General features: G+C 40.6%; 6 protein-coding genes across 6 annotated transcripts; 5 read left to right on the top strand and 1 right to left on the bottom strand.

Moving 5' to 3' along the window:
• The first annotated feature begins 59708 nt into the window (after positions 1-59708).
• Positions 59709-62669, top strand: LOC134847799 (protein ECT2-like). Its single transcript, XM_063865020.1, has one exon. The coding sequence runs from the start codon at positions 59720-59722 to the stop codon at positions 62315-62317; it is 2598 nt and encodes an 865-aa protein (XP_063721090.1). The 5' UTR covers positions 59709-59719; the 3' UTR covers positions 62318-62669.
• A 232-nt stretch (positions 62670-62901) lies between these two features.
• LOC134847809 (protein DENND6A-like) lies at positions 62902-86350 on the top strand. The gene is made up of 12 exons (XM_063865032.1): positions 62902-63585; positions 65471-65668; positions 69304-69384; positions 76810-76995; positions 77218-77430; positions 77515-77576; positions 77747-78117; positions 80199-80258; positions 80322-80476; positions 81469-81632; positions 85400-85502; positions 85684-86350. Exons 1-12 carry the CDS (start codon positions 63007-63009, stop codon positions 85954-85956), a joined length of 2445 nt encoding a protein of 814 aa, XP_063721102.1. The 5' UTR covers positions 62902-63006; the 3' UTR covers positions 85957-86350.
• A 154-nt stretch (positions 86351-86504) lies between these two features.
• On the top strand, positions 86505-89020 carry LOC134856901 (CXXC-type zinc finger protein 1-like). Its single transcript, XM_063873195.1, has 2 exons — positions 86505-87850; positions 88132-89020. Exons 1-2 carry the CDS (start codon positions 86524-86526, stop codon positions 88866-88868), a joined length of 2064 nt encoding a protein of 687 aa, XP_063729265.1. The 5' UTR covers positions 86505-86523; the 3' UTR covers positions 88869-89020.
• Positions 89021-91334: 2314 nt separating this feature from the next.
• Positions 91335-92249, top strand: LOC134856900 (uncharacterized). The gene has a single exon (XM_063873194.1). It carries the CDS (start codon positions 91495-91497, stop codon positions 91996-91998), a length of 504 nt encoding a protein of 167 aa, XP_063729264.1. The 5' UTR covers positions 91335-91494; the 3' UTR covers positions 91999-92249.
• A 14459-nt stretch (positions 92250-106708) lies between these two features.
• On the top strand, positions 106709-121206 carry LOC134839243 (neuronal acetylcholine receptor subunit alpha-2-like). The gene is made up of 7 exons (XM_063854736.1): positions 106709-107614; positions 109924-110149; positions 110645-110795; positions 111252-111499; positions 117865-117988; positions 119646-119979; positions 120585-121206. The coding sequence occupies exons 1-7, from the start codon at positions 107250-107252 to the stop codon at positions 121204-121206; spliced, it is 2070 nt and encodes a 689-aa protein (XP_063710806.1). The 5' UTR covers positions 106709-107249.
• Positions 121207-126362: 5156 nt separating this feature from the next.
• LOC134839236 (arylsulfatase B-like) lies at positions 126363-138633 on the bottom strand. Its single transcript, XM_063854723.1, has 4 exons — positions 138342-138633; positions 131608-131767; positions 127727-128048; positions 126363-127319 (listed from the first exon to the last, which is right to left on the bottom strand). Exons 1-4 carry the CDS (start codon positions 138631-138633, stop codon positions 126363-126365), a joined length of 1731 nt encoding a protein of 576 aa, XP_063710793.1.
• Positions 138634-144179: the final 5546 nt, after the last annotated feature.

Raw genomic sequence — 144179 nt, 5'->3', positions numbered from 1 at the left:
GACTAAGTTTTATTTATCTATTTCTGAATCATCACTGCTTTTTATCAAAGATTGTTTAATTTTAACAAAGCAGTGACTTGATAAATTGTGTGGCGATAAATTGATACTGACAAAAGGTCGCTGTCACCTGTAGGATATTCTTATCTGATTATCGATTGTGTTTTGTGTGTCGATTATATCTTGTGGAAACTTAGTGATACTGTTATACTATACAACCGGGTTGAGTTAGCATTATATCAATACTGGGTAGACCCTGTGTGTAACTTTAGCTGAGTCACTAGTTTAGTCGTGAGAGATCTAAGAGACATTTTGATACTGACGGAATCGAGTAGACAGCGTTAAGTGATTTAACTAAATCTTGTTTGTGGTACGTTTGCATTGCCATCAAATTACGAATACTTTCATTTTGTTAAAAACTATGCAGCGCAGGGACTCGCTAGGATCGACTACTAAAATTCCCAAGCTAAAAAAGGGAAGCACGCGGAAGTTTAGAACTAGGCGTAGCCAAACCTCGTTTAGCAGCGCTTCCGACGCGTTTGCTGAAGACGAATCGACTAAAGGTCAACCTGATCTTTCAGTGAGCGAAATGAAACTAAGGAGCGAGAAGAACCTCGATGGCAATCAAAGGCGGAGCGCCGAGGCCGAGCCTGCGAGCGAAACGCTGGTGGATCCCTTTGACGAAGGGGAGCGAACGCTCATTCGACCCGACTTTGAGCCAGATGAGGTCCTCGAACGGGAGGAAGTCGAGAGGACAGAGGAGACCTCGGAGCGTCCCGAGATCGAACTTCGGGAGGAAGTGTTGTACAGGGGAATGTCCAAATCAGAGACTAAGAGCTATAAATGGAGAAAGGAACCTTCACATCCGACAAGTGCACACTCATTTTTGGCCAAACAGAGCAACAACGCGATGATGTCGAGTATGAGTCCGGGTGAAGAGCAGACGTTCTCGAAGGCAAAGAAAAGTTGGAAGTCTTTGTACGATGAGCGCGTGACGTCGCTACAAGCCGGAGGTCTGTCCTCTAGTTACGACCAACCGGAAATAACCCATCCGGATGTGAACTTCACACCGTGCCCAAGGAACGACATGAGCAGGGAGGCGTCTTCTGCCTCGCCGACCAGTCCTATGTCAGATGGGATAACGATGGGAGCATCATCAACGTTTGACAGACTGATGACGTCAATGCACAAGCAAAAGGGCGGTGCGTCATCGAATACTAGGCTACAGCCACAGTTGACCTCGTCTTCTCTGGGGCTAACCCCGCCATTGGGGGCAGCTGGTGACATAAGTGATATGTTCGCTGGTGTGATGAATGGCCTGGATGAATTGAGGCGGGACATGACTAAGAGAATAGATCAAGTTGACGAGAGAGCTCACCATGGTCGAGAGAGTTTGAAAGATGAGCTAACGCACGTGAAGTCGCAGGCGAGGTTTGATCAGGCTCAATTGATTCGTAACACTGATCAATGCCTAACCGAGAACCTTGCACAGGCAAACAAAGAGTCAGAGGAAAGAGAGGCTAGGATGACAAGAGAGATCGAGCGATTGTTGAATGATCATGATAATACCTACGCCCAAACGATGACTGGCCTGGAAAGGAGGTTGGACGCCAAATCTGACTTGATGATGCGGAAGCTTGACGCGATCCTGAATGGGAGTAGTTGGCAGGAGCGTTCCAACTCAAGGGAACGCCCACGCAATGCGAATGTTGGAGATGGTATGGGCAACAGTGCCAGAGCCCAGCAAGGCTCGAGAACGAACTAGGAACATAGAAACAAGGAGCGGCCAAGGGCAGCCCCGCAGAGGCCTGGCTGGACGAATCCAGTCCCACCGGAGGCAGATGCCACCCCGGAGACAAGATTGCCAACCGTGCCACAAGTCAATTCAGTACCAGATCTGACTACAGTCTCACAAGACACAACGATGTATGCCTCGATGTTTGAGCCTCTGAACAGATCTCTTGAAACATTCATCACCAAGCTCTCGAAGTCAACCGAGAGAGGAGAGAGGTCAAGAAGAACACTGAAAAAGCCGATGTCATATAAAGACGAGTCGGACGGCTGCATTGATACTTGGATAGAGGTGATGAAGTTACACTTTGAGGAAGAGAATCTCTCCAAGAAACAAGAGTGCAGCGCGCTGACGAGCAACCTGGAGGGTACTGCATTAAATTGTGTAATGGCGAAAAGAGCCAGTGAGAGAGACAGCGCTCGCAAGATATTCGACATCCTGCTGAATCGTTTCGGCTCTGGAGTACAAGGGCACCAGGCTATGGTGAAGTTCGAGAAGAGGCGTCAGAGAGATGAAGAATCAAAAGATAAATTCTTGGACGACCTTGAATTGCTCAGGAGGAGAAGCAACCCGGATGAGAGAATATCCGAGCGAAACTTGGCGATTGCTTCGAAGTTCATGGATGGAGTAAGGAGTGAGGAGTTGAAGACGATGTTGGCCACTCACTTCACCCTGTCGCTTGACCAGGTACCCACGCCTGACGACTTGCGTATGAAGTCACGCGAGTATTTACTCATAAAACCGAGGGCGCAAAACCGTTACAGCAATTATGGCAACTATAGCGGGACAAACACTGGTGCAAATTCCAGTTGGTACAAACCTCGCGATGGCATGGACAAGAGGAGGTCGTGCGCGAATTGTGGTTCGATGGACCATCACGTTTCTGCGTGTTCTACATACAAACAGAACATGAAGGCCATAGGCTACTTTCTCGAGGACGCCGACGCGACCGACGAGGATCATGAGGAGTACGTCAGAGGGCTCATCATGAAATATGGTCCGAGGTGTTTCTTCTGTAATTTGGAGGGACACTTCAAGTCGGATTGCACTCAATTTTGGGACGCAGTAGCGGACGCGAAACATCCCCGCCACGAAGAGGCGCTTTCGGGTGTCAAGGCCAGTCGAGCACGTCTGATGAACGAGGCTGAATCTCGGAGAAAGGAGACGACACCGAGCACCTTCACGACCAAAAAGGTTAAGACATGGCCTGACGAGGTGGTAGCCTCGAACCTCGAAGCAGAGTCGTCTAGCCCACTCAAGGTGGATTACGGCCTGGCGGCAAGGACAGCGCTGCAGAATGTCAAACAGGACCTAGCCACGAAAGAAGTCGAGCAATGGGTAAGGTCGGAGCTGGAGAGCACAGATCTTCGGGAAAGTTTTAATGTCCTGGGTAAAACGACAAAAGCAGAAGACAAAGAGGAACCCAAGAAACAGGGACTAAAACTGAACGTTATATCTGGTAAGACTTTCGGCATGACGAAGGCGGGGACCAAAATAATGTCCATCATCTCAGTCGCAGGGCACCAGGTGGTCAAGAACTTGAGTGAACCATCCGAGATTACACTAGTCCACCTGGACATCTATGCCGACTACCTGAAGGAGAAGGATCCCAAACTGGACTCCAGGGCAGTCCGAGCGCTGCTCACAACGGGAGGTCCGAGACTGATGAAAGTGGACGGACATTATATCGATGTACATGGCCCTTACCCGATCCTGATGAATGTGGATGGCATCAATATCTACACGAAAGCTCACATAACTGATGCGAAGGATCAGATTGGCCGGATATACATTGGTCAAGAGGAGCTGAAGGTTAGACGAATCGGAAAACAACGCGATGCTCGAACAAGATGCGGTGCATATTGGTTGTGAGGCCGATCTGGCCGCACACGTTCTGGACGTGCAAGGCAGACAACTTTCAGTAAAGGGACTGCTAGACACGGGAGCAGTGGTTAGTGTCATGCCAGTCAAAACTTGGACTGACATGGGTTTCGAAAGGTCGGATCTCATACCGACAAACATCAGGTTGGCAGCTGCCAATCAGGGAGCGATCTATGTCACCGGACGAACCCCGATCATTTCACTGCAGCTCGGAGGAAGACATCTTTGGATGAGCTTCCTAGTAGTAGAGAGTTTGGACGAATCCGACCAGTTCATCCTAGGAAGGGATTTCGTTCGCAACTTTGACGTCACGATCGATCTCAATGACGGATTGATTAGGATCAAGGATCCTGAGAGAAAGTATGAGAAAAGACCCCTTAATAAGATCTTAATTAATCAGGCCAAGGTGCCGATTTTTCTGGATCGAAAAGTTAGATTAAAACCGAACCAAGCCGTAGTAGCGACGTTTAGGATGAGGAACTTGAATGAACTCAGCAATGACAGACAGGTGTGTCTGGTACCAAATCCAAACAGTAAAAGCTCGGCTATTTTAGGAAGAAGCTTCTCACTCACTCAGAGCGGACTGTGTGTGAGTGTGTTATTGAACACAGAAGCAACAACAGTGACAATACAGAGGGGAAAGAAACTTGGCTACGCTTTGCCTCTGAACACAGACTTTCTGAGTGTGGAGAACTTGAAGAAGTTTGATGTCACTAAATGTCCATTGCATGCGAACCAAGAATGTATAATGAAAAGAGTAAATGAATTGAAATCTTCTAGGAAATTGTTTTCAATGAAGTCGGAAACAGATGATGGGCTGTCTAGTTGTTCCAACTTTCCTGAGAGGCCGACGGAGGCAGAGTTAGCAGCGAATAAGCCTGTCCTACCTGAGATAGAACATCTGAAGGGTAAAATATCAGACAAGGAATTAGATTCGCTCAGGGCGGTGCTAAATCGGAACGCAGACGTTTTTTCGAAACATAAGGCCGACATAGGTTGTTGCAATTTTGTAGAGCACGAGATTGAGATAGAAGAGGGCTCGGTACCTCATAAGGAAGGGGCGAGAAGAATGACCCCAAACAAGTCAGAAGCGTGTAGGAAGGAAATCGAGATGTTAATGGAGTACGACATGATCGAGCCGTCGAAGTCCCCATGGGCTTGTGGCGTGGTCATGGCGAAAAAGAAAGGGGGACAGCTCAGATTTTGTTGTGATTTCCGTTATCTGAACGCAGTGACTATAAAGGACGCATACCCGATTCCCCGCATCGATGAGAGCCTATCCAAGCTGGGAGACGCTAAGTTCTTCACGACATTGGATTTGGGCTCCGCATTCTGGCAAGTGCCACTCAGAAAGCAAGATCGAGAGAAAACAGGTTTCGCGTGTGAGCTGGGACTGTTCCAGTGGAAGAGGATGCCATTCGGATTGTGCAACGCGACGGCCACATTCCAGCGACTGATTGCCCAGGCACTCACGAGCGTCACTAAGAAATATGGGAATCTCATCATGTGTTATGTCGATGATGTCGTGATTGCAACACCAACCTTAGAAGACCACATAGAGAGGTTGGAGGAGGTGTTTTCTTGCATGAAGCAGGCGGGTCTGAAATGCAAACCCTCTAAGTGTGAAATCCTCAGGGATTCCATAAAGTATCTGGGCCGCCTGGTTGACAAACATGGAGTGAGACCAGATCCCGAAGCGGTTGAAGCGGTGCTGACCTGGAAGGCACCTAAAACAGACACACAGCTGATGAGTTTTCTGGGATTCGCAAATTATTATCGAGAGTTCATCAAGGGGTATGCTGATAAAATATACCCCATGCAGAGGTTGATGAGAAACAAGGGCAAAAAGTACACCTGGACTGATGAGGCACAAGTCTCATTTGTAAATATCAAACGTGAACTTTGCGAGGCACCGGTCCTCGGCATGCGAACGGAGAAGGGAATGTTCGTGCTGGACACGGATGCATCAGTGGTTGCGATATTGGGCACACTTCACCAGGAGCAGGAGTGGAACGGGAGAACGGTTCTTCGTCCGATAGCCTACGGGAGTAAAGTCATGAGTGATACTGAAATGAAGTACGGCGCACCAAAAGCGGAGATGTTTGCGGTGATCACTTTCGTGGAAAAATACAGGGCCTACTTGGGGAGTGCTCCCTTCAAGTTACGTGTGGATAATCGTGCCCTTGCCTGGCTGAAAACCTATTCGATGGACCAAAGCTATATTGGTCGTTGGATTGTGCGCCTGGATGGATACCACATGATCATAGAGCACCGTACCCGTGACAAGAACCAGAACGCAGATAGCCTCAGTAAAAAGACAGAATTTTATGAGCGCCTCGAGGAGAAGCAAGCTAACCAATCAGAGATCAAAGACGGGTTTTCCTTTCTGGACAAAGAAACCTACGACAAGCTGCCACTTACTAGGTGGTTAGACAAATCAGGACATCCTATACCTGGACACCCTGACCTTCCAGTGGAGACGGCCGCGGAGATAAAGCTTTTAGCCAGAGGCGAGCCCGTTCCGTTGGATCTGCTAGTCCGATCCAACTTGGTACAGCAAGAACTGACCAGGCTGGGTATAAACAGCATCGCTTTATTGAACAAGACGGTGAACGTGGCGCCGGAGGTCATGGGAAAACTCCGCGACTTGTTGGATAGGGAAGTGGATAGGCATGATCGTGAATAGATGGAGACCATGCAGCGGTTGACTGTCACCGAGAGAACAGAGAAGAGGCCAGTGTCCATTCGCAGCCGAGGCGTTGAACGGGATTGCATGTCGATCGTCAACCAGCTGGTGACCTCGATGCCGAAAGAAGTCTTGTTGAGAACTTCGTTCACTGAAAATGGAACATTGAACCAGAACCAAACTACTGAGGAAGTCAGGATCAGGTCGAAATCTAGCTTCACGAGGAGAGTGCACTTCACGGATGCAAAAGAGGAATACGAGCCGAGCCCAGATTGTTTGTCCGTGGACGAGACAATGTCCGGGGAGTCTGATACCTTCGAGCCAGTCAAGGACGACTCGTCTGAGGAGTCGGACACCTTTGAGCCCGTGCAGGACGACTTGTCCGGGGAGAGGTTGACTAGACCACCTAGGGGCAGAATTTTGTCCGGGGAGTCGGGTTCAAAGCAACCGATGGACAGAGTTTTGTCCGGGGAGTCGAGAAACATCTCAGACAGCTTGGAATATGATGTTGGAGGATCAGTCGACTCAAGTGTTGACTCGGGACCCCAGTCCTGGGACAACACGTCTGAAACAACTTCCAACTCCGATATGTCAGAGATTGCAATCCACTCCTTGTTGGTAGACTGGAAGCAGCGTGGGCTGGACCGAGAAACACATCAGGATCCAGACAGGGACAGATACACCTCAGATGAAGAGGGCACTGTGGTAGATAATGCCGCAGACGAGCTCGAGCTGATAGCAGTTTCGAAGCGCCCAACCAGATTGCTGCCATATGGTACGGTCGTCCGTACCAATCTGGAACCATCTGTGCAGGAAGCGACGCCTTTGAAAAAGATATGGTGTGTCAAGTTGATGGACGATGCTCATGCTCCGGAGATAATGAGTGGGCAAATGAACGTGGTGAAGACGTATTTGAAAGCCAGGTACAGGCTGTCGGATCTCCTAAGGGCTCAACGAAATGATAGGATGACGAGCAGTCTCAAGAGATGGATTGAGAATGGAGCACCTGACAAGGGAGACTTGGAAGAAGACAGCTACAAAATCCTGAAGCAATTCTACCTGAAGCGAAACGACTTGTTGTACCTGAATAAGGACGGAATCGTATCCTGTAAGCGCAAGGAGGAGGACAAGGTCCTTTATAAATACAATTCAATAGTGTTACCACAGTTGTACCAGACCGAATTGCTCTTTCGTTCACATGATCAGATGGGTCATCAAGGCGTGGACAAAGTGTATAACAGGATACAGAAACGATTTGAATGGCCGGGATTGAAGAAGGCTTGTGAGAAGTGGATCGCAGCATGCCTGTCATGTCAGCAAGCGAAGGATCCCAGGAAGCTAAGGTTCCCCCTACAGTCAATAGAGTCGTCAGGTTTCAACGAAGTGGTGCAAATTGATCATCAGAAAATCTGTATGACAGCAACGGGCTATAATCAGGTGCTGGTAATGATCGACCATTTTACGAAGTATGCGGAGGCAGCACCGTGCATAACAGCATCGGCAGAAGAGACATGCGATCATTTGATAAATGTGTGGATAGCAAGGCATGGCTGCCCCATCACGTTCCAATCGGACAATGGCAAAGCATTCGTAGGTGATCTCACGAAAGAGTTAATGAAAAGGTCGCAGGTAGCGCAGGCCCACTCGACCACTTATCACCCGCAAACGAATGGCCTAGTCGAGAGGCAGAATCGCACACTGGTATCCATGTTGAGAGTCTATTGCTCACGCTACATGGATGACTGGGACAAGCACTTGCCGCAAGTGATGGGTGCTTACAACAGCACGGAGCATTCCACCACGGGAATAAGTCCGCATATGATGCTGACGGGTCACGAAAAAGCACTCCCGTTAATGTTCTTCTACCCTGAATATGAAGGGAAGAGGACAGCACCGCAAACGTACGTGCGGGACGTTATTAGAAGACAACAGGACCTCAATGACTTATGCAGGAGGAATACGCAACAGGCGCAAATTAGACAAAAAAGGAGGTTTGATAAAAGGACAGCCGATGCAAAAGCCTACTCAGTTGGCGATTACGTCTGGGTGTTCCAGGAAGTGGTTCCACCAAAAGGAACCAAGAAACTATTAAAGAAATGGCGTGGTCCATTTCAGATAACAGAGGTGCACCAAGGAGGTCGTTTTTATCGACTGAGCACTGGAAGAGCGGCTCATTACGAGAACATCAAACCACACAATGCCTCGTCAGAGGATTGGTGCATCCCAGCGGACATGCAAGAGGGAGATTATTTAATAGTGGATCCTGCTTGTGAAGTGAATGAAAGGGGTACTCGCGACAAGAACGACGGGAATGAGGTGGTGGACGATTGCGATCTACCACTAGATCTCGAGTTGACTGAGCGAGTAGAGGTGGACGATGAAACTCTACCCTATGCCGAAGAAGACTGGGATTGCCCGGAACAAACCGAAATTGACAAAGGAATACAGCCTGACTTTCCTCTCACCATGGAAACACGCCAAAGTAAGAAAGGAAAAAACCAGAAGAAATACAATCCGTATGGCGAGGACTTCGTTGTAGACAGGATAGTAGTGAGTGATGTCATAGACTCGCTGGTGGGACTGGACGAAGTGGCGATGCTAGAAGAAATCGACCTTGTGAACGATATGGATCAAGATTGGATCGACGATCGATCAGAACCGGAAGTGGAGTTCGAACCAGAAGCGGAACAGACTCATGAGCAAGAACTAACAAACTTGCGCGTGCTCGAATGGCTCCACGATCTGCCGACAGATCCAAAAGAGACGATCCTGACGATTCAGGACGTCGATAGAGACGGCGTCAAATACATCAGTCATGACAATACCGAGTCCAACTGGGTCGCCCCAGATGGTCCTCTACGTGTTCCACAATCCAACCTCGGTCTCCTAGACTTTGGGCGATTGACGGGGACGTCGATGAATATTTTTGTCCGGGGAGTGGGGGTAGGACTCACCCACACCGAAAACCTCATGATAAAAAAATTGAAATCGGCAAGAGAAACCGGAGAACTAGAGACAGAGGGCGAGAATGCTAAGAAACCACCTTTTGGACGAATCTTTGAATCGTATTTTGATCTACCGAACCACTATTCGAACAATATCGTCATAACGGACAGCGATTTCATACTCACGGAACGTACGTGCGCCATAGCGATAACGGCGGACGTAAGCTTCAAAACAGCACTAGCGGCCGACTTTAAAAGAGAGTACAAGAATATCGTGTTTTTGTGGAAACAGAGGCCTGGTGTAGGAGGAATGATAGCGTTGCCCCCTGTTGCATCACAGATACCAGGGAAATATTTGTGTTTTTTGGTTACGAAAGCTACTGATAGGCAACACGTGAATCCGGAGAGCTTGGTATTGGCCTTGACTCGACTTAGGGATTTCCTGGTTGAGAGAGGTGTGACCTCTCTCTCGTTACCAGTTTATGATCCCAATAGAGGGAAGCTACACCCTAGAGAGTTGTACGCTCTTGTGCATGTGATATTTTCAGAGACTTACATAAAAAATACTATCTGAGTATATGCTAAGAATTGCGCTCGGCGATAAGTGGTTTTTATTAAGTTATTCGATAGGAATTAGAGTCAAGTTTTAGGTTAGGTTAGGTTTTAGGTACAGTATTAGGGATTATGTTTTTATGTGATAGTATAGGTGTGTGATGTTTATGTGTATATGTTATGTTCTATGTTTGTGTCATCAAGGTGACAGCGCACATTCATGCTACTCTGACAAAGGTAAAGGTGGACGATCCACCTTGGTGCTAAATTTTTAAATCAGAATTGAAAAAAGAATTTCAATGGAGAGTTTTAAAGAGTTGATTGATGTTCAATCTAAAAATGACAGTTTTAAGTCGCAAATTGTTTTTTAGATCTTGATTGATCAGAAATTGTTTATTGAATTCATTGAATCAAACGAAGAAATTACACGACACGACAAGAAGAATCAACACGATAAGAAATGGGTGACACGAACGAACTCATGGACTTCCTCTCAGCGAGTCTAGGAGCGACTCTAGACGAGACCTATCAGCGGCTGATCGATTGTGATTTCACACGAGAAGACCCGGGGTTGGCGATGTTTGTGGTCGCGCTCCTCAATGCACTGGGACGAGAGGGTCGAGGGAATCGCCCTACAGAAGTCGTGTTGATGTTGGCCTACGGTGAGTCCGGGACCGCCGAGAGAGGTCGAAACTGATTGATGAGATGGAGGCGTGGAGAAATGTCTGGCCACGACCTGGCTCGTGAGCCAGGACTAGGTGAGCAGAGGGACCACCGGCTAGGTGAGATGCCCTTACCAGTCCAACCGGCGCAGCCACTCATCGGAGCGAAGAGACAACGTGATGGGCCAGGCCCGTCACATTCGGTCGACTCTCCTACAGCTGCTCCTCCTTTGAAGAAAGTGAGAGTGAGCGAGATAGAGATCCAGACGTCAGAGACAATCGAGACGCTGGAAAAGAAGGAGAAAGATCAGAGCGAGCTGTGTGCCAAACTCCAGGAGTATAGGGCAATAGCTCGAGAGAGGGATGAATGGAAGAAGAAATACGAAGATCTGCAGGTGGCTTATAAGGAGGATGAAATATAGCACCTGAAGGAGCTGTATATGGCGAAGGTGAGCCAAGTGTCACCGGAAGTCCTGGCGAGCATGAGATCCTCGGAGGGATCCAACGACACACGCCCCAGGACAACAGCGCAGGAGCTATGCGCATCGAGAGGACCTGAGGTTCTGGATTTGCGTGCATCAAGGGGGCCCGAGGCTCCTCAGCAGACACGACCGTCTGCTTCGAGTCAGAGGTTCACGATACCAGACCCTTCTGACACCTATCTAGCTCCCCAATTTCAGGAATCATTTAACCAAGTGGCCAGAGCCGCGATGGATGAGATCAACAGAGGCACTGAGCGGACACTGGTTAGGATCGTTCCTTCCCAACGTCGTGATCATTCATCAAATAGCTCGGAGCGAACAACCCGCACGATAGCGTGTTCTGCGCCTGGTGGAGTCTTTGAGAAGTCTCGCGTGGTAGACATCAGGAAGAATCTGATGGCACGTCATCAGTTCACGCAAGTGCCAGCCGAGCATCCTCGAGCCTGCCTGAATGACATGAGCTGGAACCCCGCCACGAATGACCAGGTAATTCCCCCAGGGAGTCGCCATTTGATCATTGGAGACAGTTTGGTGAGAGATCTGAATGAGATCTTCGTCTATGGTCAGACTACCATTCTGTCCTTTGGAGGAGCCTCAGTGGCTCAGGTCATCAAAATGATGGAGTTCCAGAGCGAGGATCATTTGGATACATTAATAATAATGCTGGGGACCAATGACGTCTCAAGAGCCCCCGTGACTCCGGAGAACAAGTGGGAACCTCTATTGGTGTGTCTCTTGAACGAATTGAAAGAAAAGTACAGACCCAAGCTCGTGATCCTGTGCACGATACCACCAAATCCTTTGGTGGGCACCATAGCTGCAGATTTCATGAATAGCAACGTGACGCGGTGGAATGAAATGACCCGCAGTCTGGTGAGAAACAACCCTGGCGAGTTGCGACACCTGGATCTTGAAAATATGCTGCGCATGACTGACCACATCGCGCTCACTAAAGATGGAGTGCACTTCAATACCCAACGAGGGAGGCATTGGATTAATGATGTGTTTCAGACGCAATTGAGGGAAGCGGAGCAAGAGTCGAGGGCGACCGGTTCTTTGGCTCGGACCAATTCGACCGGAGGGAGTAGAATAAGGGCAACCGTGCCCGAATCCCTCGCCAACCGTCTAGGGCCCTTGGCAACGGAGACGGTTGGAGCCGCAACCGTCGCTCCGAGCTCAAACGTGAGAGACAGGCTAGGGACTGCTCCTCCTCCCAGGCCGCAATCGATTGGAAGCCGACTCGGCAGATCGGTGGAACAGAACAACAGGAATAACTCCCAGACCGCGTCTAGGAGGAACGATTCGCCTGCCACGACAAATCCTGCTTCGACAGCAGGACCGTCTACAAGTACTGTGCCAGCGGAGGGAATCGAATCAGGCAGCAGGCTGCTTTGGAATAGATCAGATCCTAGTCATTGGGGTCAATATAAGACGGACATGTCGGCGAAATTGAACATGAATACCTTGACGTGTCGGGAGGACGCAATGAGAATGACTGGCGGAGAAAGTCCCACAGTGTCGCGACTTTATCGGATACCGGGCGTGGATTGGCTGCTAGCAGAGCAGGAGAAATTCAGCTCCTCGACCTCACTCCGATATGTAGACTTGAATGGATTGCCTCATGACAATACCTTTGGACCCTTAAACACCCGGTCGCTCACCGATGTTCGAGATAGGACCCGGTAAAGGACGCCACCTGCTCGCAAGGGCAAATTCCAGACGGAGAACAAGCCCAATAACAAACATCACAAGATGTACAGACAATTCGCTAAACCACCCGGTCAGACGCCTGGCGAGTATTCGAGGGATTACCCCCGAACGACAACAGTGGTTGGAGACGATAAGAGATATGGGAACCTGAAGGCCCCGATAGGCGATGGCCTTTTTGCAGCATATGATCCCTTGGACATGAAGGCTGCCAAGTATCTGATTGTGGCCGGCTCCGATTATCTCTACACGCCCCCTTCTCTCTTCTGGCCTGATGTGATTTTCTTGACGGCACCTAAATTGGACTGGGGACAAGCAATCGGCATGATGATAAGTGTGCGAAGGGTGGTCAGTATGGAGCCGCAGGTAATAGTGGTTGCAGGCTCAAATGATCATCTGCAAAGCAGGGGCTTATTGTCACATCTGACGGATGGGTCGATCCCGAGTAACGAGGTTATAGGGGAGGCGATAATGACACTGCTCTCGGCGATGGCCGAGGTAGAAGCAGCAGCAAGACAACGCTTCACCATGAATGTGGTGAAGGTGATCTTTGTATTGTCACCAGGCCACGCTGCGTTGCCAGAACCCCTTCAATTTGTGTACACAATGGTCACAACGATAGCAGAGGGGATATTCAACGTGATAATTCCTGCCCCAAACAGAGTAGTGGACCCGGACAATTACTATCCGTCCCGATCTGAGCTTCCCGCCGTTTGGGCTGACATTTCGAATGCCATACAGGGGCTCAGAGATTGTAGCACAACTCGGTTGGTGCTAGACGAAGTTCTGGGGTTGGAGCTGTCCAACTTCGCCAGATTACTGAAGTTAAGACCAGGGGTAGATGACGATCATCTGTTAGTACAACAGGTGGCTGATGATCTCTGGTTCAGACAGATGGATCATGCAGAGAATGAGCAGGGAAGGATGATCAGAAAGAACATGACGTCAGCGGAGGAGGACCTCATGGCAATGGCTTTGCGTACGAAGCCGCACAACAACGTATGGTTGTATTTGTCACCGAGGCTGTGTACCTTGGGTGAGGACGCGTTCGAGCATGCGCCGGCAATAATTAAAGAGATACACGTGTATCTGAAGAATCTATTTGATGCCCGGGAGTTGGCTGGAGGCAAGATGTTGAAACTGATGCAAGACGTAAACACGATGTCGCTGGACAAGTTGCAAGCTGACGTGCTGGCCACGAAGGCACAGTATGAACGATCAGATGCCATCTTGGGTGGAATGGGAGTGGGATGGAAGCCATCTTTCCTATCGACGTGCTATCCGAAGGCATCTAGGAACCTGATCGCCAGTTTTGTCAAGGACATTAGGAAGTTGTCGATTGGCCTGGTGATAGCCTTATACGTGACATTTGGTCATGAAAACTTTTTGAAAGGACCGGCAAACCTCTTTACCCAAGCGTTGGCAGATTTGAGATTGGATGGACTCCTGACTCTGATTGCCATGACCTACGGTCGACTGGGAGACTTGCTGAACAACTACAGGGACCCAATCGTGAGTTCAATGCACAATTGGAAACCGCCTCGCTCAAGAAGATGAAAGACTGGAGGACTCTCCTGCTTCAATACCTCTTGCAACAGAACAGAAGCGTCACAGGAGAAGACAAAGTTGCGACGAACGCAGGCGAATGCAAGCAGTATTGTGGCATGCCCTTACTAACGGACTTAGCTGTCATGATGCGGATTGATCCGTTGGCTCTGGTCCACGGACTAAGGGAATTCGTCACAGTGGTGTATGGACCGGTGATGTCTTTTGCGTTCCCGGATGTGCAAGTTAAAGCGTACAGGAATTCGGTGTTGTACGTCAACCTGGTCTCAGTCGTGGATTGTTCCGTGCTGAATTGGGTAGAGCAGAGTGAACTGAGAAAGCTGGCTAGCGACGATAGGCTGTTCGGAAGAATAGCAGAGCCAGGCTGGGTGTTGATGGACTTCAACAACCACTTCAAATGCCGAATGGGCCGTGAGGATCTGTCCCACATCCAGTTTAACCCAAAACTTTGGAATTTGAGACCAGTGGTGAAAGATACAGGAGAGGCTGTGGGAGTACCTCAATTGCCAGGAGCCTACGCCCACGCGAAAGAGAATCAACAAACATGGCTTCCTGGGTCCAGGCCGCTGCCGGACCAAAGCCCTCGATATCCACCGATAAGGAGGATGTTGTTGGGAGTCACGTCTCCCATCATTGCCCCTCGCATCGGAGCAGCTCGTGACGCAGAGAAGAGAATGCTGAAGTGGAGTGGAGGGATGGAGCCGCGCTTCATCAGCTGGAACGCTCCCGCCGCGCATACGTTTGACTTCTCATTCCCCGATGCCTGGAGCAGGGAAAAGATCAAGGCACTACCCTCCAGGAGACCAGAGGTCTCGGCTGAAACGTGGAACGAAGTGTATTCTTCCGCGGATGACTTATCGAGACTGAAGTGGTCAGGAGAAGCGAAAGTAGTGATGCTGGAGGTGGCAAGGGAGAGCAGAGGAGGCTCATATATAACGATAGAAGACCTGGCTCCACATGGCGAGGAGTTAGTAGAATTCCTGGTGGATGATGAATTGTTTTATCACGCAGGAGACATGGCCGTACCGGCTCGGCCGGATTCGGGCACGGACGCACGACAAGGACCCTCGGGACCCAAGCCGAAACCTGATGCGGACGACGATGAATTGATGGATCAGGACGACAACGATGACGGGACCGGAAGTAAGACGGAGAGACTGGGAGAGACCGATCTAGGAGCGTTGGAAAGGGACTTGCTAGAATAACGGTTCAGTGAAGACGACGATGGGGAAGTCGATGGGAGTTTATTGCTGATGGCACCATCGTCCTTCATGTCTCCTACAAAGGAGGCGTCGGCCGATCTATCTCCGATGGACCCAATAAGCCAGGCTAGAGAGTGCCGAAGCAGGGATCCGCAGAAACTGCTTCATGAATCACCGAGAAGGAGGAAAATCGAAGAGTCGATGAGGATATCGTTCCTCAGTACGTTACCAGAAGAGGAATGGGAAAGATATCAAATGGAGCTGGAAGGCAAGACAGGAGCAACCTGGAGCCGAGTGAACTTCATGGAAAAATCGTGGGACGTGATACGACGATATGGGACACAGTCCATAATGAAGGTGGGATTGAATCAACCCATCATGCGTGAGGTCCTGGAGAAAATAGTGAGCTCCATGGAGTCGGATGTTCTGACCGAGTCAGTAACAGAAGACAGTGCCGATGATCAGCATGTTGCAAAGAAATTACCTGTCAGACGAGCCAGGAAAGGGCTGAAGCGACTAAAAGGGAAAATAGGAAGTCGAGCCATGAACCCGAGAGTGGTGAAGTCGAGAGCCAGCGCAGTGGTGACCTCTTTAACGAGCGCAGGTCGGTCAGGCGAGAGCGGGCAAGGAGATGGTGCGACACCAGCCGGGGGAGAAAAAGAGAACCTGATACCCCCTATGCTCTTGGCAGGTCTGATAGTAACCGCCACAAGATCGAAGAAGACGGCGCGAACCCTGGCAGACACTAAGTTAGAAATGGAAATCATCAGTCAATGTGGATCTGGAGGACTTGAAGATTATAGGCCCTCGCGAATCAACATGGCCAAGTTGAAACTGGAAGGACAACTCGACGTGGTCGAGTACAGTCGAATAACTGTGCCGGAATCGGTCCACATGGGAGATCCGGCAGGGGGTTTTAACGAAAGAAAATTTGTTAAAATTTCTTTTTCGTGAACCCAGATTTCATCCGAGTTCACCCTCGAGCCCCCTCCCTCTCAAGACTCAAGACTCTAGAATTTTCCTTTTGAGCCACCGGCTCACCTCGTGTTCTTCACCCTCGAGGTACCCGACCCAGATATATTTGACACTGTGATCTGTTTCAATAGTGCCTCTTCGTCATCGGAGCTGATCACAATCTCCTCCCAAGCCTTCAGCTGTTCATAGGATCGCATGCACTCCCTTTGCTCTTGCAATCTCTTCGCTTGATTCGGTAAGCTCTTCACCTTCGACTCCCGGTTCAAACAGAAGGAATTGTGAAGACTCAGGCTTACATTCTTCGCCAGGTCCTCCTCCAGTATCGACTCCCTCGCTCTAGTGTTGTCTCTGAATACTCTACCCACTCTTTTCCACCCCGTCGTGATCGCATTTCGATGGGTCAGCAGAGGTCTCTTGAAGGCATCTGGTCCTATCTCGGCCTGGAATTGTCGACATTCCTTTTGATGTTTCCTCATGTGATCCTTCGTCACCACATATAACCAGGATGTTAACGTCGCGCGAAACCAAAGAAAGAATCTCAAGCGGCTCCACATGTGTCTGACTTCCATTGGTATGGCGAATACCTTCTTGCATGCGGTCTCGAACAACTCAAGTCTCCTGCTGTAATCTATCGCGTGAATCGACTCTGCTGTTGGCGTCTTCGATTCCCGATACTTTGCTATGTTTACTTCCATCCATCGTAGAGCCAGCATTGTGCTCACCACCAAGATGGTCACTTTTTGTTGATGCTCTGGTAGTCCCAACGACCTGATTTCTTCTACATCCCAGATCAGGCAGAGATTGGCGTGGTCTGGGTACCACACTGTCTGCGCTAGACAGTGGCATGGACAATCCCCGTGTGTGAGGTCGATGCTCCTAAGATTGCGTTCTCCCGAGGCTTCTAGGAGAGGCTCAAGTTCCATCATCTTCTCGTGTATCATGTCGACTTCTTCCAAGTTTGGAGCACCTACCATGGGTTTCCCAATCACGTTTTGTCTCTCGTGGTCACTTGTATTTTCGCTCTCCAAGCCTAGAAGTTCTTCACCCCAGATTTCACTCAAGTCGTCCCTTTGTTCTTTCGGCACTGTTCCTCGGATCTTCCTCAACAGCTTGTGTGAATGATGTGTCATCCGAGCCAATCTTACACATTTGGGCACTGAGAAGGCTTTGTCTATCAATACCCTCTGTCTGGACACTTCTACCATCGCCATGTGTAATGGATAGTGGCTGCCACATAGGTTGGCCATCACTGACCCCACTAGGGACTTCGCATTTAGAGGCAAACCATAGGCTTCGCTCATGGGAAATCCCATCTCCGCTTCGAGTCCATCCTTCCAACTCTTGATGTGTTTCTGGTTCACTTGCAACACTCCGGGCCATGACTCCACGCTCAACGCGGTCACCAAGTGGTGTTCTGACTCAAGCCTCTCCAGTGACTGGAGACTGCACATTCTTGAGAAGAATCCCAGAGCTGTTGCTAGATTCACCATGGTACTCGCGTAACACTCAGCCACTATCTGTATCTCACTTTTCTCCTTTTCAGTAATGTCTTCAAACCTAAGATTGCGTTCTCCCGAGGCTTCTAGGAGAGGCTCAAGTTCCATCATCTTCTCGTGTATCACGTCGACTTCTTCCAAGTTTGGAGCACCTACCATGGGTTTCCCAATCACGTTTTGTCTCTCGTGGTCACTTGTATTGGAGCACCTCGTTTTATTTTTCTCAAGAGGATCGCTAGTCACTTGCTTCCCGGTAGCGTGGTGTTCATTTGAGACCCATTCTTTGCCGACGTCCACTTCCCAGGTCTGCCCGCTCGTCGAACCTCGCTTCATTTTTATCCTCTGAGGCTTGAGGTCTTCTTCCGTTGTTGAGCTGGTGGGGATCGCCATCTCTCTTTCTACGTCGAGCAGTTTCCTTGGCTCGTAGCTACTCTTGTAGGCTGCTGTCTTCCATCGTGCCAGAACCATGGGGGCTGTCTCCTTGCCAGGAACAGGGTCAGGTGTGCTCGCTATTCCCACACGTCGAGTCAAGACAACTGCATGGCTCCATCTTCTTTACCGACCCTGTTCCACTCGTCATCTCGCTTGACTCCTTCACATGAGGCAAGATCAGTCTATGTACTATACTCAAGGTCGCCAAATCTTCATCCTCTGTCGGCGCTAACCTCACTCGCTCAGTGACTTCCTCGATTAGGCTCGCATGGGGATGTGGACACCAGGAGGGCCTGAGCAATTTCCACACCACTCCCAGATTCGTGGTCAACATGCCGTTCCCGTTACCCATTTTTAGTTCTACTCTTTTACTTGAGCGTAGCACACTTATTACTTCCGGTGTTCTCTCGAGAATCAAACCTAGGCTAGGTCTCTCTCTTTCCACAGGGTCTATCTCCATTATCTCTCTGTCCAGAACTTCAGCAGCTCCGCCACCTCATAGTTTCTGTGGGCACCTCCAGCTTCTAAGTCCAAGAAAGGGTTGTATGCCATCCCCATCACTCCAGACACATACTGGTACTCTCCCTTCTTGTTGGGTTTCAAGTACTCTCCTGACGAAGCCAAATTACGGTGAACGTCGTGTTTCTCCTCAATTTTCTTGTTGTAGAATCTCCGTATCTCATCTTACTTCCTGTGGCTCTCTAGAGATTGCCTAGAATCATCCTCCTTTTCTATCCCAGTACTCTGGTACACATTCAAGATGACTATGGAGACTCTCCTTTCCAGCGTCTTGCTTCCAATTGCTCTCTGGTGACATGCTAGGATGGTACTGTCAGTCATCGTCGACATTGTCCATCTCAAGAAACAGGTAGCATCTTTCCTCCTTGCCAGACTCAAGCCTGAGTTGTCCCTAGCAACGTGCTGCATCAGCATTCGATATACCTCTAGATTCTTGCCTCCCAACTTCAACTTGTCGTACGAAATCAGTGTCTCTAACTCTATCCCCAACAGGCTCCACGCGAACATCAATTGTCCTGCGGTCCTAATAAAGGGATTGGCCATCAACGGCGATGCCGATGAGGATGTTCTCATCGCTTCTTCAAAATGATCTTTTAACAAGTTCTGCCAAGTTCTCTTCAGTTGGCTCCCCAATTCCAATTTATTGATACCAGCCTTCTGCTGGGTAGCCCAGTTGCGTCGTTTGCGTGACACTCCACTGTCGAGCTTCTTCAGGCAGTCTTCCAATTATGCAATGTTTCCAGGGCCACCCACCACGGTCGGGCGGTGTTCCTCGTTTTATTTTTCTCAAGAGGATCGCTAGTCACTTGCTTCCCGGTAGCGTGGTGTTCATTTGAGACCCATTCTTTGCCGACGTCCACTTCCCAGGTCTGCCCGCTCGTCGAACCTCGCTTCATTTTTATCCTCTGAGGCTTGAAGTCTTCTTCCGTTGTTGAGCTGGTGGGGATCGCCATCTCTCTTTCCACGTCGAGCAGTTTCCTTGGCTCGTAGCTACTCTTGTAGGCTGCTGTCTTCCATCGTGCCAGAACCATGGGGGCTGTCTCTCTCAAGTTCCTCTCCGAAACCGCATCCGCTGAAGGACTGCCCAATCCCTCCACGTCTCTCTTCCTCTTGCGAGACCTCACGTCTTTATTCGGGGGCGTTGTCGTTATCATCACTGATTCGACTTCCTTGTCTCCATCCAACCCTTCCAACTCTTGCCTCCCCCCTGCTCGAGCTTTAAGGATATTAGTACTTTTAATTATATTACTTGTTCCGACCTTATCCCCCCTTACATGTTCAATTATTTTATTGTCAGTTTTTTTGTTTCAGAGTAGAGCTGTCTTTACATTTGTCTTCCTTGGTCTTTCGTGATGCCTTCCTCAACTCGACCATCTTGCTCAGCAGTTCTCCTCTAGCTTTCTCCTCCAGACCTGTCCCCATCAGGACAGGCTCTCCGAATTTCACCACCGTGTCCCACAGCTCCTCCTTAAAATCGTCCAATGTGGTGTCGTCGTCCACTTCTCGATTAAAATAGCTCAAGAATTTTCGCCAAGCATCCTCATCCAGAGTGCCTAGGAAGGCATCCCTGTTTCCCTCGAAGGTGTTCTTCTCCCTTCTCTCCGCACTCAGGAAGATCATTCCCATGTTGGGATTCTCGCTCGTCAGTGGCAACTCTAGATTCTTGCGGGGAGATGAGGTCAGAGTGCGTGGTGAACTCTTCCTCCGATGGCTTCTGCTCCGGTGTGTTTCCCACCTCCATATCCTCCCCTGCCTCACTGAGAGTCTCATCCATGCTCTCCTCTCCCGATTCTGCTTCTCTTCTCTCAAGAATCCTCCTGAATCGATCTTCTACGTGACCACTCCTTTTATCCCCAGGGGTGTCCACTGATAGGGGCGATGGTGTCGCTGGACCCGTTTTCTTATACTCTGTCAGAGCCACATACAATGGGCCTGCTGCATCCAGCTCCTTCCCCTCCTGTCTCATCTCCACCTGCTCTAGTCCGTAAGGTGCCCGGTATCTCCTTGTGGCAAACACCATCTCGTCTCCTTTCAGTGCGATATGATCTTCATTCACGATCATCCTGCCATCGTCCCACACCGGCAACTTGTTCTCTAGACCTGCCCGCTCAAGTGTTCTCAAAGCATCTCGTACCTCGAATTTCGGGGGCATCGACCCTCTCATTTTCTTGGCTTGAGTTGTCCATGAATTTATTTTTGCATCGCTGGTATGAAAATAAATTGCTTTAGAGTAGCCGATGAAGAGAGGATCCCAGCCGTCGATGAACTCCTTCTGCTTATCTTCGGTTGCTGCTCTCGCGAAAAGGGACGGGACCACCAGGGAGCTGTTCATCCCCAGGTTCATTCTCCTCACTGTTGGAAATTCTGGAATGCTTGCTGGCAGGACTTCCTTCTCCAATATCGCCTCTAGCTCCCTTTTCACCAGCTCGAAGCTTTTCTTCCATGCGGGAATTCTCAAAATCTCTTGTCCATTTGCTGTCAGGGGATTAAGGTTCCAGAACTTGGGATAGGTTTCGATGGGGCCTTCGCGCTTGCCTCCCATCCTGCACTGCAGTTGTCCTCGGAAACTGTATATCACCAACTCCGGATCCTTCACCTTTCCGAAGAGCACCGTGTTGCTCATCTGTGCCCTTAGCCCCTCCTGCTGACACCAATGCTTATGAGGCTCACGTGGGTCACTGAGTATCGATAAGCTGTCACCAGAGGATCTGGAAACGCGAACGTGACGGCCGGTCCATAGATACAGGTTACGACCTCCTCTAGCCCCCGGATCATCCCCATGGGGTCCGATCTCATGGCCAGGCATAGGTCCGTCAACAGAGGCATGCCTCCATTCACTTTCCTCCACTCATCTCTTGTCTTCGGGCTCTTTTCTTCACCAGTCAGGTGCCGGTTTTGCATCAGTAGGTACTGCACCAGCAGCGTCTTTAGTCCGGCAGCACACTTATACGAATAGGTGTCAATACTCGAGTGTGTTCTTCCCATCGACAGAGGCTCTCCGTATTTCATCAGTCGGTGAAATGACACCAGTTCCTCGTGGGTTAGAAGCATCAATGCCAAGTACCCGTCAATCCGGAGTGTGTCTACGCCCCGACTGAACATGTATGCTGCGCCCATATTGAACAGCTACCTTGGGTAAACCAGGTACAGTGCCAGCAACAGACTGATGGGCATATTCAATATTTCCTGTATGAAGGCTCCAAAGATGGTCTCTTTCGCGCTGTACACTCCAGCCAGGATCTCTTTTCCCCAACAAGGACTCAAGAACTCAAGAATATCGTGATCCCTCCTCGTCCTCAGCTCACCCCTTGCTTGCTCCCTCCAGAATCCTCCAATCGTGACTTCGTTGGCTGCTCTGACGAACCTGCCAACCGTCATTTCCCTCTTATCGGCCACTTCCAGCTGCTCCTCAGGAAAATCCCAGATCTGCTTCACCAGAAGTGGTGCACTTTCTCTTGTCTTCTCCGTGGCGTTCTCCAGCCTTGGTGTCAGGAAGGGCCACCTGCCTCTCTCTTGTGTCAGTCGATACACCATCGACTCCAGCTGCTTCTCCGCTGCGGCCACGTTCTTCCTCTCGTTGCTCGGCCCTCTAGATTTACTAGTGGAGCTTGTGATGGTCAACTCCATGCTTCGAAACCACAGACTGGCCGTCAGGTGAGTCACCACTGGATGATCATCCCCTATAATCGGACTGAGCTTGAGTTGCCTAGCGAAGTTGGATATCTCTAGCAAGAGGACCTCGTCCAATACGATGAGGATGTCAGCCAACTCGTAGAAGCCCCTCAACGCGTGGGACACATCCGCCCACGCCGCCTTCAGTTCTGATCTGCTAAGTCTCAAGTTCGTAGGTTCCAGCTCCCGATTGGGAGCTGCCATCAGAATACGCCACCCATTCCCTTCTGCTATCAAGATCAAGATCGCATACACAAATTGCAGAGCGGGAGGCATGCTCGCGTACCCGGGGGACGTCGTGAACGCTACTTTTGTCTTGGAGCCAAATCGTGAGGCAACGTTCTCTTGTACTTCATTCATGGCTGCAAATAATGTCTGGATGGCTTCCGGTCCTTCTTTGGTGCCGGTTCATCACCCTTGAGCTGCTCAAGAAACCCCGACGAATGCAAGTGATCGTTCATCGCTGCAAACAGCAGTAGCTCAGGCTCGCAAGGCATCTCCGATTTTATTGCCACCACCAGGGTTAACATCTGGTTTAGCTCCGCTCCTGGCAGTGAATATATCAGAGTTTCCGACCAAAATAACTTGGGAGACGTTCCCTCAAAGTCCGATCCCGCCACGATGACCACCCTCGCAGCGGCTGGGTCTGCCCTGTCATAAACTGCCAAAGTTTTGGCCAGCTGCGTACTCCCGCAGGGTTTCCCGTATCTGGGGTCGTTGGCTAATCTCGTACCTTCAAATCCTCCCCTGCCTCACTGAGAGTCTCATCCATGCTCTCCTCTCCCGATTCTGCTTCTCTTCTCTCAAGAATCCTCCTGAATCGATCTTCTACGTGACCACTCCTTTTATCCCCAGGGGTGTCCACTGATAGGGGCGATGGTGTCGCTGGACCCGTTTTCTTATACTCTGTCAGAGCCACATACAATGGGCCTGCTGCATCCAGCTCCTTCCCCTCCTGTCTCATCTCCACCTGCTCTAGTCCGTAAGGTGCCCGGTATCTCCTTGTGGCAAACACCATCTCGTCTCCTTTCAGTGCGATATGATCTTCATTCACGATCATCCTGCCATCGTCCCACACCGGCAACTTGTTCTCTAGACCTGCCCGCTCAAGTGTTCTCAAAGCATCTCGTACCTCGAATTTCGGGGGCATCGACCCTCTCATTTTCTTGGCTTGAGTTGTCCATGAATTTATTTTTGCATCGCTGGTATGAAAATAAATTGCTTTAGAGTAGCCGATGAAGAGAGGATCCCAGCCGTCGATGAACTCCTTCTGCTTATCTTCGGTTGCTGCTCTCGCGAAAAGGGACGGGACCACCAGGGAGCTGTTCATCCCCAGGTTCATTCTCCTCACTGTTGGAAATTCTGGAATGCTTGCTGGCAGGACTTCCTTCTCCAATATCGCCTCTAGCTCCCTTTTCACCAGCTCGAAGCTTTTCTTCCATGCGGGAATTCTCAAAATCTCTTGTCCATTTGCTGTCAGGGGATTAAGGTTCCAGAACTTGGGATAGGTTTCGATGGGGCCTTCGCGCTTGCCTCCCATCCTGCACTGCAGTTGTCCTCGGAAACTGTATATCACCAACTCCGGATCCTTCACCTTTCCGAAGAGCACCGTGTTGCTCATCTGTGCCCTTAGCCCCTCCTGCTGACACCAATGCTTATGAGGCTCACGTGGGTCACTGAGTATCGATAAGCTGTCACCAGAGGATCTGGAAACGCGAACGTGACGGCCGGTCCATAGATACAGGTTACGACCTCCTCTAGCCCCCGGATCATCCCCATGGGGTCCGATCTCATGGCCAGGCATAGGTCCGTCAACAGAGGCATGCCTCCATTCACTTTCCTCCACTCATCTCTTGTCTTCGGGCTCTTTTCTTCACCAGTCAGGTGCCGGTTTTGCATCAGTAGGTACTGCACCAGCAGCGTCTTTAGTCCGGCAGCACACTTATACGAATAGGTGTCAATACTCGAGTGTGTTCTTCCCATCGACAGAGGCTCTCCGTATTTCATCAGTCGGTGAAATGACACCAGTTCCTCGTGGGTTAGAAGCATCAATGCCAAGTACCCGTCAATCCGGAGTGTGTCCACGCCCCGACTGAACATGTATGCTGGGCCCATATTGAACAGCTACCTTGGGTAAACCAGGTACAGTGCCAGCAACAGACTGATGGGCATATTCAATATTTCCTGTATGAAGGCTCCAAAGATGGTCTCTTTCGCGCTGTACACTCCAGCCAGGATCTCTTTTCCCCAACAAGGACTCAAGAACTCAAGAATATCGTGATCCCTCCTCGTCCTCAGCTCACCCCTTGCTTGCTCCCTCCAGAATCCTCCAATCGTGACTTCGTTGGCTGCTCTGACGAACCTGCCAACCGTCATTTCCCTCTTATCGGCCACTTCCAGCTGCTCCTCAGGAAAATCCCAGATCTGCTTCACCAGAAGTGGTGCACCTTCTCTTGTCTTCTCCGTGGCGTTCTCCAGCCTTGGTGTCAGGAAGGGCCACCTGCCTCTCTCTTGTGTCAGTCGATACACCATCGACTCCAGCTGCTTCTCCGCTGCGGCCACGTTCTTCCTCTCGTTGCTCGGCCCTCTAGATTTACTAGTGGAGCTTGTGATGGTCAACTCCATGCTTCGAAACCACAGACTGGCCGTCAGGTGAGTCACCACTGGATGATCATCCCCTATAATCGGACTGAGCTTGAGTTGCCTAGCGAAGTTGGATATCTCTAGCAAGAGGACCTCGTCCAATACGATGAGGATGTCAGCCAACTCGTAGAAGCCCCTCAACGCGTGGGACACATCCGCCCACGCCGCCTTCAGTTCTGATCTGCTAAGTCTCAAGTTCGTAGGTTCCAGCTCCCGATTGGGAGCTGCCATCAGAATACGCCACCCATTCCCTTCTGCTATCAAGATCAAGATCGCATACACAAATTGCAGAGCGGGAGGCATGCTCGCGTACCCGGGGGACGTCGTGAACGCTACTTTTGTCTTGGAGCCAAATCGTGAGGCAACGTTCTCTTGTACTTCATTCATGGCTGCAAATAATGTCTGGATGGCTTCCGGTCCTTCTTTGGTGCCGGTTCATCACCCTTGAGCTGCTCAAGAAACCCCGACGAATGCAAGTGATCGTTCATCGCTGCAAACAGCAGTAGCTCAGGCTCGCAAGGCATCTCCGATTTTATTGCCACCACCAGGGTTAACATCTGGTTTAGCTCCGCTCCTGGCAGTGAATATATCAGAGTTTCCGACCAAAATAACTTGGGAGACGTTCCCTCAAAGTCCGATCCCGCCACGATGACCACCCTCGCAGCGGCTGGGTCTGCCCTGTCATAAACTGCCAAAGTTTTGGCCAGCTGCGTACTCCCGCAGGGTTTCCCGTATCTGGGGTCGTTGGCTAATCTCGTACCTTCAAACGCGGCGTCTGGTAATTCCATTTCTCTCGGATCCATCAGTTTTTCCACCACCCTCAACTGTGCTGGAGTGGCCACTCTAATTCTGGCAATGCTGGTTCGGTGTTTGGGAGGCTCCACCACCAGTCCCGGGCTCCCCAATGACTTGAGAGGTCTGTAATTAATCGGTCCCATCACCGATTTTATGGGAATTCCAGTCAGATCCGCCGTCTCCATCAACTTCGCTCTGGAGAAATGTGTTTCATGAGCCTTCAACCAGTCCACGCACTGGTGTCTCCCCAAGTCTTCGTGTGATACCTGCTCAAGACCCAAAGTTCTCGCTAGCTCCAGCCTACATTCCAGATCCTCCAGATCCAGTTCCTTGACCTTCTCCTCATATTCCGACCTGCTGGTCTCCAGTGGCTTTTCTGACCTCTTCTTCTCCGCAACCACCACTGAGGATATTATCGACCCCTGAGGAGTTGCTAATGTCGCTTCATCAGCTTCCATGGGTGCGGTGCTCGGTAACTTGGTCCGGCTGTTCCTCGAACTGTCTCTAGAATCGGCTCTCTCGCCTAAGCGACTGGACAAAGACCTCGAGTTGAAGAAGGGTGGGTTTGGAGTTGGTCCGAACGTGACCTGTGCCGTCTCCAGCAACTCTGCCTCCAGCGCACATATGTGTCTTTGGAAGACGTTGTTCAACCACTCCACCCCTCTGGGCCTATCAAAGTGAACTCCATCCGAGGATGCATCGTCAGGGAAAGCAGATAGCTCCATTTTCTCGGCCACGTCCAACAGCCCAACGGGGAGGACACTTCTTTGGTGTATCTGCCTGATTATTTCGTTCAGGTTTCTCACTTTTGTGTTCATCTCCATTGCATGTTGGTCCGCTTTCATGTTGTAAGGGATGGTGCACACCGTAAGAATGGCCGGATCCATTTGAATCCGCAATTCCTCAAGAATGCAGCTCATCTTGTCGTGCAGCCTCGTCACCTTCCTTGCTTCCCCCCTAGACACGTAATTCGTCCCGACCATCAGAGTCACCGTGTATACTCTTGCCATCCCTAGCTTCTCAAGTGTTGCTAACATCTGCGGCCTCGCAGCTCCAGCGAAGCTCAAGATCCCCGTTTGCCAATGGGACTGTATCCGGGTCAGCACCCGCAACAAGCTGTCCCCTATGATCAGGTGGACCGCCCCCTCGGGCACACGTGGCTGCGTGAGGTATTCCACCCAAGCCGCGTCATGGAAGCAATCTCTTCTGTCTCTCTGCGCCGTGCTCCAGTCCATCCGATTGTGCCTGTGGTATCTACCTTCCGTATTCTTCTTGTAACTTGAGATCACCACACACCTGACAGGTTGCTCCCCCCACGTCGAGGGTAGCTCCACTCTTGCTGGACTCTCGCGACTCCTTAGCTGTAGCCGCTCGTGCAACTCTTTCAGTCGTGACGAGCTACCACTCACCTGACTACTACCCGGGGTCGAACTTGGTGTATATCCAGGCAGCGCGACGTCCATCACGGGCGTATTACTTGTGTCTCTAGACCACGCAGGGAGGACGCTGATTCAGTCCGTATCCACACTTCCAACCCTTCGTTCATATGTTCTTGAGCCGCGCGATCGAGGTTAAATCGTCCCTTCGACCTAGGAGCTTCATCCACCTCCATACGTGACTCTGGTCTTGAGCCGGTCACCACCCGCTCTTTGGGCCTAGCCCCTTTCTGCATGTCGAGCTCGCGTTGTCGTTGCTGGATCCTTTCAAGCTCCGACTTCAGCTGCTCGCAATTCGCGGCATTCTCTCGCACCCTTTCTGCCTGTAGCTGTTCAGCTCTCAACATGTCCAGTTCCCTCCGCGCTTGATCCCTCTCAAGTTTCGCCTGATCTCTCTCGAGCTTCGCTTGATCCCCGTCGAGATTCGCCTTGTTCATCTCCCGCTGAGTCCTCTCAAGCTTTCTTTTCATGGTACTGGCGTCCGGATACGCTTCCCCCGTTTGCTGCTCCCGTGACATCAATGGTGTCTTGCTCGTGCTCTGGCCCGTGGATCTGACTGATGGTCTGACCGGCAGTGGGAACTCCCCTGCACCATACTCAGTATTGTTACTCAAGCCAGGGTTCCTTGCCAAGTCGAACCCCCTTATTGCTCCATCCACGTTCCAGGACAGCCACCTGGTTTGCTCTTGATTGGATATTCCATCGGTGGTGTAGCCTACCATCAAAACCGCTTCTGTCGCAGACTCCCGGCACTCGCCCTGTTCCTCCAACTGGAGGATGGCATTCAACATTACTGCCATTCTCTCATCCTCTTGAGTATAATCCAGGTCCCTCAGACGTCTGTACAACTCGTCAAGTGTGGGTTTTTTCAAAGCCAATGGCATGGACTTCCAGAATCGATCTGCCATTTCCGTAATTTCCAGATGATCTTGAGTTTTAGCAACTTGAGTTTCACCTGAGCAACTTGAGTTTTACCTGAGCAACTTGAGTTTTCTTGAGTTTACTTGAGCAACTTGAGTTTACTTCTTGAAGCGTCGTTCAATTTGCGTTTCCTTTCTTCAATTGAACACAGTTGGGTAGTCAATTTGACTTTACCAATTCAATCTGAAAATAACACCCGATTTTTAGACTAACCGGCTGTGTTCCTAACCTGAAAACCCCCTTCACTACTATAGTTAAAACCCTTTCCTTTTCGTCCTACTAAAATAGTTCAATTGGAAATTTTCTAAAAACATGCAGATTCATTTTATGTTTTAGCACCATCAATCATTTAAAATATTAATTGTCATGCCAATCACCACTAAGATTCTTTACCTGTTTTGTACCCCCACACCTAACTCGAGACTCTTCCCTCATGCCCAACTCGAGACCCCCGTGTACCCGACTCAGGCGATGCTCAAGTAGTATTTCTTGTGAAGACGCACCATTATCTCAGTTTCTGCGAAGACCACGTGTAGGATAGCTTACAATTCCCTTGGGCTCAATTCCCCCCTGTTTGGGTCATACACCGGCATTGAGACCTCCGTTATCCCTCTTTCAATCATGAAGTCTCGTAGTCTCGTTAGTGCCAACATCACGTGTTCGGGATCGATCGTGTTCCTGTCATTGACCCTCGTCACTAGGAAGCACATGTATTTGCACGGGACTTGAGCTACTGATGGTGGAAGCGCGGCCATTCCTCCCAGTCCCGGTCTCTGTCTAAACAGAAACTCCACTTTCTGGTACTCTCTCTTGAAGTCAGCCTCCAGTCTTGATTTGAAACTCATGTCCACCGTGATACAGATTGCGCTAGTCCTGTCTGACAGAATGAAGTCACTATCCGTTATCAGGATATTTTCTGAGTATTCGTTTGGTATTTCAAACTTTGTTTTGAAATTCCGTCCTATGGTAGGCTCGGCCTCCTCCCCTTCCAGTTCCAGTCCGCACTTTTCTCTCACTTCTCTGAGTTTCTTTATCATCAAATTTTTGGTGTGGGTAAGTCCTACCCCCACTCCCCGGACAAAAATATTTATCGACGTCCCCGTCGATGATGCTGGGTCTGAATTATCTGGCGGAATGTCGAGCGGGCTGACTGTTGCCGTCCAGCCGAAAAGAGGATCCTCCGTTTTCATGTACTTCCCCGCTGATATGTCAACTTGCTGTATGCTCTGTCCTTCCTCGCTTCCGTTCTTGACATCGCGCATCCATTCTAATATCCTCAGGTTCATATTCTCCCTCCTCTCTATCTCGCTCTGTTCTAAATCCGTCTCCCGCTCCGGCGTCGAGTAGTCTTCCTGTGGGTAGTGTTCATTATCATTGATAATCTGCCATTCACCATCTGCCGTCAGCTCGCCCACACTTATTAGTTCTTTGCCTAGGTCATCGGGTTGTATCTTGTCGATCAGGAAGTCGTCCCCATACCTGTTGTACCTCATGCCTGTGCGTTTGCGATTGCCACTCCTTGTCCCCGCTGGTATTGACAAGTCTGGTTCAGTCCACCTCGGCACCTCACCTTGCTCCGGATCGTTCCAATTTTCTTCCAAAAAAGATTCCGCTTCAGAGTCCGCGTCTATTTTTTCATTGTCATCCAAACTCAAGTTCTCATTGCCATCATTCTTATCTCTGGTGCCTTTTTCGTTCACTTCACATGCTGGTTCCACCAGTAGGTACTCTAGTCCCTCCATGTCCTTTGGTATACACCAGTCCTCTGGGGATGGGACATGAGGCTTCAGGTTCTCATAATGTGCTGCTCGCCCAGTACTCAAGCGGTAGAACCGTCCTTGTTGATGTACTTCAGTTATCATGAATGGTCCTCTCCATTTCTTGAGTAGTTTGTTCGTCCCTTTGGGCGGTATCACATTCTGGAAAACCCACACATACTGGCCCACTTCATATGGCTTCGCCTGTAAAATTTTTTCATCATTTTTCTTGCGCTGTCTCATTTGTGCCTGCGCAGTGTTCCTCCTGCATAGCTCGTTTATTTTCTGCTGTCTCCTGATCGCTTCTTTCACGTAAGCTTGAGGCGACGTCCTGTTCCCTTCATACTCCGGGTAAAAGAACGTCAGGGGCATCGCTCTCTCTTTGCCTGTCAACATCATGAATGGACTGATTCCCGTCGTTGAGTGTTGAGTACTGTTGTATGCCCCTTCGACTTGCGGCAGATACTTATCCCAGTCCGTCATGTATCCAGAGCAGTATACCCTCAGCATGTTCACCAACGTTCAATTCTGTCTCTCTACCAGCCCGTTGGTCTGAGGATGGTAAGTCGTTGAGTGTGCTTGAGCAATGTGTGACCTCTTCATTAATTCCTTAGTCAAGTCCCCCACAAAGGCCTTGCCGTTGTCTGACTGAAAAGTCATTGGACAACCATACCTTGATATCCAATGGGTTATCAAGTAGTCACAAGTCTCCTCTGCCGAAGCTGTTTGACACGGCACCGCTTCTGCCAGTTTTGTGAAGTGATCAATTATAACCAGTATCTGGTTATACCCCGACTCCGTCATACAGATCTTCTGATGGTCTATTTGCACCACTTCATTAAATTCCGAGCTTTCCACCGACTTGAGTGGGAATTTCATCTTCCTTGGGTCTTTCACTTGCAAGCATGCCAGGCATGCATTCACCCACCTCTCACAGGCTTTCCTCAATCCTGGCCAATCGAACCTGTGAAGTATTCTTTGTTGCACTTTTTCTATCCCCTGGTGCCCCATTTGGTCATGTGATCTGAACAGCACCTCTGTCTGATACAATTGTGGTAATATGATGAGGTTGTGCTTGTGTAGTATCTTGTCTTCGTCTTTTCTTGCATGCTACCACCCCGTCAGCCGTGTGATAGAGTTACTCTTTCCTCTCTTTGTAGAACTGGCTCAGGATCTTGTAGCTGTCTTCTTCAAGTTCCCCTTTCTCCTTGGACCCCGTTCGGATCCATTTGGAGAGATTGCTTGTCATCTTGTCATTCTTCTGGGCTCTTATCAGGTCCGACAGCCTATATCTCGCCTTGACATGTTCCTTCAGCGCCATGATCTGCCCATTCATCTCCCCAGGGTTGTGGACGTCGTCATTCAGCTTCACGCATACTATCTTCTTTACTACCTTCATGTCATCTTCTAGCACCAGATTTGTTCTCACATTTGAATTGCATGATAGTTCCCTGAATGGCTTCCTCGAAACTGCAATCCTTTCAAGTTCTTCGCCACCTCGTATTTCCTGCACGTCCAAGTTAAAGGTTCCTGAGGACGGATCTGTTTGTAATTCCCTGTCGTGGTGTCTAATTCTTTCTTCTGCCAATATCATGCAGAGACTATCTTGATTGTCACTGCTCGCTTCCGAGTCCTCATCCCACATTTCACACTCCCCGGACAAATTTTCTCCTTCAGTGTTTTCTTCTTCGGTGGACGTGGACCGCTCCCCGGACTCTTGACCTAGTCCCAGGTATTCAGCTTCTTCCCTGAACTCCACTCTCTTTTTCCTAACTCTAGTCTGTTCAAGTAATTCGGCTTGGATCTTTTCAACCAGTGACTGCACCACTTCCTTCCCATCAAGGTTAGTCACCTTCGAGGTATTTCTATTACTAGCTGTCCCGCTCTTTCGCAGTATTGTGACCTCAGGTTCCTCCTTACAGTTTTCTTGAATCACGGGCTTATCATCTGCTAGTTTCTCGAGTAACCCCTTTAAGTCTTCGTCTATTTGTGCTTCCCCCGTCTCTACCTGGTTGAGATCGTAGCCTTTTGCTTTGAGCGTCTCCCTCACGATCTTTGAATTGAGCATTATTCCTATCGGCATCCCTCGGTTCTTTTTCAAGATTGTTTCTTTCGTAGTATCCTTTGGTAACTCGGGGTGATCTTCTATTGGTTTGCCTGATTTGTCCAACAATCTCGTGAGGGGAAGACTGTCATACGTTTCCTTGTCCATGAAGGAGAAGCCATCCTTGATCTCAGGTCTATCTGCCTCCCTCTGTTCTTGTCTCTCGTAGAACTCCGTCTTCTTGCTCAAGCTGTCAGCATTTTGATGTTTGTCTCGTGTTCTATGCTCAATTATCATATTGTATCCGTCCAGGCGAACTATCCACCTCCCAATGTAACTTTGGTCCATTGAGTGGGTCTTCAGCCAGCTTAGTGCCCTGTTGTCGACCCGCAGCTTGAATGGCTCGCTGCCTAGGTATGCCCTATATTTCTCGACAAAGGTAACCACCGCGAACATCTCTGCCTTCGGTGCTCCGTACTTCATTTCCGTGTCACTTAGGACTTTGCTTCCGTACGCTATTGGTCTCAAGACTGTCTTCCCGTTCCATTCTTGTTCTTGGTGGAGAATCCCAGAAATCGCGACTACCGACGCATCCGTGTCCAGCACGTACATCCTTTTCTCAGTCGGCATACCCAGTACTGGTGCCTCACATAGCTCTTTCTTTATTCTCTGGAATGACTCTTCTGCTGCGTTGTTCCACGTGAACTTCTTGCCCTTGTGTCTCATTAAGTTTTGCATCGGGTATACCTTGTCCGCATAGCCTTTGATGAACTCTCTATAATAGTTAGCGAAACCCAGGAAGCTCATCAACTGGTGCTCTGTCTTCGGTGATTTCCAGGTCAGGACTGCTTCCACGGCGTCCGTATCAGGTCTGATGCCGTGCTTGTCTACCATCCTGCCCAAGTATTTTATTGAGTCCTTGAGTATCTCGCACTTTGGTGATTTACACTTTAGCCCCGACCTCTTCATGCATGCAAACACTTCGTCAAGTCTCTCAATGTGGTCTTCCAGTGTTGGCTTCGCTATTACCACGTCATCCACGTAGCACATTACCAGGTTGCCATACTTCTTCGTCACACCTATCAGCGCGTGTGCCATCAACCGCTGAAACGTGGCTGTGGCATTGCAAAGTCCAAACGGCATCCGTTTCCATTGAAACAGACCCAACTCGCAGGCAAACCCTGTCTTGTCCCTGTCCTGCTTCCTGAGTGGTACCTGCCAAAAAGCCGAGCCTAAATCAAGAGTCGTAAAAAAAATTTGCATCACACTACTTCGAGAGACTCTCATCAATTCTAGGTATGGGATAGGCATCCTTCACCGTGACGGAGTTCAGGTATCGAAAGTCACAACAAAACCTCAACTGGTCGCCTTTCTTTTTGGCCATCACTACTCCACACGCCCACGGTGATTTGGATGGTTCTATCATGTCATACTCTAGTAGCGTCTCATTCTCCTTTCTACACACATCCGATTTGTGTGGGGTCATGCGCCTCGCCCCCTCCCTGTGCGGTATTGCGTTTTCCTCAAGTTCTATTTCATGCTCAACAAAATTACAACACCCGATGTCTGCCTTATGTCTTGAAAAAACCTCTTCGTTCCGTTCTAGTACGTCCTTGATGGCTTCGAGCTGTTCGTCCGTTAACTTGCCTCTTAAGTGTTCAATTTCCGCTAGGACCGGTTTATCACTCTGTATTTCGTCTAATGTGGGCCGTTCCGGGAAATTCGAACAGCTCGATAGTCCATCGTCTGTCTGTGACTTAAGTGACTTCACAAGACCTGATGAATCTTTTATTTATTCAATTGTCTCAAGATACAAATTTTGTCCCTATGATTGGGACAATCAACAACTTCATTTTGTTTATGGTTTTCAGTCATTTCATATCGAGTTTTTACAGGTAAAGCATATCCCAGTTTCCTCCCCCTCTGTATCGTGATTGGCATGTCAAGGGTATTCAACAAGACACTCACGCAGATGCCGCTCTTCGTGATCGAGAAGGATCTTGCTAAAACAGCAGCACTTTGACTATTTGGATTTGGGACTATGCATACCTGCTTGTTGTCACTTAGTTCATTGTAATTTTTCATTCGTAAGCTTACGATTGCCGCCTCTTTCGCCTTTAGCCTCACCCTCCTACTCAAGAATACCGGTGCTTTGGTTTCATTTGCCATTATTAAATTTACCGGTTTGATTGCGTACCTCCTATCCGGGTTCCGGATCCTGAACATTGCGTTGTTTAGATCAATCGGTACATCAAAGTTCCTGATGAAGTCTCTGCCTAAAATAAATTGGTCAGACTCATCTAGGTTTTCTACCACAAGATAGCTCATCCACAGGTTACGTTTCCCCAGATTGAGGGCTATTATCGGCGTTCTGCCCAACACCCGCAGGGCCCCTTTGTTTGCAGCTGACAACCGTATTCTCGAATCTATCAAATCATCTTTGTTGAAGCCCATTCGTTCCCAAGTTTCGATTGGTATGACGCTCAAGACTGCTCCCGTGTCAAGTAACCCACGTAGTTGAGTCTTTTTGCCACTTATGTCTAGCACGTGCCCTGTCACATCTGCCTCTGTCCCGATGTGCATCGCATCTTCTTCAAGCATAGCGCAGTGTCCAATTGATCTCACTTTCAACTCTTCTTTTCCCACGTAGATTTGCCCAATTAGGTCTTCATCACATGTTATCATTGTTTTCGTATAGATGTTGATTCCATCTTTATTTACCATCACCTCATGTGGACCATAAGCTTCTGTGTACCTGTTATCAACACGTACCGACTTGCTACCCCCTCTCGTGAGTAGTGCCCTCAATGCTGTAGAAGTCGTTTGTGGGCTTATACAACTCAAGTAATCTGCGTACTCATCAATGTGCATTATTGTCTTGTCACTTGGTTCGCTCAAGTTTCTCGTTACTTCGTGGCCGCCCACAGTGATTATTGACATTATTCTTGCTCCATTCTTTGTTATGCCAAATGGCTTTCCTGTAACCATTTTGACAGTGTTGCAGTTTCCATTTTTTGTCGACCCCTCAGCAGCTTCTGGTATTGTTAATGAGCAACTTGATGCTTCGTTCAATTTCTGTCTTTCGATTTCTTGCTTCAGCCGTTGTCTATTTCTTTCGCTGCCAGGTCCAGTTTCACTTTGTTGATAGCCTCCGCTGCCGCCTTCTCATAATTTATTTCTAGGGCGTTCTTTGCCGTGGCCTCTATTGCACTATTACATTGTGTTACAGCTTTCACTGTTTTCGTCGGTAGCTCCGCACTTGGTCTTTCTAGGTTTTCCGTCTCAAATTCACCTTGTCTGTTTCTCTGGTTCTGTACCGCTGCTAGCGTCAACTTGTGTTTTGGATGACTCTGATTCTCAACCGCTTCCCAAAACAACGGACAGTCCATCGTGAAGTGCCCCTCTTGGTTGCAGAAGAAGTATCTTGCACCTATTTTGATGATCAAGCCACTATAGAACTCGTGTTCTTCCATCTGGCTCATATCTTCCTCATCGGGTGCATATCCCAAACTCTTCATGCCCTGTTTGTATGTCGTGCAATCAGCCACATGATGATCAGCTGACCCGCAGTTAGCGCATGATCTGCGTTTGTCCATGTCATCTCTAATATTTCAAAGATTTTGTCCGCTGTGTCGCGTTCCTCTTCTTTCTTCGCAACCACGCATTTCAATGCCGTGCCTTCCAGATTGCTTAGTATCGCTGTGCATGCCTGCCTCTCATCGTTCAAGTTGTCTTGTTCTAAGTGCAACCTCATGACTTCTACCCAAGTGTCAATGCATCCATCTGAATCACTTTTGGTGTTCCTTGTGGCGAAGGCTTCTAGCGTCTTGTTCATCATTTCCCATGGCATCGTCATAGCATCCGTTCCCACGTTGTTGTGAGTCGTGGAGTCCCCTGGACCACTGGTTGTGTTCGCTGTTCCATTTTTTATAATAGCCCTGGCCCCCACCGGTGCCGTAATCGCGGCCTCCCGGGTTGCTGGTAACGGTGTTGACTGTCGTTTGTTCCTTTGTGGTTCCACGAAGTCAACTCTATTACCTTGTGTCCGCTCTGCCGCTGGCCTGTCTTGTGGTGTTGAATTCCTCAAGATAGCGTCTAGCTTTGTCTGTATTGCACTTGAGCTCTCAGCCTGTTCCCTACTCATCGTATCCATTCTCGTTTCCAAACTCCCCAACTGGCTATTCACTGCGTCATATCGCTGCTTCATTTCTCGCATGTCTTTTCTGATGTTCTTGTCTCGCTCTTCATCAGTGGTTTCTAATTTGTCAGACATCTGCCTAAGCTTTTCCTCCGTTGCTCTCGCTAGATGGAAATAGTTGTCCAAGTACTCATGTTTGTTGTTTCACATTTCCTTCCTTATCACATTTCTATCCTCTTCGCTGTGCTTCAGTTTCTCATCTATCTGATCTAGCTTCGCCATCAAGTCGCTTAGCTCAAGAGTAGTTGTTCCATGGTCCGTTGATGTCCTGTAGTCGGTCGCTGGTCCCGGTTTTTTCTGATCCTCATTTTGGTCGGTCTCTGTTGTTCTCGTGGATACTGTTCCGAATGTTTTGCTTTTCTCGGCTTTAGTCTCCTCCACTGCTGCGTCTCTCGATCTCATTCCGACCATCATCGCCAATCTTTCAGTAAAAGACGTTCTCTTTTGAGACTCATCCTTCACCGTTTCTGGCGTGTTGCCTGTTGTGTCTTCCACGTTGTCTATCGGTGAGAACTCCATGGGCTTCGGATTAGGTTCTTCAGCATTGGGCATCGGAGTTGACTCTGTCGTTTTCTTTCCCACTTCATCCACACTTTGATCCGGTGTTTCTAGTCCAATCTCGATGGTGGGTTCTACTCGTTCCCCTTCCGTGCCTTCCTTTGCTCTGTTCTCCGTAGTACTCCTCGTGTTGACCATACTAACTGAAAAGTTCTTCTTTGTTACCTTCGGACCCATTGATGTTGTTTTACGTAGCGACGAATTATACTTTGTTCTCGCCTCGGTAGATCTTTTTTCAGCTACCGGTACCCTGCTCCGCCTCATTAGTTACAATTGTTCCTATTTACAGTATTACTATCTACAAAATTCTACTCTAAGGTTAAAACCTCTTTTGACAAAATTTTATAAAAAGAAATTGACAATTTGCTAAAAACAACTTTTCCTAAGCTCTTGAAAATTCTATATGTTAGGATTGGATAGAGAATTTGATTTTACAATTGGTTACTTCAACCTGACTTAGTACTCTTTTAGTACCCCCCTTCTTTATGCTGTTCCAAGACTTTCTCTCTGCCGTCAGTGTTGTCCCAGTACTTCTTGTTAGTGTTCCAAGACCAATGTCCCAAGACCACTGTCCCAAGACCAATGTCCCAAGATCAATGTCCCAAGACCACTGTCCCAAGACCAATGTCCCAAGACTAATGTCCCAAGACCAATGTCCCAAGACTAGTGTCCCAAGACTAATGTCCCAAGACCACTGTCCTAAGACCAATGGCCCAAGACCAATGTCCCAAGACCACTGTCCCAAGACCAATGTCCCAAGACCACTGTCCCAAGACCAATGTCCCAAGACCAATTCCCAAGACCACTGTCCCAAGACCAATGTCCCAAGACCACTGTCCCAAGACCAATGTCCCAAGACCACTGTCCCAAGACCAATGTCCCAAGACCAATGTCCCAAGTCTGTTTCGTACCAAGACTGCTCTGGTCCAAGACTGTCCCAAGGCTGCACTGTCCCAAGACTGTCCCAAGACTGCTCTGTCCCGAGACTGTCCCAAGACCGTGTTGCTCCAAGACTGTCCCCAGACTGCAATGTCCCAAGACTTCTTCGGTACTGTCCCAAGACTCGTCACTGAGTGTCTGGATATCGGGTCTCTTCTTCTTCGTTGTAGGGACTATTGAACCACTGTACCTTTTACCACCACGTGAGCTCTAGTAAAATTTTTCCCAAAATCCCTTTCTTAATGGTCAAAACCCAAATACTAATCCCCCTGTATTTGCCTCTTTCTCTATATTTCAGGCTATTTGAAACCCTAAATTCCCCGCAGGTATCTTGTGATCACCTGTTCGTTAAAATACCAACAACAAATTTTCACCAAAACGTAAAAATTTAAATTGGAAAAACTTCAAAAACAGATGGTTGAATTCTCTTGAAATTCAAGGTTGACCGATGTCAATCTTTGTCCGAAAAAAAATGTCTGGTAGCCGATTGCCACGCGTTTTCCTCCCCCCTGCTAGCGATCATATGGGGTATCACAAAAACTGTCTATGTCCGTTCCCCCCTACCGATCCGACCAGGGTACCTACCTTAACCTGATTTTAATTTTGGATATCCGCTTCTTATAACCAGCGTGTAAGTATCTAATGTAACTAAATCGACGATGCCGAACAATTAGTTACTCTAACGTGTCCTCCCTTTTTACAATTTACAACCGCTAACCTCTAACTTAACCAGCCCCCCTTCTAACCTCCCCCCTCTTTAGCCCCCTCTTAAGCCAAAAAATCCCTTAAGCGCCGGATGCTAAACCTCTCGAGAGAAAACCGTAGACCTGTTTCCAGGCCTGCTTGTGTAAAAACTTCCTCAAAACAATGGGGCTCCGCTTATCCAATTTTACACTTATCTCCTATAATGTAATGTGGATTCTAACGATACCCATTTGCCCAACTTGAGAACACCCCTGTGCGTCCTCTTGTTGTGATCCCGTGCTGGTTGTCTCCGTTCTGCACTTGACAGCAGCACCACATTCCCACTTGGCTGGTCACCTCTTCCAGTCAAGTTTCCAGTCGGTTCAGCTCAGTCCTTCTGAACCACTTTCCCACTCGGCTGGTCACCTCTTCCAGTCAGGTCTCCTAGTGGTCCGGTTCGATCCTTGTGAACCACTTTCCCACTCGGCTGGTCACCCTTTCCAGTCAAGTCTCCTAGTGGTCCGGCTAGGTTGCAATCTATCTGAAAACCCTTAACAACGCCCCCCACTCGGGCACCTTGTTGAATTCACTGGTTTAAGTTGCTAGATTGATCAAAAAGATCGGTCTTATAAAACAGTATGGGTATACTATTTAATTAATATAAAAGTTTGATCCAAATGATCCGGTATCAAAGTCACTGTCTTTTTGTTTTATGGTTTTTGTTCCTTTTTCTATACTTTTTTTTCTTGTTTTTGTTTCTTTAGTTACCCCTTTTACTCGGTTAGCTAGGCCTCGTTCGGAGAGCGTACCAGGAAGTTTTCTCAAGTTTTCTTAAAAGGCTATCACGGTACAACCGGAAGGTTTACACGTTCCCGCTGAACCGTACCACCGGTACTCTAGAATGGGCAAGCAGCGCGGAGCTGTGTCAAGTGGGTTCGACTCCGTAGTCATGATGTCGTAAAAACACCCAGGAGTGCCATAAAAACACTATGTAACAGTCGCCTACTTCGGTCACATATGAGGCTTAAGAAAAATAGGCCCTATAACCATTGGCTCAAGAGTCAGGGACACGATCTCTTGTGTTTTTCTACCTCAAGAACGGTCGGAGCCAATTCGGTTCGCTTGCGACATGAGACTAGAACCCGTTACAGCTTAAAGGCTACTACCAAAATATCCCCCCACTCTAGAAAATAAGAACGTCCCCATACTTAGGTCTCAAAATACCCAAAATACACGAACGCCGTTAAAAACAGGGTCGGAACAATCCGTTAAGTTACTTTTTATTGGACAGTGGAACTTTGATCCATTTCAGATGGATCAACCTAAAACTCGCCTTATCTCAACATAACAATCATAAAACACGCTCGAGAAAATTAAATTAGGGACTCACATGTTGATGCGCTCAAGCACAGGGAGTAATTAAATTGATAAGCAACTCGAGAATTAGATAATATAACTAGATAAGTTTAATACTGATCAGTTTTGATAACAGAAGTAAGTTCTGACTCTAGAAATGGAGTTTTCGCATGAACCATTGGGACACTCAAGCTGTCCACCTTTCTATTGAAGGCTCACTCTGGTTCGTTTCGAATAGTTGTTCTCTTTTCTTTCGATTATCTCTCCTCCTATTTCAGGATACGACAGCTCTACTCGTGTCTTATTTTGTATCAGATATGACCGACTGGCACACGCAGTACTACCTTATAGTCGTCGGCTAAAATTCCATCATCTAAATACCAGATCTTAATTTTCGAATCCAACTGTTTGACTAGTGTATGAATTGTTTCCGCAAAAAAGGGGTGGGGCTTCAGGATCACCTTGCTGAGTACCGTCTTCTGAAATTATGACAGAGCTTCCGTAAAAAAGGTAACTAGGTTTACCATACGCGCAATGGGTGTAATTATACAATTCGGGGCGACTTGAATAAACATGATTCAGCATTGTTTCTCTATTTAGAGAGTTAAAGGCATTCTTAAAATCTAGTTTTAAAAGAACAGTGCAATTTGGATTGTCGTCGCGTTCAATTAGGTTTCGAAACGAGTGCGCAGCTATTTCTGCTCCTCGTTTGGTACCGCATCCTACCTGTACGTTTCCGAAAAAATTTTGTCGCTCGGAGAGGGCCTTGCTTCCAGCGCATTTGGAGGCAATACGTCTCAGCGTGTTGCCTATGGCAATCGGTCTCAACCCTCCGTCTATCTTTATGAGGGCGATAAGTTTGCGCCAAAAAAGAAAGGTCTTAGTTGTTCGGGTATTTTGCCATCTCCAATGAGATTTATTAGCTTAGTAAGCGATTTCAGAAAGTTAAGTTCTGCACTGCAATTCGACTTACTAACAAGATCTTTAAAAATTTCAGGAACTATTTTATCAGGACCTGCTGCTGATCCGTTCGGAAAGGATATTATCACTTTGTATAGATCTAAACCGGTTACGAAAAAACTATTCAAATTTTGTGGATTTGGAGCTGCAAATTTGGCTTGCTGAGGGTGCTTAGACAACAATTTTTGATAGTTATCAGTTGAAAAAGGAGCAGTTTTGCGAAGCAGCAAGCCTTATTCCTCCCTTTACCTTTCTTTCGTCGAGCTTACTACTTATTAGCTTTATTCTCTGCTCGAGGTTACTCAGAGGCGGGCTTGAAACTTGGGGATGGGGTTTTGGAAGTGACACGTCATTTGCTCGAATTTTTTTATATATCAAAAAGCTCATGCTTGTGGTCTGTTTGCGTCCACTTCTTTTCGGTTGCTCCAAAAAAAAAACAAGAACGACGTTAAAAAAATCAGCCATTTTGTAACATCTTCTACATTGTAGACGATGCCATTTATTTTGTCCGACAGCCTTTCCGCCAAGGGAACACCCGAGTATTTTGGTACTCTCTTGAGTACTCGGACATTTGTGATGGCTGTATTAACATAATTGTCTAGCAATAAATCATTACCTATTGTTGTTTTATTAACAGATTTTACATCAACGCATAAAGGACACTGAAAACATTGGGTTTTTGTAGAGTCGCTAAGAGAAATATTTTTGAGGATTTTGACTGGACTATAGTGGACTGAATTAACCCATGATAAGCGGTTAGTGGGAATTTTATAAATCAGCAAACAAAAAAAAATAAAAGACAATCAAATTAATTTAAATTTTTAAATCGAATTATAAAAATCAAAAACAAGGAACAATCTCACCCGATCTCAGTAGGTCCAGAGGTGCACCACCAGTTTCAAGCCAGTTCCAGTTTCCCACTTCCCCACAGAAAGCCACTTGACAGACCTGTCTCTAAAATTTCTCAGAGGGCGCTCCACAAACAGGCACAAACATCAAACATAACAAATCTATATAATAAGTTTATCACAACAATTAGGCTAACTGGACATACTGTTTAAAGAAGATGCTGCTTGCTATAAGGTTGCAATCTGAAAGCAGTTTGTGTTGAAAGCAACAATTTTTTTTCTAACCGTGCTGCAATAACCAAAAATTTGCCGAGCTTGTCTTCTTTTCAGCCCAGTATGGCGTTGAAATTGTCAGCGGCAATTATCTCAAACTGTAAATTTATTGAGTATGTTCCTCGGATTTGTGTAAAACTTGACAATCTCTGCTTTTTTTCAGCCATTCTATATGTGCCATTCAGCCGGATTGGCACAACGTAACCTTCCAGCACAACACAAAATAGAATTAGAGGCGTTAGTGATTAAAAACTGTTAAAAAGGAGCCTAGAATATTCTGGGATTTTTAATTTTCAAAGTTTCGATTGGCAAATGAATATTTCTGAGAAATACGAAAAAAGACTACTTTTGACTGAAAAATGACGAAAAACAGAACAACAATCAATTTAGTGAAAAACTGTCGAACGGGAACAAAATAAAACACGAAGCCTCTTATCGTGACGATCACGCACGATAAGACACTTAGCGGAATGAATTAGCCAGAAAAGAGGCTTCTGTGGGGAAGAAGTAAAGAGCAGTACCCTCCCGTGCCACGAATTGGGAGTAATAACGACTTTTTTACAGAAAAAGCACGGAATCGGAGGCTTGGCCCCCCAGAGACAATATATGGTGAAGGACTGTAAAGAAGCCATAAACCTTTGAATTAACACCGGTACTGTTTGATATTTTAGAATAGGAGTAACTAGAAAGAGGAAAGGGTCAATCCAAATCCAATGGATTTAATATAGAACTGTCACCAAAAACATAATAATGTTACATTCGACCGGAATGTAAGAAAATGCAGTTTCGCAATTGAAATTTTATCGGTCTGAAATAGGACGCCTGACCTGGAAGTTTGATGGTTTTTATGGATAAGCAGCGTTACTTAAACGATTAGACAAATCGGGAAGGGTTAGTTTCAACTGACATGCTAATTTTTATATTTTCGATTTAGACGACACGTAACATTTTATATTTCGCTCACCCTGAAACGGCGAAACAGAACATTAATAGTTGCAGTGAAAACAACTATGAGAAAACGACATAAGGTTAAAACTGTGATTGGAATTTGTCAGGAACCATTCCGAGTTGTAACGATTGTGCTGCTACAATCGTTACAACGCAGAACCCGAGAAAATGGATGGGTGTTGCGACGGCGTGTCCAGCCTTCCGGAAAGAAATAGGAATGCTATTTCCCCGGATTCCAGAATCCGCAGGTGTCTCAGGCCCAAGATTCAAACTGTTTTATATAACTTTTAGCTTCCTGGTCATTTCCTGAGTTGAATTTAATTAACATCCTGATTCATTTTCAGAGAATGAGACGCTAGGAGTGAGGAAAAATGTTGATCCATCTTCGATGGAGATGATGATATTTATCTACTGAACAAAAACAATAGTAATATAATAAATAGTAGTAGCTCTGTTTTTAGGAGTGACCTCGTGGTCTAGGTATACTGAGACCCAGCCATGAGCTCACTATTTTTGCATAAAATTAGGTTGAACTGAGTGTTTTGACCGAAGCCGGGTGTTATTTTTCTCTAAGATCATGACCGGCAGAACCGTTTACGAGCACTCCGCTCCGAATGGATGCTCAAAACAACGCCCTAACAACCTGGGCGGAAGGGTAGTTTGGAACGCGGAAGCCTTCCGGATTCCCGCGAATAGCTTTTTAACCCAGTTAAGATCAAAAATTTGCGAACCAGGAAGGGTGGGGGGATTCGCGGTTCCGTCATATCCTGAGTGGTACGTTACCAAAGACACTTGAAGATATACAGGAAACCAAACAAAAAGTAGTAGAGTACCTAAGAAAAACAAAACACATAAAAAATAACCGAAAAAACCAAAAACAGTAAAACCAAATTATAAAATCAATAAAAAATTTCCCCCCAGACGAGGTGTGATCCGACCCTCCCGTTTGTTGTTGTTAGATATATTGTTTTTACAGGCATTTACATCAGTTAGGATTGTTACGATCAGTTGTGTGGCCCGTTTGTGGTGCTTGTACTGTAGGGTAATTTGAGTATTTAAGCACGTTAATGCTAATTTGTGCTCAATCCGGAAGGGTCTCGGGATTAGAGAAGAAGACTGATCCGGCAAGCAGTTCATGGAGCGAAAAGAAGGGGCTCAAGGACGACAACAATCGACTGTTGGGTATCGTTAGAAGTTTTGTATCCTTTTGGTACAAAAAGTAAGATATTACTCTGTGGGGGGCTCGACAGTGACTGCACTGTAGTGACCCTTCACCGAACTTCGAATTTCCGAGTTAAGTACCTTAATTCGGAGAGTGAACAAAACCGGAGGGGTATTGTATTACTAGTATTATTAATTATACAGCCTATATTAATACTCCTATATCGTTTTTCAGTGAAAAACACAGTAAGCGGATCGGTTTTTAAGGTCAAAATAGTGATATTTTGATCCCCCCCAAAAATCGCGATTTTCGAGATATCGATGTTTTTTGATACGGAAAAAAGCGCTAAATTAGTGAGTTACATCGTAACTATACTAGTTTAATAGGTAGAACCGGTTAAGTTTAGTTCGGAAGTGGTTGGAACTAATTGGCTACCATAAACCGAATTTCCCTCATTTTTGAAGAAACGAAACGCTACGAAAAAAGATTTTTTTTTTTGAAATTTTTGAGTTAGGACAGTAAAATTGTTGTTCGGACAATTTTCACTAGTGAATCGACAGGACACTGCACTGGTAACTTGCCTTTTATAAAAGACCGGACCAAAACAAAACAGGTCTAAACTCGGACATTCGCGATACTAAGTGTAAATTGAACAAGAGTTTGTAACTGATTTGTGTGGATTGAAATCCAAATCGTTTTCAGGAAAGCGATTGACCTGAGGATTTTAGTAGGTCTAGCTCGGGCAATCCGAAGGCAGATAGGTAACACAGGACTCAGTGGGTGCAATAGACGCCCAGTTGGGAAAATTACTGCCTTCATGTTTTGTCTGTTTGGTGCAACACCGAACAGGGAAAACTCTTTCTTTAGAAACAAGTTTGACTATTACATTGCGACTGACTAATGTACAAAACACATACGTTTTTCATGAATCTACTCCGGTAGAACAAGGCCAAGGTTTTGCCACTTCCACCGAGACCCTGGACCCAGAAGAGATGTCGGAACTGTCCGACACCTCTACTGAAAATGTGGCGAATACAAGATCACCCAGAGACAACACCCGTGAGGGAGAAACCGGCAATTTCCTCATCGTTTTCAGAAAGAGTGCCGGTTTCAGAGAAAGAACATTTTCGGAAACTTCTTTCTATTTACCTTGGGAACGTGTACAGGCGATGAAGCAGACACCCAGGAAGAAGAAGAGGACGATGACGGGCAAGATGACTTTGGATTTCAAGTCAACCTCAATATCTCGACTCAGGAGTATGACGCATATTCCGATAGAGAGACTGGTACCATGGACTAATTTGGTGTAATGAGGACAATAGGCAAGACCACAAACGGATCAGGCCAGTCAGGAGACTTTGTGAAAATGACAAATTCGGAAATGCGAATCTCGAAGAATAGAAACACAGGGCTATGTGACGCTCCAGAAATGGATCATGAAAAGACGTCGAGGCAGAGAATCAAAACCCGAATCTCGACCAGCACCAAGCTACCTGGTATCGACAGGGTGACACCGCCACTTGTGACGCCATTAGTGGATAACGGAGCTTTAATTAAAGAAGACTTGACCAACATAGTGGGCAGCATAGGAGAACAGAATCAACAGATGTCCTTAAGAATGAGTGAACTAGAAAGGACAGTCCACGTCGGGAGAGAAAATCTGCAGGAAGAAATCAACCGCAACAGATAAGAAGTTAGTAGAAGCGAAAAACGCTTGAAGGAGAGAACGGATAAACACTTGGCGAAGAACTTGTCGCGAATGACGAGGGAAGCTGAGCAAAGAGAGTTACGATTGAGAGACGACATGGAGAAGTTGAGAATTCAACAAGGGCAGACTCTTGGGACTCTTGACACGAAGATAGATGCGATGATGGAGAGGCGAACACAGGCTATCATGGATAGGTTGGACGGGCTACTAGGCAGCAAGAGAGGATCAAAAAATAGGGAATCGAACTCGGGAGAACCCAGCAGGGAGCCGACGGTGATTTTCAATGAACAACAGAATAGGAGAAAGACATATGGATCCACTAGAGGAAGGGGCAGTTCATCAAGCTATGCAACAGGGGACAATAGAACACGAGGCCCAAACATCAGAGGAAGCTCAACTGGCAACAGACAGACCTCAAACGAACGACCGACGCTCGTTGAAAATGTGGCGACCACTGAAAATGTGGCGACTACAAGATCACCCACAGACAACACCCGTGAGGGAAAAACCGGCAATTTCCTCATCGTTTTCAGAAAGAGTGCCGGTTTTCAGAGAAAGAACATTTTCGGAAACTTCTTTCCATTTACCTTGGGAACGTGTACAGGCGATGAAGCAGACACCCAGGAAGAAGAAGAGGACGATGACGGGCAAGATGACTTTGGTTTTCAAGTCAACCTCAAAATCTCGACTCAGGAGTATGACGCATATACCGATAGAGAGACTGGTACCATGGACAAATTTGGTGTAATGAGGACAATAGGCAAGACCACAAACGGATCAGGCCAGTCAGGAGACTTTGTGAAAATGACCAACTCGGAAATGCGAATTTCGAAGAATAGAAACACAGGGCTATGTGACGCTCCAGAAATGGATCATGAAATGACGTCGAGGCAGAGAATCAAAACCCGAATCTCGACCAGCACCAAGCTACCTGGTATCGACAGGGTGATACCGCCACTTGTGACGCCATTAGTGGATAACGGAGCTTTAATTGAAGAAGACTTGACCAACATAGTGGGAAGCCTAGGAGAACAGAATCAACAGATGTCCTTAAGAATGAGTGAACTAGAAAGGACAGTCCACGTCGGGAGAGAAAATCTGCGGGAAGAAATCAACCGCAACAGATAAGAAGTCGAAGCGAAAAACGCTTGAAGGAGAGAACGGATAAACACTTGGCGAAGAACTTGTCGCGAATGACGAGGGAAGCTGAGCAAAGAGAGTTACGATTGAGAGACGACATGGAGAAGTTGAGAATTCAACAAGAGCAGACTCTTGGGACTCTTGACACGAAGATAGATGCGACGATGGAGAAGCGAACACAGGCTATCATGGATAGGTTGGACGGGCTACTAGGCAGCAGGAGAGGATCAAAAAATAGGGAATCGAACTCGGGAGAACCCAGCAGGTAGCCGACGGTGAACTTCAATGAACAACAGAATAGGAGAAAGACATATGGATCCACTAGAGGAAGGGGCAGTTCATCAAGCTATGCCACAGGGGACAATAGAACACGAGACCCAAACATCAGAGGAAGCTCAACTGGCAACAGACAGACCTCAAACGAACGATCGACGCAAGATACATATGCCAGTGGGAGATGTGATTCCAGGAACAGGAGTCATGCGAGTCAAGGAAGAAACAATCCCAGCAATTCGGACAGGAGGGAAAATCCAGAGCCTTTATCAGTGGCAATCCTGTCGAGGTTATCTAGAACCAATGAACGTAGTGAAAAGTCCAGAAAGGTTTTTAAGAAACCAAGATGCTAGAAAGACGAATCTGATGGCTGTAATGATTCCTGGATAGAAGTGATGAAACTGCATTTTGAAGAAGAGGACTTGTCAGAAAGACAAGAATGCAGTGCTCTTACCAGCAAATTGGAAGGGACAGCCCTAAACTGTGTGATGGCCAAAAAGCAATACAAGCGGTATACCGCTAAGAAAATCTTTGAAATCTTGTTATACGTTTGGCTCAGGGGTGCAAGGACACCAAGCAAGGATGCGCGTCGAGAAACGGAGGCAACGTGAAGATAAGACAATAGACAAGCTTCTGGACGATTTTGAGATGTTGAGGAGGCGTAGCCAACCGGATGAGTCGAACAGAAGAATGAACCTGGTAGTAGCCTCAAAATTCATCGATGGTGTGAAGAATGATGAGCTTCGAACAATGTTAGCGACACATTACACACCACTCTCAACCAATGCGCCAACACCAAAGGAGTTGAGACTCAAGTCAAAAGAATATCTTTTGCTGCAGCCTCCATCGAGATCGGGATATTACAAGAACAATTATGGTAATTTTAACAATGGACCAGCAAACCAAGGGAACAACTGGTACAAACCAAGGGACGATATGGACAAGAGACGCTCTAGTGCAAATTGCAGATCGACGGACCATCATGTGTCAGCATGCCCAGACTACAAACAGGGCATGAAAGCAACAGGTTTTAGCCTCGAGGATGAAGATGCGTCAGAGGTCGATCATGAAGATTTCATGAGAGGAGTAATTATGAAATTCGGTCCAAGGTGTTTCTTCTGTAACTCGGAAGGTCATTTTAAATCGGATTGTCCACAATTCTGGGATGCTCTGGCAGAAATCAAACATCCAAGGCATGAGGAAGCTTTATCGGGCGTGAAAGCCAGCAAGGCTCGCCTGTTGAGTGAAGCGGAGGCACGCAGAAAAAAAACCGCAAGAGCTGGCAACGAAGAAGATGCAGGCGGTAACGGAGGAGATGCGTGAACCCCAACCGGTGACTGCAGCGGATGACTTCAAGATCGACTATAGGGCAGCCGCGAGGGATGCTATAAATAAAATCCAGCAGGAATTGGTGACGAAGGAGATCAAACAGAAGGTGAAGCTCGAACTAGAGATTGAGAAAAATCAGGAAAAGCTGAACGCCTTCGAGGCATCAGAAGTCGAAGAAACGAAAGCACCGAGTAGTTTGAGCATAAAACTAAATGTGATCTCTGGGTAGATGTTAGGGATGGTGCCACAGGGAAGCAGAATACAGTCAATAATTTCAGTTGCTGGGAATCAGGTGATCAGGAATCTAAGTGAACCTTCAGAGTTCACTATGATGCATTTAGACACATATGCAGGTTATATGACATACGTAGAGCCACGCAGTGAGTCGAGGGATCTACGAGCGTTGTTGACGACGGGTTACCCTCGAACGAAGAACTCCACGGGCGTTACCTGGAAGTCTATGGACCTAATCAAGTGATGTTGAATGTTGACGGGATAAGTATATACACTAGGACCTACGTCACAACAGATAGCGACCAAATGGGGCAGATCTAGTTGGGACAGGAAGAACTTAAGGTCCGCAAAATTGGCCATGACGACATGATGGAGCAAGACGCGGTTCACACCAATCTGCTCGACACCAACGGGAAGAAAATCGGAGTCACAGGGCTTCTGGACACAGGAGCGGTAGTGAGCGTGCTGCCGATAAAAACTTGGGAAAGAATGGGCTTCACGAGGGAAGACCCAATTCCGACGAACCTCCGACTGGCCTCAGCCAACTGAGGAGCGATTTACGTAGCCGGAAAAACACCAATAACGGTCCTCCACATGGGAGGACGGGATCTTTGGATGAGCTTCCTGGTGGTAGAGAATTTGGATGACTCCGACCAGTTTATCTTGGGCTTTTGTCTTGGGCGTTTGCGTCTTGGGCTTTTGCAGTTCAGATTTTGTCAGGAACTTCGAGGTGATGGTTGACTTGAACAACGGTCTAATAAGGATTAGAAACCAGGACCGCAAGTATGTTAAGAAACCAATTAAAAGAATAATAACAGATGAAAACAATGTCCCAATCTTTTTAGATAGAAAGGTGAAACTACAGCCGGGACAAGCTGTAGCAGCAGTTTTTAGACTGAGAAATTTGAATTCGTTAATGATGGAGCTCAGGATCTGAATTGTCAGAGCTAGCGATCCAGAGCTAGTGGAGACCAGAGCAAGGGATCTGGACAGGGAGGTATATCAAGACCCTGACAGTGATATCTACCTCATACCAGGTGAAAGAGTCTTTGACAACGCAGCAGATGATCTGGAAACAATAGCTGTATCGAAACGTTCGATAAGCTTTTTGCCACAAAAAGAGGTAGTCAGGACTGATTTTCAACCGTTCGAACAAGAAACACAACCATTGGCGAAGATTTGGTGCGTTAAGATGGAAGATGACACGCATCAGCCAGATAAAATGAATAGTCAGATGAGGGTCAAGAAGACGTACTTGAAGTCGAGAAATAGACTCTCGGACCTACTAAGAGCGCAGAGAAATGACTGCATGACGAGCAACCTGAAGAGGGAACTCCGGACGAAGGTGACCTGGAGGAAGACAGTTACCGCATTCTGAGACAGTAATTTATGCAGGAAGAGGTAAGGTTATATCTGAACAAGGACGGAATTGTTGCTTGTAAGAGAAGAGAAGAAGACAAGGTCCTGTACAAACATAATGCGATAGTGTTGCCGATACTCTATCAGACAGAATTTTTATTCAGGTCACATGATCAGATGGGCCATCAGGGAATCGACAAAGTATACCAGAGGATCCTGAAACGCTTTGAAGGGCCTGGAATGAAAAAGGCATGCGAAAAGTGGGTAACAGCATGCCTGTCATGCCAACAGGTCAAGGATCCAAGGAAATTGCGATTTCCCTTGCAGTCGATCGAGTCATCTGAATTCAACGAGGTGGTGCAGATTTATCACCAAAAGATATGTATGACAGACAGTGGTTAATATCAACTCTTGGTCATGATAGATCACTTCACGAAGTATGCAGAGGCCGTGCCCTGTATATCTGCCTCAGCAGAAGAGACGTGCGATCACCTGATCAATACGTGGATAGCCAGACATGGTTGTCCAATGACGTTTTAATCGAATAACGGAATGGTTTTCGTGGGAGAACTTACGAAAGAGCTCATGAGAAGTTCACAGATGGCTCAAGCTCACTCCACGAAATACCATCCCAAGATGAATGGCGTAGTGTAAAGGCAAAATCGAACACTAGTGTCGATGCTGAGGGTATATTGTTCCAGGTACATGACCTATTGGGACAGATATCTTTCACAGGTGATGGGAGCTTACAACAGCACGCAACACTCCACCAACTGGTTTAGTCCACACATGATGTTGACCGCACACGAGAAGTCTCTGCCTTTGACTTGCTTTTACCCAGTGTATGAGGGGAAGAAAACATCACCACAAGTCTACGTAAGAGATGTGATTAGACGTCAACAAGAACTAAACGATTTGTCTAGACGGAAAACTCAGCAGGCACAGGCAAGGCAGAGGAAAAGACTCGATAAAAAAAACAGCTGGTGCAAAAGCTCACTCGGTAGGAGACTACGTATGGGTATTTCAGAACGTTATACAACCGAAGTGAAAGAAAAAGTTCCTAAAAAGTGGAGGGGAACCTTCATGATTACGGAAGTACACCAGGAGGGACGCTTTTATAGACTGAGTACTGGCCGAGCTGCTCACTACGAGAAGATTAAACAAACAAACCATCGACAGAAAACTGGTGTATACCTGCAGACATGGAAGAGGGGGATTATCTGATGATGGGCCCTGCCTGTGAGGTCAATGAGAATTCCACCAGGGGAAAGAACGATGGAAATGAGGGGGTAGAGGAAGGATCAAGTCCACCACTCGACCTGGATTCCAACGAGGTGATTGGAGCAGATGAAGAAACCTTACCCTACGCAGAGGAGGACTGGCAAGACCCCGAACAGACGGAGGTCCCCAAGAATTTGGAACCAGATCTTCCGTTTACGATACAGACTCAACAGAGCGACAGGACAAGACTCACGTAGAAATATAAGCCTTACGGAGATGACTTCGTAGTGGACAGGATAGATCTGAAGAAGATAGTGGAAGAAATAGTGGGTCTGGAAGAAACAACTCTGTCACAGGACATCGACATAGTCGACGATCACGACGAGGAGTAGGTCGATGACCGGTCCAAGCCCGAGGTAGAATTCGACGACGAGCAACAGTAATCCTATGAGCAGGACTTGACGAATCTGCGGGTCTTGCAGTGGCTGAAAGAAATGACGTCGGACCCAAATGAGACCAATGTCACGATTCAAGATGTAGATCGTGAAAGCATGAAACACATAAAAACCGATTCCTGCTTCCAATCTCGATTTAATATCCGGTATGCGATCGACGGAGACCTCGATGGATATTTTTGTCCGGGGAGTGGGGGTAGGACTTACCCCACTGAAAAATTATTAATAAAAAAATTATGAATAGCTAGAGAGACAGGTGATCTAAAAGCAGAAACAGCGAGAACCCTAAGAAATTGGACATAGGGAGAGTAGTTGAGTCATATTTTAGCTTACCAAATGAAAATTCAAGTAGGATAATATTGACAGATAGCAATTTTATACTCACAAACAGAACATGTGCGATAGGGATCACAGCAGACATAAATTTTAAGACAGCGTTAGCAGCGGATTTTAAGAGAAATATAGAATTTCTTTCGAAGCAAAGACCGGGAATAGGAGGCGTATCAGCTTTGCCTCCGGCGGCGTCACAGATACCAGGAAAGTACTTATGTTTCTTGGTGACGAGGGCGAACGAGAAGAGTACGATCCGAACAGAGGACGACTGCATCCACGGGAGCTGTATGCACTGGTACACGTAATCTTCTCTGATACTAATATACAAGTATACTTACATAAGAAATATTATTTGAGTAGAGGCTGAGTTTAGGTTGCATGCAGGAAGGCGTCATACTAAATGTGTGCTGTGTGTGCTATGTTATGTTGTATGTTATAAAATTAAGACCTTGGATAAGAAGGAATTAGTGACCATGAATAACCGAATGGCGATCTTAGGAATAGATCCTAAGTTTGGACTGTCCATTCTTAGGTCGAATTCCAAAATTTTATCAACAAACTGATTTTTTAAATTTTAGGATCAAAAATTTTTTTATTCAACTCTTTTAAATAATTTTTATTATAAAATTTGAATAAAGCTGACAAATGTGATATTCGTGACCTCTTTTCTAGATCCTGATTGATCATTTAATTATTCACTTGATTTCAATTCATCAAACTGACAATAAAATCGATTCTGAAGTAACATGGACAACTTCAACTTGAACGAATTAATGGAACCGGCAGAGGCATGTGTGGGGCCGATGGTAGATGCGATCTATCGTCGTCAGATGGATCGAGACTTCTATGTTGAAACTAGGTCTCAACCGACCACTAATGCGGGAAGTCCTTGACAAACTCGAATGGAGATTGAGCGAGTTGTTGATCGACTCGGCCACTGACGAAAGTGAGGCAAACTCTCCTGTCAAGATGACGCCGCAAGAATACAAAGGAGAAGTGGTATATCTGTCAAAAACCCGGAAGGGAACGATGCGATCAAAAATGGTGATTGACAGAATTAATGAAATGAAGATGAAACTGGGCAGCAAAGTAACATTGAGGAAAACGGAAAAGACAAGGTGGATTCCGTAATCTCGATGAAAGCTGTCAACTCAGCTAAAAGAAAACGCGTTGAAGAAGCTATGGACTTGGGAAGGGGTGATGATCGATTGCCTGGTACGGACAGGATGTTGACTGACGTAGCGATGGTGCCACCCATTCTCATGGCTGGAATAAAATCAGCCAGTTACAAAACCAAGAAGAGTGACCGCACTCTGAATGGAGCGACGTTAAAAATGTAGATACTCAGCCAATGTGGAGAGAGTACTCTTAAAGACTTCAAACCGTCTCCCATGAATCACGGAAAGGGAAGCGTCGTAGGATAGCTAGTCCCAGTAGAATATAATTGACTGACAGTGTCGGAAACTGTATCGATTGGTGAACCCGCCGGTGGATACTTGGAGATGATAGAGTACAGAAATTCGGCCAGAGGACCCTTAATTGCTCTGGAAGACAAAAGTGCCATGGAAGGTTATTTGGAGACGATGATGCAAGGCACCACCCTGAAGCAGAAGGCATACGGGACTCTGGTATCGTCTGAAATGCACGCGGAAACGATCGAGCATTTGGTGAGCCTTCCAAGGAGAGCGGTAGTGTTACGATACTTCAAAGAAGAAATGAGAACCACACCGAAGATACACACACTGATAGCAATACCCTATGTGAGAAGAGAGTTACAACTGAGGTTCGCTTGGTGCATGATTGGACTGACTCGCGGGGAGTATGATTCGGAAAAAAAAGAAAAGATTGAAGGAAGAAAAGGTGTTATTAATGACGAGGTTGAGGGATCTGCTGACCCAAGAAGGAGCAGCAGTAGCGTGCGCGAAGCAGAGAGACGCTCTCTGATTTGTTCGATTTATGATAGAACAATTTTTAGTGGCAGCACTGAACACTTGCGTCAAGATGAATGAGCTAAAAGCCTCGCCCTTGCTAGCACTTTTAGACATATATCAGAGCAAATCAATGCGAGTGAATATGAAAGAACCCGTGGAGCTAGAACCGATGAACAAAATAGACGAAAGAAGGAGGTTCTCAATCAAGGAGCTGATGCTCTCGAAAGAATCTATGGGAGGACTGCCGAGATCCAGTGAATACTGTGGACCGATCAGGAAGAAATCATACAGTTACGTATCCGGAATCATAGGGATGGCGTACAACCCTTTCCTAAATGAAGACATACGCGATTGCTTCTTTGACTACGAGCAAGCAGTGTTGTTAAGATTCTGGACGTCAAGAATTGCAACGAGAAGAAGCGCTGCTTATCAGCAGACCAAGCTGGGACTAGTCTTGGAGGAAAAAGTGACCTCACCTTCAGTGCCAAAATCGGACAACCGAGTGGAGTTTGGATTGGTATTATCGGACGAACTACTGAGAACGAGCTTAATGGTGGTATGGGAACTGATGAAACCATCATTGTGTCCTAGTCCCAACGCTGATTCGTTATTACGGGCGACACAAGACGTGCAGAGGGAACGGAACTCAGACTGTAACTTGCGTGACCTGAACATTATCTATAATTTGATGACGACAGCCTCTAAAAGCACCGGAGAAGACAAAGTAGAGTTGCCTGGCTGGGGACCAGAGGGCTGGGTCAAACCTGGTAGCTGGCAGAAGTCTGTGGACTGGAAGGTCACATCTGTGGAGATCTGGATTGCGTAAAGACCCTGGAGAATCAACACAAGCGATTGACGACATTGTATGGGAACATTGTGACGAAGGCGAAAACAGAAACGGAACAGATTGCAGATTGCCATGGAGGAAGCGAGGTGAATCTAGTGACTGCACTAGGATTCAACAGCATGTTTGTTCTAGATTCAATAGTGACTCTAAAGAACTCTAGATGATGCGAGTTTACATGATCTGGCCATGATACATCACCTGCTGGCCATGAGATTGACGAAGAGGAAGAGCAACCCGTCCACGGAGCTGTCCGAGGAAGGTACACCGAGTAATTGGTTGAAGCAAGGCACATGCTTGGCTCAACACAGTGGGATGGAAGGACAAGTTTGTAACCTGGGACACTGCCTGATTACGCTGAGCGAGCAGCATCGACAACTGGCACAATTGTACGGGAGATTGGACATGTCAGATAAGAGTGCCATGGAGTTGGTCGCAGACTGCCATGGGGTGACGGACGTAAACCTGATCACAGCCTTGGGATTTTGTAGCCTGACGAGTTCGATAGAATCACTCGAGCGCCTGGAGCGTGCCCATGAGCTAGTGACGTCCCTCAGCGTGGAAATATTCCCAGGAGCATTGCAGACAGAGCAGAAGATTGGGGGCTGGCGAGAAGTTCTAGAAAATGAAATGAATCTGAAGTATAGTGAAGCCTATCACAGACCTACTGGTTCAAAATATATGGTGGGTTCAAGCTCCGCACCATACTGTAATAGCAAGTATCCTACGCACATGGTGGTAATGGATGCGAGGACGCAACAAGTGTTGGTTGACCAACTTTTCTCTGTGCCAAAGTGCGTGAGGTTGGCCAGAATGTCGGAGAGGTCACATGATTTATTGGCGAAGATCTTTCGGGCAGTCCCGAAGAGGTCTGAAGGCGAGTTGCAAGACGTAGTGGGTGAAGAGTTTCTGAGATTAAACGAAGGCAATGTGAGTGAGTTCCAGAAACAGAAAGCGAGTGGAGCCTTACCCACTGAATTCCCCACAATAGAAGAAAAAGACGACTTACATAGAATTCTGATGGAGGTGGAACCGTTGCTGGGAGCCTCAGGGTATCGGACCCGAAGGAACATAGTGAGAACCCATGGGGAGTATCCTTGCCACTGCTTGGCGCAGACGTTGTGGTACCCCAAACGAGGGAATCTAATGCTAGTATGGGACGTGGAGGAGTTGTACTCTACGGGGTTGCCCGATCAGAATGAACAGGTGTCAATCGTGGTGGTTAGTGCCATGCTGGCAGTGAGATGGCTGGAGGCTAACGCGGACACAAATGAGCAGGAGACGGCCGTGCCGACTCCTGAACAGCTGAGCAACGTGAAGATGAGTCGTGAATTGGATCTTTTCAGAACCACCTGCAAGGTTCTGAGGATACCTAAAGCCATTGAAAGAATATGGTCAAGGCAAAGATTGATGCCTTGGTTCCGTGCAGTGATGACATCATGGATGTATGAACGCGCGAAGCGTCACATGTCGAGGAACACGGAAGCCTATCAATCGTTCCAGCTAGATATAGGACCAGGAGCCTATAAGAGAGCATTCTTGACGCACAGAAACGCGGTCACCACAGCGGTGAAGCGGGTAGCTGGAGCGCCTTGTGTTACTGAAGATGAGAAGAAAGAGGTCTTAAGAGCTGACCTAGAACGAAACGTGAGCCTATGTCTTCACAACAGCTTTTGCAGGAACCGGGAGCAGAAGGTGAATGTGGACTTGCTACCTTGTTGCAAACCGAGGCTGTTGGAGCAGGAGAGTTAGGGCACGGCCCGCAACTCTATGGACATGTTGGAGAAAGTTCTGGAAGACAGTGACGATGAACATCAGGATGGAGAAGTGATGGAATGAAGATGAACAAAGAAGAGAAGAGAAGGAGAGAAAACTTGATTGTATTTGTGTGCTAAAACTTAAACCAATCAACCAAGTTTTGATTTTTGAACTTGTGAAACTTTTTGTTTTGATCTAGTTTGGTCAGACCAAACTATAATGATGCAATTGTTAAAATTGTTGAAATTGTTGATTTTAGTTATGGCTATTTATGTATGTATATAAGGAGCATAGGTGAGTATATTTACCTATTTATTCACGACTGAAGTTTTAAACCTGTGTAAGACACAAATTCACTGTGTGGCGACATGGTAAGTTTGAGTAAACTCGCTCGGGAAGGGTTGGGTAACTCAATAACTTTCCTAGCCACAGAGTTTCTTAGTTTTAATATTGAAAGGACCGCATAAATAACTGATTATACTTGGTGAGTAATGTTAAGTTAATTTTAACGGGTGCGTGGCCGTGCCACGTCCCACTTTTTAATCACAAAGAGCGAAAAGAAGTTTTATGGCAAGACGACGTAAGTAGTCAGAAAAGAAATTTTATCTAGGACACTCCTCATGGTGCAAATTTTGTGAAAATGTTGAAAGGCAGTGAGATGTAGTACGATGCCATTTGTGAACACGTAGTGAGTTGAGGTGGGGTAGATAAATTTCATTTTCTTATGCGATTTGTAAGGTTGATTACAGAAAACTGGATAACTACTTGACGATAATCCGGTGTTATGCGATCAATAGGGATATTGATGGAGACTTGTCCGGGGAGTATGTGCCATTCTGCCAGATGACACAGCACAACCTTCCGGCGACATAAGAAAGAGTGACTAAAGGCCTTATGAACGAAAAAGTGTTGCGAAGGAGGGTCAAAATGTTCTAGAATTTTTATTTTTAAAATTTCGATTGAAGAGTGAACATTTCTGAGAAATAGAAAAAGACGGCCATTTTGACGAAAAAAGTGACGAAATTGAGAACAACGACAGATATTGAGAAAAACAGTCGTACCAGAGACGGAAAATACGAAGCCTCTTATCGTGGCAACAACGCACGATAAGACACTTGTCAACAGATATTGGTGGAGAAGGAGGATTCAGTGGGGGAAGAAATACACCACGGAACCCTCCCGGGACACGAATTATAAGAGATAAGAGCGTTATCTCAGGAATATTACGGGAGTGGAGGCTTGGTCCCCCAGAGACTGTTTATGTGAAGGGACTGTATAAACTAACTTTATAGCTGCTGGAATGTCATAGATCTCTTAATTAACACCGTTATTGTTTGATATTTCAGAACATGAGTAGCTAGAAAGAGGAAAGGGTCAATCCATCTCCAATGGATTTAATATAAAACTGTCACACAAAAATATGTTAAAATAGGTTGTTCGAGCCGTGTTTTTAATGACCATCACGTAGTCTGAGGATCCGAGACTCAGCTATGTGGTTGTGTTCGCATGTAAACGAAAGCTGATCAAAAGTCGTTTGACTGATGGCCTAAAAATGGTAACTTTTTACTTTGCCCTAAACAGACCAGAAAATCAACTGGCAAGGTCGAGACGGTGAAAAACGAGTAGGATTAAGGTAACTGACGCCTGCCAGTCGTTAATAGGTACTTTTCCTACGCTCCGTCGCTGTGTAGTATTTGGGCGAATGTTTCAATTATGGTCGAATGGCGCATTGGTGCTGTCTGAGTATTCTCAAAGATTGTGATTCTTGCCTTCAACTCTGACTGCTCAAATCTTGGTATTTTTCGAGAAATGACGTGTTTCACGATTTTTTTTATTTGAATATCGCAGCCTTGTAGTTGTTTACTGCTATGGTACCCTCAGAAAATAAAAGCTCCAAACTGTGCGACCAAATGCAACTGCTCAACTAATCATAATTTACGAGATGTGACGATTGTTAAGTCTTTTTCTTAAAAGTTTCAAGGACTAACAGAAAAATTTTTGTAAAGTTTGAAGTTCGCAAAATTATAGTGAGGCTCTGCCTGGGTATTCCTAGAAATTGAGAATTTTTCTTTCAAGTCTGATTGCCTAAATCCTCGTAGTTTTTGAGATACGCCATTTTTAGTGATTTGTTTCAAAAAATTTCAGAAAATTTAATTTTATTTGTAAGTTCAACCCTGTAGTTGGGGTCTGTCCGAGTACTCTCAGGGGTTGCAAATCTTGCCTCCAAATATGACTGCTCAAATCTTCGTAATTTTTCAGATATGACGTTTTTTGTGATTTTTTCAATAGTTATTCAGAAAACCTAAATTAATTATTTTTCAAATTTTGTAATTCACAGCTCTGAAGTTGTGTGCTGCCTGAGTACTCTCAAGAAATGTGAATCTTGCCTCTAAATATGACTGGTCAAATCCATGTAGTTTTCGAGAAATGACGTTTTTTGTTGTTTTTTATTCAAAAATTTTCAGAAAAAATGAAATAATTTTTTTTTGAAGATTTGAAATTCCCAACCCTGTACTTGGGGGGCTATAGACTACTCTCAGAGTTGCGAATCTTGCCGCCAAATGCGACTGCTCAATTGCTTTTAGTTTTCGAGATATGACTTTTTTCTGGCGTTTTGAAAATTTTCAAAGAACTTAGATATAAAAAAACTTCACAAAATTGTATGGTTTTTCAAAATTTGAGTTGAAAAAAAAACTTAAATAAAAAACATACATAGTTTGAGTTTATCAACCCTGTAGTTGGGTGTTGTCAACTTCGAAGCTCCGGAGATGCGTTACCCGCTAGTAATTCAAATATTTAGCTAACTTTGTAAGGTATAATATATAAATAAGTCATTGCTGGAACAGCAAGTAGCACAAAAAAGCGTGTGAACCGTTAAATCAGTGAATCGCAAGTGAAAGAGTGAGTCGAGAGTGCTGTCGGGTTGCACGCCCGACTGAACGTCGAAAGCAGGGATATTTTAATCAAAACGTATATTAAACAAAGCAAAATTGTTAGCACAATCTTTTCGCTTACATCGATATTGTTTCAGTTTACTGAATGAGCAATGAGCGAAAGTGATGCATTGATATCACTAGGCGTTGTTGGAGATGACCTCTGCAATGACAAAGAGATACTCCAAGCAGCGCAGATTCTTGGTTTAGATGTTGAGTTGCTTCGGAGTTTCGAGTCGGATAGCCCTGACGTTGAAGTATACGTTGTTAGTAACTTTGAGGGGTCTGATTACAGAAAACTTAGACATGCGAAAAAACAGGCAGTTATCGGACCTCCATATTTGCTGTTCAAAGCAGCGACTCAACCTGGAAGTTTTGAGCCACCGGGTAAACCTGTGTATTGCCTGGCACTTGAAGGTGCGGTGATTTGCCTTACTGGCATCTATGAAGAATCTGAGGGAGATCAATTGATATCGTATGCAATAAAAATGGGTGCTCGTGTGAAGTCAGACGTGTCTTTGCAGGTAACCCATTTGGTTGCCGCAAATACTTTTTCTCCAAAATATCGACTTGCAGTTTCTCTCGGCTGTGAAATCATGTCAACTGAATGGATACACCAGTCTTGGGCACAAAAAGATGAGCATTTGTTTTCCGGACTGGAAAAGTCATTTTCGTCTAAATATCGGCTGTCTCCATTCTACAATTGCAAGCTTGCAATGTACGGCTTCTCCGAGGATGAAAAGGGTCACATGGAGGATATTGCAGCTGATAATGGTGCTCAAATTGTGGATATGAAAGATTCCAAACTGAACATAGTGGTAGTCGACGATGCTCGAATTTGTTCATTCCCAGAATCATCGAGTATCGACGATTCTTTGACCTTTGTCCGAGCTGAGTGGTTTTGGATAAGTGTGCAGATGCAGGTGTTTGCGAGACCGGAAATGTTTCCATTCGTTGACAAAACGAACACTCCTTTGCTTCAAAAAGCCAAAACCCCTCGGTCAGGCGGACCAAACAACTCGAACACTAAAAAGACCAAAAGAAGGAAACTTCAAGATAATTTTACTTTGCTGGCTCACGATGAGAACTCACCAGTTTCTCCTGCGATATCCAATCTTGACAGCTTTGGAGAATCGGGATCGGTCGTCTATGATTCACCGGATTTTAATTTAGGAGATAATGTTACGCCCACGATTTCAAAACCAGGGTTGTCAGAACAGAAATTTGGGTTGAACACTCCAACAGTTGAAGAAAGTCAGTTGATTCCAAGAACAAAAAGGCACGGAATAATCATGGAATTGTATCAAACAGAGACCAATTATCTCTCCATTCTGAAAACAATTATCAAGGAGTTTAAGGAGCCGCTTGAAGCTGAAGAAGCTAACGGAAACCCGCTGATAGATACCGAAGACCGGAAAACTATTTTTGACAAACTGCCGAATCTGCATGCAGTGCACTCCAAAATCCAGTCGAAACTGTTTCACATCGTTAACAACTGGAATGAAGATGTATCAATAGGTAAAATTTTCCTTGAATCCATCGACGATTTACAAAAATCGTACCCTCCTTTCGTGAACTTTTTCGAGATCGCCAAAGAGACGCTCGATAAAGCAGACAAAGGCAATCCGCGATTCCATGCTTTTCTCAAAGTTAGAGCTACAAAACCGGAGTGTGGACGACAAAGTCTTGGTGATTTGTTCATTCGACCGGTTCAAAGACTTCCGAGTGTTCTGTTGCTTGTAACTGATCTTCTTAAAAAGACAGATGCTTCCCATTTTGATCATAAGTTTATCGAAGAGGCACTTGAGAAGTTGAAAGAAGTTACTAGTCACATCAATGAAGATAAGCGGAAAACTGAAAGTCGACTTGAAATGCTGAGCATCGCAAACACAATTGAAAACATACCTGCTGTGATTATATCTTCACATCGTCAGCTGATAGCAAGTGTAGATGCAGTAGAAATATCGGGACAGATTACTGTAAGAACCGAGACTCTTTGTTTGTTTCTTTTTTCAGATTGTCTCTTAGTCGCCAAAAAGAGAAGTAAGCCAACTAAAAGTCCAAGTGTTTCAAAAACTCCTCAAAGTAAGAGTTGTAAATATCTCGCGGTTATAAGTTTGGGACAAGTAAAAGGGATATATGACATTGAAAATGCGAACGATGTCCCTTCTTCGTCTTTTGCGCTCATCTACAAACCGCAGATTGAGGGCACTGAAAAGTTGTTCGCGTTCAACGTCTCGGCCATTTCAGAGAAGACTCACTTTATAAAAACAATCGCACAGCAGATGAGTATTACTCAAATGAGAACCGACTCTGAGAACCTGATCTCAATTATCCCAGCCAGTGAACTTAACTTAGACTTGAATACAGAGGGATCTAGTAAAATAATCAGCAAAGCCATCTCAAAAGTGGCTAAAAAGACGTCCATGAAAGTATCTCAGGCTCTTACGGGTAGTGCTGGCAAGGCACTTAATACCACCAAGGAGTCTATTAATCCAAGAGTCAGTACCCTGATGAACGCAGTTACTCCTGTTAGAAGTACAAGTCGAGGGTTTCTATTTTCAAGGAAACTGGTTAGTACCCTGGATTTGACGTCGAGCCTGGATTATGACGACAGGACGTGCACGGAAGTGAAAAAGCGAACGCTACCCGATCGAACGTCGTCATTGGCTGAAAGCAGTGTGTCGCTTTCAAGAAACAATTTTGGGTGAAATACAATCATTTAACGATTTAAGCAATGATCGGTTCCAGTCAACTAAATTGCTTTATTAACATAATTGTGGTTTGACAACACTTGAAAGCCTTCGACTTTCCGTGTTTAGACTTTCCGTGCTACCTGATTGTTTTTGGCCAAAATAAAACAAAATTTGATAGTTCATTTTTCATACAGTTTTTTCAATCCGGGAATAGTTTTGTTTAACTTGCGATGAATTGACTGGGTGCTTTTACGTGCGCTTCAAGTTGTGATTGGTTTCATTTTTGTGCTTTTGAGTTTTGATTATACTGTCCCATGGGGCTATTATTGTTTCGTATGATGTTAGTTACTAATTTTGAATAATTTGTTGCAATAGATGTTTTAACGATATTTTTCAAAAACGAGTTAGAAAAACACAGGCCATACACAGGATTTTAATCCCTAGTTTGAAAACATGTGAATATCAATATGCAATAAATCGGAGCTGAAAATGAAAAATTGACTTGAGTACTATTTATTAATCAGCACATACCGCAACCTCCCTAGCAGATGTGATCAGTTTTTATTTGCTCTTAATAATTTTATAATTATTTCAGAATAGATGCCACCACTGCGATAGATACTAATACGATGTACTTGTACATTGCAAATTGAACCAGACTTGACTCTGTTTGAAGTACTTTATTTGAGTTAAACGGTACGAAAATGGAGAACGAAGACAATGAATTAGAACGTGCTTCGTCCTCCCTATCTAATGTGGATCTCAATGTAGAAGAACTTTCAATCGAAGATCCAGGCGAGGAAAGTCCTGGTGAAAATCATGCGGAAGTTTCTGACGAGGAGAAAGACGATACAAACCTTGAACCAAGTTCGTCTGATTTAATAGATGAAGGAAAGACGGATCGCGAAGATGTTCATGACGAATATGAAAATGACGTGGATGTTAGTCAGTTTAACCCTGACTCAAATGGAAATTTTCAACCAAATAGTTCTTTTGATCGCACACATTCAGTTCCAAACTTTTCGGGAATGCATAGTTTGCACAAAGTAGACCGAATAGAAATGCACCAGAAGACCTTGGATATTACAAATCAAATTGCGGAGTCGAATCCGAACTCTGAGACATCTGGAAATGCGCAAACTCCTACACCTGCTGGTACGAGTACAGCTGCATCTGTAAGCGGGCATGTGAACAAGATACAGTTGCCGTGGGATAGAATGCATCAGTGGATCTACTGTATCGCAGTTGTAACATTTGACGTCGAATTAGGGCAGACAATCGAGGTATGTTTGATATACTCTAAAGCTAGCTTATTTGTTTGGTGCTATCTAAAAGTGTACTAGCGACTTTATGAATTAGTATTGCTGCAACAAGTAGAAATAATCTTTTGTGTCTCTTAGACTACTAGAAAATTTTAGGAGCATTGCCTAACAAAGAAAGCGGTTTCTCATGTTGTATTGCTAATTCGGTATATAAAAAAAATTAATTTTGGTCTTCTTCACGAAGTGAAGCGAACGAACTATGGATTAACTAGTGTTGCTTTCCAATTAAGTTTATGTATCTTAAGGAAAGCTCTCAAGGGGTAAATGTGGCATCATATTGAATCCCTATTAGTCGTGAATCGGATTCCAAAACAAATTGAAAAGGTTATCACAGTGTCGAGAAAAATTGGTCTGAACATTTCAGTTTTCCAGGCTAAAGGACAGGAAATTTATGTATATAAATCCTATTATAATTATCGTGCAGTTTACTCATTTGCTGAGCTAACTACACTTGCAAGAGCAATTGTCTTGTATTCGGGAACATTTTTTCCCATTAACTACTTTTCTTACAAATTAGTAATAGTTTGATGTTGCTTTTATCATCGAACCGTGGCAACTTCCAGGCATCTTTTCACTTCGTCTGGAGGTAATGCAACTGCGTTTGCACCCTATAATTTGAGGTTCGTTCGATTCACGGTCGGGTCGTTTTTTTTCGTGACTGAAATTGATTTTTTCGGGAAAAGTTGAATAGTTTGATTATAGTTTGTCGGCTTATGTTTTATCGGCTTAGTTACCCTTTTTATGTCGCTTTAAAGGCAAAAAGTATTGATTTTTTTGAAAAATTTAGGCATAGTGTGTTGCAAGATTTCAAAGTTAATGAGTTGAAAATTTTTTATGACAACAATTTCTTATGGGATTTTTTTTTGTTTTCGACTAATGGGCGTCTATCCACTTGTTGTTGGCTTAGTGGCCGCTTGGTAAATACTGAAAGCTTATTTAATACTTGTGGTGTGTTATTAGACTTTTCTGACATTATTATCATTTCCCAAGAAAGTTTTTTTTTACTATTTTGCTATTTCCGTCTCATTTTCTATTCGCCAGCGTGCAATGCTGCGCTTGCGTTGTAATGCTCCGATTCGTCTCGCCTTCAACGCTTCGCATCTCTGTATATATCTTTTGAATAAAATGATTCTTCCGGTCTTTTTTCGTAAAATAAGTTTCAAAAAGTTGTCCAAGTTTCGGGAAAAATAGTACTTTATCGGGAATATTTGTAATTTTCAGACTAAACTAGAAAAAATTGATTGGCTGACCTCTTAAACTCACCACAGTTTAAATTTATTTTTTTACTTTTGCAAAATTTATGTTATTTTTGCAGGTTTTATCTTTCTTGCAGTTTTACGACTAATTCAGTCACCATATGCCTAAAAAAATAAAAATCAAAAATGAAATTTTTGTTCCGACCATTTGAACTAGCTTACAATAGATTAATTCAAAACACGAGTAACACCAGTTGTTCTGAGTATTTAAGTGCCTTTATGGAATAAAAAAATTGAAGAAAAAAAAGTGAAATATTTTTTCGATTTTCGTTTTTTCAAGTCATTTTTTGAAAACAAATTTTTTTTTGTCTTTTTTCATTCAGCTCCTCTTATCACACCATGCCGATAAAACGACACTAATTTGAAAAAAAAACGTTTTGGATCAATTTGAAAAAACTTTTTTTATGTAATCGTTTAAGACTATGGTCGGGACATTCTGTGCTTCTTGCTCAGGAACCGGCTATCCTCGTTTAATATGGCCCAGTTACATTTAATTTTATGATGAACATGATTTTGTGTGGCCCTGAAAAGCCTGTACATTTGCGTAACTTAAATGATTTTATTATTTCGATATGTTGTGTTATCTTTAGCACATCTACCCACCTCACATTTCGCTTGAACAGAAGGAGAGGTCAAATGTGTGCTTCCTCTCCTTCCCAGACTCAAACTCAGGGTGTATGGGGGACACAGTGTACTCATTCCGAATCAGACACTCCTCTCGATCCACAAACAGACTGAACAACCTACAGAAGCATCACTTCAATGTATACTCAGTCAATAAGTACCAGGTAAAAAAATATGCATCAAACTTTCGCAAGGCTCTATCGCGGCAGCGTGTTTGTTATCTTCAGGTCTGTTACTTCCAAAGTGTTCAAACAGGCCATTATTCCAAAAAAAAAATCTTTCGCAGAACAATTTTTGTTTTGCAAGCTAGGTGTAGTCTAGATATTCCGGAGAGTTATTGTAAAAAAAATACGTTTTTATTTGTGAGCCTTTTTTGTCAGGAAATTCGTCTTACTAAATTTGTTGAGAAGAGGAACGGGAGGCATTAAGGCTTCCATTGTGTTTTTACTACTTGAAACGGGTAGCATAAGTATAGATTAGTTTGTATGAGAGATTTATCGCATCAAAAATGTAACAGTCGATAGCCTTACGGTTTTACCCAATTTCGAAAATAACGATTTGAAATTTTCAAGTCCTGCCTAATGACCCAAGTCATTTTCAAGTGCTACTGAATGAGGTGTGTTTTTACTGGTTTAGGTTGTGTTTTCGAGATTAATGTATGTAGTGAGTATTACTCTTATATAGGTCTTGGTGATTTTTTTTCAGGAAAAAGAAATAAATGGTTCACGCTCAGTTCTGATTTTTCGTGGTTTGACTTGAAGTTCAATTCATTTTCCTTGTTAAAAAGAAGGCAAACTCCACAATCGAACAGCAAAAATGTAAAGCTCACGACAAACGTGATCGACTTCTAGTTTCGAAAGTGGAATTTGAATATCAGATTTTTCAGCGCAATTTAAAATTAACCTATTGATCCAGTTTTCTCAACTTGGGTTAATTTTACCAAAAAAACATCAATCATAAATTGTTCTTGAAATTCAAAGAAATTTAAGAGCATATCTTTTTTCTTTGAAATGCGAAACGTTTTTTTTTTTGGGTTCCGTGCGTTCATTACTCCTTTTCAACTTCAAGTTGGCTATGTTTAAATTCCCTTTTTTTCAAGGTGTAGTTTTTGCGGTTTGACTCAAAATGATTTTTTGCGGTTTCATTTGGTTATTTTTCCGACTTTTGGAGAAGAGATGGAGTATTTGTGCTGGGTGTGGTTTCTTTCTTCAGGGAAGTTTCGAATCTTTAACTGGACAAATTTCATACTATCTGAAAGGTATTGACGCCCTGAGCTCATTTCAAAAATACATTTCAGGTGTGCTTTTTTGTAACGTTTTTGTGGCTTGAAAATTGCTAACTCGATGCAAGTAACGTGCGATATATTTCGTTCTTTTATCGCGTGATCAGCGATTTAATCCGGCTCAAAAATCGTTCCATTTTAATGTGAAGCAAATTAATGGAACTATTATTATGCTGGTAGAGGCTAATTACATCATTTTGTACTTTTCATTTCGTGATTTGTGGAATATTTTTCAAATTTTTGTGCTTGGTCTGTAGGTAACGGCAAAGGTCCTGGGTTCGAATCTGATTGCGTTAAAAAACCCATTGTCGGATTATTATTGGTGTGCTTATGTTTTCATGTTTAATGGCGATATTGCGCCGATGAGCGAAAAAAATTTTGTGTTCGAGTGTCTGTGTTTTGAGGCTGAAGGGGACTTTTTAACTTAAGTCTTGTTGATTTTTTTCGTCTTTGAGGGTTTCTGCCAAGGTTTTGCTCATCTTTGTTATCGTTTGGATAATTTTCTTTCGATGTTTATTTCACCTTCCATTGTCTTGGTATCTTTTTCATATGAAATCTAGTTGCAACATCGGCTTAGTTGCAACATCGTAGAATTGTTTTTTTTTGCTGTACGCAAGTTACCATTTAGCTGCGTTCAGAGTTTTGATTAACTACTGCTGTTAGTAATTTTACTAACCTTGGCTTCGTATCTTTTGTTTATTTTTTGCTTAAAAGTTTTTTTCCGCCCAAATGATTTCGACCTACTTTTATCTGCGAAGTGACTTAATTTCTATTCCTTTCTAAAAAGGCTTAAAATTTTAATAGAAATTCTAGTTCAAGTTTCTCTTGACATCATTTTTTTCAGCTTTTTGTTTTTTTTCTTTTCCTTTCTTTTGGCTCGATAGGTTTTGGCATATATTATATCAGTTAAATGGCGATATTGCGCCAATGAGCGAAAAAAGTTTTCGGAAAAATTTTTTGCGAAAATTTTTGTTTTCAAATTTTTATCCGACTTTTTTTTGTATTGCAAGTGGTGCTAAGCTCGGCTTCGCCTCTGTGTCTGTTTTTAATTTTCTTAAAAACGTATCTTATTCCATAGATCTTAAAGGGCAGTCTGAAAAATCTTGGCTTTGCTCTGATAGGAACAGTCTTGTTTATTTTCAAGTTCTCTTCAAATTCCTTTATTAAATGGAAGGCAAATTACAACCGCCGAGAACAAACATGCAAGTGGAGTAAAAAGCGTGAATTACTTCTAGTTTGATAAACTTTAGTTTTGTGTCCAGAGTTCCGCGGAAAACATAAATAACCAATCAATCCGTTTTTTTTCACTTCAAAAAACAGATTCAGAGCTCAATCGAAAGGAGCGATTGTGGGCATCCTCCCTTTAGAAGCAGCTACGTTCTACTTTTTGAACTTGAGAAAAAAAGCTTCCAAAAAACAATCGAAATATCAAAATTTTTCCTAAAACATGCCCGCCCCTTTGAATTCAATGGTTCAATTAGAAGAACATGGCGCAAAGATCTTTCCTGCATAAATGGTTATACCCTTTTTTTTGTAGAAAAGCCGTTATGGACTTAGAAAAAGTCCATTTTTCGATTTTTTTCATCGTTTTTTGAAGTTTTTGCCCTTTTCTTGTAATTTTGCCGGCCAAATCTGACATTGAATTCAGTTGAAAGAACGGGTAGTGGGAATATCCCCTACGTAGGCGGCCATTTCTTTGTTTGAGGAGTGCAACATATTCTAAGAACATATCAATTAGGTACTTCCCGCTTTATCTAGGACCCCTGTAAAATTAGCTATGAATCCGGTTTTCTCAACAAAGTTTTATTGATAAAAGATTCTGAAATTCTTCAAGGTGGAAGGTGGTCTTTTGTCTTTCTTTGAAACTCGATAGTTTCAGAAAAAAATTAGCAGTTAGACTTCATTATCGCTTTTTCAAGTGTCGGCTATCAGTCTGTTTCACGAATGAGATCGTGTGTTTTTTGCTCAATAAAAAGCTTTAAAAATTTGTTTATGCACAGATTTGTATTTTGCGTTTTGATTTTTGATGTCATACGGTTTCCATTCTAACAATTACCCTTGTGATTAACACATTGATCGAAATCAGGGCTGAAAAGATTCTCATAATGATGTATACTACTAGGCTTCGAGCGACACCTCATTGTGTAACCTGATTTTAGGTGTGAAAACCACACCCGAAACCTAAGTTAATTTCAAATGCGTGTTCGGAGCAATAACAGAGAGCAAAATTACAACGCATCTAACGAAAACTGCATTATTTATGGACGAGATTGTTCATATTTTTCTGTTTGATACCGTTTTCTTGATACATTAATCCTTCCTGCACCAATTTTATGTTGAGTTTAATTAGCGTTGATTTTTGATTTAATAATATTGTTGCTAGAATCGAGTCAATTTGGTAAGATCGATTGTCTGATTTAGTTTGGGAGAAGGCCGCTTGCCACCATAATTTCAGTTTTTGCCCTGTGAAAGCAGATTATCTCGGTATTAATTGTATAGCAATTGGAATCGTTTCAGGGTTTCCAAGACTACCTCTACGGGGCTGTACACTTCCGTCAAATGAGGGACACATCAATCAAGAGAGGATACTTTCAGAAGGTACTCCAATTTTCTTGCTTAATTTATTTTTACTTGTGCTGTATCATAAATCAAAGTTTGCTTAAAGGTTAAGTGTTTGTATTTTGACCAGAAGCAAGAGTTGGTTTTTAGCCAAAAAATTTGACTCTTTATACGTATCTGGGGAATCTTTTAACTCGTAAAGCTGGTGTCCTCTCAAATGATAGAAGGACCAAATGTTTACATAAGCATAGCTTGTGTTATAGTATGAACTCTCTTTTTTTCCAACCTGAGTCGCAAATATTGTTGCGATGCAATTGTTGCGACAAAATGTGTTCATTTTGAAAGTGTTCATTCTGATAACCAGCTATTAAGTACAGCCAGTGCTAAGGATATTATGATTATTATTGTAGCTTTACAAGCAAAGGCTGAGGGGGCCGTTGGCCCGTTAAGAGTCAGAGTCATTAATGAAGTATGGGATCCAGTCTGGAGGACGACGTTATGTCAAGTCTGGGATGGGCGTTGACAGGAGGCAGTCTGCAGTTAGAATCTCTGCATAAGAGGCACCAACATCCAATTCTCCAGCTGCATAGAATATCAACATCGTACCAATCGTAAAAGTATTTGCAGAAGATTTCGAGCAGTCGTCGCTTTAATCCAAGGGGTTTAAAAAGTCTATCGATTCTGGAAGCAGATTTATCTACCTTGGCACGCGATACCAAAAGTGATTTCGCTGGACCTCAAGACGGATATAAGGTAGTTCAAATAACAAGCGATCACTGGACCTGATTATGCGGTGGATATGAACTTTAACAAACTCATGCCAGTTGAAGTCATATTTGCCGGACATAATGCTAGATAGGAGCAGGACGTCTGCAATTTGAAGGTGTAAGGAGACCGGTAAAATATTCAGGCGGGTGAATCTGTCTGCATAGAATACGTCTTGGTAGCCCAAGATCCACTTGGTGCATCGGCGCTGAACACGCTCAATAATAACCATGTCACCTTTCGATGCGTCCCAAGCAGCTGAAGAATAAGAGAATATCGGGACAACAAGTGATTTGTACAAGTTGAGGAGCTGGGTAGGCGGAGGTGAATGTGCTGTGTTTCGTTTGACGAGGAAGAAGCACTTGTTAGCTTTGTTGCACTTCGCGGAAACATAGAGCTTCCGTGAGAGGCTATCGTAGGAGCTTCCATGAGAGGCTATCGTACACAAAGACGCCAAGATCTCGGATTGAGGATGCCAATGACAGCTCGTGATCACCCAATGTAATACGAGGTAGATTTGGTTTCTGAAATCTCAACAGCTTGCATTTTGGCGATATTAAACGGAAGCCCGTTTTTCTCGGACCTAACGAAGAGGGTGGTAGCATCGTCGGGCAACGAGCTTTCATTACCAGCAGGAGTTGTTGATAGGAGCTTCGTATCATCTGCGAATGAGAACACGGACTATTAACTCAGACTATTATATTACTAATAGGACTTTAGCTTCAAGGTATCATGGATCTGTAGCTTAAAATTAAGGAAGGAGGCCAGCAACTTTTTTTTTTCAAATTGACTGGTACTGCTAATGCGTCGAAATTGGCTTGTGTCACTAAGCAATTTTGTAGACTCATATTTGGCGTGCCTCACTTCAAATTTTGTAGACTCAAAGTTTTACTCAGAGTTTTCCCAGTAGCGTTATCGGTCATATTTTAGCTTGTGTATGCAAAGTGCAACTTCGCCTGTGTAGAAAGTTGTTGTACCCAAAAGTAAACCCGTCCAAAATTGAATGTCCAGAATTAGAAATTTCAAGATGATTAATTATATCGTTACATGCTACTTCAATATCAACTACAGGTGTGTTATGGATTAGAAATCAAATTGCAGAAGAAAAACGGGAAGAAACTTCAAACTGACAAAACATAAACAGAATTTAATGTTTACTCAATTACTTTACATGGAGGCAAACTCTATATTTACACATGGTTTCAATTTTTTTTTTACCACAATCATATATAGATACAAGCTACATACCTAATCCATCTTTTCTGAACAATAAGTACAGAAATCAGTACGAAACAATATTCAACTCTCTAAGAATTTTAAAATCAAATTAGAGGAATATTTCATGACTCAAAAGTATCACAGAACTTAGGATACGATCTTTTTCCACACACAACTCAGACAAGGCGCATATGTGAATTCAGGCAGTTTTGTACTGAAGTAGCATTTTTTTAAAATGGAACGGAATACGTTTGAAACGAGCAATGGAACCACATGTTTATCGCGAGTCTGGACAATTGTGCCAAAGACATTTTTGTCCCAGATAAAACTGTCCGAAATTCAACAAATGTCCAAGGCATTTGATTCCCAGACGAAATTGATCAAAAATTGTTCAGCTAATTGCCAACCAAGATAACAACCGGATTATTTTGATAAAGTTTAAGAATAAGAAGAATCATTTTGATAAGGCCGCGCATCTAGGCAATAAAACCAGACTTCTCACTCTGTAGTCTAATAGAGACTCAATCAAAAAAAAGGACTCAAATCATTTGCACATATCTGAACAATTATTGCTTGGTTGATGCTTACGTCAAACGTAGCTCTGACTGACTCTAGTGTCATTAGTATAGCTCTTGAGTGTGTGTCCAACAATGGAAATCTTTATGACGAATATAAACAATGAAATGCCAGTTCATGATGCATACGAACTGCATATTTCAAACATCGAATTGTGACGGGCGCCTCAATTTCGTGTTGATGTGTTTTGTCAAAATGTATTAGCCGTGTGCGCACTTTGCAAGACAAGGTAACTATTATTAATGATCATATTCCTTTCCCAGATCCAGCCGACAATGAAAAGTAAAAATTCAGAACAACTCTTAAAACTAGAGCAGTTGTAGCAGATGAGCCACCTCGACAAACAATTTTTTCGGTTCAAAGAGACATAAACAGAGAAACTGCATCGGTGATTCCAAACTATTCAGCCAATCAGAGAACCGATAACAGAGTCAAGCAGGAAAGACGGCCCAGAATGCAGGAACCAAATTTATCATCAGAACTAAGTTGATTTTTTCCTAGAAAATTTCACAATTTAGCTAGACCGGTTTTGAAAACGGCAAAATGATCAATGTAATCAAGCTTTTCTTATCCACTTTCCTGCTGACCCAACCGAGTCAACCCGTACAAGTGTTTCTCTATGCCCTTTTTACCCAATTTTGTGTTTTTCGTTTTGAAGTTTCAACCAAATTGAGAATTTTTTTCTGACCCGAGATTTGACATTCCTACCTTTTGATCTTGAAACCAATGACTTCACCGCTCGGCCAAACGCTCTTTGAACTTTCAATTAATCTTGTTTCAAAATTCGGTCTCGCTGTGTTTTATCTATGGTTATTTGGTAGACATAGAATCTAATTACAGAACGATCAAACAGACGCAAAACATCAAAGCATTAAAACAAGGTCAAATCAAAGAAAATAGTTTCGGTCATTTTTTTTGACAAATTGTACAAATGTTTGGTACAATTTTTTGTTAAGGAGAGTTTTGTCAAGGACATAAATGTCTATGCACTGTTTATCGTCATACCTTCAACAGTTTCCGGCGCAGCTGCAAAGAAAATTATACACAACTTCAAGTTACAGTACAGTTTTTCAAAGCCATCGGGAAAACTAGTGGTAATACTTCAATAAAAAATCCAACAATTAAATGGAGGAATTCAATTTATTTCACGAAGTAATTTCACCCCAGCAGAAAGCAAACCAGAAGATTACAAACCAACATTGCCACCAACTCAAAATAGAATATATCAGGGGCGGATCTAGGATCGAGCAAAATGAAATTCGGAGCTCTCCCAAAGCACTAAAAAGACCCAGTTTTGGTAAATTTTTCTGCGTCGCAGGAAAAATTTTGAATAACAGGCATAAAAGGCGTTTTTTTGGCGCGCGCTCCCCCTCAAAATTAGTATATTTTCGCGCCAAAGGCGCCATTAGAAAAATTTTAGGGTCCGTTATCAAATATAGATATCTCAAAATAGTACAAAGGGGACCCTTTGGGTCGGCAGGAGGTCGAATCCCTGAAGGGGGGGGGGGGGCGTTCCCCCCGTTATTTCACCCCTGGAATATATCAAGTTTCACAATCCATCCTGAACTAAAACCCGAAATTACAGCTCTAAATGTGCCATTGCTAATAAGACAACCGCATCTACAGTCACATCAAGGATTCATTCAAATAAAAGTTTGCAAATAGATACACAATCACAGATATTCCTCAAACAAGCCTTTAAAAACAGGAACCCTGAACAAGTATTTTAAGACAAGCTTACAACGAACCATACACGTCAAGAATTGGTTCTTTATGAATTAGATCTTCTAAAGTAATAGAATACGGATAACCAAATGGAAAAGCTATCGAGACCAAATCGTATAACCAACAAATTCATCATTTTCACCAAAAATCAAAACCAGAGATATCAGAGGATTATACACTACGAAATAAACCAGCTCAAAATGTCTCGGACGATGATGAAGTACCACTCCAACCACAGCCAAATGCCGTATAAAGCTGGAAAAAGTATCAAAAATGAGAAGAGAAATACAGGAGTTGTAAACAAGAAATGCTTCAGCCTTACCACAAAGTTGCGATAAAAAATTAAAATGATGAACGACTTCAACATTTTTGATTATCAATTAAATTATCGCTTCCAGCTTTATATCTTTAAATTCGATTGTTATATATTTATTACTACCAATCATATTTTATGACTAGCATCTAAAATATTTATTGCAAAACTGACCAATTTATGGGCAGAACTTTTTGAGAATATCTAGAATAAATGTGATCTCCAACACTAATTGTTTTCCAGTGTTTTATAGATCTAGCGAGACCTGAGAAATAAGAGTATCGGACTAAGATGTTGCACGAACCCTTCCGGCCGAAATTAGATAGCGTAATAAACAGACGATGTACTCTATCTGAAATTACTCTTTGAGATAGCAATCCAGTCCCATCTCAGTATAAATTTTTAACGCCTAAACGGTGAAAACGGCTCTGATATCCTTCCTAATGGAATTGAGGCAAGTTAGTTGGTCTCAAAAAAATTTTCAGGTTATGGCAAAAACATGGATTTGCTAGTGGTGTTGGGATTCAAAAAATAGATTCTAGGACGTTGTGGAAAGTTTCGAAAATCATGAACTGCTTTAAGTAATTTATAGGGCATTTGAAACATACAGGGTGTCTTTTTTGTTACGACTTTTGAAGAAAACGATGAAATATTGATACTCAGATGGTCTTTCTTCGGTCCTTTTTCCGCGATCAAAGCAGTAGTGTTTGACGAAATTTTTAAACCCCTTAAAGAAGTCGATAAACTTGTATTTCGTGTTTTTGTGACGGTGTTCATAAAATTGCCAGATTGGTCTAAATCATGCGCGTTATTTCCGGTTTCTGTCATAGCGCCTAGGCAGCAAGCTATTCCGCTTTTAACGTTATTCCAAATCGTGTTGAAGCGGATCAATGGGTGGAACTAATTCCTCACTTAACGCAATAATCATCAATATGAACGAAAACCCAGTTGTCGATTTGAGACCTTTTTGAAGGAGGCGATTTTTCCAAAATAAAAATTGAATTTTAAATGGAAATTTTGCTGCATTGGGTTATTACTGTTCCGACCACTTCTAGAAGTGAAGTGAAGATAAGGACGTAAGGATTAGCCCGCACGTCTTCCTCTAAAGATTATATACTTCACAGAAATTGTTCTGTATTTTCATATAAATTGTTCAACTAAGGAATGTGTGGGAGCAATTTAAATCCCATCTAATTCCGCTGCATTTCGAACGTCATTTTTATATATTTTAAACTCATGCCTATCATCTAAGTGAGAGCATTGTCTGCCCACCTTCTAGCGAGAAAAAAAATGGAAAGGAAAGTTGCCTAAATTAGATAACGGGGGTGGAACATCCTGTCGGGAAGGAACTATGGGGACAGCTGTTTTTTTTTCAGCCGATTTAAGAAGCTAATTCAAATAGAGGTTCAAATGTAGTATCGTATTGAATAATACCTTTTCAGCCGTGGTTCGGATTCCAAATAACAATTCATAAGGTGTTTCGGTGTCGAGAAAAACAGTTATAAAGTTTTTCCGTTTTTCAGACTAAATGACAAAAAGTTTCCGAATGATACTTAACTCTCAATTCATTTCTTATGAAATTTTTTCATTAGTTAGTCTATGCGTGCCTCTACTTTGTGCAGTTTCTTGTGTTACTTATTCAAACTTTACTGAACTGAAGAAAACTTAGCGAACAAATAAAAAAGTTTTATTTTTAGAGTTCATGAACGTGGTTCAGACTCTTATAAAGGTCGTGATGATTTTGTTTCGTTATTTCAGGAAAAGTCTCAAATGTTTTTAGGCTGAATTTTTTTTTTCGGTTTGATTTCTTTTTAAATTTACTTCATTTTCTTTGTTAAAAGGAAGGCAAACTCCACCATCGAACATTAAAAGCTAATCGATTTCTAATTTCGTAATAGGATTTCAATGTTCTGATTTCCCAGTGGACAAAAAAATACCTCTATAACCACTTTTTCTCAAATTGAATTAGTTTTAAGAAAAAAGTGTCATTAATTAATCGATCTTAAAATTCGAAGAGCTTTAAGGCCATATATTTTTTTCGACAATTGAATTTTTTCGTTAAAAAAAACAAGTCTAAAAAAACACGCTAAATTTGATTTTTCGCGGTTTGACTTTTGATTTTTTTTTTTAATTCACTCAATTTCCTTTGTTAAAAGTAAAGCAAACTCCACTCTCGGATAGAAAAACTGTAAAGGTCACGAAAAACGTGATCAAATTCTAGTTTCGAAAGTGGAATTTAAGTTTCAGATTTCCCAGCGTAAGAAAAGTTTTAGTTATGACCAGTTTTCTCAAATTGGGCTAATTTTATCAAAGAAGTGTCCATCATAAATTTTTCTAAAATTCAAAGAGCTCTAAGGCCATCTATTTTTTCCAAAAATTTTGTCTGTTTAAAAGTTAGTGCTAAGTTCAATTGGCTTGCTTTCGGTATTAGTATTTTTGGTGAAGAGTCAAATTCTCACTCCAAAATATGAAAAAACCAAACATATTATCTTTGCAAGATCAGGTGCCTCAAATAATTCCTATCATACATCACGAGTGATATTTGATTCTAGAGCTCTCGCAGTCGTTATTTGAACCCCATTAAAAATTGCGAAGAAATTCCGCAGTGTAGAAAAAGCGACTTAATTTTTTTTTAAAATTTTGGTCAAATTTCGAGTGACTAAAGCAACAAATACAATTGTTCTGAATTTTTCTTTATTTTTTGTCTTGGGTTAGTTTTATGATAGAAATTGCCGTAAAATATGCGTATTTAACTGTTTATATCAAGTTTACACATAAGTGCTACTCTTTTTTTCTGATCCGCTTCGATTAACTTTTTTTGGAAAAAACTTGAACGAATAGTTTGAAACTATATTTTGGGCGTTTAGTCAGTGGTGGTGCTTTCCTCTCTGCCCTTCATCTCTCTGTGGCTGGAAGTGGTGAGAGTGGTGGGCGATGACTTCTTCCTCAATGGCGAAGTTTCTTTGGAAGTGGCCTGTCACTGTCTAGACCAATGGAGTCATCCGCTGCCTGGATCACAGCTCCAGCTCCCCCTAATGGGCAATGTGTTCGAAGTAAGACCAGTACAGTTGAGAACTGTAAATTTGAACAAGGATTTTGACGATGAACTTTTTTTAGGAATTGGCTTAGGTTAATTAGCTCAAATCCTTCTTTGAAGTGACTTGCCTGCCAGAAAGTATTGCTGATTTTGTTTTCTTTGCACCGAAATGAATTCTAAGTTAAACCTGATTCTTGTTGTTTCATCGCTGAAAAGCTAATAATTTTTGCGTGTATAGGTCACGTTGCCGCATCAGGGTCAAATGAGTGTTCACGTGAGCAAAAATGGGTTCAGTCAACTGCGGGATGGAACAACACAAGGAAGAAGGTACAGGGGAGATGCGCGTATTAGTAGGGTACTGGGATCAGTAGTTGATCTGGATCTGTACGCGTGCTTCCAGACTCTCCTGCCACATATGCAACTAATCTGGGAATTGGTCCTTCTTGGTCAAGTTAGTTGAGATAACCTGGTTTACTATCACCCAATCCAAAGACCACTCATTGTTTCGAATAAATAATTTATAATTGTGTTACAGCCAATTGTGGTAATGGGATCATCGCCGGACATTACATCTCGGATGGTCTACATTCTCACTAGGTATGCAGAAATTAAATTGATTTCCTGCCGTCCAATTCGGCCCCACCCCCATTTCGTGGACTTCGTCAAAGGTGTGACGTCCTCTTATCAAACTTTTATCATAGTTTTTCATCTTCAGCATTGATGTTCAAATACGGTGATTTTTCTTGCTGGAGTTTTTATTGCTTCAGCATAATTTATCCGTTCAAATGGGGATCAGACTATCGGCCCTACTTCACAATCCACGACTCGGAGTTTAAAGAGTTCACTCATGCTCCATCAGCCAACAGCAGCAGTTCAAACAGCTCATCAAACTCAGGTCGAGCAGCAAACACGGTACCTCTTTCTTCAAGTACTGGCCCTCCCAGAATCATTTTGGGCGTGACCAACCCTTTCTTCACAAAAACCTTGAGTCACTGGCCAAACTTGATTAAACTGGGAGGTCTGGAGAAAGATAAAAAGGGAGGAAGCGACACTTTGAGTCCGGACACTGGGCAGTCTAAAGGTGTGCTGTCCTCCTCGCCATCATCATCTTCATATCGACCCTCATCTTCATCCACAAGTAAACTGTTCCTAAAAAGAACAAGGATAGCCGGTTGCTGTTCAAGTAGCTCAGAATGTTCTGACCATATTCTTTACACTTACGAGCGAAGTTTATAAGTACGAACCTTTTATTTTTTCTTACCTAACTCGCTAATAAAAGTGTTCATTAAAAGTGTTCACGTATTTAGTGGCAAGTGTCCTATGATCACGAGCGGAAATTTCGTAGCATCTGTTCTCGGCTTTTTTGTGGCTAGTGTTTATGATTTATTAAGCGTCCGTGGCTGAGAGGTCTGTGCTTGAGTGTAATAATCTGTTATCGAAGATCGATTTCGACACGTTGCGTAATTTGTACTAATTCGAGGCTCATTTCTACTTCTTAATTCAATTTGTAGAGCTGCTTTTTGTCGTGTTCTCGTTAGCGTTTGCAAGGCGCAGCTTCACCTCTGTGTAAAAAAAACTACAAAAAATTGTATTTTAATTAATTTTTGTGCCTGGTGTGATGAACGGATCTGATAGAAAGACTAGATTTTAGGTATTTCCAATTTTTATAGTAAAATAGGCATATTGGAAAACAGTTTTCTTCAAAAAATGTTTGATAAAAAAACTGAAAATTTTTTCATTTTTTTTGCAGACATTTTTTTTGATGAGGTATTAAAGTTTTTAAAATTCCCAAGACGTCGCTAAAAAAGTTCATGGCTTATTTACTACTAATATGCAACTTTCCTTCTGTAATAAGACTGCTCGCTTGCTTTACTCGCTCGAATTTAACAAAATTTCAACTTTTCTCACCGGAACTGTTTATTTTTAAATGTTCGAATCACGACTGAAAGAGCTTTAATATGATGTATCACTCAACCCAGTCCGATGATTTTTTGTGGTACCTCATTTTGCATGGAAAATAAAAAACCAAAACACCGAAATACTAAGTTCCTCCCCATTTTCAAAGCTCGGAACAATAAGATGAAAATCATAAAGTTCTATGCTTTTTCTGTAACCCTAGACATGTTATTGCCAAGTTGAGCAAGTTTCATTGTTTACTCTTGAGATAAGCAAGGTTATTGCAATCGGGTATCAGTCTTTTTTTCTCGTAAATAACTGGTCACAGAGTGGTCAAAATTAGAAATGGTACATTTAAGTTCAATTCATAATGTTCATCAAAGTTCTTAGCGATCCCGACACACTTAGCCTGGAGGTAACGAATACGCCTGGGACGGCAAAGGTCTCTGACAGGACGGGTTGTTTTTAAAACAGGAACCATTCAGTTTCAAAAAAATTGTCGGCTGAGTATTTGTCTGCTTATGTTTTGTCGGTTTAGTTGACATATCGTAGAATTTTTCGCAATTGACATTGTAGTTGCTCTAAGTGTTCTGATTTTTTCTGCTGTGATTAATTTTTACTAAACTGGACATCGTATGTTTTGGTTTCGGATTATTTGTCTGCTTATATTTTATCGGCTTAGTGACCTTTAAATTGCACAAAGTTCTGAAACTCCTAATGTAACTCAAATCTTACAAAGTGCTATAGATTTTTCAGTTCGATTTTTTTTTGACAAAAGTTTTTGTTTCAGCTTTTTTTCCTGTATTCGGCCTTTGTTATACCGATTTACGGGCCTCATATTGCGTCTTTTGACGAGCGATAAAAAGCCTGTGTGTGCGTATCTGTGTTTTGAGGGCGAGGGGAACTCAAAACTTTTTATTAGCTTCATCTTGTTTCATTTGACTATTAAATAAAAATTTTTGAGGAGGAGGGGGGCTTAAAATTTTGAGGCAGAAGAGGACTTTTTATAAATCTTAAGTCCTGTTGATATTTTTTGGCTTAAAGGGTTTCTGCTGAGGTATTTTCAGCTTTGTAACCGCTTGTTAAGTTTTCTTTCGATGCTAAGTTCACGTTCTATTGTCTGTACATCTTTTTTTTTTTCATAATTAGCCTTATTTATTTCCATCGATCTTGTTTTACCGACTTTTTTGATTTTTTTTTTCCGGCTTATGGCTTTCTTTATTTGCATCGCAAGTGGTGCAAAGATCAGCTGCGCCTCTGTGCAAAAATTTGAAGTTCAATTTCAGCATTCGTGGCAAATGTGATAGTTGTTTTTCGTTTTAGAATCTGTTCGAGTAATGAAAGCTAGCAAAAATTCTGCCAAAGTTCTGGACTCTAGGCCAGGTAGGAAATTTTTATTATCTTGATTTAACCAAGAAGTGCATGGGCTTATATTTATCTTTAAAGGTGTATACACCAATCACAAACTATATCTGGAAAAAGACAGAACGATGGTAAAGAGACTACTGCGGGCAAAAGAGCAGAGAAAACCTCCCGAGGTACTCTCCAGCTGGATCCGAAAATTCTTCAGAGAGCTCACTGAAAGCTTCTCAATCCCACTGGTAAGTTCATTGATTGTTACACTTCCGAGAGCAAGTGTATTTTAATCGGTAACTACACTTTTCCCCCGTAAACAACTCATCTTGCAATCAGTACTTGCTTTTCTTACTTGCTTTGTTATTGAACCTTAACAACTTCTAAATGCGTTTCCACTTGTATTTGTACCCTTACATCTGGGGTCTGAGTCTGTATGTATGAAATTGAAAATTATTTTTCCGGGAAAAATTGAGTTGTCTGACTATAAATTATCGGCTTATGTTGTATTTGTTGGCTTATTTACCACATCGAGGAAGTATTAGCCTTTTTCATAGCAGATGCGAGTGTTTCGATTTACTCCTGTAATTTGTAAAATTTATAGCCCTGACGTTGTATAGTTTCTTTGGTTTTCTTTTGTGTTAAATAGGTTCGGCTTATGCTTTATCGGCTTAGTTTTCTTATTTTGTGTCATTTCAAAAGCGAAAATGGTTGATTTTTTTCTCGATAAATTCAGGTAGTTTTTGTTGCAAGATTTCAAAATTTTAAAACTTAATTGCTCGGTTTTTTATGACATTTTAATGACATTTTAACTTTTTATGATATTTGTTTTCCATCTCAATGGGCGTCTACCCACTTGCTGTCGGCTAAGTGACCGATCCGAAAATACTAAAAGCTGATTTATAACTGGTTTTTTGGTTTCCGAATTTTTTTCTGAAATTATTTGCATTTTTCCCAGTAAAAGTTTTATTTCGATTTTGTGATTTCGGTCTCATTTTCTATTCGCTAGCTTGCAATAGTGCACTGTCATTGTATCGCATTGTGTACAAATCTAAAACAATCAAAATGTCTTCAATTGTCAAGGTTTGGTATGTTCATCTGATGTTGCTAATTGAAAAGATCAGTAAACCGTCAACATTTTTTTATATCGAGAACGGAAACATAAATTTCGAGAACTGAGTCATTCACTTCCAGACTGTAATCCTCGTATATTAAAAGTGTGTGTTAATGTGTGCTGCAGGAACACTATCTCTCAACGCTCATGCCATTGGCCAAGACTGTTTCTCCCTGGAAAGAGTCCCCCCAGCTGAAATCATTCGTGGCACAAGACTTCCTCAAACATATCGAAAGAGCAGGACCTCAACTCACGTCAGGGCTTAAGGGCGATTGGGTTGGTCTATACAGGTACATATTTTTTTTGCAATTTTGTGATTTACAAGCAATGTCAAACATAAAGGGTACCTTTTAAAGTGCCGATGGAGTTTTTTTTAGTTAGATCGAGCGGTGTTGTTTCTTTTTTCTAAAAAGTCTAAAAATTGGTTATAGCTCAATTTTTAGAATTGATGAACGTAGTGAAGACTTTAATATAGGTCTTGGAGATTTTATAAGTTTTTTTCCTCGAAAAAGGTCTTAAAATTAGTTTAATCAGGGTGTTTATCCACGTAATATGTACAACAAATAGAAGACGTACAGCAGCGAGTGTTATAAAAACAGTCGGCTTTCAATCGTTATTCGAGCTGTTTTGAAAAATTGTCCAATTTTTTTAATGAGTAATGAACATAGTGAGGACTCTTATATCGGTCTTGTTGAATTTTTTTCCCATGAAAAATCTTGAGCTCTAATTTGATTTTTCACGGTTGACTTCTGGTTTCTTTTTTGGCTTAGTTTATTTCCTTAGTTAAAAGGAAGGCGAACACCACTGTCGAACATCAAAAGTGTAAACACCACTGTCGAACAGCAAACTGTCAAATGCAAACACCACTGTCGAACAGCACTGTCGATCACGGTTTTGAAAAATGTGATCGACTTCTAATATGGAAAGAGAATTTTAATTTTCAGATTTCCCTGCGGCATAGAAACCGATTGAGTTAGTTTTTATCGAAAAAGTTAACCATGTATCGTTTGTGAAATTCAAAGAGCTTCAAGGACATCTGTTTTCTACTTTTTCAGAATACAAATCTGTTTTTTTTTCTGTTGATTGAATCTTTTGCAACTGTCAGTTGGCCATGTTCTTTTGCAACTGTCAGTTGGCCATGTTATATGTTGGCGGCTTGAAAAATTGGAATCACCGCATCATCTTAAAACTGTACTTGTGGCAGTTAATGGACACCTTATGAACGCAACTGCTTTTTGAATACCCGTTCTATTTAGACATTCGGAGCGTAGTATGATTACTCCAAGGCCATTTTTTTCTAACCTAAGTCGCATGTTTTAGTCGTCTACTTCTGGTGGCAAATTTACAGCTCATGCAGCATTCGCAGTTTCATAGCTTAAGCTGAGAATTTGATTACGAACAGTTCATGCTTTTGAATTCATAAAATTACATAAAATAATCTGAAAAAAGCGACTGAATTAATAAAGCATTGTGTATGATAATCTTGGGTTCGTTATGTTGGTAATAATCAGGGTTTTCAAAATGTGTCATTTAATTGACGAAAAAATAGTGTTAAGATGATGCAGTGAATCTGATTTTTCCAGCCAACAACATACCCAACAGACAGTTGCAAAAGATTCAATGAATGCAAAGAAACAGGAAAAAAAACTGATTTGTGTTTTGAAAAAGTAAAAAATGTATGTCCTTTAAGCTCTTTGAATTTCTCTAAAAATGTTTGACTGACTTGTTTGATAACAAATAACTCAATTTGAGACAACTAGATCAAAAGGTAAAGTTTCTATTCCGCTGGGAAATTTAATAACTGAAATTTTCTTTCCATATTAGAAGTCGTTTTTCGTCACCAGTTTCCGTGATCTGATTGAAACTCAGACTTTCTGTCGGGTAATTTTTTTTTCGCGCTGAAGAGGTCTGAAAATGACATCGCATCGCCCATCGAAATTGGATGCAGCTAAGTTGGTTGTTTAAAATGAACGTAGTGAAGACACTCAATTAGGTCGCGATGATTTTCAGGAAAAAATTTTCAAAATGTTCTAGCTCATATTTAATTTTTCGCAATATGGCATTCGATTCCTTTAACTTCAACTGATTTCTTTTTCAAAAGGACGGCAAATTTCAGTATCGAATTGGAAAAGTGTTAAGGTCACGAGAAATGTGATCGACTTTTAGTTTCGATTTTAATTTTTCTTTGCGAAAGCAAGTGTCTGGTAATCGGAAACTAGACTTCTTCCCGTAAAAAAAAGTTTTTGTGACTTTTGATTTCTTTTTTTTAGTTCAGTTTGTTTACTTTGATAAAAGGAAGGCTCACTACACTGTATAACAGCAGTAAGGTAAATAGCCACGAAGTGATCGGTTTCTACTAGAAATTAACTTTCAGATTTCCCAGCGGAATAAAAAATTTACTTATTGATCCAGGTAGATTTCGGATCAATGAACGCATGTCGGCTTAGTGGCGGCTCGCTACAAATTTAAAATTTTATATAATGCTGTTTGTTTTGTTTCTTGACTATTTTTCTGATTTTTTTCGCAAATAGTTTTTTTTTCGATTTTGTTAGTTTCGTCTTGAATTCTATTAGCTAGCTTGCAGTGCTGTGCTTGCGTTGGATCGCAAATGATGCGAAGCTCGGCTTCGCCTCTTTGTTACAATTGCGACAGCAAGTGTGTTGCAACCGGGTACTAGACTTTTTGCCATAAATAACTTTGTTCACTGAATGGTCAAAATTAGAAATGGTAAATGTAGGATCAGTTCATAATGAGTTCCATTTCTTTGCATCTCCGGCACACTTGGTCTGAAGGTAATGAACACGCCTGAGACGGCTAAGGCATTGAGGTCAAATTTGACAGGAATTGTTTTTTTTTTTCAAACAGGAATTATTCCGATTCAAAAAAATTGTCGGCTTATTATTTGTCTGCTAATTTGTTGTGTTAGTTGCCATATCCTAGAATTCATTAGTCGATGGAGAAATATTCTGATTCAAAAATAATATCGGCTGATTATTTGTCTGCTAATGTGTTGTCGTCTTAGTTGCCACATCGTAGAATTCATTATTTGATCGGGAAATTTTCCGATTCAAAAAAAAAATTGTGGGTAGATTGGACAAAACTGGATGTATGGTGGTAGTAGAATATGGGTGAAGTCCCATTTGTACCAAGGTTCAATCTTACCATAATGAAAAATCGGTCCCATTTGTACCAAAATTTTTTAACTCGTTTTCTGATTGGTCGAATTGTGAGCCAACGAATTATTACATTAATTTTCTACTGTTCAAACAGAAGAAAACTAGGCTGCAGAATAGTGATCGCCGCAGTCGCGCCAACGTGTTGCGAGCTCGCCAACTAAGGGTAGGACTCTATACAAAAATCAGAGCCGATTATCGCCGCCGATTATTACCCACCGGCGACCTTAAACCAAGAGCTCAAAATAGTCGGTTTAGTAGTCTTTGGATATTTTAAGTACTAACGGGATTGATTTTTTATTTTGGAACAAATGGGACTGATTTATTACACTACGCTTAGCTTGTGTTATAGTTTGAACTTTATTTTTTTTCCAACCCAAGTCGCAAATATTATTGCGATGCAATTGTTGCGACAATGTGTGTTGATTTTGAAAGTGTTTATTTTGATCCAGCTATCAAGTACAGCCAATGCTATAGATATAAACACAGACTATTATATTACAAATAGCACTTTAGCTTCAAGGTATCATGAGTCTGTAGCGTAGAGGTAGGGAAGGAGACCAGCAACAAAATAAGAGGGTTCGAACCTGGGCATGGTCGGATTTTTTCAATGAACTTTTTCGTATACTAGTTACTGCTAATGCGTCATAATTGGCTTGCGTTACTTAGCAATTATATAGACTCATAATTGGCGTGCGTCAATTATGAAATTTTGTAGAACCAAAGTTTTACTCATTCAGTTTTTCCCAGTAGCGTTATCGGTCATATTTTTGCTTGTGTATGCGAAGTGCAACTTCGCCTCTGTGTCATTTTGGTACTTGTGAGTACCCACCGAATATTTAATTGCTAGCCATAAATTGAAATTAAAAACTAGTTATTTTTAGGCAGTTTCTTTCAAGTCACAACTTCAATTGCTGGCTGTTGTCCAGAAAGACAGAAATTAACCAAAGACTTCAGCTGGTTCACCTAGATGCAATAAGTCAAGCGGTAAGCTAATTTTTGATTATCAGTTGTTGTATCAATTTCGATAATTTAGTCCAGACATTTTGTAGAAGTGACATCAAATAATTATGCTAGTCACATAATTGTTTCACTTTTTATCTAATTGTTTTTCTAATAATATCTTGGCTTGAGACGATACTAGCTACTATTGAAATAGCCTTTTTAGAATCTGAGCGAGTGGCTGGACGGGAGATCTGAAGTGGAGGCAGTTGACCTCCTCATTAAACTGAAGGAGAAACTGCGACGTCTTTCAGCAGGAGTGCCGACACGACTGCAGATAGACGAGAACGTTTACAAGCGAATATATGAAATGATGCAGGTCGTCGTTGAAAAGCTGCCTCAAGATCTGAAACAATCTTTACTGAATAATTCTCTATTCGCAACAGCACATAGTTTAAGCGGGGAGTCTTCGGCAGAAATGAGTTCAGAACACAGTTAACGTAATAATACAGAGGCTCGCCAACAATATTAGTTCAAAACAGGTGCTTTTTATTGCAACATACTGTACTGATTACACTCGAATGACCTTGATACAGGAAGACTTAAAAATCATAGATGTTTAGTGTAGATAAATTAGAATTCGTTCGTTCTGTCCTTATTTATTTGTACATGATATTTGGACCCTTTTCAGCAGTAATAAATTATATGAACCCAAATTACGCCAAGCTGAGCGAGATTAAAGTATTTCTATTTTACAACGTGCAAATGTTTGAAGATTCCGATCGATGTCTATCAATTATCTTGTCTCATAGTTTGAACCTTCTTTTATCGCTAACCATGGTTTGTAAAGTAGTAAATTAACTCAACGTGACTGATATCTTTTCAGTTTAAAATCTTTTTTATTCGCAAGTTTGATGCGTGGATATGACTTTTTAAGTCCCATGTGAGATCCAAACGTATTTAATAAGCTTATGATTTCTGACGTTGTTTACTAGGAAAAGTAATGAAAGTATGTTTAAACGTTAATAAAACGAGTTAGCATATTGGATAGTTTTCAGAGTAGCGAATGGAAGGGGACGAAGTATACTGTATATGTCGCAGCACAGACATTTCCCGCTTTATGATTGGCTGCGACAAATGCGACGAGTGGTACCACGGAGACTGCATAGACGTATCAGCTGAAGACGCCAAAGTGATTAAGAAGTACTTCTGCGACAACTGCAGAAAGAAAAACCCTGGACTAAAGATAAAGTACAAAAGGAAATATAGAGAACAATTTATGATCACGCAGCCTCCAAGTGCAAATACTGGAGGAAGTAGTAGTCAGAAAGTGTCTCCAGTTGAGTCGACAGCCAGTGATAGTAAATCCTCCACTACGAGTCCAGTAGCCACGAAGCCTCCCAAATTATCATCTGTTGTCGTCGCCACGAAAGAACAACCGAAAACAGATAAGACAAGCGAAACTTCAAGTGTAGCGTCGACAAAGGTTTCATCAGAAAGGAAAAAAGATAATTTGATGTCCGAAAAGTCAACCGCAAAAAACGATAGTCTGTTAAGTTTTGCAACCACCAAGTTCTCCGAAAAGAAGAGTTCTGACAAATCTAGTTCGAAAAATTCTAGTGTTTTGGCATCGATCCTCAGTTCAACATCAAAAGTAGAAAACAACAGTGAAAGTAGAAAAGAAAGAGAAGCAGCATCATCAAAAGAGGAAAAGAAATGGAGTGAGAAGCCAATGGTCAAGGAGAGAAAAATAAGACCAGATGACGCAATTCTTAAGGACAAGCCTTTCAAACTGGGAAAATCGGATGCGGAAAAAAATTTAGAGAAATTATTACAAGCTCAATTACTGAAAAGCTCTGAAAAGACGAAGGATGATAATTCGAAACAAAATAGGAAAGGTGATTCAGAGAAACAAACTTCATCCTTCGCTGTCATGAAGATCGGCAAAGATGCGAAGAAAAATTCTGAGGTGTTCAGTAAAAATGAATCATCTGAAGCTGATGTTATTTCTGCAGTTGTTGAAAAGAAAAGCAATGAAAGTGTACGAGATTCAAAAGAAAAAGAAAAATCAAGCTCGTCTAAAGGCAACAACGATGAAGTTGTAAGGATGGCTGAATCCAGCTTGGGATCTGAGATGACATCTGAAAAAGTGCAATTAAAAGAACGGAGTAAAGACACCTTAGAACCGAGTCTCAATGATAATCATCTGCGTACTAATCAGGATGAAAACATTGATTACTCCCATAAAAGGCGGAAAAAGAGAAAGTATATGGACGAAGATGGCCACCATGGGAGAGGTACTGTGACTAGTAGCCAGTGTCTGGGACCAGGATGTATCAATAGGAGTAGACGCACTTCGAAATACTGCTCAGATGAATGTGGAATGAATCTCGGTAAGTCTCAAAGTGGCTTAAAGGAACCAGGTGTTTTTTCTTTGATAAACTTGATAGGATTCGACTAGTTTTATTCGCCGTATGGCATAAATCGATTGTTTAAAATATTGCGGTGAATTATACGGGAAAATATTGTTCTGATATATATGCTCTACTTCTTTGAAAAGTTTAGCAATCGAATCGATTGCTTGCAAAAGTTTAATTGTTTTAAAAATCGTTGAACTATTGAGTGGGCAATATTTTGGGTTCAAGAATCTAATATAACGTCAGCTGGTTTTCAGCTCGCCAAAGACTTTTGACTCTTCTGCCAGAAAAAATATCAGATTGGCAGAGGAACCCTCCAGTGGCCAACGAGAAAGATCAACAGGAGTTAGAGAAGATCAGAGCACAAAAAGCGGCTGTCCTAACCAGAGTGAAGGAACTCGACATTGAACGACAAGACTTAGAGCGAGAAATTTCATCTGCCAGACTTCTCCAACCTTTACCTGAAGACGACCCAGAATCGGAAGAGTCGGCCACTGGTGATATTTTCTGTTTCACATGCGGATCTTCAATAAGTCAGTTCACAGCTCTCAAGCATATAGAAAGATGTTTTGCTAAAATCGAGACCCAGACATCTTACGAATCAAAATATGCTTCAAACATCCCAATGTTGTTTTGCGATTTTTACAACACCAGGACTACAAGTTTCTGTAAAAGGTTAAAAATTATATGCCCAGAGCACTCGGCTAAAGACTATAAAGTCGGCGAATACGAAGTTTGCGGATGTCCATTACCGAATCCCGGTGAAGCTTTTTACGATGACAAATTACCACACGAGTACTGTAGAGTGCTAAAGCGGAAGTGTCTCAAGCATTATAAATGGGAGGTGATGCGAATAGCGACTATTGACGCAGAACGGGTCAATAATTTGATCAAATATGACGAGCTTCTGGAATCTGAGTCAAGATATGAAACTAGCTTGAAAACACGAGGAAGTGTAATGGATTTGATTTTAAACACGTGTCAAGCGCATTGATAAATTTTTGATGGTCAATTTCGAAATTTCCAAGCATGGCGCTAGCTGTTTTTATTCGACAAATTCCTCTTCTTAATAATCTTTAAATTCGTATTATCGAAACGCTTAAATTTAGTTTCTCAGTTTGCAATATAGTATTTAGTTATTGTTCATTTAATTCATTTCATCTAGTCTTAACATTGAGTCAGCAATGTCCACATATTTACTAAAATTTTAATCTTTTCAGATCCGTTCTTGCTTAACTCAGCTCAGAGTTATTCTCATTTAAAATAACAGTCTCGTGAAAAAACTAGAATGGATCAGATCATCACCACAATAGAGCCCGTGAGACAGTTCGCCAAGGACTCCATCCGACTGGTGAAGAGGTGCTCCAAGCCAGACAGAAAAGAGTTCCAAAAGATTGCACTGGCAACTGCGGTTGGATTCGCCATCATGGGCTTCATCGGCTTCTTCGTCAAGCTCATCCACATCCCCATAAACAACATCATCGTCGGTGCCTAGACATCTAAAGGGCCCGAAGCGTCAGATGTGATACTTGACAAAATCGCGAGAAGGGAAGCTATTCTTTATCACGTCTCGGCAATGAAATCAGCTGTGTTTTAGCATTTGTTTCTTTTCAAGAGTGTCTGCTATTATTCCTGTTCATATGTTCATTAATTGTAATTGTATGTCATATTATTTATCTCAATCGAAGTGGTCGTCATCATAAACAAAATTGATGATTTAATGGCCAAACAAGGAACAATTTGATTATTATTTTTTGTATGAGCTTTGGCTAAATTGTTAAAATGTTCTTGATTTAATTATAGTAGAGGCGGTTGTATAAATATCTGGCTATGGTTAATATAATTTTAGTTATCTAAGTTTTTATAATTCTCTTTGAAACAGGTTATATTTTGAAGCTGTATGTGGAATTAATGGTTAATTTTGAGCGGATATTGTTGACTTTCTTGCTTCCCTTCAACTAACTAAATGGACTATTAGTGAGGTCTGCAAAAAATCTGATAAACGGTCGGCGTCTCAGTCGTTTAAAAATGCAATTAGAAATTGCAGTCCTGCTATGAAACTTTTGTTTTAATTTGATAATTTAAATAGTGATTAACTTCAATAAATCTCCGTTTTTTTATTGGAAAAAGTCTTTTTTTTGCACGTTTTTTTTTTGATATTTTGGCGGTTTGAAATTATTATTTAATCTGAAACTCGAACCCATTCGATATACAAATGAGGTTCGCCAAAAGCAAACTGGAAAGGTCATACAAGTTTTTCTGATTTTTTTGGTTCTAAAATTGGTTTAACTTTTACCCTTGAGATTTAATCGTTTTTACTCTTTGTGTTTTAGCTTGGAAAACGTTTTTTTGATCTGTGCGAAATAATGAACAGACTTGACAGCAGTTTGTGATTGTTTCAATCAGTTGTGGATAAAACTATAAGCTAGGGTAAATTTTTCCAAGCAAAAATAGGTACCGTAAACTCATGTCATAAGAGTTCGAATGGAATGTTTTGTTCAAGATCTTTGAGTCGCATAATGCGGATCCAGAAAGATGCACCACAGTTTTTATAAATGATTTTGCTTTCATTTTTTGCACATTTTAGCCAATTTCATATTTTGATTACTCTTGCGCGACCAAGTGTCTCGTAATCAGGAACTAGACTTTTTCCGTAACCAACTTTTCTTACACATAAGTAATCAAAATTTATTAAAAAGCAGTGGGCTTAGTGTCATCACCAAAAAACTTATCGGGATTGAATTGATATTGACGAAAACTCAGTTTTTTTTTACTACTGTACATAGTTATTGTTCCGACCATTGAAAATGGGGAGGAACTTGTATTCGGGTTTGTTTTAGTTTTTCTTTTTGTTTTTTTTTCACGCAAAATCAGGTACCACAATTAATCAGCGGACTGGTTTGAGTGATATATTATATTGAAACCCTTCAGTCGTGATTAAAACCACATAAAAAATTCCCAAAATTTTTTCCTAATGTTGAGAACAACGGGTTTGAAATTTTAGATTTTTTGTCTAATTTTGAGCAACTAAAGCGAGAGATCAGGCGTACAAGAGCTCATTTATGCGTAATTTAAACTCTAAAAACTTAGTTTTTTTTGTCAATTTTTTAAAGAAAAGTTTGTGTGTCAATTTGCCTATATTACTAGGAGTCTCAATTATGTCTAAAATATAGTTTTACATACGATTTTTTCATCACCCCACGCAGAAAAAATTGCATTAATTATTGTAGCTTTTTAAGGACTATGGTCGGAACATTCTGTGCTACTTGGACAGTAACCGGCTAGGCTATCCTTGCTTTTTGTATTTGATTGTATGCTGCATTTTCGCTTTGTGCTCGAAAGCTTGTTTTCATTGCTGTTTTAGTTTTCCTGGCTTAAAACACTATTTTTGTTGGCTTTGATTTGATCACTGAGATAGTTTTATGCCTTGTCTTGATGTTTTTGTTATCTTCCTGTTTCAGATCATTTGATTTTGAGCAATCTTACATCATTGCTTCAATGTCTTTCTGATCTTGGTCTTGATAAGTCTCACGCAACAACAGCTGCCATTTTATGACATAGCACTCAGCGGCACTACTAGGTATCTCAGCGACACTGTACAGTAAATAAGCTTTCAAACCATGGTTCGAATTTCATCGACTGGTGAAATTATTCACGACGAACCACAGAACCGAAGCATCAATAAGCGCTCTCGCGGCCCCCAAATTGAGTCTCTGTCAGGAAGCTCGCCGAGACAAACTAATCGCCAAAGCTCCACTAAATTCGGAACCATTAATGACGTAAGAGATGACCACAGCTTTTCTGGACAAGGAAACCAGAACGGCGGCGGCGAGGCAGGAAATTCCAGGTCGGTTTTTGGAGGTCATGACCGAAATGGAGGCGCAAATGGGCATAACAATAATAGGAGAGGAGGAGGAGGAGGTGGTGATATGGGCAATGTGTTCAACTCTATGAATCAGAAGTTGATACGCATGGGCATTCCTCGCATTCCAATTGGGCCTATTGTCGTAGAGCCAATAGTATTAGCTGGACTCGGCCTGAGTTACCTAGTTTTAGGTACTAGAGGTCTGATATTTGGTGGGTTTCTGTTTGGCCTACAACAGTACGCGAATTTGAGAACTTAGCGTAGTCAGTGTCGGTGCTTTATTTTATTTTAATATAATCTTATGTTCTTTGTTGGGCGTTTCTGGAGTCTTTTCTAGTGAATATCTCGATGAATCAATAACAGCTCAGTTTTATGGTTTTATATCTCTTAATGATATACAGCTACATCATCAGTTGGTTAGAAATTATTAAAAAGAATTTATTTTTTGTAAATAACTATGAGAATGAGACATTCGGTCTAACCAATGGTACAATTTCATTTTCTTATGAGCCTGTTTTCTAAATTAGGACCCTTTGAGAATCAGTTAATCATGTAAGCTACTGAAATATAACAGCAAAAAGTATTGTTTTAAAAGTACAGATTTATAATCAAACAGCGCTAATTCTTTCAGATGACCGCTATGAACGTTTTGAAAAATATTTGTAGATATTGTCATCACCCTGTGTCAAGTCTTAAGGTTAAATTTGCCGACTCGAGTCCAACTCTCTCTTTCATTCGCAATTATGGCTACAGAATCAAATACAACATGAAAGACGGCGAACCGGAAGAGAAGCCGTCAGTCGCTTCTCGCTTTTTCAGACTTCCGAATGGACTGTGGATTCGAAGGCAGCCAGGATATCATGCCCATTTATGGAAGAAAAGCTGGAAAAAGAGGCGCCAGTTGGAGAAGCATGAAGTGTTGGGCCCCGAGGATAGCGCAATGTTGGACAAAATGGTGTCGAAGAAAACGTGGAGCAGGAGGTACTGGGTTGACCATGCTATGGATCCTTGGGTCAACCACATTACTATGCAGAAAAATCCGCCATGGAGGCCCTAAAATAAAACAAAATAAAATTTTGAATCGCTTAGACTCGCTTATACAAATTGATATTATTTTATACTTTGACTCTATTTTTTAGTACTAAAGTTAAGCTGCAGTCACTTTAAGTCGCATAATAGAAAGAAGTTATAGTTGAGCCGTTACAAAACAATCAATGTCAGAGTATCAGGCCACGGTAGCAGTACCACCAGTACCAAACCAGTGCGAAATGTCATCTGTCAGTGCCATATCAGTAGCAGCAGATCGATAGTGCTTTTTTCAACCAATATGTTCTTTCATCATTCATTGGCTCAGCGATGAATCTGACTACTTCTTGCGCTTGACGGATAAGGCGGTACAATTTGGCCATGGAGTCAAACTGTTTTCGTGACAAAGCAAAAACCAAATTGGCAGAAGGAAATTGTTTCGATAATGGAAGTGGTAAAACTTCAAATCTTTTTTGTTTAGAACAAATTTTTGAAAAATCTGTGCACCATTGTTCTCAGAAAATATTTTCTTTTGTGTTATAAGTTGTGCTAAAAAAGAAAAACTATCAGTGCCTGGCATTCATTTTTTATCATTGCTAATAGTAGTGCCGTCACTGTTAGCAATTTTTGAGACCATGACCACCCTGAATTGGTGTTTGTTATGTTCAGTTCTACTGATATTGTTTCTATAGCGTCTGTTTTGACATTTATTGAAATTTAACACATCTTGTACACTTTTCTACTGAAAGATATTTTCAGCAAAACTAAATTGGGTTATATCGAGGAGTTATATTGCCATCCGGCATCAAATCTGCTTGGCGTTGAAAACTACATAAGACTTAGTGGATGAATGGATTAAGCTTCCTCATAAAATCGGGGAAATTTTGTAAGTACGAAAGAGTTAGTTTTTTGTACAGGAGACAACTGATTTACTGCGTTAATATACTTCTACTTTTTAGTAAAGATTACGCTAATTTATAGAGCCTTGCTGGCGTGAGATGTCGTGCATGGGGCCTAGGAAATTAGACGATAAGCAAATAAGACGGATGCTACAAAAACGAAATTAGACGATATTTGTTTTGTACAGATCTGGCATTTTAGACGAAAAAGCTATGAAAAGGAAAGGGCCAACAAACATTTTTCTTAGGAGTTAAGTATCACAAAATTTTTGGCCACCGAATTTAACTGTTGTCTGCTGCAAACAATTTTTTTTTCATGCAGTTTGTCTGCAAACAATTTTAATCTATCTCACTTTCGTCTATTTTCTCTCAATTGTACCTTTGCAAAATCGTCTAATTTCCTTTTAAGTACCTCCGTCTAATTTGATTATCGTCTAATTTCTCAGCCCCCGTCGTGCATGTACTGACATCGCACCTTTGCTGTTCTATTGCTTGTCGGAAATAGCCATGTTTAGATTTTTAGGCCTTTTAGTTATCGCTTTGGTTTGTTTATCTTTGTCTTAAGGTTTTCATCTAAGTCGGCTGAAAGACTAGTTCTAGATAGGAATTGAGTGGGGGTTAGGAAATTAGACGATAAGCAAATTAGACGTGACCAACAAAAGCGAATTTAGACGTTGAATTATTTTTGCAAAACTAGCATTTAAGACGGAAAGCAAAGGGCTAACAAAACTTATTGCTTAAAACAAGTTTTAATAATTACAAAAATGATATATGATCCCATTGCATATCAAAATATTTATCTCAATTGATTTATAAAATGTTAATTTCAAGGCTATAAAGCTTTTTTGAAATGCATAAATTATACAATTGCGGAATATGAAAAATGCGGAATAAGAAAATTGCGGCATCTGATAAAATTATTTGCATTTAAGAAAGCTGAACGAAAGTTAATTTTAGTCGGTAAACAAATTTCAGACACGAACGGGGGTTGAGAAATTATATGATAAGCTAATTAGACGGAGGCACTGAAAAGGAAATAAGATGTTTATTGCCAAACTGCAGTTGTGAGAAAATAGACGAAAGTAAGAGAGATTAAAATTGTTTGCCGGCAAATTGCGTTAGAAAAACAAAAATGATTGCAGACAACAGTTAAATTTCGGTGGACAAAAATTTTACATGTCAATTATGCATAATTTATTCAATTCAAAACTCTTCTGTAAAATTCGGATTTGACATTTTATGTTCATTTAAATAAATTGCTTGATAGGTATTCTCATTTAATGTTCTTTTTGTATTTGTGAAACTTGACTGTTAAGAAAAAATTTTGTTGGCCCTTTCCTTTTTATAGCAGTGACGTCTAAAATGACAGATGTGTAAGAAAATAATTCCGTCTATTTTCGTTTTTCTAGCATCCGTCTAATTTGCTTATTGTCTAATTTCCTAAGCCCCGACACGAACAATACAATACGTCTAATTTCCCATATTTGTAATTTCGCATCGACGTCTAAATTTCGTTTTTGTTGATCACGTCTAATTTCCTAAAATCCGAATTGAGTACATCTATCGAACATTTAAAATTCGAAAAGGGGTTCTTAACGGGCCACTTTTCAATCAAATTCGCGCATAGCTTGTGATAATTTTGTATTTCGAAGCTTAATGCAGTATGAACTAAAGTGGCTCTCTAGACAGCATGAGAAAAAATTGAAGGCAGGTGTCTCTGAATATTGAGGCTGGGTGATCGATTACGGATGGTCCAGATCTATTTTTGAGATATTTATGCTTGCAATGAGGAAAGATGACGCAGTGATAGAATTAAGTTTGATACTATAAACGCGATACGGTTAAGTGGTATTTGAACCGGTGCTATCTTTTTGAGACGGTTTAATGAGCAGTGTTAAAATTGGACATCGAACATACCATTCAGTAGCCGATATGGTTCAATGTTTACACACATATGTTTTGTTCATGGCAATCAGCCCACGAAAATTGTGCGCATCTGGGCTCATGGATCGAAACAATCTGTTGCTCACGATAAAACTCAATAAAACTTGACTGTTTGTCTTTGAAAACTTGCGCTCGATCGCACTCTGCTAAACTGTGTTTGACTTAATCAAACTTCTCTCAAAGTTTACAATTTTCAGTTAAATTTATGAAAGAATTGTCCAAAAACCTACATGGTTTTTTGAAAGCCATCCATGTTGTGCTAAAATCAAAAAGTTTTCGTGCCAATAAGAAGACTAAAGCTCAAGTGTCATCTCAGTGTCCTTCTTTTATCCCCAAATATAAACTGGTCTTTAAAAAAAACAAGAGTGCTCGTATGTCAGAGTAAAACACTGAATGTTCGGACTGCCCCTTAATCCATATCGATTAGTTTTTGGCAAAAGAAAATATTGAAAAACCATCAGGGAAAATTCAACTTAAGAAATTAATACGACCAATTAGCTTAGCTAGCCTCAATTCAATTTGGAACGATTTTGTTGTGCGGAATAATTCGGCCGTCGCGCGTAAATAATTTGCGTTATGCTTTCAGCATTATGGATAAAATCTTTAAAGGGCGCATAATTTAGTCCAGAAAATGGCCAAAGTGGCAATTTTTAAACTCCCAGAACTTTGATCTTCAATAAGTTTACAAAAATTGTTTGTTAAAAACTTATTCGATCGTCGAAAATTGACAAAAAAATACCATACCTATAAATAATCCGTTTTCTTCAAAAAGCGAAATAACAAGGGTGCGCGTAAATCAGGGCAAAGCCCTTATTATGCCGAATTCACTTTAAGGACAATTAAAACGTGTTTTGGTCGAAAAATAACGAAACAATTTTTTTAAAAAATTTCGTTTTATCCCTCCAGAAGCTATGTAAAATACAAAGGGTGTATTCACGTCTCGTTTTATTTGAAAAAAATTAAATTGCTGGCCGCAATTTAATTTAGAATTGACTAATTTGCTTCTTACGTGTGTTTTAAAAACTTAACATATCGCACGTTAATTATCCCAAAATTGCCAGATTAACAATTTTCAAACCCCGTTTCAAATTTGAGCCCAGGACAACAATATCTTTCAGACGGATTTTTAAAAATTCCGTCAAAAATTCTTAGTTAAAATGTCGATATTAATTGGATAAACAACCAACCCAAGCAAAAATAATCAGCATTATCTTTGAAAGTTGGAAGTATAAAAAACAGTCCCGTGTTTAAGTTTACTCGTGTATGCTACGATGAAAAACCTTGTTTAGTCCTATACTATTTCAGTGACAGGAATAGATCGTTCATTACCAACAAAAAAATCAAATGTTCTTTTTACTTAATGTTTGGAGATTTTGAATGGCTTAATGGAAAGAACTTTTTGTAAAATTTTTCCTAGAAGCTTACAAGGCTAGTTTGCGCAACAAATCAATGTTAAAAACAAAAATGGATGGCGAGCCGGGAGCTAGATTTATTTAGCTTTATTTCAAGAGCCTAAATAAAATAGTTTTTTTTTGTATTAAATTTTGGTATTTTGATACCTGTCAGAACAAGTGCCCAAAGAAATTAGCGAAATTGATCTTGAAACAGTGTATCGGGTGAGGCCGTCAACGAAGTAACGACGGGCTTACGGGGCATTGATCTTAGGGGTAGTTCTTGTCGACTATTCATAGCAGGTCACAGGTGTCTCATCGTCTGGAGAATTAAGCTAGTTGAACCGTTCATTAATTGTAGGCCGGTTGTATTTGAGCAAACAGATCCGAAAGCGTTCAAATAGCTCTTGCAATAGAACAATGATAGGCAACGATATGGAAAATATAAAAGATATTTGGTGCTCAAAAGTCACTGGATTCCGGATACAAGTAGTACAGTTTGATCTATCATTTTGTTTTTGGCAATGAATTGCGCGTCAAAAGCTTGTCGCTAAACCAACTATCGGATAACTGCTATCTTTTAACCGCAGAAAGCATAATTGGTCGCTGATTCGACAAAAAATATAAAATTTTCTAATATAAGGTTAAAAAAATAAATGAGAAAAAACAAAGTGCTCGAGTTTGCTCAGTTTTCTTCTGTTATGATTTCAGAGTAAACTAAGTTTTTCAGCACAAATAATTCCTAAAAATAAATCTCTGAGTTCCACTTAGTCGAAATTTAAAAAACCCGAAATTTTTGTTATATAAAAAATTTAACGTTTCAAACATATCAAACCATGAGATAAATTATGTCCGCTATTATGTCGAAACATAAAGATAAGAAATTTCTTCAGCTTTTTCCAGCATTGTTTTCATAAAAAGTATTCGTACTGAGAGCTTCAGAATTGGCGGAGTCGCATTTTGTAAGCGTTAACGGACAGACATTTTGTGATTGTTCCGCGAGAGGAAGGTTGGCGCGAGAATTCCTACCGGTAGCCTATTACTTTCTGAGACTATCAGACGTTGTTTTCACACTAAAGACTAATTTTTTCCAAAAAATACTCTGGTATGGAGCACTTGGTGGATTAAAATTTCCATTTATTCCTTTAAGTATGAACAGTGTGATTCATTCAAGTATTGTCGGTACTCAACAGAAAATCTTTTTTAAACCGACAATTGTTTCCAGTAGTTTTTGTAGTATGTCGAATAAAAATAGGTCATTCCCATAACAACAGCTTAGAAACTAGTACGCAAAGCACGCAACACCCACGTAAATTGTAAGCAGAGTTTTACAAAACATTTAGCGTCGCTTTTTTCGAAAAACAAGGAAGCCCAAAAACTACTTTTTTGAAAGCTTGTGACTGGAAATTTTGCGCTCTCTTTTCAAATTAAATGTATACTGGCGCCGCCGGAAGTTGGCATGGGACATATGCACCAAACGGCCCTGAATCAGTGGTTCTACATCTCTTGAACTGAAATTAATATGGTTGAATCTGATTGGCTAATATTTGTTAATTCTAACAGCTGTTGTCAAATAGAACTTTGTCGTTTTCGGAAATTGTATTTTTGCTGCATTCGGAATGGCTAAAATTTCCACTATTTTTGCTAGCTGAATCTACTCAACAATCCCCTTTTTCTAATAGGGGGGAGTTTTAGTCAGACATTATCAAGTCTGCGGCAGGCATGAACATGACTGCGGCAGGTATAAACATGTCTCACTCAGGTCTGATCATGTAAGATCCAGGTACGTCTGTAAAAAAATACGTATGCTCATCTGTGAACAGACCTGCATAATGAGGGAAGAGTGCTGAGAATATTCTCTCCCGTGCTAAATGGATGATAAAACGTGCAATTGCACAAAAAAAATAGTACGAGTTGAGCGCAATATATATTGGCTTACGCAAATAAATACACATTTGAGGGTAGAACGAGCGCCAAAAGAACGCGATTTCATAGTCAAATTTGGCAAAAGTTAGACTTATTTGCCAATATATTCTTTCATTCATCCAGGTTTGGTACATGAGTTAACTATTTGAGAACTGTTGCTGTGCTTTTAATCAAAATGTAAATTTTTTTTGTGCTTATACTACTATCTAAACAAACTACACTTTTGCTACTGCAAAACATGAATTCTGAAATAATATTTTTCAAAACTGCTGTCATGAGACCAAAACTTTTGGCATTCATGCAAAAATTTTTCAATTGAAACAAACTTTCTACAGACAAGAAAACTTCAAAAAACAATACCTCGTCGATATTCATAATTCATTTGAAAAATTATAATCAGAAAACGCTCAATCACTCAAGGGTTTTGTTGTTGATCAGTTTTTGTGTTTTTGCGTAGAATTATCCTATTTGAAAACACTCTCGGATTTTAAAAAATGAGTACGTTTTTTCATTTAAAACCGACAGCTTTTTAAATACCGACAGTCTTTTAAAACCGACAGTTTTTTCCAGTAGGTGCTGTTGCCGAACCAAATAACCGTGCGACTTCTCTGTCGAGTAAAAACAACACAACAGCTTAGAAACAGGTTAGAAACTTCCATGACACAACAGCTTAGAAACTTTAGAAACTAGTACGTACAGCCCGTAACTCCCACGTAAATTGGAAACTACTAATTGCCCACATAACCAACGGATTGTAACAAAAAAGATTAATATGACCAGTACCGGATTTGAGGAAGGGGGCGGACGCCCCCTTTCAGGGATTCGACCACCTGCCGTCCCAAAGGGTCATCCTTTTGTACTATTTTGAGATATCTTTTTTGGTGAAGTACTCTAAATTTCTTCTAAAGGCGCCTTAGGCGCCAACATATATTAATTTTTGAGGGGTGTGCTCGCGGCGAGAAACGCAATTTTTGGTCAAAATTTTGCAAAGAGCCTAAAAACGCCTTTTTGGCCTGTTTTTTTAAAACTTTGCCTGCGGCGCAGAAAAACGTGGTGTTTATAGTGAATCATTTTGGTCGACCTAAAAAACGTCGATAAAAATGTACGAATTTTTTTTGAAAATCCGCTCTTCCATCGAGAAAACTCTAGATCCGCCCCTGAAATTGACCCAATCTTTGCAGCTAAGGGTCGGCGGTTGTCGCTAACCTAAAATTTTTTTTAAACTTGATCATCCTTGGAGTGACTACCATTTCGTTTGTTTTTGCAAATGATTAACAGTTCAGCGGCGTTCAATAAAACACTGCGAAACACTGAACCCAGATAACCATAACCAAGCTGTAGAGTTGGGTGAAGATTATCAGGCTGTTCAGTTTTTTGACCATCTGAAAGAACGTTAAAAATATAACCTCGCTAAAATTATGGCTGCTAGTTATGAAAATTGGAAGCCAACTTGAATGGCATGAAAGAAAGTTTTCATGAGGATTTTTGATATTAAAAGCTTTGATAATTTTTACTTTGAGTTACTTCCAATTCAGATGGCTGGTTCTTGAAGCATTAACTCGAAAACTTTTGAGGCAAGGTGACGAGCTCAACTTTGTTAGTGACTCTACAATCCTGTATCAAGAAAAAGCTATAATGGTTCCAAGTATGAGCAGGAGTGTATGCCCTTCTGTTTTGTTTTTGAAGCTGGTTCAATCACTTCAACCAAATCATAGGCAGGACTCCCGAGACGAAGTACTCAAAATTAAATATTCTGGTTTCAGGGGCAATCAATGTCGAGAATTGTGAAATCGTTAGCCCAAATTTTAACTTTCAAAGAATCGCTGGGGTGTCAACTATCCATAAATTAACTTAACATCCAATTAGCTGACTCCAGTTTTTTTTACTACTTTCTCGACTCAGACAACGTTCTCAGCGAGTCGCGTTGGATTAACAAAGGGAACTCAGTTAAAACCACAGTGTATCGCACGCACTTTTACACTCACTGCACAACCACTCTTCTGTATTTGAACTCAACCAGCAAGCCTCCTATTGCCCTCGTGAATCGATTGAGTCTAAAAACATGATAACAGGTACGCTCTGAGTCTTTAATTTTTGGAAAACGGCTCGATTGTAACGCTAAAACATCTGGCTTCGAAACTGAATTCGAAAATTTGAAAGTTTTTTGTCTTCTGCGGAAGTAAATCTATCCTTCTTTTCTTTCTTCTTTCTTGCTTATTGGTTTTCGCAATCCAATTGGTTTTTCAGGTTATTCCTAAGCATTAAGAAAGCAGAGTTTTACAAAAACAATTTTTGTCGTTTTTTTTTTGAAAAACAAGGCCCAAAAACTACTTTTTTGAAAGCTTGTCATTTGAAAGTTTGCTCTCTTTTCTCAAATTAAAGATATACTGACGTCGAATGTTGGCTGAGGTCTTGTAAACTAAACGGCCCTCAGTCAGTGGTTCTACATCTCTTGAACTGAAGTTAATATGGTTGAATCTGATTGGCTAATATTTGTTATTTCTAACTGTTTTCGGAAATTGTATTCTTGCTGCATTCTGATTGGCTGACAATTCCACTGTTTTTGGTAGCTGAATCTACTTAACAACTCCCTTTTCTAATAGGAGAGTTTTGTTCAGGCTTTACCATGTCTGCGGCAGGCATGAACATGACCGCGGCAGGTAAAAATATGTCTCACTCAGGGCTGGTCTTTTAAGATCCTGATAAGACATTGCCTGTAGAAAAAAAACTTGTGCTCATCTGTGACCAGGGCTTTGTAATGGGGGAACAGTCTTGAGAATATTCTTTCTCCTGCTAAATGGGAGATTAGACGTGAAATTACATAAAAAATCTCAGTAACGGTTGATCGTAGTATGTATTGGCTTACGCCAATATCTACACATTTGAGGGTGGAACGAGCGCCAAAAAAATGCGATTTCTTTGTCAAATTACCCAAACGTTAAAATTATTTGCCAATAGATTCTTTCAATCAGTCAAATTTGGTACCAGAGTTATTTTCTCGAGAACTGTTGCTGTGCTTTTAATCGAATTGTAATATTTTTTTCGGGTTTTTACCACTATACTGCAATACATGTATTCTGAAATTAAATTTTTCAAAACTGCTCTCATGGGACCACAACTTTTGGCATTCATGCAAACGTTTTTCACTTGAAACTAACTTTCTACAGACAAGGAACCTTCCAAGATAACTTATCAGTCTTTGTTTTTGTGTAAAGTTAGCATATTTGGAGACATTCTCTGCATAGGCAGAGAAAAAATTGCATACGCCTTTCATTTACAAAAAAAAATCTCTTCGGGTTCTTATAGATGATGCACACCTCAAGAGCAATTGAAAACAAAAAAAAACAAAATATCGCTGAAGTGGGCTGAGTGTCATCACCAAAAAATTTATCGGGATTCAATTGATATTGACGAAAACTCAGTTTTTTTTTACTTCTGTACATAGTTTTTGTTCCGACAAGTGAAATTGGGGAGGAACTTTGTATTCAGGTATATTTAAGTTTTTTTCTTTTTTTCCACGGAAAATCAGGTACAACAAAAAATCATCGAAATAGGTCGAGTGATATTTCATATTAAAGCTCTTCCAATTGCAATTCTTACATCATTAAAAAAACACTGAAAAACTTTTCTCAGTGTCGAAAAAAAGTCTTCTGAAGTTTTTGATTTTCGGTCTGTTTCGAGTGAATAAGGTTCAGCGAGCAGAATATATTTCTTTTTCAAGCAAAACATTCACCACAAACAATCCTAATGGCTGAAATGACTTATCATATAAAAGCCATTTCAGATCTGATTTGAACGACGTTAAAAATTTTTCAAAAACAGTCGAAGTTTTTGTGGAAACCTGGTTTCCATTTTTTGAGTTTTTAAGCTTAGATTTTAGGTATTCGTCAGATCTTTTTATCACAACAAGCACAAAAAACGTGACTAAATTGGAGAAAAAAAAACATGAAAGTTTTTTATTCGTTTTTTTAAGAATATGGTCGGAACATTTTGAGCTACTAGCACAGCAACTAGCTTTCGATCCTTTTTTGTAACTGTATCTCTTTTTTCTGAACTCAGACGAGGGCATCTCTTACTTTCAATTAGAGAGCTGGCTGGATTCTCAGATGTCGCAAACCTGCAACCGATTAAACTAATAGTTTCTTTTGAGTGAGTGCTTGATTTATATAGAGATCTCTTAAATACACATGAAAAAATAGTGTGTTTTTCTTCTCCAGCCTCTGATATCTGATTTGAAAATTCAGATGAATCATGTGGCGAAGCAAATACAGATAGTAAGCCTAGTAACGAATTGCCATCCCTTTTGCAATGGGAGAGGGGGCGATCGATAAACATCCATTTTTCTAAATTAAGAAATGTAGCTAGTTGCTGATGGCGTGCTTCAGACATGAAAAGATCAAGTTTTATATTCACTCACGTCATTTATTCCCCGTCAGCAGTCTGCAATTGGGACAGCCTTTCCCCGAGGAAAAAGCGGTACTAATTGAAAAGCGCCTAATTGTAACCGTGTGAAGCAATGCCATTTTTTGCTACAGCTATTTTATTCCGCCATGATGTTGCTTTTAAAAAACTAATAGCCTTCAGAAGACAAATTTACTTAATTGAATTTCTGGAACCGTGACTACGCTTTTAAAAAAAATGCACACATATAAGTTAGATAGAATATTTCGTTAAAAAAGTAGACCAATTTGTTTAAGTATGAAATATATCTTCTATTTTTCCTAGCTGCTTTGTCATTATCAATTTTATATCCAGATTTTTTTAATATCCATTTCCCCCAAATTACCTTCCAAATTACTACGAAGCATCTTCCACAGAAGTACGGTCTGATTTATGAAAAATTAATCAACTTCATTTGAATTCGATCTCCCTTTTTGTTCTGAAATACTATATTGTAATAGATCACATAGTGCCTTGCTTTGTTTTTTTTTGTAAAAAGAGTACACAATAAGGATGAACTCCCTGCGCTATTGAAACACAGTTTGAAATATTCAAGTACCGTGTCTTTTCATCAAAGATTTATTTCATCTCTTTGTTTCATAGTTTTTTATTCGGACAGCGCTCACGGGTTTTGCCTAAATCTATTGTACAGTAAGCCCAATTCGAAATTTGAAGGTTCTGTTTAATCTACGAAAATCCTCCATAATTAGCCAAAAAGAAAGGAAACCGTCCCACCTGAACTAGAAGCTTTTTATTTTGAGCTCACTTCAGCAAAAACTGGTGGAATTCTTCTGACGAGGGTTGAAAAAATCTTTTATTTCACGAACAGTTAATTTAATATGAAAATAGGGAACAATTCTACCTATTCCAGGTTTACGCATTTTGAAGTGATTAGTCACATGCCGTACCTAACAAAAACTTGGAAACCAGATCTGACCGATGTATGTTCCAGGTCTGAATCAGGCCTTGAGCAGGTCTGCATGTGTGACAAAATCCATACCTGCCTTAGTCCTGATTCAGACATGTCCATGTACAAGCAAAACATCCCCCATGTCTGGACAAGATCTGAAATAAGAAAGATTTTAAGATGCTCAGATCTGGTTTCTAAGTTTTTTTTTATTTGGATGGATTTCCGACTGAAATGCATCCGAATCGCACTTAAATCCATCTGAATCTCATTTAAGTCCATTTTAAAGGACCTCAGAGCTGGTCGATTCAAGGGTCTAAAAGGTCCATTTTAAAACATTTTTTTAGGCTCTTTTTGCTCCCCCCCCCCACTTCACACGAGCTTCAATATATATGTGTAATGAGTGGTTTTACGAGGTTGAGTATGAAAACCAAATATTTTTGTCGTTGTTTTATTATTAGCCGTATGTAAATTTTCATTTCAATCGGACAATGTTTTCAAAAAATTTACATGTAAAAATTTTCAGGTGGGGGAAAAAAAGGAAAAACTGCCTTTTTTGTTAACCAGTCAAAAAAACCCGGTATTTATAAAAAAATTTTTGGCTCTTTTCCAGTTTCCCCCTTTCAAAATACCGAGTATTATTTTTGTTTCAAGTGTTATTATGGCTAAATGCGTGATGTTACGATGTAAAGTATGAAGAACAAATCTGTTCACAGTTGTCGATTTGTTCACCACGCCAAATTTCATTGCATTATGACAACGGTAAATAAGCTTTTCAAAATTGAATTTGAAAGGGGGGAAACTGGAAAAAAGCCGAAAATTTCAAATGTTTTGTTTTCAATTTTTCAAATAAAAACACGTGCCAGAATTGGCTCTTTTCCAGTTTCCCCCATTTCAAATTCAATTTTGAAAAGTCTATTTAACGTTGTCACAATGCAATGAAATTTGGCGTCGTGAACAAGTCGACAATTCTGAACAGATTTGTTCTTTATACTTTACAGCGTAACTTCACGCATTTAGCCATAATAACACGTAAAACAAATATAAAACTCGTTATTTTGAAAGGGGGGAACTGGAAAAGAGCCCCAGAATTCAATAATGTGGTCCACATAAATCATATTTTGAGCTCGCAAATAAGCAATGAAATCATAGAAAATTATCATTGTATAGCAGAGGAGTCGATTTTCAAAAATCCGAATAAGTCAATCTTTAATATGCTACTTAATTTTGATTGCCTGAGCTCTCCCCCAACTCTAAGAACAGTATTTTAACAAAAATCTCTGCGCAACTGAAAAAACTTTAACAAAAAAGGGCCAAAATGTCGTTTTAGTCTTTTTGGCGTGTGGTCTTCCCTCTAAATTTTTATATATTGGCGCCAAAATTTTAGTGTTGGGCGGCTAAAATCATTTCAAAATTGTAGGAATGCGGGGGGGGGGGTGTTGGGTGGTGAGGGGGTCGTCACATCCCTAAGGACCGTACACCCCTATAAACCAGCTTTCAACTTGTAAAGCATAACTTTTCCAATTTCGTCCAAATCAACATCAAAAAGAACCTTAGAAAAGCTGGTCACAGTGCTGGTAGCAGAGAATATTCCGTTCACAGTCATCAATGCATTTATGATCCAACAAAATTTTGTACAGAATTTTTCATTTTTCTTTTAAATGAACTAACTATATGTTTTGAAATTAGAAAATAAACAGTTGATTTTTTAGATGAAGTATAACAGTTAAAATGATATTTACCCATCAGACCTTCCAAAGTTTATCTTCAAAAAACCGAACTTTGCGAAAAAAAATCCTTTTTCCCACCCACGGGGTTGGTCGAAACAATAATGAAATCATTTTTTTAAAACTAAAGTACCAACTAATGTAGATCGGTGATCCCAATTTTCAAGTTAAGGTTAAGCGCTAATCCAAAAGTACCATATTCTAGTTTAGGCCATCCTTATTATCCAAAAAGGAACACCATACCCTAGAGATTTAATCGAATTGATAATTTGTCCATTTTCGACCGTGGGTTGTTCTAATGAACCTCTTTACTGACCCTCTTCGGGGCATAGATAATTAGAGGCAAGAATACCTCACTTTCTCTTCATATTTCGAAATGATAAATATTTGGCTTTTTTATAATTGCGAGTTTACCGTTAAAATGTGAGAAAAATCCGATGGTCAATGATTATTTTTCTAATGTTCAACTTCTAATGTTCAACTGCTTCTGATTAATATTTTTTGATCAATTGTTTTTACCTCAAGGATTTTGGACTTTTATGTCTACTGAATAGTTAGCGTGAAGTGCGAGGCCAATCGAAAGAATGAATACAACTAATTTTGAAAAGTTGAAGTTTTGCCGCCAGCAAATTTGACAGTCACGAAAATTAATTGTCACATAAATCAGGGGGGTGTCATCTTGTAAATCTCTAAAAACTATAAATGATAAAGCTGAAACATCACAAGCTAAGGTTTCTTTAAATTTCTGTTATATTGAAACAATTTTCATATTACCTTGTTAGTCCAGTTATCTGTCAGGTATTTTATTTCTAGCTTTCCATTATTTCGGCTCAGTTTACTGCGAGCCAATTGCAGTTGAGCTCATTTCCTTGAAAATGCGCAAGGTCTATTGGTAGTTGTATAGGGTGGGACAGACTAATCCTAAGAAGGAGCATTTCCTTATATTCTTGATATTTTACCCTCCTGGTCCTTCAGTTCTAACTATAACCAAAATAACATAATTATACTGCGTACATTCATTAATTTTATGCAAATTTGAGGCACTCATCGTGTGCAATTTCATTTGGGTGCATTATATTATATTTCTGTGGAGAGTACCTCAACTTCGGTGCGCTTGAAAAAAAAAACAACCGGATTAAAATTTGCGCGGCAAGTTCAATTTCTAGTCGCTCTGGTAAGCCTAAAAATTAAAAACCACGAATGTAACATCATCTGAAAAACTTTGAACGTTTGGTTACCAGATTTTAAGAATGTGCTCGTTTTATACATCCGGGTTGTTGTTGCTATTAATAGTTAACATTGAGCTCAAATTGACTGAGGCAATTTCGAAAAAGGGCAAAGATTACTATTACCTTTACGGTCCTGACGGGTATCCTCGTAGTCAGTCTTTAATCGACAACGAACAGGACGGCATTGAACACTACTCGGGACAGAACTTAGTTCGAGATGTGTTACGTAATAACTCCAGGCACTTTAGACCTGTAAGTGACCAGGCAGTGCGCACAACGGTCCAGTTTAGATTGCTGTTGTACCAGATTTTGGGAGCAAATAGTATCCAGGGCAAGATCCATCTGCACTTCTGGGTGGAAATGCTGTGGAACAACGAACATATCAGGTTAGTTTCTTTTAGATGTAATTGTTTCGCAACCAAGGGGTGAGAAGGAACTTTAACCCAGGGTGTGCTTTTTTAACGCAGAATTAGGACATATTGTAACGTTTTTTGACGTAATCAAAAACAAACGTCATGCGCGGCTTCGAATCAATGGATTTGGAAAAATTTGCGTTCTTTAACGGTCTGATTTTTTTTGCTAAAATTAATTTTAGATGCCACCTGAACATTTTGAACGAAAAATGATCAATGTGCAGGTTGTGCACAGTATTCTGATCACTGATTATTTTTTTTCAGACTAAAAACTAAAATCAAATTTAGTTAATTGAGCTCAATTGGCTCACTCATTTTTTATTACCCACGCTGCCTGTGAAATTGCCAAATTGTTTTTCCGATATTTTAGCGTTTTAAACTAAAATTGAGCTGTGATTTTTTTTTTGCAAAAGCAGCAACATACAACTGAACCTTGCCAATTTGGAGAATTTGGGATAGTTAACGCTTCAGATCTTCCGTGCTAGACAAATTTGAGAGGCAGTTTTTTTATTTGTTCAAAGTCAAATAATTGCAAGCTATGTGGACTTTGTATTTCGTTTATAAACGAAATAAACTTGGTTTTTTCTATAATTTTATGAACAAATCTAAAAAAAAGTTCGTGATATTTTCTTTGAAATTTACATTTGTTTTTCAAAACAAAATTTTTATAGACATTAAAAAGCTTTCAGAACGTTCAAGGATTTACTCTAGTTTGAGCAGATTTGTTTGAATTCTGGCTTCAGTTTTTTAAATAATTTTTCACGAAAAACATATTTTTAAGCTATTAGTTTTATTTGCATCAAGTTGAGCCTTTTGTTGTAATCAGATGAAAAATAAAATTTGAGCAATAAAGTAAATTTTCAGGTTAAATTTTGGTTTCTTTTTCGGGATTTTTCAATAAATGCTTTTTTAAATACAGTTTGCAAGTTCTGAATGAGTGTTTGGTAAAGTTTCTCCTAACAGTGACCTTTTTAGGAATGCTTGCGCTCTAAGTAAATGTTGTGCTATAGTTTTATTTTGCTATTCTTAAGATGAGAATTTAAGTTTTTATAATAAACAAGATTTTTACATATATGGACAATTTAAATTAAGCTTTCAGCAAGCAAAAAGGTTTAGACCATTTTTTTTCTAATATTTTTTGACCTTATCCGCGTCACTTTTTTAGTCTGAACATTAGGTTATCCGGAAAATAATTTATGAATGTTTTTTTTTTCAAATTGGACTACGTAATTTGCTAGATTTTAACCAAAATTATTACGATGCATTTTTTTGCTAAATTAGGGAGCAAATTTATAGCCCAATAATGGGCAACTTTGGCCGTTCGAATTTGTAAGTTTTTTTTCACGGTATCAATAACCATTTTTAACGTCAACTTTTGATAAAAAGGAAATAATGGAACTATTCAGATTCTATTCAACATATTGTTAAGACTACTTACTAATAATTATTTATCATCGTGGTTTGTGTAAATTCACCAACTAACTGCAAAAATTAAATAGTTAACTCGGTAGTGGACAATAATTTAATCGTAATTAGTTTTTATTTTAAAGAAGCTTATGTTTCAATTTATATTCAACCAACTACGTATATTACCTGACTACTAATGTTGCACCCTCCCACGCCCAAAGCTCGATATGAATATCAGCGTAACTGCGTGGCCAGTACTTGGTAGGGGTGGTCATTCTTTCAACTGATGTCCTTTTGACCGCCTGTAAAATTCTCAGTATCGGGTCGGCTTTCATATAAATTGGCTAAATCTTAAGTATTGTGCAGTTTTTTGTACAGTTTTTTATTTATCCATTATTGTAAGTTTAAAAAGACTATGGTTTGTATAAAATTTTATGTTTAGGTGTTTTTATTTTCTTAATTTTAAATATTGCATGTGAAAGGAATTAACTATAAGCCGTCTGAATAAACCATTGATGGTTTGCTGCATGTGAAGAATTTTTGAGCGCACTTTTTAAAGCGTTAAAAGTTTCTGAAAAGTGTTTAGCGGAATTGCCTCACTCGTTTTGACTGAACTGTCTGAATTTAAATTGGCTGAATGTCTCTGATCGAGTTGTATGAACGCGGGAAAATTACATCAAATGAGCATCTTAAAAAATTTCTCGAAAAGTAAACTCTCCTTCCTGAGCTATGAGTCCCGGGTCGTTATGGTTTTATAGTCAAACGGTCGCGGTAAAGTTTTGGTGCTTCCAGACTGCCTAGACCGAAATTGGATTCCGAAAAGCCGAATTGCTTTTTAGTTTCGAGAAAACTTATAGATGATTGATGTTTTCTAGCTGGACTCCTGATAATTTCTTCAATATCTCCCGGATAGATCTCAACCCACATGAGTTGTGGATCCCGGATATCATTTTCTTCACCCAACTGTCTGGCAGTCACTTCAATCAAGACTTCCCCTCCCAGCCCGCTCTTCTGTTCGACGGAATGACCATGGTGCTGAAGCCATTCCGCACAGAGCTAGTCTGTGTCATGGACGTATGGTTCTTCCCCTATGACAGACAAGTAAGCGACCTTTTACTTCCGTCGCTCACTATTACTTTGAACTGTATTTTTAAGAATGTAGAAAATAATTACATACCGAGTCAATTTGAACCAGAGCTCAAAAGAACTACTAAACCTATATTCATAAGTGTTTTATATAATTTTTTCATGAAGTATATTAAATTTTTCACAAACTAGTGGGCAGTTTACTCCATCAATTTCAACCAAAAAATCAATTTGTTTAATGATTGAGTTTTTTTTGTTAAAAAAGACGGAAGAAGGCCTAGAAACAGCATATATGAAATCAGATTGAATATAACTGCAGCGAAATTTTTTTTTTTTCCGAATACTAGAATTCGTCGCTCGGGGCAGTATTTTGTCATTCCAACAGATCTTTAAAGAATTTTTCGAATGAAATAAAAATTTTTAAGCAAAACGAAATTAAACAAAATCAAGTACGGCTACAATATTTATTTATTGTCTAGTGCTATTGAGTGAAACACTAGTTCATATCAGGTGTGCGAGTTCGACGTGGGATCTTGGGCTCACACTTCTTCCGAGGTGGACATTCGGCCCAAGGAGGAGGGCGCGGCTGACATGATGTTCTTCCAAAAGAACGCCGAGTTCGACGTACTCTCGTTCACAGGCAGATACAAAGTCTACAAAGGTTAGAAAGGTTCATCGTGAAAAACCTTTCTCTCATAATCAAATCTTTTTGCTCTCTCATAATCAAATCAAATCAGTGTTCTAGCAAAAATTTCATCAAAACAAGATCTTAGATTACTAATAATTATTTCATTACATGGCCTTCATTTCTCAAAAAAAGAGAAAATTTTTGTATTCTCTGAGCCAAATTTAGATTGAAAATTATCAAAAAAACCTGTCAAAAAATATATTACAACTCAAAGAACCTCTGGGCATGTTAATATACGCGATTAGGACATTTACCGATTTAGATAGAAGGCTCGCTAGGCTGATTCTTTGCCACTTAGAGCCATTTGGATCCCAACACAAAAAGGGAAAAAGACGTTAAACTTGATTCGCAGTGTTGATTCTCTGAAGGCTTTCACTATTCATCCTCATTATGATAATCATTTTTAATCGGACATTGTTAATTTTTTAGAGCCACATTTGAACTCGGCTGGCCCCGACATCCAACTTCCTTTCGTATTCAATGACACTTCTGGACATCGACACCCCTTCTCGCTGGAGAGCAGGGAGGCCCATAGGGCAGATTTCAGCTGCCTCTCGTTCAGTCTCGTATTCGAACGGAAGCCCACTTATTACCTGCTGAATGTCATCCTACCCAGTGTACTCATCAACTTCCTCTGCGTGTTCAATTTCCTCATTCCTTGCGAAACAGGAGAAAAAGTGAGTTATTTGAACAACGCAGTGAAATACAAGAACAACGGATCGAGAAACCGTGACTAGTTTAAAAGTTTAGTTGGGATCTCATACTAAGTTTGCCCAATCAAACCCCAACTAACTGAAAAAGGTATCGATTATTAATTAAGACTACAGGGAGATAATTTTGTTAGCTTCTCGCATTAATAATGATATATTTGAAAAATCGCACTATATATGATTCCATAGAAGCCGAAAAAAAATCATCGCCGACATGAAAGCTAATTTTTCAATGAATTTTTGTAATGAATCCGAAGTATGATTTCTACTCTTCAGGGATTTGACCCCTGGCGATCCAATGGGTCGTATCTCTGAAACTTTTTTAGGACATCCACTTTTGGGTAACCGTCTCCAAAAATTTTCTAAAAACGCTTTTGAAGCCAATATACTATTTTTGGTTGAAACCTTCCAAAAAGGCTTAAAAACATCGTGTTGACCTGGTTTTTCAAAAATTTGCCTCTGTTGCGAATGTTTTTTTTCGAAAACTTGCCCCTCCCTTGGAGAAAACCCTAAATCCGCCACTGCTTTCTAAGAAACCATATATGAATCTTTGATGTTGGCAAATGTGGTTTCTAAGAAAAATTTTGGCAAAACGACCTAATGCTTCAATGCTTAAATAAGAGGCTGACGATATTTAAAATTAGCAAATGTCTAGAAATCTACTTGAAATAGCTACTAAAAAGTTTCGAGCTGCTCTCAAGAGGCGATAGCATGATTTAGCATGATGAAACTTTTAGCACAATTTTGAAAAAGTTTGTATTTTAAATCATCATATATATGCTTGGCAAAATCTTAGATTGAAAAAAGAGCGAGAATTCGTTTTCAATAATTAATAATTGTTTGAGCAATTTGGATCTGGCTAGAAACTTTTCACCGTGAATAATTTAAGTGGTTGAAAGTTCGGACTTGTTTTTTTTTTACAGATATAGAATATCATGCCGATATAAACATTCAAAATAATTCGTGCTTCACATAGGAGACTCATGATAATTTTTGTGTTTTTTTTTGTGTGTGGGAGAATGAAAATACACGCTATAGTTCATCGACTACTCAGATTTTCTACCTTTTTGATATCGCAGCTTGCCAAATAAATCCACTAAACCACAATTATTCTTGTATAAAAGCCAGTCGCGCAATTATCATAAATGGAGATGGTTCATTGATTCACTGATTCTCATTGCATGTTAATCCTTTTTAGTTTATTGAGGTCAACCCGGGTTTCCCTTCGATCTCAGAAACTGGCGTTCCTAGAAAAATGGCGTTGCATTATTTTGCAGCTACGAGCAATTAACAATTTTTTTTGCGCCTTTTCCGTTGGTTTTAGGCCTTGAAATAAATAATTTTGAAGTTGCCTCGCAAAATTGGTCTTTTCATTGTGAAGAAAATGAAAGCTTTCAAAGGAAAATTTACAAAATTCTCAGGGTGTTAATTTTAATCTGGAGTTTTCGAACAGATTTTGTTTGTTTTACTGTCTAAGTTGAACAGAAGTTATGCCAATTAGCTCACTTTCACATATGTTTATCTTAACGAATACTGTCATTAGACAGACCATTTTATAATGCCATTTTTGTTTTAACAATGATCAAGCAGTCAACTTTGTTTAGAAACAAAGACTGATTTTGCAAAAGGACACTGTCTAGGAAGTTCTGCAACGCATGAAGTAACACAACCATTTCACCAACAATCTAAAAGGCTTTATCGCAGAGGTTAAAGCGTGTCTGCATTATTTTAAGGCTTATCAAAGTTTTAAAGGATTATTCATAGGTTTTTATTCTAATTTAGGTAACTATCAGCGGATACATAGAAAATCTTTGGTTGCATTTTTTTCTTGTTACTTTAAGTTTGCATCACTTAATTTAAAAAAAAATTTCTTAAAGTCAACGCAAGGTGGCAAAGCCTAAATCTCTTAGTTCTGTTTCTCTTTCAAGGTTTTGAAGACTTTTTGAAGTTGGTTGATTGATTTAGGTTGCTAGCTGTCTGGGATAATTTCAGTCCCCAAAAGTGGTGAGATTAGGCGGAGCGTAACTACTTGAGATATTTGCATCTAACAATAGAAGACCAGCAATGATTTATAAATTTCGCTGATGTTCATGTGGCTCCGAAAAAGCATTCAAACTAAACATCCCGAACATAATTTCAGATGCAAAATTTGGACTACAATATTAATTTGAAAAAGTAAGAATGGGTAAAACAAATTATGACTTAAAATATGGCTCGGAATCGGCAAGAATGGATCGAAAAAATATAGTAGCAAGCCATGAAGTGGATAAAGTTGGGCGGCTGGCACTTTCAAGGCTGCCAATCAAATTTTTTTAAAGGGTCCCTTTCAATTTTTTGATCAATTAATCATTTAGAAAAAAAAAGAAGAAAAACAAACATTAAAAAATCATCTCCAACAAGCTATGTGAAGAAAAAAATGAAACGTTTTGCGTCTAGAAACGTGTTACTAGAAACAAACTGCTTCATTGCACTGCATGTCCAGCCCTCTTTAAAAAATCAAAAAGCAAAACAAACAAGGATAGCCGGTCGCTGTAAAAGTAGCGCAGAATGTTCCGACCATATTCATATAAACTACAGCTAAAGATTCTTCAAATTATTATGTTCTTCAAATTAGTAACGTTTTTAATACGTGTATTGATGATAAAACTATACACACGCGTAACAAGTTGGTAAATTAGGCACAATCGACAACAGTTATCTTCAAAAAAAAAGAATTACAAACAAAAACATGAAAAAAAATTTAAAAACATTTCTATTTATTTTCAAACAATATTTTTTTTCTTATTTGTGGCCAAGTAAGCGCCAGACATAGCTTTCAAAACTGGATTCCATCGGAAAAGTTAAGTTTTTTTAAGCTTAAATGACCAATTTAACAAGTCGTCTTCAGTTTATTCTGTCGAAATAAGACGGAAAAAAAAATCAAACCGGTTTCTCTCGACTCTGGGACTTTTTGAAAGCTTATTAACGTCAATCGAATGATGACTGAGACTTTTGTATGATATATCACTCAATATAATCCGATGCTTTTTTGTGGTACCTGATTTTGCGTGAAAAGCAAAAAAAAAGAAAAAAAAAACAAACAAACCCAAAACAAAGTTACTCCTCATTTTTAATGGTCGGAACAAAAATAGTGCACGCAAAAGTATTTATTGCAAAAATAAGTTGACATCTATCGTTCCTCGTCCACTCCAAATCAAAAAGTGATAACAGGACGCCAGTAAAAGCAAGTAAAAGAAATCTGAGGCTTGATGAAATGCATTCTGCTTCTTTCTACCATATAAAACTTGATGCAATATTGGAATTTTGATCTTCGTACTCATTTCATTTCCAAAACCCCAAATTCTGTGCTACAGATAATGAAAAAAAATACAATCAATAGACTTGATTGAGTCAATACAGACAAATTTGGTACCAATGACCAATTTATCAAATTGTACTCTCTGTGCTGCTCTTTAAATGTTTCTTCTCGCTAAGCTACACAAAAAATTGATCAAAACACTGATCTCAAAGACCGGTTTGGTTAAAACAAATGCAATCACTTAATTTTCAGTCAATTTCTAACTAGGTCGAACTTTGAGCAGTGAAGGCGGCCATTATTTCCGGAGCGTTTTTCTGTATTTTTTCTGGTCTGAGCAAAACTCTGCATCTAACTAGAGGCCCAGCTAAAGCTAGAGGTACCTATTTAATTGATAAGTTATTTTCAGTTGTTCTCAGGCGAGATGAAATAGGTAATTTCAAAACGTTAAAAATTTAGCTTCACCCAAAACTTAGTTATAGCACTATTAAAATTTGAGGGAAATTTTCGTATTTTTAGAATTTTACCAGAGACATATTTTTCTGAACAAGTCTTAGAGCGTATCATCATATAGACGGAAGGTTCCCACAACCTGTTCCCTCGACTAAATTCTTGATATCAGATTGATTTATGTTCGAGAGTATTCAAAGTTTCAAAAAACGGACAAGAAATCAAAATATTTATTTTTCCGATGTCATAACTTACTGTGTAAAAAAATTCGGCCGAAACTGCTTATTTATTGGGTTACCCACAAACTACTCTACCCGTTGAAACCAAAATCTCAAGATTTGGGAGGGTAGTTTTTGATAAAAGTGAAAAAGTGTTTTAAAAAAAAGGAAAAAAATAGAAAATTTGACTTTCCGAGAGCTAATAACTTTTTTGTAGAAAATTGGGTGTAGCCGCTGATGCACGGAAATTGATAACAACCGTTTTTTTGACGGAAATCAAAAATTCAGTTTCGGGAGTGAAGTTTTTGAGAAAATTCAAGAAGTTTCAAAAAACGCTCAAAAAGTGGAAAATTTGACTTTTGTGAAGGCTATAATTTTTTTGTTTCGAAAACCGTTTATGCAAGGGAGCTTTCGGCAGTCCGTTTTACTCATAGAGCCAAAAACATCAGATTTGAAGTGGTAGTTTATGAGAAACTGAAAAGTGGGCGGACTTTTCATTGGTAATACTTTAGGAAAAAGTGAAAAAAATTTCCAAAGCGTCTCGATAAAACAACTAAAAAACCCGATTTTAATAATTTTGTCATAATATCTGTTTTTATCAAACAGGAAAATGAAATAATTTTTAAATATAAGTTTTACATTTTGGCGAGTTCGGTTTATGAGTAAGTTGACTTAAGAATGTGAACAAAGTATTTTATGGATGTTGCTGAGTTTTGATTGGCTAAATTAGCTCCACCCACAAAAATATTATATATTGCCGCCCAAAGCGCCTTCAGAACCTTTTTAAAATCCATGAGCCAAAAATGGATATCTCAAAAAAATTCAAAGGGGGGACCCTTTGGGTCGGCAGGGGGTAAGGCGCCTTCAGAACATTTTTAGGGTCCATAAGCCAAAAATGGATATCTCTAAATAGTTCAAAGGGTCCACCCCCAGCCCCCCATCTAAATCCGCCTCTGAAAAAGAATCAAGTTGGGGGCCAAAACTATGTTAAAAAACCATGAATTTGGTCAACATAATAGTTTTTGAGCACAAAAAATGCAATAAAATCATAGAACGCTATCGATATGAATCAGATTTTGGGCCAAAGCTATTTTAAGAAATCATAAATTTGGCTTTAATAGATTACATTTTGAGCACAAAAATATGCAATAAAACCATAGAACGCCATCAATATGAATTATTTTTTGGGCCCAAACTATGTAAGAAAACCAGGGGCGGATCTAGGATTTTCTCGAGGGGGGGGGGGCGGATTTTCAAAAAATTTTCCAAAATTTTGACGACTTTTTTTTTTTTTTTAGGTCGACCAAATTGATTTTTCGAGCTCTCCCAAAGCACTGTTTTGCCCCTACTTTGGCTAAATTTTCTGCGCCGCAGGCAAATTTTTGAAAAAACAGTCAGAAAAGCCGTTTTCGGGCAATTTTTGAAAAATTTTGACAAAAAAATCGCGTTTTTTTGGCGCGCGCTCCCCCTCAAAGTTAGTATATATTGGCGCCGAAGGCGCCTTTAGAAAAATTTTAGGGTCGGTCGGCCAAAAATGGATTTCTGAAAAAGTATCAAAGGGGGGACCCTTTGGGTCGGCAGGGGGTCGAATCCCTGAGGGGGGGGGGGGCGTCCGCCCCACCCCCCCCCCCCCCGCCCCCGCCCCCCCCCCCCCCCCCTAAATCCGCCCCTGAAGAAAACCATGAATTTTTTTCTGTTTTTTTTTCATTGTTTTTTTTCTGATATTGCTTGTATTTCTCCCTGCATAAACAGTACTATGCAAAAATTATCCCACCCTAGAAACATTTCGATAAATTTTTGATATTTTCAGCTTTTTTGTGCAAATTTATTCTGTTGCTTGAAATTTTTTTTTGTTATTTTGTTAGAAATAATTTTTTTTTTCTGTATTTTCAGCATTTTTTCTGATATTGGTTGTGTTTTTCCCACGCATAGACCATACTTTATAGTACCTATACCACCCTAGAAAAATTTCGATACAATTCGGAGAGTTTTAGCTTTTTCGGCATTTTTTTAGTATTTTTGTAAAATTTGCTTATTGTAACGACACGTGACAAGAAATTAAAAATTTTTAGCTTCAATTCGAAAATTTCATTTTTTTAAATATATTTTATTAATAAACTAAATGAGCCTACAAAAACGTAGACAAAAATTGATTTATATCGACTTAAATTAATTTTGTTTTTTGCTCAAAATTGGATGAAAATGAAACCAATTTACTAGACAGAAAATGGTTTTAAATCAATTTAGCATCGGTTGAAATTGATTTTTAAACGTAGAGGAGGCTCGATATGGCGGTTAAATATGGCATCTGTTGAATTTAAAAAGGCACTTATTGCGTTTAGCTGGCACTCGGTGTTTGGTGTTTGTAGGTGACATATGGGATGACAGTGTTCCTGGCCCAAAGTGTGAATCTGATGGTGGTGAGTGAGATGGTCCCCCAAGGAGGCATCTCAGTCCTAGGCCTCTTCCTACTCCTCTCCCTCTTCATGATTGGTCAGTCACAAGTCTCTATTTGAATTAATTTAAATTACACGCCTACATTTTTAGTAGCCGTATAAAAAACACTGAAATGTTGAACATACCTTAGGTATTTTAGACCCTACGAAACAATTTTTGAAAAATTTTTGGCAAATGCAGAAAAAGCGTGCAATTTTTGATTCAGCTGCAATTTTGGAGCTCTTCAGCTGTCCCGCACCCCTTTTGCGGGTAGATTTCTTACTAGATATTGAAAGTTCACATACAACATATGCCTAACCGTTAAATCAATTCTCTAAGGGGGACATTCAATACCAATAACCATACGTGGAGGGGGGGTGATACCTAAAATATCCTTTTTTCAATCGTTTATTTTTTTTGTTGCAGATCTGTGTTTTGTGGCTCTGTTTGGGTGTTGTTATTTTTTCTCGCTAGCTATCTTGCAAATATCGGATGGCGATAAAATTAGGGTTATTTGGTTCAGGAGTTTTGAGTTAAATCATGACATTGCGGAACTAATTGATTGTCTTCTTTTGCTCTATTTTAAAAAAAATCCAGTCTGATTTCAGCTCATAGCTATTAAACTGCAGGCTATTTTTGACTTCGTACAGTCTCACATTTACGTCTGCATTGACTAGTACTCTACCCTCATTTCCAGTATAACTTAATTAGTTGTTAAGACCCTAGGGGTTGGGTTAGGGAAGGGATTGGTTGAGGTAATGAACTATTTCAGCTAATCAACCTACTTAAAAATATCTATGTGCTATATGCATCATTTAATCCCCAACGGGAACGACCTGAATCGTCAGAATAACCTTATCTGCTAATTAACCTGTCTATGCGAACAAGATTTATGGTAACCTTATATGAATTTTGACTCAGTTTTCTACAAATCAAATGGCTTATTTTTAATGTGATGTCAGTCTTATACTTGGTTACTGGCAGAGGCCTGTTTACGGACGAGAGAGGAATTGCGATGTTGATGCAATATTGTCCTCCTTTCAAGCCTGTTACCATTTTTCAAACCGTCTTCTGTTGGCGCCGTTTTTCTCTGTGGGAGGTTGGGTAGGGTCTATTTTAGTTATTCAGCTCAGAAGAATGCAAATCTCGTTGATTTATTACCCAAAGTGATGTTCGGTCTGGCTTTGTTTGTTGGTTTGATTTCAGCCAATCATGTTGATTTGCAAAATTGGGGGCCGTAAACGAAACAGATTCGGGGGTTTTGCATGACGGAAAACTTGGCCATCATTAAAAACCTTCACGAAAGTTTTTTGATGCACTGACGAAGATATTTAATTATTTTTCAGATGTTTTTGGGCGGAGAAAAGCTATTTTTTTGGCGCGCGCTCCCTCCCTAAAGTTGGATAAGTTTGCTGGATCGACCAACAAAAAATGGCCTAAAATACTCAAAGGGTGGATTTACAGAATCGTTTCTCAGTCAAACTAGAACCACCTAGAACTGGCATAAAAATGTGTGTCAAAAATGTCTCTTTACTTCGTTCAAAAATCTCTTCGCTCAATCTGACGATTATGAAACATTTAATGTGGACCACAGGTGAAAAATAAAGCAACATTAAATGTACGTGTTAACCTTTTTTAAGCAACAGAGTTGTTCAAGAGCTGAACAGAGCCGATTCTTCAGTTTCTGTAAAAAACGTAAATTTCATTTTTTCAGCTCTATCCCTGTTGATGCAAGTACTCACAATGTGCATATTCTTCTCCAGCATCCATTGTCGGGCATCCCCCCTCATGAGGCGGATGGGGGAGCAGATGCGGAAATTAGTTGGGCCTAAAGGTCCCTACAATCTCCTCAACAACATCTATTGCCCTCAACCTATTTCACCTCTGGTATATAACTCAGTGGAGGCTAATCAGGAGGATAAAGAGAGGGTATATATGACGTCAGAGCTCGGTTCCAAAAAAGAATCTGGCGCACCTAGTCCGGAAACAGAAGCATTCTTACCAAATGGTGGCAATAACCAAACTGCAAACATTTCCTCGTGGGTTAAGTTAGTAATCAATTCGATTGCTTCTAAATTTGTTATATTTCTTATTGTTCGAGTGTGTTTTGTATTCGGGTGTGTTTTACTTTGTATTCGGGAGTGTTTTAGTTTTTTTTTTGTTTTCCACGCAAAATCAGTTACTATAAATAATCATCGGACTGGGTCGAGTGATATATCATATTAACGCCCTTTCAGTCGTGATTCCAACCTTAGTAAAAAAAGTTTTAGTGTCGAGAAAAACTGGTTGGAAATTTTTTGTTTTCTATGAAAGTTACTTTCGTTATGAGTGAAATTTACGTTCGTTATGTATGAAAGTTGCCAATTTAGGATAAAAGTTGGTATTTTTTAAACAAAAAGAAAACATAGTTAAACAAGAAAACTCTAGCAAAATAAAATCTTTCGAAATTATATGACGTTTTTAGTGCAAAAAAAATTTAAAAAAAATTTTTTATTTATTTTTTTGAAGACAATTGTAGTCGTTTATTAACCGGCAACCGGCTCTCCTTGTTTTTATTTTGATTGGTAAGTTTCATTATATTTTATGTTCAACACGGAATTTCTAAGGACTTTAGATTCACATTTCTGTTAGTCGACTGTTGTTTTGGGTTTAGAAATGGGTCTACTGTTCTTGACCCGAAAGAAGCACTTGAAGCACAATGGCTGGCGGCAGCTTCTCAAGCCGAAGTAAACAACATCAAAAGCAAATTACAAGAAGCATCGACCTCCAAATTTGTGCATTTTAACGAGAAGAGCTTCTCCAGTCGCAATCAGAACCAGCGCGCCACTTTCGGAATCTTCAATCATTACACTGACTATTCAATGTATAACGAGGACTTGCGTGAAAACGATCGTCCAATGACCATTTCAACTGCTCGGCGAAGATCAAGTGGATTTCTTCCTTCTGATATTTTCCAGTACGACTTCAAGCAAATTGAGAAGCAGCGCGGAAGCGTCGCAGTGTGTACTAGGTATTCGGACGCTTACAGCGACTCGGACCCCTTCAGCTTCGGCAGTTCTCTGATGCCGACAGCTCGGAGCAGAAATGGACGTCGACATAGTTTGCGCGGCGATCAAGGCCGACCTGACAGTCAAATTATTTTTGAATGGAGACTGCTGGCTAATATTCAGAATAGAGTCAACACGCTTGTTTTTGTAATCGTTTTAGCAGTTATTTTGATTTTGTATTACTACTTCCATGCGCCACCACCACTCAATAGTCAGAAGACAAAATAATGCAAACTTTATTACGCTTGCGATAAGCAAACGTTATCAAAGCGGAATATATACTTTTTTTCGGGTTAACAATTTGTTTAAAAGAAAAATATTCCGTTTCAAAAAAATTGTCGACTTATTATTTGTCTGCTTATTTTCTGTCAGCTTAGATTTTTTTTGCTGGATGCAGTTTTCATTTTAGTTGTTTTTATGTTTTCATGTACTCCTGCAATTTGTAATTCTACTTGGCTTCGTTTACTTTCTTTTTTGTTTTTTTTTGCCTGAAAATATTTCGGCGAAATAGTTGTCTGCTTATCTGTTGTCGGCTTTAGTTTAGTTGTTCGATCTTGGAATCGTTTTTCTGATGTTGCGCTTGGTTTTTGATTTACTTGGCGGTAATCAAGTGTGTTTACCAATTGGTTTGTTGAAATTTCTTTTTTCTTTCGTTAAGAAAGTTATTTCCAAATTTATTGGATAAATTTTAGTTTTCTGAGAAACTTCTACCCAATTTCAAAAAAGGAGTATGCAAAACCGCCTACTCCTTTGTGTGCCTGCAAACCCCTAAGAGTCTCGTTTTACTTGAACCTTATGTCTACCAGCTTTGAAAAAGTGTCTCCGGAAAATTTGACCTATTTTTTTGAATTTTTTTTTCGTTTTATCGAAAACTACTTCTGTGAAATCTGAGGTTTTAGTTTCAATGAAAAAAAAAACAGTTCTGAAAAATTCTTTGCATGAGGGGCTACGCCCAATTTTCTACACATAAAGTTATGGCCCTTGGAATAGTCAAAGTTTTCCTTTTTGACCATTTTCTGAATCATTTTAACTTTTCTCGAATACTAAACGCTCAAATCTGATATAATGGGATCGCAGAAGATAACGGATAGTGGAAAGTTCTCATGATTGAGCGGCCACTCATAAAATTTTGTACAAAAAAAATTCTCGCTATCGAAAAAGTCGAAATTTTGATAACTTGAGTTTCTTTATCTTTTTGAATATTCTCGAAAATCGAAAACTACCGTGCCATATCTGGGATTTGTTGTCAATTCAAAAAACGAGTTGCGAAAATCTAATTGCTTACGCGTCTACCTCAAAATTTTTCTAACATCAAAACTATCATTGAGAAATTCAAAATTTTGGTGTTTTCGATCGTTTTTTATTGGGAATTTTGACTTTTCTCACTAACTACCCTCTCAAATCTGAGATTTTGGATGCCATCGAAATTACAGGTTGCTTATATCTCTTCTGCATAAGCGGCTACTCTTTTTTTTCACACAAAAAGCTATGGTTTTTGGAAATGTCGAATATTTGATTTGTTGATCGTTTTTTAGACTTTTCTCGCTAACTATACTGCCAAATCCGATATCATAGGTTTAATTAAGACAGCAGGTTGATAAAATTCTACCTCTATAATTGGCTAGACTCAAATTTTTTTTTATAAAAATTTATCGACTCAAAACAAGTCAACGTTTTGGAAATTTCTTCTATGCGAAAACTACCGTGCCAACTCTCAGGTTGCTGCGTTCAATTGAGAAACTCGATTTTGAGAATCTTTTTTGCTTAAGAGTTCACAACCTGCTTTTTGCAGAAAAGAAGTAACGTATTTTGGAAAATTTGTTGACCATTTTTTGAATTTTTAGAATTTTTTTTTTACTTTTCTTATATTTACACAATCAAATATGAGATGAAAAGTCTAATTGATGAAACTGATTGCAATAATTGTTCCCACAGAAGCGGCGACTCCTGTATTTTTTGGTAAGAAAAATGTTATCTCCTTGGAAAAACTGATTATCTTAAATTTTTTAAACTCTTCTCACTTAATTTAGAAGAAAAACAACTAAGGTTTTGGGCAAAGTCCAACTTTTGAAATCTCATTTTTCGCTCCGCATCAGTATGAAAAATTCATTCAATATCCAACACGTACCTCCAACTATAGCTGGGACCCTAGTTGTTTCTAATCATTGGAAAAATTTTTCCATCATCACTTGGAAAAATTTTGGTTCATCTTGTTTTTTTTCAACATTTAAACTCTTTTCTTGACCTATGTTTTTTTGTTATGCTTGTGTTTTATCGCAAGTAGTGCAAAGCTCCGCTTCGCCTCTGTTTTGAAGGTGCTTTTTTTGTTATTCTATTGATTGAAAAAATGTATTTTTGATGACTACAAACAGTTTTAAAACTAAAAAATTCAGACCACTTGTAACCGGAATCCAAATTACGGCTGAAATGGCATTAAAATGCTGCTACACTTAAACCCCTACGCGCTTACTTTGATCTATCCAAAAATGGTACAACAACACCCATTAAGCTTTAGTTCCCTGCTACCCCAGTAAATTGGTCGGAAGATAAACATTGACAGAGCGTTAAAAAGCAAAGAAGAAGTTAGTCGAAATAGAAAATGCATCCAAAAAATTATGTAAACACCACTCGATAGGCAGGCAATTAACTGTTTTCTTAGTGTTTTACTAGACGAGAGATTTTTCGATAAATTTTCTAAATTGAAAGCAAACTTCCCCTCTTGAAGTTAAGTTTTTATATATTTTTTAGGCTTGTCGTTTGCACAATTTTTTGTCTGCTAGTTTTTGAAGTAGTTAGTTTATGTTTCATCAGTTAAGTGATTTAATTTTGCCACATTTAAGTTTTAACTGCCCTCCTATTCACCTTTTTAAAAAACAAAAGTATTTAAAGCTCTAAACTTCAAAATTTTTAAGCTGCTTTTTTGTCTTGACAACAATCTCTTTTTTTCGCTCAAGGGAAATTAACCTTATACTGTCGGCTCAGCTGCCACTCGACAAAACTTTCAAAAAAACTCACGCCGGCAATTGCGTTCATTATGTAGCGAATATGGCAGAACAAAAGTATGTCTGGAACACTATTCGATAAACATGGAAAAACTAAATAGCAATCACTTTAGTTGGAACCAATTCTATTCCTATAATTTGATCTCTAGCGAGATCTCTATCAAAGTTAAAAGCAAAGCAAGGATACCTGGTAATTGTACAAGTAGCACAGAAAGTTACGATCGTGGTCTGTAAAACGCTACACAAAAAAAAAGTTTTTTTTTTTGAAAATAGTGTTTTTTCAGTGGTTTTATAAAAGGATCTGACGTAAAAAAATGATGATTTAGGCATGTTCGATAGTCCTAGTAAAAAATCAGATTAAACAAAAAGAGAAAAAATCAAAAAAAAAGCTTAAAAAATTCAAAACTAACTTTTTATTCAAATTTTTTTGCTCTTAACTTATGGAAATTTTTGGTCCCAAAAATGGCAATAAAAACTCGGCATACACTAGGCATAAATAAGCTGTTTTAAGCCTGCTCGCTTGCTCGCTTAAAAATTTTAAACCACTTTCTCGATACTGAGAAAAATTTTTGAAGTTTTTAAATGTCATTCAAATCAAGATTGAAAGGGCTTTAAATTGGTATATCATTCGTCATAACCCGATGATTGTTTGATTTGCGTGAAAAACAAAAGGAAACAAAAAGCAGAACAACTAAAACACACCCAAATACAAAGTTCATCCTTTTTTTTTAAAAAAAGTTGAACAAAAAAAATCCATGACATTGTGTCTGACAATGTTTTTGTTGAATAAAACCTGTTAGAATGGCATTGATCTACCTATAATTTTCTCAGCAAATTTTGATAAATTGTTCTCTGTTTTCTGATGATCTTCTCCAGGGGCGGATCTAGGATTTTCTCGAGAGGGGGGGGGGAATTTCAAAAAATTTTCCAAACTTTTGACGACCTTTTTTTTTTTTTAGGTCGACCAAATTGATTTTTCGAGCTCTCCCAAAGCACTGTTTTGCCCCTATTTTGGCAAAGTTTTCTGCGCTGCAGGCAAATTTTTGAAAAAACAGTCAAAAAAGCCGTTTTTGGGCACTTTTTGAAAAAATTTTACAAAAAAAATAGCGCTTTTTGGCGCGCGCTCCCCCTCAAAGTTAGTATATATTGGCGCCGAAGGCGCCTTTAGAAAAATTTTAGGGTCGGTCGGCCAAAAAGGGATTTCTGAAAAGTATCAAAGGGGGGACCTTTGGGTCGGCAGGGGGTCGAATCCCTGAGGGGGGGGGGGAGTGCGTAAGCCCCCCCTAAATCCGCCCCTGATCTTCTCACTCTTTCCTATTTGCCAATCAAGAAACCAACCGCGTATTCACTACACGACAATCGAACACTTTTAACCTTTTTTAGTTTTGACTGGTTGCGTTTGAATTCAATTTGTCAGTTGTTTATTTTTCTTGTTCAGTTTTTCATTATTTTTTAATACGTCTAGTACGTCATTAGTAATTCATTAGTACGTCTAGCGCTGAATCAAATACCTGGAGTTTTTAGGAAAAGAATATAACATTTACTATTTATGGGAATGTCTGAATCTTCACCCGATAACTATGGAAATGTCTGAATCTTCACCCGATAACTGACATAAAATAAGACTTCTGGTATCAGAGCAAAGTTTTAGAATTTCAGACAACTTTGTAAAGAAAAGTCGTCTTATGAACCAAAAAAATCTTATGAACATCCTTCCGACCTCGATAAAAAACCGCAACTATCTGATTAAAACATTTCAAAAATTAACCAAAAACAACTTGTTTGGCATGCTCACGTCGGCGCAGAAAACTGAGTCAAAATAAAGTCTTTACGGTGTTTTAAAAGATCTCGGAAAAGTTTTTTTGTCGATCTGGAAAAAAATCATCAAAAAAATCTTATGAACATCCTTTCCACCTCAAGAAAATGCTAGATTCGGTAAAATGAGCACTTTAATTAACTCAAATTAACCAGGATAGTCGCAACATTAAACCCCAATAAATTCATGAAAAGTGATTACAGGTGAAATATCTTTTAATTTTGAGCTCAATGCATCCATATTTTTCAGATTCTATTTTTAAAAATTGGTCAAAAATTGCTTCTTAGAATATCAAAACTTGTCTGGAGATAGAGCAATACCAAGCCCAAATGTCCCGTCATTTTTTAAAGTCGTAACAATATGCGAAAGCTCAGATGAGTGAAAAAATGAGTACTGCAATTTTATTGAGTGGTTTTTTGCATATTATATCATCATTTTATACACCATACGTCTATCTTCTATGCTTATGTTCAGCCTATACTTTAGTCAAAGAGATAATTGTTCCAACAGTTTTACCAAATGTGCAATACTCTCCATTCATCGTGACATGTAGTTGACGGCGTAGCCTAAAACGGTTCGCTGGTGCTGGAAGTTGACAGAAAAGAACAATTCTTCGAGTGAGGCGCGTATTTTCGTATGCGTAGATCGAGAGTAGTGTTTTTTGTCCAGGGATTCCACGTGTAATTGAAAAACTTGGGGTTTGCACTCGCATCAGACGGAGGCATCAGGGGCTGAACTTGTTTCATTTCCCAAAACTTAATTCGCTCCAGGATGTTTTCTTTTACCGATAGATATTTCTTGTCATCTATCAGGTTGTAGTACTCGCAAGGGTCGTTTTCGATGTCATACAAGCATTCATTCAAACCACTTTTCTCCGAGAAGCACCTGAGGTCGACTTTCCGTGTACGAGGCACCGGTTCGCATGTTATCTGAGAAGGCGTTGTGTTTGGAATCATGGTTTCATTGGCGCCTGGACACTCTCCAGGAGCTTGGTACCAGTCGTCGAAATTCTTGTTGAAGAAGTCATTCGGGTTTAACAGATATTTATACTTGCCAACTCTCATGCCTTTTGAGCATTCGGCTGGATCGAAGTTAATGACAAATTCCGTTCTTGGCGATGTTACATTATTGCCTGTCAAAACGTTTGTCATGTCATAGCTGTCAATATCGTCTAAATCCGCAACATTTCCCCCTGCAAAGCTATAGAGAGTCGGATACCAATCACTGATATGCATCATTTCAGTAGAAACTTGCCCTGCTCGGTTTTTGATCGGTTTCCCCCAAATGAGTCCGGTAACTCGAACTCCCCCCTCGTAAAGAAATGCTTTGACTGACCTCAATGGGAAGTTACTTCCCCAGTTGTCAAACTGTCCGTTGGCTGTTCCACCATTGTCAGAACTGAAGATAATGATTGTGTTGTCGAGGACTCCTTGAGACTCCAAAGATGCTCTGACTTGTCCTACAAGCGTGTCCATTTCTGACAGCATGCCCAAATACTTTCTGCGCTGAACGTGATAAGTTCCCTGTAAACATTTAAATGAAATGGCACCCACTAAAAACAACCCGATGTCAACAAAAACCATCTTGCTGTCTTTTAAACGCGTCTAGTAGTTTCTGACGTTTTTTGAAAGATTATATGGTTTATTGTACTCTACCACTCCTCATAGAAAAATTGTTCTCTGGTGAAATAGGACGTTTTACTATTTTGTAACACTGAAAAAACTATTTCATTAAACTTAGAGTCATCAGGCCAAATTTACTTACAATTGAGATTTTACAAATTCTCAAGGAACGTTCGAATCAAGCGTATTGCAAATGAAATTTTTAATCAATAGAAATACCAATGAAAATTTGTGGAGCAGACGATCAATAGAACCTCAATGGAACGATCAAGGAGACGATCAAAAAAGAGACGATCAATTGAACCTACCGTCGCTTTCTTTTCTGCATCTCTCGGGACTTGAACCGGGTCATACCTTTGGGCTTGGTGGGGTGCAGTGATTGGCAGATACAGAAAGAGAGGCTTGCTTTCGAAATCATGCTCTGATATCAACTTGGTGGCCCTTGCTGAAAACGCACGCGTTGAGTAAATGCCCATTTCGTCCACTAAAATTGTCCGGTTAAATTTTCCTATGTCCAAGTGCCAGTCCAGTCCGAGATTTGCCTTCTCTCCGTCCCAATGACTCCAGAAGTCACCCTTGGCATTGTAGAGTCCATAGAATGTTTTGAAACCCCGGAATGTTGGCAGATATCTAAATGAACATGAAACTATGATGAGAACGGAGTTGAGACAATAGTCCAAACTTTTTGTCAATTTAGGAAAAATTTGATAATTTGGATCAGGGGTGAATCTAGGATTTTCTCGGTGGAGGCATTTATCAAAAAGTTTTCGAAAATTTTGACGAACTTTTTTAAACTCAATGGAGATATTATTTGGAGAACATTTTCTGCACCACTGGCAGATTTTCAAGAAAATCAGGCCAAAAAGCCGTTTTTAGGCAATTTTTTGAGATGCCGTTTTTTTTTGGCGGGCGCTCCCCTCACAGTTAGTTTATATAGCGCCAAAAGCGAGCCCTAAGAAAAATTTTAGGATCAATTGGTCGAGATTGAATGTCATAAGATAGTACTAAAAGGGGACCCTTTGGGTGCTGAAAGGGTCAAATCCCTGAATTGGGGGCAAACCATCTTCCAATTCAGCACCTGATTTGTATCCGCGCATAAAGTATAGACCAGAATAAGATCCTAACAATTTAATTAATCTTAACTAACGTATTACGATTTTCCCAGCATAAAACAATTTTTCCAGACTCTTCACTAGCATAAATGAGTTTTAAGAATGGGTGCCTGACGCCAAAAAACGGTTATAGTGCAAAAACTTATAAATGTAAAATATTGAGTTGGGACTGATGGTCTAACTCATAGAGTAATTTCAGATAAGGTACACCGTCTGCTCGTCACGCTATCTTATTTTCGGCCGGATAGATTCGTGCAACTTCTTAGTCTAATACTGGTCCTAATCTTACTCTTATATCTCTTAGTCTCAATAGATCTAGAGTATACTGGTTTGTTACGAGTTGGTCTCTTAGAAAAGGCAACTAAGCTGTAAGTTAAATTCAGAATGCTCTGGTGCTGAAATTACAAGTATTTTCAGCACTTACAAATAAGTTGGTTGTTAGTTGAGTGGAGTATGATTGTTTAGTCTTCAATATTTTATAGGGATAAAATATCTAATTTATAACCAATAATAATATACAGTTTGGATCAGGTTCCACCCATCCGGGTTTTACAGAGTTTTTGAATCTTTTATCTTCTATCTGTAATGAAGGACGGATGATGATCGTTGGTATTTGGCGAGCATCATTTCTTCTCCGAGGTCTTCTTCCAATACCAGGGAGTTCTCGTATTGTTCGGAATGATGGCTCTGATCTATTGAGTCGTAGAGACATTTCAATTAAATTATTGTCGTATAACATTTTTGTGAATGTTTTTGTCTAAGTCTAATCTATTTTTGTTAGTTCTAAAGTATTCTATTGCTTAAGGTCTTATTCGAGACTTATGGTCGTACCAGATGAGTTGGGACTGATGGTCTAACTCATAGAGTAATTTCAGATAAGGTACAACGTCTGCTCGTCACGCTATCGTATTTTCGGCCGGATAGATTCGTGCAACTTCTTAGTCTAATACCGATCTTAATCTTACTCTTATATCTCTTAGTCTCAATAGATCTAGAGTATACTGGTTTGTTACGAGTTGGTCTCTTGGAAAAGGCAACTAAGCTGTAATTTAAATTCAGGGTGTTGAAACAGCACCCTGAAGTAGTTTCAGCACTTACAAATAAGTGGGTTGTTAGTTAGGTGGAGTATGATTGGTTAGTCCTCAATATTTTATAGGGATAAAATATCTAATTTATAACCAATAATAATATACAGTTTGGATCAGGTTCCAATATTATTGCACAAGTTGGAAAATGTTGATGACTTTTTCAACAATAATGTTCAAATCACGCCTAAAATGGGGCACCATCTAAGGCAATTTTATTGGATACAATCTCAATGAGCTCAAAAAAATCAACTATTTCACGTGGGATGCCTTTGAAAAGCTATCGGGGATTGTCTTAAGCTCAAAATTACAAACTTCTTGAAGATATCGGGTTTTGCTCAGGGCAATTTCAGATTATTCATCCGCGGTATTTATCCGCATCCAAAGCACTTAATGGTTCCGAAATCTGTGTACTAATAGATGTTTATATATATATATATATGCATGCGACGCAGAAAGTTTGGCCAAAACAGCGTCTTTTTAGTGCTTTAGGAGAGCTCGGAAAATCAATTTAATTTAATCGACCTAAAAAAAAAAGGTCGACAAAATTTTAAAACATTTTTAGAAAATCCGCCCCCCCCCCTCGAGAAAATCCTAGATCCGCCCCTGTATATACATATGCTGTCTCACCAGCGGATTTAGGGGGAAGCGGTAGGAGGGTCGCATACGCCCCCTTTAGGGATTTGAACCCCTGCCGATACAAAGGGTCCCCCTTTTGTACTATTTTGAGATATCCATTTTTGGCTGACGCCATTTTTGCCTTTGGCGCCAAAATAAACAACTTTTGAGAGAGCGGAATTTTTTGGTCAAAATTTTTCAAAAAGGCTCTAAAAACGCCGTTTTTGGCCTTTTTTCAAAAAGTCGCCTCCGGCGCAGAAAACTTGGTCAAAATAAGGTTTTGTTATGATTTTGCAGAGCTCAAAACATCAAAATAGTTGACCTAAAAAAAATCCGGCCCCCACATTTGAAAAAGTCCTAGATCCGCTAGAAGTGCTGTCTACTGCTCCTTCATGAAAAGAAGCATTGGTTAAAACCAATACAACCTTACAATCCGACTGCTAGATTACTGAAAAACAAAAGTTGACCCCTTGGATCAAAACCTTAAGTGCTTAATTTAAAAATTCAAACCCGTACAAGTTTAGTAAACGAATTATCTCGTTAAATTTGAAAAATCGCAATCCAAGTGAATCCTTCTTATTTCAATTTCTTGTAGTTGCTGGTAATTTTTTTCTACTTCCGGACCACTAAACTTGCCTGATTTTATACGCTTCTTATTTAATTATAGATATAACAGGTCTTTTTTTGACCTTCAGTGTGATCCACTCTTTCGGAGTGATTTCGCTCGCTTTTTATCTAATGTCTTAACAAATAAGTATTTCACTTATTTTCATTTATTCTTAATTCTTGTCAGTATTTCAGCTATATCATTACAAAATTTTGTTATTTTGGCTGACCAATGATAAAATTTTTCGAAGGGTGCCTGTAGCGCAAATATACTTTAAAAATTGAAGTTGGAGCACGAGGTCTATAACGTCACCTATCGAACTAAATTTGTTGCACAAAATATCCGGAGACAAGCACTTAAACAAGTCCAAATTTTAAAGCTGATCAAATGCAAACAGTGGTCTCAAAAAATGCCTCGAATCGTAAGTTTTGTTGGCTCACAAAAATTTGCAATGAGAGATAAAATTTTATAAACTGAGCGAAAAAGTCAGAGAAAAGAACTAGGATTTCGAGCTGCTCGATGTATCAACCATTTGTTTTTGCATTCTACATCAGTAAAAAAAAATCATCTAATAAATAAATTGCCGAATATTTCATCTGTAAAATTCATTTTTCTGTGATCAATGAAATTTTATCTGAAAATACAACAAATTCGTTGTCAGTCAGGAAGATAAAAAATCAAGTATGCAACACTTTGTTCTCACACAGAAGAAATGCCTTCAATAGGGGGACTAGAATAAGCAAGAGTGGTGTAATTTATCTACTCACTCTTCTGCAAAATATCCTAGATGCCACTTGCCGACTGCGTGGTTCTCATATCCGAGATCGCTGAGGTGTTGGGGAAGAAGTTTCATGTCCAGGGGTACACCTACTCTCTGATCGTTGCGGATCATCGCAAACTGCAGACCTGTCCTGATCGGGTACCTACCTGACAGGTAAAAAACTATTAGAACACTTGATTCAGCTTGGAATCTTCTTATTATACGCACATCAAGGTTATGGTGAAAATTTAGTAGCTTCACAAAATTCTTTTTTCTTTTAAATAAAAAAACCGAAGCTGAATTTATTTATTGGACACTTTGAATAAATTTATTGAAGTTTAAGGTGTTTCTTTGGCTTCTCCCGGGAAACTAGAGAGTTATTTTTTGCGACTTCTGATAGAAGAAAAACTTTTGACGCATTTGATCTCTTCTTGCACAATATTATTGTTCCGACTTTCGATACGAAAGTAACGGAATATTTGTGCTCAGGGTGGGTTTTTTTTTTTCTTCAGACAAATTTCGACTTTTTAACTAGCCATTTTTGACCGAATTTTTTTATATCATTCAAAAGGTATTGTTGTCCTGAATTTAAATTTGAAAAGATATTTCACCTGTGATTTTTTTTCGTAAAGTTATGAGGGTTTAAAGATTGCCGTTTTGGCCATTTTGACCACTTTGGGACAATTAACGCGCAATATAATTCGCGCTATTAACGCGTAAGCGGAGATTTAATCCGTCTTATAAATCGTTCCAAATTGGTTAAAAGAAGCTTATTTGGCATAATTGATGTGTTACAAGGAACGAAAACTATCTTTTTGTACTTTATATGGCGCGTGGGGGGATGACTTTCATAACAAATTTCAAAATTTAGAAAATTTTTTTTTCATTTTATTTTATTTCATATAATGTTTTTATGTTATTACTGCTGCTCCATAAACCTTCAAAAGCAGTCGGAACATCAGGCTTCGCCCTGATACAAGCAGTCTTGTTTTCTTTTAAAAAAATGATGATTATGTGATACGGGGAAGGGATGAAACAAAATCAAGCTCTTTTACCAGACCCCCTGCGTTTTTTGTCATTTTTATTCACATTGTCTAAATATTAATATAAAACTTGGCATGTAGTTGATTTGGTAAACAATCTAATTTTGCACTTGCATGGAAGTTCATACAAATATTGGTTACACTGTGAAATTGACGTTTTTATCTGGCTGGGAGAGGAGCAACAGTAGAAAAACTTGAGATCATTATTTATTAGCGAGAGCAGCTGGTTGCTGTGCAAGTTGACCAAATCTTCTGACCACAGTGACAAATGACGACAAAATCGGCAAGTTTGAAAAAAAGGTTAATTGAAAAATATATTTTGTCGATTTATCTTATTTTCTTTATTTTCTCCAAGTGGACGAATTTATCTAATATTTCTCCAAAATAAAACAATTGTTATAAAGTGAACATCCTAAAAAACTGCCTCAATCATGGTATACAGATCTCTTTAAACCAAATTGGAATCTATTAAAGATTAAAATCATTACTACCGAAATTTGCTAAAAATTGATAGCAGCTGTTTTTCTTCCGACCATTTTATAAATGTGGAGGAACTTTGTATTCGGGTGCCATTTACTTTTTATTTTCTTCACGCAAAATCAGGTACAAAAAATATTCATCCGAATGGTTTGAAGGATATATAATGATAAAGCCTTTTCAGTGGGAATTTGGACGTCATTTAAAAATTAATAAAATTTTTTCTCCAGTATTGAGAAAAATCGGTTTAAAATTTTTGATTTTTCGTCCAATTTCCAGCAAGTAGCAAGTAAAGCGGGCGATCATGCTTATTTATGCTTAATGTAGGCCGTTTACACTCGCTTCTTTATGCTTAACTTTAGTTTTAATCGAGCATAATTAGTTTTTGGGTCTTTATTAACGCCTTTTTGAGAATGCTCTGCATGCTTGTTTTGAAAAAAAGCTGTGCATGGATAGCTAAAAAAAAGAAGATTTTTTTTTATTTTCTTAATGTTTGATTTTTAGAATTGTTGTCTAGTTTGCCTGTTTTACTATGGCTTTCGAATATGCCTAGGTTGTAGTTTTTTGTTTAGATTCTTTTATCACACCACGCAAAAAAAACGACACTAATTTGAAAGAAATAAGTTTGTGTTTTCTATGATGGTCGGAATTTTCTGTACTATCTTTGTTTTTCAATTGTAGCCTGTCAGTCGTGAGAAACAAATCATTATCCCATCATGATACATCACAGCAGATAAGCTTATAGACTCTTTTTCAGTCCCCCTCTTCGAGTTTTTTGGAAAATTAATATATGAAAACTTACTTAAAATGACTTTTCATGTTATAAACTGCATTGAAAAGTGTCAGCGTGAACCAGGTGAACAAATTTTCACAACATGTTTTACATGCAAAATGCCGTTTGAACAATTTTTGAACACCTTTAATTTGAAATTTTAAGAGGGGGTGAGAAACTGGAAAAGAGCCAGTTTATACCACTGAAAGGAAGCAAAATTTGGAAAAAAACAGCGGTTCAACACTGAAAAAAATATAATTGCACTGAAATAAATCGGTTATTTAAAAATTACTTGAGAAAATCAACTGAAACAAGGACAGAATTAAGCAACTAAAACATGCCGAAAGTCATACTGAGCTTACGAAAACTAGCCGAAAACCAACAGTAAATTTTTTGCCAAAAACAAAAACAAAAAAATGGTAAAAACAAAAAACTTGCATGGCTTGTTGGACTCTTTTTCCTCCCCCCCCGTCCTCACATATACACCAATTTTATGTTGTAACGAGGAGGTTTACAAGGTTAAGTATGGAGACCAAATATGTTTGTCATAGCCTAATTAGTCCGCATACCAATTTTTGTAACAATCCGATCATGTGAACAAAATTTTACTAATAAAATTTCGCTGGTGGGGGAAAAGGAAAAAGAGCCGCTTGTTGAACTGAACTTCAATTCAAATCAAGTTACTTGCTAATTAGAAATTTATTTGAAGTTACTTTCTATATTTTATAAAATTTCAAAATTTTAACTCAGCTTACTTTGATTCAGTTTTCCAAAGCATTTGATACCGTTGTTGCAAACTATGGATTTTGTTGGGTTTGTATTTTAATTGGTTTTGAATTTTCCCATTATTGCAAAAACTGGCAAGCCAACAAATTGGGTAACTTCATCCGGCTCTTTTTCCAAACCCCCCACCCCCGCGCAGGAACATCAATTTTATGTTGTAACGAGGGGTTTTAAAAAATTATAATGAAGACCAAATCAGCTTGTCATGGCCTAACTAGTCCACGTGCCAAACTATTTGTAACAATCGAATAAAGTGAACAGAAAAAGTGCCTATAAAATGTTTGGAGGAGAAAACAAAAAGAGCCATTGTGAAGTTCTTTAAGGTTCTATAGTAGGTCCACTGCTATTTTTGGTTTATATCAAAGACTTGTCCGATTGATTTGATCATTGCAAACAAACTATAATTTCAGACGACTGCATCATTATGAAATCAAAGAATTCTTTGTAACAACATAAACTAGACTGCAATTGTGTTGAAGATTAGTTCAATTAAAAAAATGTTAATGAAGACAAGTTTATAAAATTTGCCTTAATTAAGAAATGAGCTGAGGTGAAATTAATTAATAAAATTCCAGACATTGATCAGAAAAAAGTGTTAACTACATGAAACTAATGTCTGATCTCAGGAACTTTGACAACAGAAAATCGGCAAGGCGTCTTGGATTTGTTTTTGATAATAGTTTGAATGGCTCTTTTCCAGTTTCCCCCCTTTCAAATTCAATTTTGAAAAGCTTAATTTACGTTGTCCAAATGCAATGAAATTTGGCATGGTGAACAAATCGTCAACTGTGAACAGATTTGTTCTTCATGCTTAAAAGCGTAACATCACGCATTTAGCCGTAATAACACGTAAACAAACAAAAAGTTTGGTATTTTGAAAGGGGGGAACTGGAAAAGAGCCGTTTGAATTGTAGCGATTATGTGGAAAAAGAAAATCGCAAAAACATAACTTTCCGTTCTTAGACTTAGATTGTAATTCAAGCAGACGAAATTAATGTAGATCTACTGCATTTTAAATTGGGTTCTTCATTTGGAAAATTTGTATAACTCTGATCAGTTAATCTTAGAACGTGATTTTGTCAGGAATTTTGACGTAACGCAGATAAGAAGTATATTAAGCGACCGATGATTAAAATAATAACGGATAAAAACAAAATTTTTTTTGGACAGACAGTAACTAAAATCCAAGCAGGCAGTCGTAGTGACTCGTAGAATAAAAAGTTTGAGTCCACTGAGCGACAGTAAGCAAGAGCAAGTTTGCCTGGTGCCCAACCCTAACAGTCAAAGTTCAGTGATTTTAGGCCGGAGTTTTTCCATCACACGAAGAGGACTATGTGTGAGTGTATTGTTGGGTTCACACTGGACACACCGGTTTCAATCTATCCTGGAAGGAAACCTAGCTACGCTCTGACGATGGGGACGAATTATGCGGAGACGTTGAAACTCAGGTAGCATCCAGTAAAGACTGTCCTAATCATGCAACTAGAGATCTAGTTTTGAGAAGAATTAATGAATTTTGAGTTTTTTCAAAAAAATATTTTCATTGAAGTCTGAGACAGACGAAGGTTTTCCAAAAAATTGTACGGAGGGAACTGGAACTGAACCAAGCTTTGACCGTTCGGCTCTTTTCCAAATCCCCCTTTGATGTTTTCTGAAATTCAATATATAAAAGCCTATTTGAAATGACTTTTAATATTATAAAATGCGTTAAACGTGTCAGCGTAAACAGTTACACAAGTTTGTAGAGCATTTATAAGATGCAAAATGCCGTGAACTATTTTGAAACTGTTTTTTTTTGGTAATTTTACGAGGGGGTGGAGAACTGAAAAAGTGACGCTCTCTCATCATTTTCTATAGATTAGCGCCATAGACGGAGAAGAAAATATTTAGCATTTGGTGGCAAAAACGGGTGCCGTAAAATAGGTGTGTTGAAATTTTTGGGGAGAAGGCACCTTCCTAAATCTGACTGTGGGAAGTAGGGTTGAGCTGAGTCTGAGGGCCATTACGTAAAAAGGGTTCTTACAACGTTTCTCGGCTCTTTTTAAACGTTTCTCGGCTCTTTTTCCTCCCTCCACCGCCTGCGAAATTTGACAAGTAAGCAATTAGAAATTTTGGGCTCTTTTCCAGTTCCCCCTTTCGGCTCTTTTTCCTTCCCCCCCCACCTGCTAATTTTTATATTTGAAATTACTAATCACTGTCCGATTGTCATGAAAATTGACATGCAGACTAATTAGGCCATGACAAACATATTTGGTCGTAATAATTAACCTTGTAAAATCCCTCGTTATACCATAAAATTCATGTTTGAGTGTGGTGGGGGGGGGGGGAAAGGAAAAAGAGCCCCCCTTTCAAAATACCGAGTTTTATATTTGTTTTACGTGTTATTATGGCTAAATCCGTGATTTTTTCAGTTTTCCCCCTTCCCTTTCAAATTCAATTTTGAAAAGTCTATTTAACGTTGTCACAATGCAATGAAGATTGGCGTGATGAACAAGTCAACAATTCTGAACAGATGTGTTCTTCATAATTTACAGCATAACATCACGCATTTAGCCATAATAACACGTAAAACAAAACTAAAACTCGATATTTTGAAAGGAGGAAACTGGAAAAGAGCCAGATCGGACAATGTCATCAGAAGCTTTTTAGTAAAAAATTGCAGGTGGATGGGAAAGGAAAAACAAATTTTGTTCACATTGTTCGATTTTGATGAAAATTAACATACGGATAATTTAGGCCATGGCAAACATATTTGGTCTTCATAATTCAGGTTGTAAAACTATTCGTTGCACCGTAACATTGATGCTCGTGTGAGGTGGGGGGAGAGCCTAGATTTGTTATCCATACCTTACATCGTACATGTTCGTGTGAGGTTAGGGGAAGGAAAAAAGCCCGGTTCTCACATGCAATTTACTATATGAACAATTTTTGGTCCAATGTACGATGTAAGGTATGGATAACAAATCTAGGCTCTTCCCCCCTCCCCCCATCTCACACGAGGATCATTTCTATGGTGTAACGAATGGTTTTACAAGCTGAATTATGATGACCAATTATGTTTGCCATGGCCTATTTAGTCGGTATGCCTTTTTTCGTAGAAACAGACAATGTGAACAAAATTTTTAGTTTAATTTACTGTAAAACTTGGCAGGTGGGGGATGGAGGAAAAAGAGCCTTAATCTGTTCGCAATTTTCAGTCTGTTCACCATATTAAGTTTCAAAGCATTTGTAGAGCATGCAAATGTCTATCATATTATCCGTCACAACGTTAGAATATTATTCTGAATTGGAATTCAATTGTGGGTGGGTGTAACGTCGGGGATGTAACGTGGAAAAGAGACCATTATGAAATAACTTAGAGGGGATGTGAAACTGGCAAAAAAACTGAGGGGCTACAAGTTTTGGCTCTTTTCCAGTCCCCCCTTTCAAATTCAATTTTGAAAAGTCTATTTAACGTTGCTACAATGCAATGAAATTTGGCGTGGTGAACAAATCGACAATTCTCAACAGATTCTTTCTTCATACTTTACAGCGTAACATCACGCATTTAGCCGTAATAACACGTAAACTAAATTTGAATCGGTATTTTGAAAGGGGGGACTGGAAAAGAGCCCAAGTTTTGAGTAAAAAATGGAAAAGGGGGTTAAAATTTGTCATGTAATTTACCAGTCATCAGTGCTGCCCTACTAGGCGAGCACACCGGTTGCGCATAATAATTGTTCAGAATCAGACCCTCTTCCGCCAGCTTGTCAATATTCGGTGTCTTCACTTGCCGACTGCCGTGGAAGCCAACATCATTCCAGCCTAAATCATCCGCTAGTATGAACACAATGTTCGGCTGCGTGGCATCTCTTCTTGTTGAATGCTCAGAAGCGGTCGCAAGTGATGAAACAGCGAGGACGATAAGAGTTACTAAGGTAGTTGAGGCTTCTCTCAGCAGGATGCTTCTCGAGCACATATTTTAGTGGAACTTTTCTTATATTTTATTAATGAAATTAAATTGGAACAAGGTTTTTTTTATTTATTTACATTAAAAAACAAAAATGCTGTGAAGAGCAGCAATTCAAAGGAAAAAAACGACTTTCTAAAATTTACTGCCAATTAAAATTCCGGGAAATTACGATGATGACTCACGGCAACATTGGCTCTTGGTTCTTTTTCTTGGCTCTTCTTTCTTGTCCTGTACCTCGAATTGATGTAATGATCGGTTTTACAAACTTAATTACGTTGTTCAAAAAAGTTTGTCATATTTCAATTATTCCTGAGATAAGCTTTCATGATAAACACCGGGAAAAGTGAACAATCATTTCATTTTAAAAACTTCACAGCTGAAGGTAAGAAAAAAAGAGTCTTTTTCCCCACCTGCGACTTCTTGCTTTTCAAACTTGAGAAAAAAACGTCAGCTCTTTATCATTCCCCCCTCCCACATTTCAATTTCCCAATTTTCTCAGTTGTCTTACAAATTATTATGACTGTCTGCGTGATGTTACGTATTGTATGAAGAATAAATATATTCACAATAGTTAGTTTGGGCTTTTTTCCTTTTCCCCCCACCTGTAAGTTTTTTTTAATACTTGTTCACATTGTTCGATTGTAATGAAAATTGACATGCAGACTGACTTGGCCAAGACTAACATATTTGGTATTTATAATTAACCTTGTAAAACCACTCGTTAGACCATAAAAATGATGCTCGTGTGTGGTGGGGGAATCGGGAAGGAAAAAGAGCCCAGTTTGTTCACCATGCAAAATTTCATTCCATAAATAATAAGAAGTGTTCAAATACCACTGCCATACTAAAACTAACTAAGATAGGTTAAAAGAATAAAAAGTAATAGGTTGAACTAAAACTGACTTTTGTCTAAAGAGAACATATAGTGCCGCAAAGTCCAAAGGATTTCGGTTAGAATACAACTGACAAGTATCTAATTAGTTGCTAGAGTTCAAAGTTATTAGAATAAAACCCACGATCACAACATTCTCCAATGCAGGAAAAGTTTATATCTGCACGTGAAATAAGTAGTCAAAATCAAATTGGATTTAACCACAGAGTCTGTGCCCACATAGTCTTCCTACACGTGTCCCAATGTTCTTTATCTAATGACAATATTAACTCTGAATTAGCATAATAGAAACATTTGGTGCTGGGGGCATTCGTTTTTTGACTTTGCGATGGTGATGTGCCCGATGTTCTACTTGAAAGTGATGGTCCTCCTGCATTTGAGTCCTTCATTTGGATTGGCGAGTTTCTCTTTCTTCTGCTAACTCAATATTATTAACGTATTTGGAATGGTTGTAAGCTTAACTGAGTGCAGGGTCCGGTTTTCTCAGAACGTGACCATTATCGAGAGTTACCGCATGTTTGGTGTCTGAAATGGGTTTTTCCACCAAGGAGTTTAAGGTACTGTTGACCTTCCCTGCTATTCACGGTCTTCCTCTTCCATTTACTTCTTTGAGTGAAGGGGTTCGACAACAAAGCTCTCGATGCGAGCTGCATTGATTTGTCCGTCGGGTCGCTCTCGTAACCTTTATTGTCTGGTTTGGTCTCCTCCAAATAGCCCTGCTCCATAACATCGTCTTGGGCTTTCTTTCGTCATGATTGACTTCCCTTTATCTAAGTCAACCACTTGTGAAACTAAAGTTTTCCAGAAGGCGTTAGGCGATCTGATAAAATGTTTTAAGAAGGGTGTGCATCTAATGGATGGTAGCTTCGTTGAACGAAGGTTCCTTATGTTTGTTTTTATCGATTGCTGCATTCAAAGTTCGTTTGGGCTCGTTGAACGAAGTTGCCATTAACTTCACTTTGACAGTGTGAATTAGACGTTATATGACTCCATTGATCTGTGATCTCCCACCGTACATAAAATTGAACTAAAATTATCCTTCTTAGAAGTTCTTAAATCGTTGGAAAGAAAACACGATCCAAGGTCTGCTTTGATTGTTTTCAGAAATTCATGTAAACTGCAGTAACCCGTCCGAAATGTATTGAAGAGGCTGAAGTACTATTTACCACTTTCGCGGAAGGAAATTTAGTAAATCCATCAATGCATAAAAGTAAAATCTTTGATGTGCACCAATTTTTATCCAACGGACCTGCGGATTCCAGGTTTTATTTCTTTGTTAGCTTCCGATAAATCTAATAAATTCTGAGTATTAGCCGAACCCAAAATAATTTTAAGTTTCTAAACGGCTTTTATACGCTGGGCACAACTTTTTCCTTGGTGTTAAGTTTTTTGGTATAATTGAGGCCACCAAATGTTCTCCGCCAGTGCTCGCATGCCAAACTAATTTTTTCTTGGTCAGCCTCAATCAGTAGTAGTTTATTTGAGCGATGGTCGATAAACACTAATGGGGATGATGGTAGTTTTAACTCATCCTCATACGTCGTAAGTAATTTCTGATGGATTTGGGACATAATATTGTTTTAAATTTTTTGTTTTTTTTTCTTGTTTTTCTGAAAGTTTTGATAATTTTAAAAAACGTATAAACAAGAGGTTTGAGAAGCTTAAAATTTTTCTTCCTGTTTTAAATTTGATAAACAGGATGATTAAGATAGTATCAAAAAATAATAAATGAGATTTGTCAGATAAGTTATTTTGTTTGATAATAAGTTTGGAAAAATGTAGAGGATTGCAATGGTCGTAGAAGACTCTGAACGCGAGTGATTAGAATTGCAAATTCGAACTATGTCTGTGACGTTATTATGAACATTCGCAAAGAATAACCGCTGGTTGTGTTGTAAATTTTCATTCCTTCCGACCATTGGATATATACAATCCAATCTTGTGATACTGTTCAAACTGTGTACATCCACTAGAATACTAATCAGCAAATTGTTCTTTGTACAATTCTTCTTTTTTCAGTCACTATTTACTGGAAGATAAGTTTTCTGAAATCTGGTTGATCATCGCCACTTTAAAATTGTTGTTGTCATAATGTCATAATGTAAAGTTGGGAGGGCTTTTTGGGTAAGTTGTCGCTTCCCAGGATGTTTTTCCTTGTTTCTGGGGGTTTTAAAAATGGGTTTTCCTCTGATATCTATCTATTGGAGAAAATTTTGACCGAAACTTTTCCAATTATGTTTTTTGTATCGTTGATGAAGCCGCAGTATACTGCCCGGATTTTCTTATCCACGAGAGAATCTTCAAATATGGGCCTGTCAATTTTAGCTCATGCAACGCGTTCGGTTTAAAAAAGTACTGGACTTGCCGAATCCACGGGAATGCTCATATTTACAATTGCGTCATCACCTAGTCCGATATTTACAAATTTCATCGTTTCTATGCAGTTGTCATCGTAGATCGTTTGTATGTTCAGCACCGAGTAATCATCATTGGTGCCTTTTCCCTCTTCTGTTCAAGTGTTTATCACTCTACAAAATTTTTCTTCTTGGTTCGAATGTGGATCCAATGGGGAATATGGAAATTTCTGATTATAAACACTTTCGTCTACACTATTTACAACTGGCTTAATCCTTTTTGATTTACAAAGTCTCCCAAAGTGTCCTCTACTTTTACAAAAACTAAGTTTGTTTCTTTTGCTGGGCAAACCTTCAAGTGTACTTTGGTAAAAGCATTTCCACAATTCATACAAGAGTTTAATTTTTCTCTTTTCAGACTTGGTTCCTTTTTTACAAAATCAATTTTTTGTACATCATGCCGCTGCTGCTGTTGTTAGCCCTCGTCATGTTCGTCAATTCCAAGTGGTTATAGTAGTCCTTCTCGTCGATAATTGCCTGGTTGAATGCATCCACTGGATTTAGTGTTTCCGATAAGAATTTCCGCTCGAGGTCACAGTTTCTCATATTGTATATGAATACGTCTCCTATCCACTCTAGTTCTGCGTTAATTCCTTTTTCGCACGTTCACCAAAAAGTGCACCCCAAAATTGTTCATAGGAGTCTCTGTCCTTTTGTGTTCGGCTCAATAGTTGGTACCGTTCAAATGTAAAGTTCACTGGTTAAATGCTGAATCCAGAAGATCGAAAAATTCTTTGAAAGATATGGATAAAACTTTCACACTTGGGTGTTTTTGTGAGAACACTCTTTTCCCCTCATCTCCTAGGGCCGATTAAAGGATGAATCTGACTTTTTTGTCAGCTTCGTTTCTCCTGATCTCACCAAATTTTCGTTTTTTCGCGATTATTTTTGTCCTCCGCAATTTCATAGACTCGCATTACTTCTTTGTTGGTTGCCTCCCTGGCTTTCCTTTGAGTTTTCAATTTCTGAATCCTGTGAGCCTTTCAAAATGGGGATTTCCGTTTTCGACACCAATGGTTCTTCCATGTTGCCTATCTCCAAATTCTCTTTGGCGACGATGGCCAAGTGTAAGTATTCAATCCAATTTGTCCATTGGGGGTAGTTTTGCAGTATGGTTTGGCCAAAAGGCGAGGATTCTCCGTAGATTCGAATCAGTGGACTGCGCCATTATAAGAAAGGTTCAAATACCACTGGTGTACTAAATCTAACTAAGCTAGATTAGGAGAATAAAAAGTAAAACGTTGAATTAAAATTGACTTTTGTCTAAAGAGAACATATGGTGCCGCGAAGTCAAATGAACTTCGGTTACAACACAACTGACAGGTATTTAATTATTTGCTAGAGTTCAAAGTTATTAGAATAAAACACACGATCACAACAATTATGAGATCAAAAAATTTTAAAATTAATTTTCCAAAACTGAAAATCAAAGAAGTTTTTTTTTAATCTGAAAGGTTTTTTTAGACTAAGACTCTGGTATCTTCATATTCCAATTTGATTTCTATTCCAGAAATCAAAGCCAGGACTCATTTTTTCCTCCGGAAATCCTCGAAGCAGGTTGAGGCATGCAAATGATCAGGGCGGCTTTAACTAGGAAAAATTTAACATGACTAAGATTTAACTGACCAATTTTATTCGATCGCGAGGCCAAGGAACGACCCAACGATGCAGAGAGCTGTGTTTGAGCATATTCTGGTGGCGGTAACTTTCCGCCATCACAAAACGGCTCAGCTTTATCAATCAAAACATTAAAAAAGTCAATAATAATTTCCGATCATTCTTGAAGCTCAGGTGATTGTTTGTTTTCAGTTGACCGAGCTAAAGCCATCCAATTTTTGTTACGGTTGATCATTTAAAAAAAAACTTGAGTTGTGTGAGATATTATAATTGTTTCGTGGTCCTGTCACATTTTTCAATAGCTTGCATGACTGTTGCTTTTTGTGGAAAAATATTTTTTGTTGAACAGCTCTGTAAAACTTGACACTTGACTGATTTTTTTTACTTTTAGTTGACGATATTCAAATAAATTTATGGTAAGTATTGGGGTCACGAAAATAGCAGGCGATATCTTGTTGCCTTTTTATGAACAGTATCCTTTAAAAGTCAAGAATGAAGACGTGATCATTTGGAGAGCCAATTACAGCATCACGATATCAAATGGACTGAAATCGAGCCAATCACAGCCTCTGAGAGAAAACTTGAGGTCAGGAAATTCTCGAAACAACCCACAAAAATGGCTACAAACG

The sequence above is a fragment of the Symsagittifera roscoffensis genome, chromosome 1 (assembly GCF_963678635.1).
Source record: "Symsagittifera roscoffensis chromosome 1, txSymRosc1.1, whole genome shotgun sequence".
NCBI classification, from domain to species: domain Eukaryota; kingdom Metazoa; phylum Xenacoelomorpha; order Acoela; family Convolutidae; genus Symsagittifera; species Symsagittifera roscoffensis.
This window is presented reverse-complemented; position numbering and strand designations above follow the sequence as displayed.

Coding starts and splice junctions, on each gene's coding strand:
- LOC134847799 (XM_063865020.1), top strand. CDS start 59,720: ATGAGCGAAAGTGATGCATTGATATCACTAGGCGTTGTTGGAGATGAC.
- LOC134847809 (XM_063865032.1), top strand. CDS start 63,007: ATGGAGAACGAAGACAATGAATTAGAACGTGCTTCGTCCTCCCTATCT. Junction 63,586..65,470: donor AATTAGGGCAGACAATCGAG/GTATGTTTGATA, acceptor TGTTATCTTTAG/CACATCTACCCACCTCACAT. Junction 65,669..69,303: donor ACTCAGTCAATAAGTACCAG/GTAAAAAAATAT, acceptor GAATCGTTTCAG/GGTTTCCAAGACTACCTCTA.
- LOC134856901 (XM_063873195.1), top strand. CDS start 86,524: ATGGAAGGGGACGAAGTATACTGTATATGTCGCAGCACAGACATTTCC. Junction 87,851..88,131: donor TGAATGTGGAATGAATCTCG/GTAAGTCTCAAA, acceptor GCTGGTTTTCAG/CTCGCCAAAGACTTTTGACT.
- LOC134856900 (XM_063873194.1), top strand. CDS start 91,495: ATGGTTCGAATTTCATCGACTGGTGAAATTATTCACGACGAACCACAG.
- LOC134839243 (XM_063854736.1), top strand. CDS start 107,250: ATGTGCTCGTTTTATACATCCGGGTTGTTGTTGCTATTAATAGTTAAC. Junction 107,615..109,923: donor TGGAACAACGAACATATCAG/GTTAGTTTCTTT, acceptor GATGTTTTCTAG/CTGGACTCCTGATAATTTCT. Junction 117,989..119,645: donor CCTCTCCCTCTTCATGATTG/GTCAGTCACAAG, acceptor TCATTTTTTCAG/CTCTATCCCTGTTGATGCAA.
- LOC134839236 (XM_063854723.1), bottom strand. CDS start 138,633: ATGTGCTCGAGAAGCATCCTGCTGAGAGAAGCCTCAACTACCTTAGTA. Junction 128,049..131,607: donor CTAGGATATTTTGCAGAAGA/GTGAGTAGATAA, acceptor ATGTTCATTTAG/ATATCTGCCAACATTCCGGG. Junction 127,320..127,726: donor ATGCAGAAAAGAAAGCGACG/GTAGGTTCAATT, acceptor AAATGTTTACAG/GGAACTTATCACGTTCAGCG.